We start from the raw sequence: 138,899 nt of genomic DNA, 5'->3' as shown, positions 1-138,899 counted from the left end.
TACGACCTCACGCTCGTGCAGTTTACGACCTCACTCCTCGTGCGGTGTTGCACTTGGCAGTGTTGATACCTTTTTCGTGCAGTGCAGACCTTCACTTTTCGTGGAGTGTATAGTGCGTTGGATACCACCGCCAAAGCATGGAAAATATTCGTAAAGCGGCCACCTAGGGCGAAAACAGAGATCCATCAAACCCCACCGTTCCTTCTGTCGTGTCTACTGCAGTCGTTAGGTTGGAAGCAACACTGGCTCTGCCCACACGGCCAATACACAACCGGTTTCTGGCCGGTGACAGAAGACATCCACGAGACTTCCGTACAAACACACAAAACAGCATCAGATGGAGGACCATATTATGGCTCTCGCAGATGCGTATGTCACAACACAGAGGCTTCAAGCTTTGATAGCACAGTAAAAAGTGCAGAATACTGGAGAATGCATATTTCATAATGCTAGCAGAACATCATACCTATATATAATACGTCCCTTAAAAAAGTGCATCGTCACGCATAAAGTCTGGACTAATATACAAGTACTGCCAAGAAAAGCCACGCTTGCTATCTAGACTTCCATCTCCCATGGCTCTAAAAAGACCTCACGTGCCACTCCACCAGCCCACCCACTGGCCACGCCCCCCAGATTACTGATGGTCGAAACCACGCCCCCAGGTTTACTGATAGATGCTGGTCGGGAAGTAAAAGTACTGGAGCGGTGCAAGGGGAGGCCCTGGATGGACGGAGAAGGTTCGGTGGAGACCGGTGGGGTCCAAGATGGGAAGAGACATGATGAAAGTTGACGACCTGAGGCGCTACTGAGGATAGGAGATTATGTAACTGTATAGGAAAAGGTCTGCTTATTATGACCGCCTTGTGGAGTTCGGAAAAGGTTTTACGATTGGAAAAGGTTCTACGAAAGAGGACACTCAAAACGTGCACCCACTTATGACCAAAAAAGGTTCTTACACTACCAAAAAAGTCGAATAGCTCTTCTAGAAGTTTCGCTGGCGTCTGTAACTGCCACAAAAGGTTAACTGTAGGACCGGTTGACGTCTGATCTCATCCCAGATCCCAGCCAGATGTAGGACCATGTCATAGCAAGCTCTCTATTGCGACCAAATCCGCAAGTCATCATCAGCAGGACACCGTGCTACTAATTTGAACTATGAGCACGCCTCACGGGCTAACAGAAGCACATCGGTCCCAATATCGGATATTTCGGGCCACTTCACTACGCGAACAGCGCGAACAGAGGATAAGATAGGAGGGCAGATAGTACCCGCCGGGCGTTCCGAGCGTTGCCTATGCTTTATCACGTGCCAAACCGCTCTCACTAAGTCCCGCCGGCCATCTGTGTTAGTGGTAAATTCTGGTCGAGCTCAAAGATGGGCGGGATTAGAATTAACCGGGATCGAAGATCCGTAGAATGAGAATTAACCGGTATCGATGGTAGGTGGGTCGTCTGAGCAGGAGTTTGATTATTCGAGGAAGGAGTGGCTTTTTTTACTATTGATTTGGTGCGGGATCTAACTTGGTGCAGCCAGCGCATGGGCGAAGATTAAAAAGCTGTCAGGAAAATGACGATTATAAAATATCTTTAGGGTTCGCTAGTTACTACCCATCCAAACTCGCAAAAATTTTGATTTAAAATACATAATTTGAAGCGCGCGATGGCTTCATTGGAGCATTCAACACAGCAAAGCATTCCATTCATTTATGATAGCAGACGACACGAGCCAGATAGATCATCCCCAAACCTTTTACAATCACTACCGGAAGTCCTATATCAGCTCACACCCACCACACTAAAGCAACAACCCAGTCCTCACACACCACTACCTCCCACTATCCATCCCCCATTTCGCTACCGTGCGACATCAGCCCATTCCATCCCCCATTCCGGGTCCACGGGGCCACATACAGCACCCCGAGCCAGACGGCGCGGGCAGCCAACTCCTGTCACGACCTCAGCGACCTCGTATTGCCTCGGGCGGTTCGGGTCGCGCAGCCAACGAATGCGGACCAAGACGGGGTTAACTGCTGATTAAGCCATGCGTCTTCATTCGCTGGTTACTGTGGGGATTGGGGACCGGTTCCGTGTTTGGTGGAGGGACCGAAATGTCTGGGTTCGCGACTTGGTTTGCGAAACGTGAAGTGGCGCAGTTGCTGAGGAAGTGCAAAACGGAGGCCACTCTCGAGCACATTGCTAAAAAACGATGCCTTCATAATACAAAAATATCAGTAATTTACCCAATTTATCTCTTTGTTATAACCTCCCAGACACCAGAATCTAAAACCGACCATTGTTGATTCAGTATCATTAGAACAAGCTACGGACATAATTTTGTTTGTGACCTCATTATATAAAAGATAGCTTCCCATATAGAGCTTCACTGTTACTGTAACAGTGTTAGCACTGTTACTGTAACAGTATTAGCTCTTGGTTACACGAACAGCAGATGTCGAATCAGACCAGCTTATTTATCAACCGCAAGAGCCTGTGAACTTGCTTCACTTGCTACAATCAATTTACCATAACAAAAGAAAATATACTTCCATTCATATATCCTGTTACCAAAGTGTCGTGCGCAGACAGACCGACAAATCAGCCTCAACTACAGCGGCGACGCAGCAGCGACACTGGCAGCAGTCCGCAGCCACATTGGCCCGCCTGTTTGCCCAGGTTGCCGGGTTCACTCATGCTGCTATCGACTTGTCGTGGACGGCTCCGGGGGCGCTCCGAAAGTTCGCCATGGTTATGGAAGGGGCCCGCAGGGGTGTGTTCTGGGGCCTGTGTGAAAGTTACGCCAGGAAGGGGTGAAGGAAAGGGCTAAGGCGAAGAGAATGAAGAACAAATTCATGTAAATGTAGCGATAAAGTTTGGCGATCATCTATCTGAATAGGTGCGGTTAATAGTGATCTAGCAAAGCGTCGTTCAGTTGTCACGAGTTAGTAAAACGTATCCACGCCTATGCCATCAAAAGTAGCCTCAATCTTTCTTTTAAGTTCGCTTGATGCTAAATATTCGTTATTAGCAACCCAAGCCAGGCCTACGAAACGCGCGGTCAATACGAGGGTCTAGTTCTCCAGGGCAAAAAGAAAGAAAGAAAGAAGTACTATGATAGGTACTGCAAAAATATGAAGTATTCCAGCAAATAACCATATAAAAAAAAACTCCAAACACCTCATTCAATAGCAAAATATAGTGATTGTTTCCTTCAATGACTGTGCAGAATCACGACTCCGCAGCGTGACCCAGATCAGCATTTGTCACACGCCGACTCCAGTGACCGGTACGACCCCGTGCTGTCGCGAACGACCAGCCGGCACGCCCCGGGGCCGTACAGGTCAAAGGTCAGAGCACCGCGGTCTCAGCCCAGTCACACCGGAGTGTAGTGCGAATAGAGACAAGGTAGTGACTTTGGCTGGGTCGTAGGAACGAACGCACACGAGCTTTGGGGGTAGACTCCACGAAAAAAAAAATAGCTTTTGTTTTTTGTTATTGAGCCTGACAAAGAGCCCTGATGAAATTAATGCCTCTGAGTAAAACATACCTATAAACTTTTCGATGTCACTCTCACTTTGAAATACAACACAAAAAAATGAAGATCCCTAAACGTCAGCGTCCATCAATTTCCCGCCAGAGCTACTTTTCCCACATTCTAACACATCATAGAAATCCTGAAACACTTGAGGCTGTTTACAATTAGCTGTTCGCAGGCGACACATTGCATCTGGCAGTTATGTTCGTTCTCGCGGATAGTTTATAGGTGTTTGTCTTGTGTTGCGTGAGCGAAAACAAGCACATCAAGTTCTTCAAACCACCGTGACCTTCACCCTCAACAAATGCTCAGACGTTTCTTGAAAATGGCCGAGACCAACGCGTTCAGGTCCATGTAACACACAGGCATAATATGAGGATGGAGGGAGGGAAGGATTCATGGAAGGATGGAGAGGAAGAAAGTTAGAAAGCATGAAAACTGAGTAAGAGATGAAGTAAATGAAGTGACATGGGAAATGGAAAAGAAAATAATTAAACAAAAAGTCAGAAAGACAGAAGATAGGAAAAAGCGATCAAAGAAAAATGGAAAGAAAAAGGGCAATGAAATTGAAAGAAAATATTAACAAGAAAGGTATTTGGAGAGAGAGAGAGAGAGAGAGAGAGAGAGAGAGAGAGAGAGAGAGAGAGAGAGGGAGAGGGAGAGGGAGAGGGAGAGGGAGAGGGAGAGGAGAGGGAGAGGGAGAGGGAGGGAGGGAGGGAGAGAGAGAGAGAGAGAGAGAGAGAGAGAGAGAGAGAGAGAGAGAGAGAGAGAGAGAGAGAGAGAGAGAGAGAGAGAGAGAGAGAGAGAGAGAGAGAGAAGACAGAGTCGAGGAGACCGTGCGATTTGGTTCGCTGCGATTCGTGTTCTGCAATTCGTTCCGGCACCGCCCGTCGTAATGCAGCAGAACTAACGTGGCACCCAGGCGGCAACCCTGCGGCACCCCGCCCAATTCGCGGCGGCGCTCAGGCGGCAACCCTGGGGTACGCCGCACAATTCGCGTCGCTCCACCGTTACGGTTAAGTCGGTGGGATGCTGTTGTGGAGCAGAAGATGGAACAGACCGTGAAGGGGACGATGGGAGTCCCAACACGACAGCCGGCTAAAGCACGACCGTCGAGAGATGTGGGATATGTAAGAAATTGACAAACCTATGAGGATCGATGGAATGACAGAGTCGAATCGGACGGCACCAAACAGAGACGAGTCACCTCATTCGCCAAATTATGGAAAATATTCGTAAAGCGACCACCTAAGACGAAAACAGAGATCCATCATACACCATATCTGATGTGGCAAGAACGTCCGACTAATGGAATGCAGAAGAAACCCACACATCTTCCAAATAATCGCTGATGAGATACGACATCCATCACAGCATAATCGCCCATCCAATGTGTTGGGTGATCGCTCTTAGGGTGGCATCTCGAGGAAACGCATGACGGGCCGTAACTGAGAAGGCTCAGCTACTTCGCTTGCGAAGAGCGGCAATTTATTCACTCCAACAGATTCTCTGTTGGAGCTTTAGGAGATGAATGCCAGATATTTGGGAGAGGAACACACAGAGGGGGAGATGGGAGTACAGGGGGATCGTCACCCCCGTGACCAGATAACACCACTCCAGCGCGCGCGCAGCGCAATCTAGCCCATCGTAAACGGCCTGTTTGCCAACGCATTGCCCGTCGATGACACCGACGATCGTCGCACTTTGTCGACAACGACGAACGCATCGTCATCTGCGTCGCGGAGGAGCCCCGATCATCAACGAGCGAGATGAGAGTGCAAATATTTTTCGAGCGTTGGAAACCGGCGCGACGATGGGAGGCACTTGACGTATGCTATTCGTTGAGACTGGAAGTACCCAGACGATGATTGCCAACGAATAACACAACTTCGTCGGACAAAAGAAACGAGGGAATTCGCAGGCTCGGCGAACAAGAAACGCAGCTACAATCTCCTACTCAATCGCCGTGGTGGCAAGGCCCGCAGAATTCTAATATATCTGAGCAGCGAGAACAAGAAATTCTTCGTGGCAAGGCTCCAGAAGAGAAATCCAACACTGAAATCCCAGCCATTCTCGCGCAGGGAGAAGCGGCTGACTGCTAAAAGCCTTAAAAAGGGGCACTAACACGGGTATCATCTTTCTCAAAAGGGGGGCTTTAGTTCCTCTGTCCACAAACGAGAGGCACACGGACTATCCTGATGCTCAAAATATGTGGCATCATCGATTTCCAAGGATGAAAGGCGAGGGGACGAATGGCGATAGTAAGTGGAGAGGGGCAGAGCGATCCTTAGCGAGAGCAGGGGGCGGGGTGGACATCCGCGGGCCTCTTCCCTCGCCCGTGGGCCAGCTTAGAGTAACGGCTACGCCCAGGAGGGAGAGATCCACCCGTCGGGAGGGCGGGCTCTTTGCGAGCGACACGGTTTAGTGCGCTCGGCGTGTGAGCGTAGATTAACTGGAAAATGTAGTAAAAAGTAGACAACAAATGTCCTCAATTGGACAGCGAGTACGAATGGACGAAGTCGTGAACGAGGCTGTGCACGAGATCACACACGATTCATGCACAAATGCACAGCATCGGCAAATGGTTTTTCATCGGAAATTCAATGCCCTCATGCCATGCGGCGCTTTCGCTTCACATTTTTCTTTCTTTTCAGCCAAATGAGCTCTGCGTATTGAGCGCATTGGGCATGTGTTTGTAAAGGAAAGACGATTTTGTCACCCCACCAATATTTCATTCTTAAGCACGCCAGAGAGCATCTCATGAAAAGCGAACAGTTTTATGGCTGACGGCCATCGTGCGTGAATAGCATTGACATTTGGTCCGTATGAAGCACCTCATCGTCAAAACGGCGGATGCCACCCACGTCCCACACTAGCCAGCCCTCAGGCCGTCCGCCCACGCTGGGCATTTCGATAAAGGTCACTGGCAGGTCACGTGAAGGTCAAATGAAGATCGCGATAAGACTGAGAGTGACACTAGGGTCGGCAGCTTCAGAAGAAAAAGGGCGGCCGTCAGCGACGCTGAAGAAAAGCAGCCATGGCTGAGCTGAGCTTTTCGAATTACCATGACTCAGCAGAAAACACGTTTGCTGTCAATTGCAATCGAATGCATTACGTCGCAACTTAGGTAGCCAGAACATGCGAAATTTCATAGGATTGTTACTTGTTAGAGTAAAAGAAACACAAAAGGCATCACTCAAAGGTTATTTCACAAAAAGGTTATCTAGCGAATTTCTCAACCGCGTACGATTCATGTTACTCATATAATAAAAGAAAAATCATACCAGGCGACGTAACCTTTCATGTTGCCTCGCAGCAGAATCGATAAATTTATTATCGCAAAAAAGTACTGATACGCTTCAGCGAACCTATCCCATCACACACCACCGTCTCCATTCCCCGTGCCCTATTCAAATCGTCCCAATACCACCTGCCTCTCCACCACAGCTGTGTCAACATCTGAGAAAACACCACACCACCTGAGCCGAATCCTCGGCCACCGCGCCCGCGCCCCCAGGCGCCCCCGTATGATTGATGGGGGACAGTATTGCTAACCGTACAGTCAGGTGTGCCCGATAGGAACACGGCACCTGGCAGCGGTAGGGTGCGGAAGAACATGCTACTGACAGCAAGAGTGAGGAGTAGACTGAGCGGGCAGAGTGACAAAGAACGAGCAGAGAACGAGCTTTGCGACGGAGAGTGAGAATTGGTGCAAAAGAGAGGAGATATGTAGCCCGGGGAGGCCGGTGGAATATTGAACGATGGGACAAGGAAAGGAAGAGAAGGAATTCTGAGGAACTGCAGAGAGCAGAATAATTTGTGGGACAACGAGCAGGGGAAGGCAGTTAGTGGGTCAAGGACAACACAGGAGAGAGAGAGATAGAAAAGCTGTACTAGGAGTGAGGGCTTAAATACAAGAACTTCTTTGCTGTTTATTTGTTGTAGTTTTCCGGGGCATGAACAGCGGGGCCACTTATGCAGAATGCGTAATAGCTTCGAAGGTAGGAAAGGATTGGCTAGATGAGCCTACGAGCGAGGAGGGACAGAGCAAGCAGAGCTTTCTGTACAAGTCGAGCAGAATTTCATGCTTAGCGCGAGGCGAGCATTCAATACAGGGCGACCCTCGAGACAGTTGAGCAGGTCGAAGTTGGGAGGGGACGGGGGGGCTACAGAGCAGGCCGGGGGCGGGGGAGGGGGTTGGCAGCGGTCCACAAGACTCTCGCGGCAGACGGGTCTGCCAGGTGGTCGACTCAACGCCAATCCGACAACAATACTAGGCACCGTTCCAGCGACCGCATACCACCACCGCCGCCACCGCCGCCGCCACCACCGCAGCGGACAAGCGCAGCCAATAGCCATAGCCAGTCTGGTGATTCCTGAACCCACCTGACCGCCCCGACCAGCTGATATAAACTGCACGGAGCTTATTTGACGCTCAACGCTTCCCGAAGATGTTCTTACAGGTGTTTAAAGAAATAGGACATGTGCAATTACCGGATATAAAACCGAGGCGAGTGTATATAGAACATGACCACCTGTTCGCGAGGACAAGCTGTGAGACCGCAGGCTTACGTCACGGTGGCACAGCTGTGTGAAACGATCGCTCCCGCGTCACAGAACGAAGTGTTGTCTTTCGAAGGTGTGTGGCATATTTTTATCAGCAATTCTGGTAGAAAATCCACTAGACGCACCCAAAATGGTGTGAGAATAGGGTGTCAAATAATAAATGAATAAATGGAGTTTACAGATGTCAGGTTGGACGGGGTCATAAAAATATATTGTAATTTGTAACACTATCTAAATAAAAATAGTGCGATGTCTATTCTAAGCGTTCCAAACATGTTGACATTCAGCCTTCAACATTCATTAATCGCACGATTACTACAAAAGTAAATATAATTAAATCACCCCAACTACCCAGCTTGTAGTGAGTGCTCAAGCATCGTTCGTTGCTACTGACGAAGACGTTTGCACCTGCGTTAATATATGTCAATTGTCAACAGCCTGGAGAGAACAGCACGGAGGCTCATTACGGAGTCAAATGATCCCAAAGGTCACCGGGATCACCAGGCAGTGGCACCCGAGGACGGGCAAGCGGAAAGTTTTTATATGAATTATGTAAGCTTCCAGGAGTCTCAGTGGAAGGAATGTGGGGAAGAACTTTGTTCCCGTGTAGCTGCCAACATTGGTTAATATTCAAACAGATCGTCGAAAAGTTAATCATTCTGTGACGAAAGCAAAATAAAAATAAGTTGTCTTCACATCCAAACTTTATCTCATCCAAACCACAAAAACATCCTAAATACCGAGACAAGGGAAACACCAACAGTGGGGCAGGCCAGGTGTGGCGGGGGGGGGGGGGGGGTGGAAAGGTCAGAGGTCATCAGAGGTCACAGCACAGAGCCCACCTTGCTGACCTACGGCGCAGTACCTGGGGTCTGCTGGCAGTACCGGGGCGGCGGCGTGCCTCTCGAGAGGTCAGCCCGGCCCGTCAGGAAGGCAGTGCGCGGTTGGTCAGAAACGGGACAGAAATAGCTGGCCGCCTCGTAAATGCGATGAATGAGAGCCAGGCTGGCGGGTGCGCTGAGCCATGGGACGACAGGACAGGTGTGGAAAAACGAACCGACGGTGACCTGTGGAAAAAGGAGAGAGGGAGAGAGGAGGGGAGAGGAGGAGGGTAAGAGCTGGAATGTTGTGGTGAGGGAGAAGAGGGAAGAGAAGAGGAGAAGAGATTATATAGGAGGTGGGAGAAGCGGGAGGAAGAGAGTCATGGGAAATAGAGTGACAGGAAAGAGGGTAAAAAGATGGAGGGAAAAGAAAGATAGAAAGAGAGGGGCCAGAGAATAGATGAAAACATGGAAAAGGGGAGAATGGAGATTAATATGGAGAATGGAGAATGAAGGGAGAACAGAGATGAGCACAAGAAAGAAGCAGAAAGAAAAAGAAATGAGGGTAGATAAGGGGAGGAAAGATAGAATAGGTGTGTGGCAGAAGGAACACCATCGAAATGTTTGAAAATTATTCATATGAAGGTAATGATATTTTACCTATCAATAAAAGCATCTTTTTCATTATTTTTACTTCATCATTTCTATCAGAAACACAAGTAGGGTAAAACCAGTAAATTTCTACCCTACTGACATGACCTTCATGAGATGACCTTCACACTTTAAAGCTGCAAATGAGCCTAATAAGGAGCCTGATGGGCTGAAAAGTATGACTTTACATAAATGTTGACAGAAGTCACAGTACTGTGTTTTGTGAGTGGAAATGAACTGAAGCAGGCTATGCAGAATGATTGATTACAGGTTGTGCATGATCAACACCGGCTTACAAGTTACAACCACACAATCAAAATGGCAAGCATAACAATGGTTTCAATTAAACTAGAACATGATGTCCATCGATGTAAGATGTTGCCTAGTGGCTAATCATTTAGACAACCTGTTTTGCTTCTAAAACAAAAGCATGCTTTGTCAGGCTCTCTCATTGAAGTATGGGCAGTTTTGAGATGCAAGAAATTGATAAAAACTACTTCCAATCAGCATCTAGGATTCCTAGATGCTGGTTGGAAGTAGTTGTCAATTTCTTGCATAGGAAAGTAAGTAACTACTTTCAATTCACTACGCATAAGGTAGATAAGCGATATGAACTCACGGAAACTCATACCGTTCTTGCTAAGATTGCATGATAGGTAGATAGGTATCTTACGGCAACTTTCAGCAGTATCAGATCATAAAAATGCTGAAACCACCTCATGAATATATCTATCTCTCTGAGGCACCAAATTGAAATACTGTTTGCCATTCAAATATATTCTTTAGGGATTATCACTGATCAGGGCTTCCCTGTGCAGACCAGGCCAGTTGGAGGCCTCACAAATCCAACTAAAAATCCATCCCAGATTCATAAAATATAGGACTCATGCTCTCAAAGCAGATGTTTCAGGAATACAAATAGTGGCATCACTGCTCTCAGGAAAAACAAAAATTAATGAGCAACTCCCAAAGTTGTGAAACTATGGATCAAAAAGTGTAGCATAGAAGCGTAGGTGTATCACATCAATGTCCAGCAATATCAATAAACCAGCCTCTGAAGGCCTTTGTTTACCCCCGCCCCTCCCCTAGTCCGTGAACCGCCCCACGGCCCATTGAGAACGCCCATGAGCACTGCCCAAAAATGGACTTACTTTTGACGATCCGCTCGGCAGTCGGCAATCTCTGACTATTGGACGTCATATCCACACTTGATCCACACACTCACGAACTCCCTGGGACCACCATTAATTCGCAATGTATTCTGGCACACAGTCACTCCGTATCAAAAGAATATCCCTCGCGAAGATGGCGTACACAGGTGAATAACGATCGACTCGGCACTTTGCAACTTTTGCGCAGGGTTTGACGCAGCTAGGTGGCGCCAGCGCAGCCTTTTCCCCAAACAGCTGGCGCCGGCTATGACTTTGGTCCTAGTGATGGGAAATGCGCCCAGTACTTATTCAATGAGTATCTACTGGGTGTCAGTGGCGCAGCCAGGGGGTCGGCACAGGGGGTGCAGAACCGAATGGCCAGTTTTAGGTCCTAGGCCCAGTCGGGGTTCTGTTCTTAGAGTTGAGTTGGCTTCTAAAAGACCACACAGCCCACAAGGACAAGGCTGTTCAAGGCCGCACGTATTGACTGGAGAGGGTTTCCGCGACGACTTTTGCGGCCAAAAATGAAAAAGCCGGTCTTTGTAGGCACTCAACGACGCCTGATGGCCCACCAGAATCAAGTCTTCCCCAGCTTTTTGCAGCTCTCTGGGCCCTGGGGCCACTTCGTAGGCCTCTGAGGGCCCACGCAACCAGCTCAAGGGGCCCCACGTCTAAGGGCTATAATGGACCCACACCGTTCTGAGGGTCACAAAAGCCGGCCACTAATCGGCCACGCGAGATTTTGAAGGTCCTGTACGTTGGCTTCGGTCCTTCTGAAACTTCACATTCATTTCTGACTTCTGAGGGTATCACACCATTGCTGGAGGCTGGAGCCTGGAGGCTGCTTGCTTGACCTTGACCTACTATGAAAATTGCCATCCTCCAATTGCCCCTTCGTAACCGGCGTAAGCGCACTGGTTTTTATATCGCCAAGTGCATCGGGTAAACGGTCACCACTAGCTGACCGCGCTGAAAACTACGTGCAAATATTTTATCCCGAAAAATATTAAACATATCGTATCTTACCAACTGCTATAGCCATGAAATTCATGCATCACGTCAGGCATCAGTTCGGACTTCGGTCAAGCTATTTTATCAATGCCTTACGAGCTTCTACCCATTGCATAAACCTGACATAAACTTCCCACTCTTCTAGCAGCGGTATTTGCTGATGTTGAGCCACCACTATTGCTAATGTCCAAAGCCACAGCCGGCAGTGGAAAGCTCAGAAGCAGAACCCTTCGCAACGTATCTCAACTGTTGAAAAGATTGCAGTTTGCATATTTGCACATAAGTATGTACTTAATATCCAAAATATTTCCTAAGAACTCATCCATAAGGAAAAATGATCAAAGGGAGTGTTTAATTTTGCACAAGCATGCCACCGTCCTCGGCCGAAATAAGTTCCGAATCAGCCCAGCAGCCTCGTACTAGGTGGCAGCACCAACACAGCCACAGATGGCAGCACATACCGGTGAAGTAACCCAGATGGCCGGTTACGTACTAACTACTGATGGGCTAACTGGGCAGTGTTGCCCCCCGGGACCTACCCCTTTCCATTCTTCATCACAGCTGAATGTTATCGTTCGACCTCACGCCACTCAGCTCATCATTCTGTGCAGTTCAAGACTTCAATTCAGGCGACGACGGACGGTACCTTTTGCCGAATGCACGACTATCATTCAGACTTTTCACTGGTGATTACGCTATTGGCCGATGATCTTCCGAAGGAAACAAACCAAAACTTATCATTATCTGAGGCCGGATTTCGTCTATTGCAAACACAATTCACGGGACTTTTGACGGGAATGGTTCAGTTTTGTAAATAATCGGCAGTAATTTAAGGAGCATAAAATATTATTGGTTATTTCAAGATACCTAGTGCGATATACATGATCCAGTAGATAAGCAAAAAAAAAATCAAATACTTCTCTGAACTGTTCCAATCATTCAACTTCACTCCCACCAAACGATGTCATCAGAGAGCGCACGAAACGAAAACGAACGAAGACATGAACGAACAAATTATATCCGTATTCCGCTTCACGGAAATTGTATTGCTAGATCGCCTCACAGCAAGTCAATTGAGAATATCCATTGAAAAAAAGGTTTGATCGGTAATGTATACAAGGCACCGTCATTGTATATATCACGTATATAACGCACCACCACCGTCGCAATAATTCCATGATATTCACAGCATAACTTCCTGTGTTCTGATGGAAATGTACCATTGTCATGGTAGGAAAATAGCAACAATTTAAAATCAACACAAATATAATTCATGGGATTAAAGCTTCTAGCTACCTTAACTTGGCAAGATTGGTACCTTAACCTGGCCCGTAATGCAAGGCATACATGGAATATTTCCTGCCTATCAACCTGCTGTTTATTCTATTATGGGCTGCATCATGGACAGTTTAGTCCCAATGCATCAGTGGTACGCATTCCCCAACTGCACCCCAAGAACAGCGCCCTTTTCCCTACTCCACCTCGGGGAAGGTTTCCGCAACTCCGTCGGCCGTCAGAATCTCAATCCAATAACCATCCGGGTCCTTGATAAACGCTATCCCCTTCACCAGACCCAAACTCCACTCCCAGTCGCTCGAACCGCTCGCAGGCGGCTTTCAGATCAGTCACGTGCAGTGCAATGTGGCCGTACCCGTTAGAAGCAGGATCGTTACCGCTGCAATAGCCGGTAAACTTCGGATCGTTTTCCGTTCCCCATTTGTGAGCGAGCTCGACCACCGCGCGGCGCCCGAAACACCAGCGCGTGCGCTCCTTGGGGTCGGAGGGAATGTCGGCGGCGTCCTCGAATCCGAGAAGATAGAGCGAGACCTTGGCCTCCTGAAGGTGAAGTCGCTTCAGCAGCCGCATGCCCAGGACTCGCGTGTAAAAGTCCAGAGACACCTGCAGGGAGAGTGCCCACCGGTGATTTGGTAATGGTGGTGTGTAAATTAAACGAAAACCAAATTCTCTGCTAACGTTAGCGTTGACGACTAATGTTAATAATGGTCCAGCAAAAACACCATTAATATCATAACACAACATTGGTAAGAAAGAAATAAACCTATCACAGCATGATATTCCAAGATAGTGTTTGCAGTGACACATTCGTTTAGATCAAGTCGTATACTCAATACTCATATAGTTATAGTTACTCAAGTCGTATCATCGGTGCATGACTTCTCATAGCACAGCTAATCGAGGCACTAACCTCCTGGCTCTAGCCATTTTTTTATACATTATGCTAACCTCCCGGCAGTCAAGCCTTCCTCGTCACCATCAGTATCATCTGACAATGTGACCAAGAGAGCCAAACCGTCCGACATCGCACCAGCCTCCATGTCACTTCCACCTCTCGGGAGACATCTCATCTCACTTCCACATCTTGCCTGTCTCACAGTCATGCTCAACACTAACTGGGAATAACATAATCAGGACACTGAGCATCAACGTTTACCAAAAACAAGGAGACAAGTGCCAGATAGATAGCATTTAATGAGGCATGAAAGGCTGCCAGATGACAAGTTTCAGCCTAAGGATGTGGAAACTCACTTGATAAGGAAGCCTCTCCCTTACTTGGTACTTAGCTACCACCCTGTTGGCTGTTTCAAATGAAATCACTGCACCGGCCTGTCCCGTTCTTTCACAAACATAACCTACCTACTAAGATTACATGGGCCTCACAGGCCAGAACAGCAGCAGCCTGTACCAAGCAAACCACTGCACTGTTCTGAATAGGCTGGTCCTGACCTTTGCGTCCTTCACTCGGTACATGGTGTGCTGGAGGTGGGTACCAGCAGTGGCAGGATCAGGCTCCGAGCACACTGCAGCTATCTCCTCATCAGTCAGAGACATGGCCAACTCCCAGGCAATTGTAGTTTGATGCACCTGTGAAAAGTAAATGACAGAATTGAGTCATACAACATCAGAATAATTATGCACAAACTGTAAAGCTGATTGGTTGGTTACCTACCTAGTTTAAGTTATGGGTAAAACTTGAGCTTCACATCCTGAATGTAGTCAGGATGTGAATTGTGAAGCTTAAGTTTTAGTGAGTATCTCCCCTAACCGAGACTGCTCTGGTGTGCTGCCTGTTGCAGAGTATTTCGTGTACCGTCTGCTGCCATCTTTTTCACAATATCTATCAAATATCTCAAACATTCAATTGGCATTTACCAATGCATTTACCAAGGACTTACCCAGACTTACCAAAGGGATTTTGATTTACCCGATTTACCACAACACTCGTTGTTGTTGTTGTTCTGGGTTAGGGCGCGTAGCAGCTTGGCTCTACCACAACACTCCTCGCCCCCGGAAAACTTTTGTTGACTTTGCAAATGTCTTTTACATGCCACGTCTGTAGAGGTCCGATGACACCATATTCAGTGGTGAAGTGAATTTGCTTCCATATGAAGTTTTGGAAAGGTTTCTTGCATTGTGATTGAATACCTTGGATCCCCAGCTTTTCCACCATTTCAGGCTTCAGCTATCAGTTTTCTGTACCTGTACATATACATACTGTGCTTTTTCACGAGTCGGAACATCTTTTTGAAAACAGCAGCCTTTAGTGCCAACTGCCACTAGTCCTCTCCGTGGCCGAGTGGATAAAAGCGCCGGAATTCGACGCTTAGCCGGAAGTGAGAGCCCGTTTCAAGCCCCGGTGCGGGCGGCCACATTTAGCTCCTACGTGTAATGGCGTGCGTGTCTGTGGCGGGGGCCGCACAGAAGCCAGGTAACGTGAGTGAGCGGAGGGGACCGTGTCCAGTCGTGAGGGCACGTTAAACGTTCGGACAAAATTATGCCATACAACTGAAATTGCGCGATCGGGTGGTGGGGTCAGGGTCAGCACAACAAGCTATGCTTAGTGCGGGCTCTGATTCCTCAAATCCGCCCATTCAGCCATTCAGACTAAATTTATAAAAAAAAAAACTGCCACTGGTGGATCCAGGGGGGCCTTTGGGGATGAATAGGTACCCCTCCCCCGGCCCCCACTCACCCGATATCGGCAAAAATTTGCGGTTTTTCGACAACAAACGAAAACTTAACAACTTTAAATGGAAAAATTCCTTTTAAAATGCAGTGCGTAAGAAATCGAAATCTGACGAGTTTTTGAAATTTGGAAATTTTGGGGGTTAAGTATACCCCCCCCCCCCGTGGCCCCTCAACATCCAAGACCGCTTTTCTGGATTCGCCAGTGTCTAGTGCTATCTATTTGGGGTATCTATCTTATAAAACATTTTTCCCGCAAACGTATTGGAAATTTCTGACCCAGGTCACTCAAGGCCAGATCACGTCATAACATGCACCAGTCAAGAGTCAAACCATGGTACAAATACCTACCCAATTTAGGCTCTTAGCCGGTAGCCCTCGCCGGCACAGAGGGGGGTTGATGCAACCCCCCCCCTATTCCTAAGGTTTTTTCGCGAATAACTCGCGTAAAAAGCGGCCGATCGCGATGAAACTTTCAGCACCCTCGCATTGATCAATTTTTCACCTAATCTGAAAATTTCATGACCCTGACCCAAATGACCTTTGACCTGTGATCTATTTTCCGAGACCATGATTGGCCGGAATCAAGATTCGGCGTATGTCGGCTCGCATTAGCCGCGCAAGCCGTTTGCAAGCTTTTCGTGGTTTCAAACGCTCAAACATGTGATTTGATGTTGCTCCCATGCATAGGGTGGATGTCAAGGTCACCTGAAGGTCAAGTCAGGTCATTGACCTTTTTTATAAACTTAGTTCGAACCTTTTGATAGGAAGGATTCACAAGGACAGAGCCACCTCTAAGCGAAGCTTTTTGTGGTGACCCTGCCCTCTGCCCTCCGATCACGCAATTCCGGTTCTATGGCAGAATTTAGATAAAATATACACAAAGTGCGCACAAAGCCGCGCACGGCCGGTCCCCTCGCTGACTTCGCCTGGCTACGGCCTGCCACCAACCGCAACCATACCAGTGTCAGGAGGTCCGTAAATGTCGAGCGCACGTCGCGCTTCGAACCCGGACTGTCATTACCGGGAACGCGTGCTCTCACCACGCCGAGTCCAACGCTCTGCCAACTGAGCTACGGGACCGGCAAACCGGGACTTTAGTGACCTCGGTTCACTTTTTCAAGTTTTACATGTTTCTAGGCTAGTTTTTGGAGCTGATTTCGAATTTAGCAACCATTTGAACATTTACGAAGTAGTTTTGGTGCCTTCGTAACATGTTACGAAGCTGTCAGAAGCGGTTGACACGTATTACGAATACCCGTCACGACCCCTACCGGTTGACCTGACCTGACCTGACCCGACCTGGTCTAAATGCTTAAAGGCATCATCTCTGATAAAAAAATAACACGATATTCTTGATCAGCACCCCGGAAAACGGTAAAACCCCATAGCAGCCACACTTTACGACTTTCTAACAGCCAGGTCCCGATTTTCCCGATTTTCGGGTCATTGACCTGACCTGGAAGGTCACCCGATGACCTAGGACCTTAAAATTGGATATCATCGGCTTCCTCTCGTGGGGGGCAACATGCTCGTTTTTTTCCGCGAAGCTCTAGCTCGATCAGGGGCCAAACGCGAGGGAGGGTCGTACCAACCCCCCCCCCCCCCCTTGTGCCGTCGAAGGACGCAAAATGGCTTGTGCCGGCGAGGGTTAAAGAAGGTACTTAAGTTATCACCCTATGTAGCAAAACAGAGTAGGTAAACGATCCTCTACCTACCTGCTTCGAAAATTCCGGACTTAAGTGATCTTTAAGGCGACTTTGAGGATAAAAGCCGGCAGGACCTATACAACTTCAGGATATCTCGTGTTAATTTGCTGATCATCTTCATCATTTTCCATGGATGGCATACGACTTTAGCCATTAGGTAGGTACTTATTTGCGCGAACACGTAGTCAACGCTTCCGTAAAACTCAATCAACTAACCAACCGTAACTTAACTTTACAAACTGAATAACTATATAACTGATGGCCGATGGGCACATAACTATGTAGGTATGTAGGTACCACTACCTACCAACGGCTGACTGCTTGCTGACAAAAGTTATCAGCGATGGGAGGCAAGCAAATTTTGTGAACGGTCTAATTTAAGCCGGCATTTGAAGTTCACCTAATTCATTCAGCTTTCAGTTGAGGGATGGGATTGCAAGAAATGAAAACATAAAGCGGTATTTAACTCTTCGCCTTGTAGCCTATAAATCCAAGCTATAAAACCAATGAAATAAAATGTTGCACACTGCTAAGTGTTGGTTGGAATTTAAAACCATCACTCAAACAGGAAAGTGTAATGAAATGAAGCTGAATTTCATTTCATATATAAATAGATAAACATTTGAAATGGGTCGAGAAGGTTGCCTGATATGTGGAGAAGTGCATCAGCTGATAAAAGTTGCATGGTTATTGGCGTCATACCTACTCAGCACAAGAACGTTTATGACCTGCAGCATGTCTCCCCTCCTGTGACCTGTATAGCTCATATGATTATGACAGCGGCAACATCATGAGCTGCCAAGGCGGAGTCCGCGGTTTCAAGAGGCGCCCTTTCACAACGGCTTAGGCATCGCGGCACCCGGTATTTTTCGCGACATTTTTTTTAGACAGGCAACCGCTCCATCGCGATGCAATTATCACCTTCCCTCGATCAGCAAATACTACTGACTGGCATTTGACCCTTTTGATTGGCATTGGCATTTTGATTGGCATTTGGCCCTTATCCGATTCTTACATGCTTCTAGGGTAGCTTTTGGAGCTTATTTCGAATTTAGCATCCATATGAACGTTTACGAAGTATAGTTTTAGTGCCTCCGTAACATGCTACGACGCCGTTAGTAGTGTTTGACACCTTCTATGAATATCCGACTAAACCGCTACTGGTTGACCTGATCTGACCTGACCTGACCTAGCCTAAATGCATGAAGGCATCATCTGTGATCAAAACTTATGAAACTCATGACCTGAGACCAGTTTTACCAACAGAAAAATAGCCGCCTATCGGAATTGTTTGCCTAAAGACCGCTTCACATACGAAGCATAAACGTGATGGAGACGTAAGCGGATAGGGCTGTTGTGATTGGATTCCAAACGTTTATAAATCGAAGTCTTGTTCTAATCTATCGTCCATAGTGTCTAACGTCTAACATCCATTATCAGAATCAATTCATAAATTTAATCTAATCTAATCGTGATAAAACACTTGAGTTCTGGGGTCCAACTGTCCTGTATTTCGACATTCCGGTTAACCATCAAAACATCGGTATTGGTCGCGTGAGGATGATGCGAGGGAGCTCCGCATTTCACAACATCCTCCCCCCGCGAAAGTGCGCCAGCACGCGCTTCTGTTGTTCCGGTCTCTGTGACACTGGAAGTCAGGTTGCTTCCAGGGGGTACAGTCTCTGGACTGGCCGCGCGAGCTCACCACCAGCTGTTCGCACTGTCGCAGACCGGGTCAAACCGTCCCGTCCCTGGTGCAGCTGGGTGATTTTGCCCATCTGCCAGAGTGCTGGTGATGTCTTCGTGTTATCGCCGATCAAGACCATGTCCCCCACCTTGGGCTGATCATTTGGCTCACGGCGCGGTACTCTCAGCTCCCTCACGTACTCTCGTGCCCACCTTTGCCATAGGTGCTGAAGGACCTGCCGTCGGTACCTCCATCTTGCTCCCAGAGAGCGCCCAGGTTCGCCATCCGTCTCCGGGTGGTCCGTAGCGGCACGCTCCGCAGACTCATGTGACGTATCTCGCAGGAAGTCATCAGGCGAAAGAGTCCGTACGTCGTTGATGTCCTCAGTGAGCGGTGAAAGTGGTCTCGCATTTATGACACTCTCAATGCGACATAACACTGTTTGCAGCTCGGAGAACGTCATCAGGCTCTTGTACAATGTCTTCCTCAGAGCGTCTTTTGTTGTCCGCACCATTCGTTCAAAAAATCCTCCCCACCAGGGGGCTCTTGGCACGTTAAACTTCCAGGTCACGCCTAGATGGGTCAAGCGGGATGCGGCTCCTTGAAAGTTTGTGGCGTTGTCGCTGAAAACTACTGTGGGTTTTCCACGACGAGCCACGAACCGCTCGAAGGCCGCCAGGAAGTCTTCTGTCGAAAGTGTTTCCACAAGCTCCAGGTGGACGGCGCGGACGGCAGTGCAGGTGAAGAGGACGAAGTAGGCCTTCACCGGTTCAGATTTCTCGCCATCTTTGAAGTACAGGGGTCCACCCAGGTCGACACCGTTGCGCGAGAAGGGTGCGCCACCGCATACCCTCTCCTTGGGAAGCGTCGCCCTCTCCTGTGACAGTGGCTTCAGGCGAAACACCCGACATCTTGCACAGCCATGTATGGTCTGGCGCACTGTCTGGCGACTCCGGGGTACCCAGAACCGGGATCGGAGAGCGAACATTGTCTGCTGTATCCCTGCATGACAGAGATTCTCATGCAGGTCTAGAATGACCAGCTTGGTGTAGCGGTGTTTGCTGGGCAGTATCAGCGGGTACTTTTCTTGTGCTGTCAGTTCTGATTCTTGGAGACGGCCGGTCACTCTCAGGAACCCGTTGTTTAGATGCGGATTCAGATGGAAGACATCTGAAGTCCCGGGAACATCTTGTCCGCTCTGAAGCCTTGCTTTCTCATCTCAGATGAGAGATGAGAGAGAGAGAGCTTTCTCATCTCAGATGAGAAAGCAAGGCTTCAGAGCGGACAAGATGTTCCCGGGACTTCAGATGTCTTCCATCTGAATCCGCATCTAAACAACGGGTTCCTGAGAGTGACCGGCCGTCTCCAAGAATCAGAACTGACAGCACAAGAAATTGGGAATCATCGGCTTCCTCTCGTCACGGGCAGCACGCTTTTTCCGCAAAGCTCTAGCTCGATCAGGGGCCGAACGGCAGGGGGGCCAGCCCCCTTCCCTTTCCCCTACACATCAGACGCTGGAAAACGTTGTACACAGGCGAGGGTTAAAGGGACATGTTCGTGTCCAACAAGGGGAATGGAGTTGAGATAGCAGTTTTGCTCGTTATATGCTAAAACCACATAATCCGGAGCCATTCGACTCAAAAATATAAATTGACAGCGCTAGAGAGTAATTTCGATGGTCTTTACCAGATCGCCAAGGTCTTTACCAGATATGAACAGAGGTGTAGGTATGACGTCAGCAAGGAAAAGCCTAGATTTCAAGCTAACGGGAACAGATTCGCCTAATGGATTGGCGTTTTTTTAAATTGCGTTCAAGATTGTCCGCAAGCAGCATGTTGAGACAACACGGGCAGATGTAGCGCGAATCGTCGTAAAGCTTTTCAGAATGCTTGCTTCTGATTGGGCAATCTTCTTTGACATTTCAAGCTGGAGAGCTCAACAACGCTTTCCTCATACATTTTGCGCGTTTTTTGTTTGCTGGTTGTCAAGGCAAACAAACAAAAAAAAAACAACAAGATACCAATATGAAACCGAAAAATATTTTGCGTGTTTGTTTTTATTTTTCCAGTAGCTTTGCTGTCAAGCAAAGCCGTTCAATTGAAGCCGTTGATCAAGCAAAGCTGTTTTCAAGTGAAATCATAAATTACCAGTGAGTATTCGCAATTCTGTGAATGGTTTTTGAAGTTAATTTGACTGAAATTGATAACTATTTCTAAAATAATTAGCACCAAATCAGGTCTAGGTCGTTTTGTATGATATTCAGCAAAACCGGTGCGGTGCTGTGCGGTGCGGGTGGGGGCCTATCACCTCTGTGTGAACAATGTGATAATAGACATGGTGTGAATTAAACATGCGTTATGTGCAGTATTTTTATATATCACTGCATGTGAAATGGAAATTCTCATTGCACAGTCTTTTATATGCATCTCTGTTGGATTTTTCACAGGTGATTCTCACGTCCGGACCCGCGATTACTTCGAACGTCTGATCGTCCAACTCCAGATAGGCCGTCGCGCGTCCGTCTTGCGGTGGTCGCCGCGCGCCCATGTCTGCCGGGGGTCACTGCGCGTCTGTCTGGCGCGATTCCGGCTGGCTGTAGGTCTACACTCGGTGGAGAGTAGTTAATTTTAGGAAATTGTAGTAAATCCTAGTAAATTGGAAGAAACTGAATAGTTGTAGGCTTACCGAATATATCTATGGTTCTGCCAATTATGTGCCTTTAAATATCAAGTTGAAAAGTTAGCTTTGTTTACCATAAGTTCGTGATATCGTTTATTTCATTCATTATATAAGAAAGGCGCATCAAGTGGCGCCGATCCTCCTAAGCCGTTGAAAATGCTTTATAATGCATAGGTATAGAATAACGGTGATGACCTACAATACTATAAACCTGGGTCTAAGGCCGCCTTTTTGCTATTGGCGTCAAACACCTTAGAAAAAGGCGACCACGTCACAAAACTAGCACTTCTACTAAATAACCTACCTGAATTTCTATATCATATCGCATCGCTCACGAGTGCATCGAAATAATACGACCACATCAGTTCAGCTGTGAGCGACAGATCAGCTCATCGCCTCAGATTAGTTCATCAACGAACGTCAGTTCAGCAGCAACGCTTGTGGTCACGAGACATCATTGAGCCTTCAAGCACCAGTTCATCGACGAACATCAGGTTATCTACACGTCAGCTCATCGGCGAACATCAGTTCAGTGACTCACACCAGTATAACAATGCATAGTAATGCAGCTTCAGCGACGCGTAACAGTTCATCGCGGCACATCAGTTCATCTGGGCACATCAGTTCAGTTCGACGCATTTCAGCCCATCACAAGACATCAATTCATCATTTTGACTGCGTTGCTCAGTTCGGCAACATCTGACAAACAACCACAGTATTCCTGAGAGTAAAACCTTCCGCCTCACCCTCGATACACTTCTGAGTATGCGTCAGATAAGCGTAGACATCCCCCGCTCCCGTGCTCCAAAACGAATCATCAGATCTTTCGCTCATGGCGAACGACCCATCATCTTCAACCATGCTCAACCAGATCCCCGCTATATTTGTAGCTGCTGACAGAAAGTCAAACTCTTCCTGATTGGCGAATGTTGCGAGAGTCGCTCCCAGGTTTTGACAATACGCGTCGTCTGCTGCCCACTCGTGTTGACCCTGCGAGCGCGACTGCACGAGAAAGCAGACGCTTCCGCTTGCCTGCCAGCCTGTCTGACACTGCCCTCCAGCCGCCGATAAGGTCGTCGTCTCCGTCGCCGTCACCGTCGAAGTGACCGTCGCCGTCGTCGTTGTAGGTTGTGTAGTAGCTGTGACATCCGGTAGCCTTAAATACACATCAGTCCCAGTTTCCGGAGTCAGATCCCCATCCTCAGGTGTCTCTCCTATGAGGAGACAAGACGTCTCGCTGCGCTGAACGGAGACACAATCGGCGCGGCGGAGACATCTCAGGGCGCAGAGAAAGGCCGTATCGCCCGCAGCACTGGCTAGGGGACTTCCCGTATATCTTTGCGCATGCGCAGTGACCCGGAAGGTGACCCCGGCAGAGGTCACGTGGAGCAGCGCACCCAAGATGATCGCCAAGGTGCGAGGCAGCATCCCTGTCGGAGAAAATTGGATTATTTCAGCTTTGTGATATGATAGAAGCATACAAGCATCACAACGAGATCCTTTGTGCCAATGACCACCACCGCTCATCCTGAGTCTTAAAATACCTACCTATCCGTTTAAAACTGATGTCCTTTTATTAACTAGAAGCGTTACACGAAATTTTTAGACTCAAACCGAAATTGGATACTACGATTTGCTTTTTCAACACTTCCAGAGGCGTTATATTTTAACTGCAGGCTAATCAAATCAATTTGCTATGAACAGATCCATAGTTGATTGCTCCTAAAGATACTTATTAAAGGCATTTAATACTATCTGCATAGAAAGCATTAACGCATAGTAGTTCATGTTATCTATGCTATCTGTAATTTTAATTCAGCACAAATGCTGCAGCTAAGACATTTGTCTAAAACTGTCTCGTCCCACCAAGCGTATGGATTATCGTTCACGTTTAATTAATCAGAGTTTTTCTGAACAGCCAACAAACAGAAGACGTTGTGCAGTGCAATGCAAAAGAAGATCAATAAGCGGAAAGCCATCGACCTGTTAATTGGAAAAAACCGCTGACATGCAGTTCGTCCGTTGTTCCCTTATAACCTTTGACCCGTGGGCTTTACCATTTCGTACCGGTCGGACAAGAAAGCCATAATTCGTGTAAGCAGTCCCATTGTAGGTACCTTGTTTGATTCGTGCCTAATAAGTCAGAAACATTGATCTACGATGTAACTATAAATAGACATTCAATAGTTAGGTGCCGTAAAAAAAGCAGAAGTTCACAAATCGCTTTAGATCATGTTACATGACGTGAAATAAATTTCGCTTCTTTTTCCTTTATTTTGAAACAAAAACAGACATATTTGTTAACCCGCGCGGGGCTGGGGTCTCCAGCCGAACGCGCGGGGCTGGGGGGGGGGGGGTAAATTTTACCCCCCCCTGTTATCTCCCGAACTAATGGTCCGATTTGGAAAATTCAAACGCCAATCGAAAGCTCTCATCACGAACTACTACAAACATGTACTTAATTTAAAGTTTGAGGTCAAGGTCAAGGTCAGGTTAAGGGTACAAATTGCAAGTTTCTACAGTATCGGCCTTGCACCGTAGTTACCGAAGAATGGAGTCATGGACTGAGACTGATCGCCCAAAACGTGTTCTTAGGCTACCAAGACAATATTCGTTGCATACAATATCATTCAGAGGTCAAGGTCAAGGTCAGGTCAGGTCAGGTCAGGTCACCAAAAAACAAAATATAGAAAAGGGCATGTGCGACACATGTTTTATGGGTCATTTTACTCATAGAATTCAATAGGCACACTCAATAAGTGATATGGACCACCTCTGGATGAATTTCAGGTCGAGGTCAGGTCAAGGTCAGGTCAAGTGAGGTCAAATTTTGAAGTTGATTGTTAAGGCCTAAAAAGGTGTCTATCTGATGCAGTTTTTCACGGCGAATCGAATGGTGCTATTTTTGTTTCCGTACGAGGTCTAGAACTTCCAAAAAAGTCATTTTTCAAAAATGTTGTGAGTCGTGACGTCATAAAATTTTGAATAACTCCCACATTTTTGAACCGATTCTTCTAAAATTTGGTATGTAGGTGCACATAGACCACTTCTATAACATATATTCCGTTTTTTTCGATAGACTCAAAATTTTGGATTTTATAATGATTTTCCCAAAAAAGTTAGTTTTTTGAAAAGTTTAGGCCAAAATCCAAAATTTTCAAAAAACCGAGATAGCCATTCGATAGACAAAGTAAAATTACGTATAACCTTTTTGTTACGTCTTGATTCCTTTAAAAATGAAGATGTTAGCGGCGTTTGAACTTTTGCCGTTTTTGAGGCGAAAATGGCGAACATGACGTCACTAAAACGTCAATTTCTCAAAAAATTTCCGACAGATTTCGTTCAAATTTTCAGGGAACATGTCAAATTGATGTAAGAAAAGGTACTGAAAGTTTGGCGGCGCTGCGCGCCGCCGTTTTTGTGATATCGCAAAAATTCGTGAGGGGGGGTAAAATTTACCCCCCCAGCCCCGCGCGGGTTAAGGCACATGCTGGCGAATCCAGAACGGTTGGAACGGGAGGGTTGAGGGGGCTCGTTGAACTCCCTCCTTCCGCAACGTCCGAAATTGAGAAGAAAATTATCTTTTTACTCCCGCATAAAGAAAATCAGCCTTATTTAAAATTGAGAAATAACCATATGCTCACTATCTTTAAAAGTCTAACCTTGGCCTAAAAATGAATGAATATAGTTCGGAAACGTTCCTTTTTCAGTTCAAAAATTAGCAATACCAAATAATAATGGTATAGTTAAGTTAAGAACTGAAGAAGGAACATTTTCAAAATATATTCATTCATTTTAGGCCAAGTTTAGAATTTTAAAGATAGTGAGCATACGGTTATTTCTCATACTATTCAATCATGCTGCTCATTTTAGTACTTTGCCACCTTATCTCAGCCTTAATTATTTCAAAATACCTTGAATCTTCTTTGAATTGTACAGAAAGTCATAATGAAGCGAAATTCGGATAATAATTACGAGATAATTGAGTGTTTTTAGGATTGGGTATGCCATTTGTAAAGTCTAATTAATGTCAATGTCCTATTAAACCAGTAAAACGCCTTTTGGGCGAAGAACGAGCGAGCGAGACAGTGAGCCCTGCACGTGCGCAAGGGCGAAAGGGTACTAAATTTACTAAAAGGGTACGGTGTGCTAAATTTGAACGCAATCGGCCCAGCCGTTCCTGAGATCTGGAAGCGGCATTCTGCACGTGCGCACGTGCAAACGGGGTCCAAAATGACTTTTGCACGGCACCCTACTAACCGGTCCCCAACCGTGTACCAAATTTGAGCGCAATCGGCCCAGCCGTTCTCGAGATCTGGGAGCGCCCCCTGCACGTGCGCACGTGCAGTATCACCCTAACACATGCAGATGAATTATTACGGAGCGAGCGAAGCGAGCGGAGTCTCATACTGAATTAACACGCGCAGTGGAAGGGGGGGGGGGGCGGATTTCGCCCACCCCTCCTGTTTTTCGCCAATAACTCGCGCCACAAGCATAACATGAATGTGAAATTTCGGCTACCTGTCCAGAATTGAATTGCGGATCTTCTCGTGCAAGAAGCAAGAAAATCGGTTCACAACTTTTCTAGTAATAGCGGTGTAAAGTCAAATATCCTGCCGCCGCGGCGGCGCGGCGGCCGGCGCTAGCCGTTACGCGCCGCCTGAATTGTAGACTGTGCCGGGGCGGGACGGTTCCGTCTTTACATCGCGCTCCTTACCGCTGATTATATTAGATTCGCGTCAAATTCGGTGAGAAGACTGAGAAATGTACAGGCTGAGAAATCATATGGTCAAAGAATTTTGAAAATCGGCCGGTAACAACTTGAGTTATGAGTGTGTAAACACAAAATTGTGATTGCCGCGTTTCCCGCGTCGGCCGATGCCGCTTCAGCCGGCGACATCTTACCCTTAGCAGGCTTCTAACTGCCATATTTATTGTTGGATTATCTAGAAATTCACCATACATACTCAAAAATGTTTGTTCTTTCGTATAGTGAAAGATTTTAAAAAATCGGCCGGTACTTTTTGAGTTATCGGAGTGTAAACGCAAAAAAGTCGCTAATATGGCAGATTTGACCTTATTTGACCTCATTTGACCTTGAAGATATTGACCTAGGGTCATGAAAATCACACACAACAGAGTTCCCCATGGCCCCCACCTACCCTCCAAATTTCGTCTTTCTAGCTCCAGTGGGAGCTGAGATCTTAGGGGGGGCGACATCCGCCCCCCCCCTTCCACTGGGCGTAGTACTCGCAACCCTTCCAGCTTCGATATATCTCGAGAACCGCTGCGCCGATCGTCACCAAACTTTCAGTACCCTCCCGGGAGCAGCTAGCGCACATGGTGACAAAATTTTTCCAAAGGCTATGATAGGTTGGCCGCTAATGACGTCAGAGTGACGTCATTTTTGCCATTTTCGACCCAAAAAAAGGTTTCGCGGGAAGAGCTGTCAGGCCTACAGCTTTAGAGATACATAAAAATGTTTCAAACATAAAAGGTGTGGAATTAAAAGGGCTACAAAACTGCTATTTCGGTTTTTCGAATTTTTTGGATTTTGACCCCCAAAAATCAAAAAATAGATTTTTTTGAATATAATAGCCAAAAAATCCAAAAAGTTTTTTGAATTTCGAAAAAACGGAATATATGTGATAGCCCCTATCGCCTTCTATCTACATACCAAATTTGAGATCGATACCTCTTTTTTTGGCCAAGTTATAGCGAAAAAACTGTTTAAAATTGATGACGTCAAATTTTCAAACTCAATTTTTAGCAATTCTAGACCTCGTAGCGCAAAACAAAGACCACCATTAGACTCCTCGTGACGAGCTGCATCGAATCGATACCCATTTTATGCAAAAATATCAACTTTGAAATTTGAACTTTTTTGACCTGACCTTGACCTGACCTCCACCAGAAAGTGACCTAAACCGTACCTGATGGTCTTAGAACCAACACCATTGAGTTGTAAATGAAAAACTGGCCATAAAACATGCATCGCATAACCTTAGTAAAGTTGGGCTCATGTGGTGACCCTTGGTGACCTTTGGTGACCTGACCTGTGACCTGACCTGGTATGACCAGTGACCTCTAATAGCAACATATGTACTAGACAACTGACGCTTTATCGCTGATTTTCGACAAAATGCGTTTTACTCGGTGTTATAGCGCTTTCCCTAGAAGCCCCGTGAACGGTGAAACATTTTATCTTTGACCTGACCTGTGACGTCATCGGTGACCCCGAGGTCAATGAAATTTGGTTTCCCTCAACAAATTTTACAGGGCTATCGAACGCCGTTTGAATTTTCCGGATCCGTCCAGTAGTTTCGGAGATACGGGGGGGGGGCAAAAAAGTGCCCCCCCCCCACCGCGCTGGTGGCTGGTAGGCCCACCGCCTGCCGGGTTAAGAACCCCCAAAATTGCAACCTCAATAACGGCACAACGGTTGGGCCGATTGAATTGAAACTCGGTACACAGTTAGGTCTCCATCAGATAATTCATCTGCATGTGTTAAGGTTGGGGTGCTACAGCACGTGCGCACGTGCAGGGGGCGCTACCAGATCTCGAGAACGGCTGGGCCGATTGCGCTCAAATTTGGTACACGGTTGGGGACCAGTTAGTAGGGTGCCGTGCAAAAGTCAGTTTGGACCCCGCTTGCACGTGCGCACGTGCAGTGTGCCGCTTCCAGATCTCGAGAACGGCTAGGCCGATTGCGCTGAAATTTGGCACATCGCTAAAGACCGATTAGTAGGGTGCAGTGCACAAGTTAGTTGGAGGTACCCCCTCGCAATTTCGCACGTGCAAGGCCCATCCTCTCGCTCGCTCCGTTGGTCGCCCAAAAGGCGTTTTACTGGTCTGATGGAGACCTAACTGTGTACCGAGTTTCAATTCAATCGGCCCAACCGTTGTGCCGTTATTGAGGTTGCAATTTTGGGGTTCTTAAAAAATGTCCAACTTTACCACGCGCCACGTGCGGTGGTTGGCAAGAACGCATGGTGGCCATCACACCACAGAACTTTTACGTCCAAGTGACATTCAGTAAAGAAGACCGCTTGTCAATCGGATGTCCCGTTCCTAAGATATTAGCTTTTGAAGAGCGTCCCCACGGCCGGCCGCTCATACCTACTCAGGATTTTCCCTTAATTCAGTATGAACTCGCTCGCTCGCTGCGCTCGCTCGCTCGTAACCAATATGAATACATGAACGTTGGGAAGCGAAGAAAACAAGTATACGGAAAAAAATCCGGTTACAAAACGATTTTTTCAAGGAACCGTAAACGCTAATCGTACATGTGTAAAAAAGAGGATCAAAAGTCATTAAACTACCTTCTCAAACACTGCATGCACAAAGAATGTCATAGGATGGAGTGCCCAAACCTGAAATCCTTTTTTATAATGTCGGAGGACAAGCGACCTACCTGTCTTCCTGGACGGGCCGACAGCGACGCTCTGACACCGAAGAAGGTCGTGACGCGCGACCGGCTGCAGGGCGTTACCATGACAACGTCGAAACACCGCAAGGGGTTGAGAAGGGTCATGCTCAGGGGGTAAAGTCGGCTTAAAGTCCAAGTACATAGGTCTCAAGTTAAGGAAGGGCAGGGGATAGGATATTTTTTCTTGCCGAATGGTGCGAATCCGTAGCCTCGGGTCCTCGCCAAGGCTTGACGGTTGAGAACTGAATTAAAATGTTAATGCAGACCTCTACAGGTCTATGGTTAATGAAAATGGTTCTAAGCTAAAAACTATCGAGATTAATCTCATGACTTCGTCTTTGCTTAGAAATTAACAGATAATGAGTTTTTCACTTCTCTTTTCCTGGCTATACGATCGCACTTCATCCAATTAAGTTATTAATCGATATCACCAAATAGCGAATAGCGCCAATATGTCATTGCCTAATGGTCCTGGCCCAAGGTTGTCAACTTGACAGACAACTTAAGCTTGCGATCGCCTCACGATTTTTGATTAATGAGTTTGGCTACCGCATACCAACGAAGCAGTGGAGTGCATTGCAGGAATGCCACTTATGCATGATTCATATCGTCACCATTCATGCGCTGCCTTTCCTACTGGTGAATAAGTGCCATTCGTTTGGTACATGAAGTGAAGTCGTCTTTCCAAGCTCGCGTATACTATAAGTCGCCTTTTTGTGTTTTAACCCTCAGGGGGGGCCATTTTGGCCCCCCCCTGTGGTTTTTCTTAAATAGCGAGAAAACGGCTGCGCGCAGCGCCGCCAAATTTTGGGTACCTTACCGGGCATCAATTTGACACCTTCACACAAAATTTCAAGTCACAGGTCACCTCAGGTCAGGAGTTATTGAGGTCAAACTGAGGTCATGTTCGAGTAAAAATGAGCAAAAAACATGACATCTTGAAACGCTCACCAATTCTACAGTTAACAAGCAATTTTAAAGTTCTTTATGTGGTTGTGTAGAGAAAAGACGGCGCTACAAAACTGCTATCTCGGATTTTCGAAATTTTGGGATTTTGACCCCCAAAAATCAAAAAAATTGATTTTTTTAGAAAAACTCAAAAAATTTCCAAAAATTTTTCGAATTTCGAAAAAACCGGAATATATATGATAGTCCCTGCGCTCTTCGATATACATACCAAATTTTAGATCGATACCTCTTTTTTTGGCCAAGTTATAGCGAAAAAAACTGTTAAAAATTGATGACGTCAAATTTTTGAACTCAATTTTTAGCAATTCTAGAGCTCTTAGCGCAAAACGGAGACCACCATTGAACTCCCCGTGACGAGCTGCATCGAATCGATACCCATTTTATGCAAAAATATCAACTTTGAAATTTGACCTAATTTGACCTGACCTTGACCTGACCTTGACCTGACCTTGACCAAAACGTGACCTAAGCTGGCCCTAAAGTCTGTCTGACCCACATAATCGCATTTGCCATGTAAAATGGACCATAAAACATGTATCACACGACACTTTCATATTGTGACCCCCCAGTGACCTGACCTCTGTGACCTGACCTGGTATCAGTGACCTCAAATAGCAAAATATGTGTTTGAAGAACATTTCCCCATCGATGATTTTCAATGAAATGCATTTTACACGATTTTACAACGCATTTCTTGAAATGCCTGTAAACGGTGAAAATTCGACATTTGACCTGACCTGTGACGTCATCGGTTTGACCGAGGTCAATGAAATTGGGTCACAAGGTAGTTCCCCGTTGGGGCTATCCAACACCGTTTACCGCTTGTCGCTATGTTGCGTGGTTCTCGAGATCTGAGGGGGGGCCAAAATGGCCCCCCCCATCAGACCACGTTGCTCGGCAGACCCCATCTGGGCGCGGGTTAATAAGTTTCTTTGATTCGGGATAGTTGCTAAGATGTTTTTAGTTAAAGGGATATGTTCACCTTGAAAAGTGGAGTGGATAGTTCCAAAGCACTTGAAAATAGTCGATAATACCTAAATGGGTGGACACACGCCATTAATTGGCCGAATTTTGTTGAAAATGATGAAAAACTAAATTTAAAGTAATGACGTAATGTATGGATATGACGTCATATACGACACAAAGCCACCTTGTGGAAATATAGCGAACTACAAATCGCTTCAAGTTATGGTGAATCGATGTGCTACAGACATTGTGCGCAAGTTTTGATAATTACGCAAACGTTTATGGCTATTTGTGTGCATTCTTTTTCGATGCAACATATTTAAAGCAATTTTATTTTCGTTTTATTTTTTAGACGAACCAAAGTTCGTCCTACTTGTGGCTCAAAAAGGCTTTGGTAATAAAATTTCAAAGTGATACAGCCATGAAGAATATTGAGCCGGGTTCACACCGGTTTTCCGGTCCGGAAAAATTCCATCTGTCGGGCCGGCACCAAAATGTTGAAATTGTCGCTAGATGTCAAAAAAGTCGCTAGGTATTATCGACTATGTTCAGGTGCTTTGGAACCATCCACTCCATTTTCTCAAGGTGAACATATCCCTTTAAATAAAAACATCTTAGCAACTATCCGGAAGCAAAGAAACTTATTAAAACACAAAAAAGGCGACTTATAGTATACGCGAGCTTGGAAAGACGACTTCACTTCATGTACCAAACGAATGGCACTTATTCACCAGTAGGAAAGGCAGCGCATGAATGGTGACGATATGAATCATGCATAAGTGGCATTCCTGCAATGCACTCCACTGCTTCGTTGGTATGCGGTAGCCAAACTCATTAATCAAAAATCGTGAGGCGATCGCAAGCTTAAGTCGTCTGTCAAGTTGACAACCTTGGGTCAGGACCATTAGGCAATGACATATTGGCGCCATTCGCTATTTGGTGATATCGATTAATAACTTAATTGGATGAAGTACGATCGTATAGCCAGGAAAAAAGAAGTGAAAAACTCATTATCTGTTAATTTCTTCTAAGCAAAGACGAAGTCATGAGATTAAGCTCGATAGTTTTTAGCTTAAAACCATTTTCATTTACATTTTAATACAGTTCCCAACCGTCAAGCCTTGGCGAGGGCCCGAGGCTACGGATTCGCACCATTCGGCAAAAAAAAATCCTTATCCCTTGCCCTTCCTTAACTCGAGACCTACTTGGACTTTAAGCCGACGTTGCCCCTGAGCATGATCCCTCTCAACCCCCTGTGGTGTTTCGACGTTGCCATGGTAACGCCCAGCAGCCAGTCGCACGTCACGACCTTCCTCGGTGTCAGAGCGACGCTGTCGGCCCGTCCAGGAAGACAGGTAGGTCGCTTGTCCTCCGACATTATAAAAAAGGATTTCAGGTTCAGGCACTCCATCCTATGACATTCCTTGTACAGGAAGTGGCTGAAAAGGTAGTTTAAAGACTTTTGATCCTCCTTTTTACACATGTACGATTAGCGTTTACGGTTCCTTGAAAAAGTCGTTTTATAACCGGATTTTCTCCGTATACTTGTTTTCTTCGCTTCCCAACGTTCATGTAGGTAATCATATGGGTTTAATAGGACATTGACATTAATTAGGCTTTACAAATGGCATACCCAATCCTAAAAACACTCAATTTTCTCGTAATTATCCTAATTGCGCTTCATTATGACTTTCTGTACGATTCAAAGAAGATTTAAGGTATTTTGAAATAATTAAGGCTGACATAAGGTTGCGAAGTACTAAAATGAGCAGCATGATTGAACAGTATTGAAAAATAACCGCATGTATATTGTATATTGTATATTGTATTAGCGAAGCATTCCAATGATGGATTAGTGTCAGCTTCTAGTCAATGACAATAGTAAAAACATATAAAACACAAGCACACACACGCATACACATTGTACTAAAATACCAAAACGCTAGTCACATGTCGAGTTTAAAAGTCGTAAAAACTCTGCACTAGTTCGAGAGCCGGTGGTGGCAGGCGGCAGGCGATTCCAGGACGAGGCCGCTCGGTACGACAAGGCCCGGCGCGACATAGACAGCCGGTAAGCCGGCAGCTCCAGCACACCGGCACACGTTGCCCGCGTTGAGCGCTGCGATACAGCGGCTCGCCGAGTGAATAGGGAGCGGATCGCCTCCGGAGCGCAAGGGTCACTCAGCGCCCTGAACACAGTGGAGCAGTCACGGTGGACGACAAGATCAGCAATGTCATGCCAGCCGAGGGCTCTCAACACCGGTGAAATATGTTCAGAAACCCGCGCTCCGGAGACGACCCTAGCACCAAAATTCAGGACCTTCTGCACCTTATGTAAATGACAGCGAGCGGCCCCGCCCCAGACGGAGAGGCAGTAAAGGATGTGGGGGAAAACATGGCACTGGATAAGGAGCTTACGGGTCTCGGGGGTAAGATGATGACGAATTTTATACAAACATAGAAGGATGGAATTGCACTTTTTGACAACATTTGAAATGTGCTTTTCCCAGGATAGGGTTGAGTCGACCGTCACTCCCAGCATCTTCACAAAAGGGGATGGTTGTAGTGTGTGACCGGATATGGTAAGGGAAAAGGATGAGGTTTTCTTGAGGTTCTGGTCAGTACCCACAAGAAGCAGGGTGGTCTTACTAGGATTCATTTTCAAGGAATTGGATGTGTAATAGGACTGGACAGCGAGCAAGGTGTCTTCCTGTTGTTTTTTAAGGACAGGTAAGTCAGTGGGAAGAGCGGAATCGAGGAGTTGGGTGTCATCCGCATAGGAAATGAGCCGTCCATGAGGAAGGTAGGAAGGTAGGTCATTTGTGAAGATGCTGAAGAGGATTGGGCCGACCAGGGAGCCCTGCGGAACGCCATGGGACATAGGAAGGGATAGGGAGCCGCCTCTCACCACCTGCCGCCGGCCACCGAGGTAACTCGCGAACCACCCGGGGTCAACACCGTACCAGCTCAACTTGGACAATAAAATACCATGGTCAACACTATCAAAGGCGCGACTGAGGTCCACCGACGTGATGGCAACAATGTGACCCTTGTCGACGCGGCGCGTCACCCACTCGACAGCGTCGGTGAGAGCATCCTCCGTTGAGTGATATCGGCGGTACGCATACTGAGATGGTGATAAAATAGAGGACGTATCAAGATAAGAAGCGAGCTGATTGCAAACCACCTTTTCACATACTTTCGATAACACTGGTAAAATTGATATAGGTCTAAAATTAACAGCGCTGTCACGGGAACCAGACTTATGAAGCGGCACGACAGAAGCAAGCTTCCAAGATGAGGGAAACGTACGTAAAGAAAATGAGGCATTGACTAGATGGAGAATGTGGGGTCCAATCACAGGAAAACACTGGCGAATAGCAAACAGTGGTACACCGTCATGTCCCACCGCACGGGAGGACGACAACTGCCGCAGGGCCACAGACAACTCCGGGAGTGTCGCCGGCCGCAGACACATGCTGGCCGTGGTGACACAGGGCGGCCTCGGCGGGAGTGGCGGGGGGTTGCCGGCTGCCAGTTCAGCGGCAATACGCGGACCGACTGTCGCGAAGTGTCGGTTGAACTCATCCGCCCGGGCCTGCGATAGGCCCTCGCGGGAGTTACCACCCCCGCCCCTCCCCGGACGCAAGGCGAACTCGCGCATGCTCGTGAGATGATGTTTTTCGTACTCCAGCGTAGATGGGTAGCCGCAGCGTAGATGGGAATGAACCGCATGCTCACTATCTTTAAAATCCTAGACGTGGCCTAAAAATGAATGAATATATTTTGGAAATGTTCCCTCTTCAGTTCGTTAATTAACAATACCATTATTATTTGGTATTATTAGTTTTAGAACTGAAAAAGAAACGTTTCCGATTTCCGAAATATATGCATTTATTTTTAAGCCAAGGTTAGACTTTTAAAGATAGTGAGCATACGTTATTTCTCAATTCTAAATAAGGCTGATTTTCTTTTTGCGGGAGTAAAAAGATAAGTTTCTTCTCAATTTCGGACGTTGCGGGGGGAGCGAGTTCAACGAGCCCCCTCAACCCTCCCGTCCCACCCGTTCTGGATTCGCCAGCATGTACCTTAACAAATATGTCTGTTTTTGTTTCAAGATAAAGGAAAAAGAAGCGAAATTAATTTCACGTCATGTAACATGATCTAAAGCGATTTGTGAACTTTTACTTTTTACGGCACCTGACTATTAAATGTCTATTTATAGTTACATCGTACATCAATGTTTCTGATTATGTGGGCACGAATTAAACAAGGTACAATGGGACTGCTTACACGAATTATGGCTGTCTTGTCCGACCGGTACGAAATGGTAAAGCCCACGGGTCAAAGGTTATAAGGGAACAACGGACGAACTGCATGTCAGCGTTTTTTTTTCTTCAATTAACAGGTCGATGGCTTTCCGCTTATTGATCTTCTTTTGCATTGCGCCACACAACGTCTTCTGTTTGTTGGCTGTTCAGAAAAAAAAAACTCTGATTAAACGTGAACGATAATCCATACGCTTGGTGGGACGAGACAGTTTTAGACAAATGTCTTAGCTGCAGCATTTGTGCTGAATTAAAATTACAGATAGCATAGACAACATGAACTACTATGCAGTTCATGCTTTCTATGCAGATAGTTAGTATTAAATGCCTTTAATAATTATTCTTAGGAGCAATCAACTATGGATCTGTTCATAGCAAATTGATTTGATTAGCCTGCAGTTAAAATATAACGCCTCTGGAAGTGTTGAAAAAGCAAATCGTAGTATCCGATTTCGGTTTGAGTCTAAAAATTTCGTGTAACGCTTCTAGTTAATAAAAGGACATCAGTTTAAAACGGATAGGTAGGTATTTTAAGACTCAGGATGAGCGGTGGTGGTCATTGGCACAAAGGATCTCGTTGTGATGTTTGTATGCTTCTATCATATCACAAAGCTGAAATAATCCAATTTTCTCCGACAGGGATGCTGCCTCGCACCTTGGCGATCATCTTGGGTGCGTTGATCCACGTGACCTCTGCCGGGGTCACCTTCCGGGTCACTGCGCATGCGCAAAGATATACGGGAAGTCCCCTAAGCAGTGCCGCGGGCGATACGGCCTTTCTCTGCGCCCTGAGATGTCTCCGCCGCGCCGATTGTGTCTCCGTTCAGCGCAGCGAGACGTCTTGTCTCCTCATAGGAGAGACACCTGAGGATGGGGATTTGACCCCGGAAACCGGGACTGATGTGTATTTAAGGCTACCGGATGTCACAGCTACCACACAACCTACAACGACGACGGCGACGGTCACTTCGACGGTGATGGCAACGGAAACGACGACCTTATCGGCGGCTGGAGGGCAGTGTGAGACAGGCTGGCAGGCAAGCGGAAGCGTCTGCTTTCTCGTGGTGTCGCGCTCGCAGGGTCAACACGAGTGGGCAGCAGACGACGCGTATTGTCAAAACCTGGGAGCGACTCTCGCGACATTCGCCAATCAGGAAGAGTTTGATTTTCTGTCAACAACTACAACTATAAAGGGGATCTGGTTGAACATGGTGGAAGATGATGGGTCGTTCGTCATGAGTGGAAGATCCGATGATTCGTTTTGGAGCACCAAGTGGTGTTCGGGTGAGCCAAGTGCAGGGGATACCTTCGCTTATCTGACGCATGCTCAGAAGTGTATCGAGGGTGAGGCGGAAGGTTTTACTCTCAGGAATACTGTGGTTGTTTGTCAAATGTTGCCGAACTGAGCAACGCAGTCGAAATGATGAATTGATGTCTTGTGATGGGCTGAAATGCGTCGATGAACTGAGTAGTGTTCATGAATGTGTTCATGAGTGAAGTATGGTCATCGATGGATTGGTATCCCGATTCTCGTGATGAACTGATCAGTGCTGCTGAACTGATGTGCCCAGATGAACTGATGTGCCGCGATGAACTGTTATGCGTCGCTGAAGCTGCATTACTATGCATTGTTATACTGGTGTGAGTCACTGAACTGATGTTCGCCGATGAGCTGACGTGTAGATAACCCGATGTTCGTCGATGAACTGGTGCTTGAAGGCTCAATGATGTCTCGTGACCACAAGCGTTGCTGCTGAACTGACGTTCGTTGATGAACTGATCTGAGGCGATGAGCTGATATGTCGCTCACAGCTGAACTGATGTGGTCGTATTATTTCGATGCACTCGTGAGCGATGCGATGTGATATAGAAATTCAGGTAGGTTATTTAGTAGAAGCGCTAGTTTTGTGACGTGGTCGCCTTTTTCTAAGGTGTTTGACGCCAATAGCAAAAAGGCGGCCTTAGACCCAGGTTTATAGTATTGTAGGTCATCACCGTTATTCTATACCTATGCATTATAAAGCATTTTCAACGGCTTAGGAGGATCGGCGCCACTTGATGCGCCTTTCTTATATAATGAAATAAACGATATCACGAACTTATGGTAAACAAAGCTAGCTTTTCAACTTGATGTTTAAAGGCACATCTCATTTGAATTAAAACCGACTTGCTTCCCTTTTTGCGCTTCCTTTGCGCTTTGCGCTTCCGCTTCCCTTTGAAAACCCTTTTTGCGGACCCAGTGTGACTCACAATGGACCCACAATCAGTTTCATAGCTTTGTTTTTCATTCTGCGAAGAACACTGCAAATCATGATGCGTTTTCATGCCTGGGATATAACCCTTTTGCGTGCCCACTCTTGCTCTATTTTGCTGCGCTATTGTTTTACAGTGTTTTAGTCACAAATTATGCACAGAAAAAAAAATAGTCAACGCACGAACGAAATAGTTACGCCGTATTCCCCATTCGCCGTTTGCGGATAGTTTGCTGTCGCATGTCGCATGCGACAATCGTATTTCCTGAATCTTGATTTCAAGTTTCGACAAGGAAATGCGACAGCCTATGCTTATCCTTTATGCAAATTTCGTTTGCAAAATTCACGTTCTTATGGTTTACACGAACTGTCTACTTCAGTTCTTGTTTGTTTGTTTGTTTGTTTGTTTGTTTGTTTGTTTGTTTGTTTTAATGTGACAGCTTTGCCTTTGGAACATTTCGTTGGCGACAGCTTGAACACTTCTTTCACCTCTGATGATAGCTCCCATATACTGCAAAAGTGCACAATGTGCATACCTGCGATACTATCATTTCCAGGGACGGTAGACAGGAAAACGAAGTGAACTTATGGTAAAATGATGACAACGGTAAATGATAGATGAAAAGAAACGAGCACAGTGAAAATGTGTCAACATATAAATCAATACGATGAAGGGAAAAAGTGATCACAACAAAACCAATAAGTATGAAAATGGGATTCCTATTGTACGCGCTAAGAAAATGTAAAACGTAGGCATATTCTGGCAAAAGGTGTGCTCTCGTAAATCCATGATTTTCGCTTATATCTGGTGGGATTTCCCGTTGTTATCGCTTAGTTCTTACCCACGGTGTGGAGCGACAGTTGGATTTACTGCGATTTGGAACATCTACTAATCAACGAAAACCCGAGCGTGATACTTTGCCAAGATGCATTGCAAATGCATAACAGCAGTAACCACGTTCTCAAGCACACGTTGTTCGCCTCAAAGCCTCAAAACGTCAGCAATATGCAATGCATAACCATGGGCAGCAGCGGTGTCATTTTCTTTTCTCACGGATTCTATGAATCTGTTATGGCACGTGACACGTGAATGTCACGGGTGCATTTGCTGGATTACTTTCAGGACGACCAGATAGCAAGAGGCCATGTTCTACACTCCAGACACCTGCATATTAAACTGGGAACGGTGGCAGCCTGATTTCATATCGCTAAAATCTGACTAGTGTCCTGCAACTGCGTGGAATACCCCTTCCGGAAGCGAACGCGGATTGCTTGTGTAAAGACCGGAGCCTATTTTGAATAATTCATTCCAGTGTTGATAGTAGTAGTTAAATATGATTCTTCTTTAGTTGAGGTTAAAACCCGCGCCCCACTGGGGGGAGGGCTATTCATAGCCCCCCTCCTGTTTTTCTGCAATAACTTCCAAACCACTTAACGTATCGACGCCAAACTTACAGTACCTTCGGCTGCATCAATTTGACACCTTGTGTTAAAATTTGAACTTCGTAGCTACCATAGGTCGGCCGAAAATGACATCAGAGTGACGTCATGTTCGGCCGATTTCGACGCAAAACCTTGAACCACGGCAATCGCTCCCAAGAGCTCAATTTTTAAGCTAGATCCAACTTCTTTGCATGAAAGGACTCAGAATTGATTGCGCTATCCAACTGCTATATCGGATTTAAATTTTGAATATTTCGAAAATCTATATAATAATATTCAAAATATATATTTTTATATTTTTTTCAAAACGTTTTTGCCTTTTCAAAAAAATCGGAATATATGTGACAGAACACATGCTTATGACTAACTCTAGCAAGTTTTAGCTAAATATCTTCAAAAATGGCCAAGTTATACGCATTATTGCAAACAATTCACAATTATTAATTTTTAAATCAAATTTTCAGTACGTATTTGACATCGTACACCAATATAAATAGCACCATCGTGTTCCTGAGCTCAAACTGCATCCAATAGACACCTTTTTTGTTGAAAAATTTTAACTTCAAAATTTGACCTTTTTTGACCTGAAAGTGACCTGACCTCAGCTAAATTCGACTCAAAATGACCTCGAATGACACAGACGACATCACATTCGAAATATATGGCCTAAATGAACCATAAAACATGTGTCACGTGACCGACGCATGATATAATATTTCCGTGACCTGTGATGACCTGACCCTGACCTAAAAATCAAAGTACAAGTTTGGAACCCTCAAGGTATCTAGAGCATCTATTCACGAGTGTGTAAACCAAAAATGAGCTTGATCTGACTTGTAAGACGGCGGCCAGAGCCCAAAAGGTGAACAAGCCGAAATGCTAATAGTTTTTACTTTGACCTGACCTGTGACGTCATCGGTGACCTCGAGGTCAATGAAATTAGGTTTCGCTCGACAGTTTTTCCGGGGCTATCAGACGCCGTTTGAATCTTGACGATCAGCCCGGTAGTTTCGGAGTTAGGAGGGGGGCTATGGAGAGCCCCCCCCCCCCCCCAGAAGGGCGTGTTATACGCAGACCCCAGTGGGGCACGGGTTAAAGGTAGACTGCCACCTTTTTTCCACAAAACGGTTTTCACTAGAGCTGAGCCACCTATGTCCCAGACTGAAGTCGGTTTTCCGAAATTCGAACCCGTTTGCGAGAAATCGGAGACCAAAGTTCAGTTTGATGCCATTTTTTTAGTCCAAGAAAACCGACATCTCTACTGTTTATCGATAACTTTGAAACACGAATTTTCTTATCTTTTGGTAAATATATGTCAAAACTTTGATTGTTTCGAGATCAGAGAAGAATTTTGGAGTGTCAAAATAAAAGTTAAACTTATATATTCAGTAGTTCATTTTTTCCAAAAAAGTGTGGGAAATGGGGTTTAACATGGGCCAGACCCATTCCAAATGAGCCATGATTTTTAAAAATGTTTTACGAACTTAAATGCAAAATAAATTAAACATGGCCAATTTCTTATGAAATCATATATTAGTAAATCATAAATTACCTTACTTTTTCAAATAAAATGTAATAATCTTATGACCTTGAAGTCTAGTGATGTGTAAACATTGTCGCTAGACATTAACCGATTGATAATTGTATGATAATCGACATTTTTTTCGCGATTCACGTGATGATACTTTGTCAGGTGAATTCTAAAATTTTGTTTTGTCCAGGGAATAAATCATAGGCCGATCTGAGAAAACTTTTTGAAGGTGGCAGTCTTCCTTTAAGTGCAGGTGTAGGACGCAGGCTTTACCGGGTTGATTGTTTTATAGTACCTAATGCATTGATGCATCGGGGGTTATTTTGGTGAACAAGACACACTAAATATTATGTTTTCAAAAATAGGTAGCTGTAGACCAGTAGCGGCGGAACACCTTCAATTAAGGGGGGGGAGGGCACTGCCGACCTTTGGTCCCCTTCTTTCCATGCAACACCCGTCGCCCATAGGGCTGTCAGTTAAAATGCCAAAATCAAAGGGGGGCAGCCTATGCTGTAGAACCTTCAATATAGTATTAGGTATCAGACTGTAACATGATGACATCGTGTTGATAGTAAGTACTATCTTGACCGGGATGAGGCTCGATCACGGCCTCGATGTTGCCATGGCGACACCTTTTTCTGAATAATAATAGGCAGGTATAGGGACAGATACATCTATCTATAGCCAGAATTGGCACGACAAGTAGGGGCAGCTGGCGCACCAGGGGATGAAGGGCATCATAAATGAGTTCAACTTCGGTGTATGCACTGAGAAAACAGTGTCCCGATTTTCGGGCTCAGAGACCAGTTTTCGGGCTAATGTACCATATTCAAAACAGACAGCACATTTCGAGAATACTTTCTGAGCTAGCGCCACATGGGCTCATACGATCCCTTAAATCGGTATCATTGATCGCAGAAACAGAGCTCAGTCAGTACCCATTATCGGTGTCAAGCTCTAAAACTAGTCTCACTATGATACCAGTTTTCAGCCTGATCCCCATTTTCGAGCTCACCTGATTCCAGTTTGAGGGCTCAAATTGTGTGGTGAAGCCAATATTAGGGCTCACGTCATCGCTTTTCGGGGCTTTGGTAAAAGCTGGATTGCGTCAGCTGGCTGGCCAGCTGGCGACGCACGAAAGGTATTTAATTTTAGATATACCTAAGCGCGGTAGTAGGATGGACATAAATATTTCAAATGGCTTTAAATGAAAAATTGATTGGTAAATATTTATTCTTTTATATCTAGCATTGATATGTAAGAAGCTCTGCTAGCGCCACCATACGGCGCCAGCTGGCAAAAAATCCAGTTAATACCAGAGCCCGCTTTTCGTCCGATGCAGCCCCTCCTCCCCCCTCCCCCGTGTCCAGCAGCTGCGAATAAGACGAAGCCGCGGACAAACTTTCTTTTTTTGCTCGGCCAGCCTAGCGCCAGTCTCGAGCGGTGGGACAGTTAACCGGCAATTTTGGCCGGGATGCAAAAGTTACGTTAAACCGGTTTATGTTAACCCGGGAGCAAATAACAACGTGGGAGCCTATCTTAGGTGTGGCAAAGCTAACGGATTACTTACTTGTTGCCGAGGTGCCCAAAGAAGGTACTGGAACCGAAAACACAACATTGGTTCATGTATTTATTAACATTCATACACACAGTCATACTTGTGCAAGGTGTCAGTGTTCGGTTGTGGGGTGTAATAGCCAGGGAAAAAGTTCTATGAACTGAAAAACCCGGCGCCTATTACTTCGCAACATGGTTGTGTATTCAACATGAACTGCAAGGAGTGCAGACGACATTGCCTGTGCTAACTTAACGTCTCACGGGCAGCGCCGCGCTCTGACACCTTGGTCCCAGAAGCGGCGGCGTTTCTGACCGCAAATCGCCGGAGAGCCGGTCGACGCCGTTGAGGGGACTGAGCAGGCCGCTGCCAGCTCCACCTTCACGTCCGCGCGGCGCAGCTCGGTGTGCGGCGGCGGCTCATCGCGCGGGCCGCACCCGTCCGTCCGCTGCACGAGCCGCTTTTCGATCCGACAGCGCAACACCGGCACGCCATTGTGCTGGCTGAGCGGCGGCAGCGGCACGTAGGCAACAAAACAGTAGAAATCGATGGGCCTGGATCGGCGTTGCCAGCAACGCCGGCAGCGGCGCGGCGGGAGGCGCCAGTGCCGCCGTCGGGGACGTGTGCCCTTCGCTGCGCTCATTCGAGTTGGCCGGCCGGCCGCGCGGCGTAGTCCTTTTGACACGGTGCGAGAAGAGCCGGATGAAGGTGGACTTTTTATTGGCGTTGCTGGTGCTCACGCCGCCGGCGTCCAGTTTGGGCGGCAAGTCCGAGTACCAGGAGTCGGACAAGTCCCGCGCGAACGCCGCCAGCCGGTCGTCGTCACTGCTGGCGGCGGCCCGCCGACGGCGCTGCCTCAGAATCGGACGAGTCGGTGGTACTGAGCACCTCGCGGGACGGGTAGCTGGGAGTGGGCCGGCCGCGGCCCCTGCCAGGCCGCGCCACCTTCACCGGCGCAGCCGCCTTCAAACTGCCCTTGCTGGGCGGCGGGTTGGTCGGCGGAGGCGGCAGCGGTGCCTCGACGTCAGTCCGAGTCGCTGTCACTGGGCGGCCGCCGCGGAGACGGCTTCTGTTTGACCCGCAGCCGGCCTGGGCCGGCTCGGCGCCCTCGGCCGGCGGCGCGCGCCGTTTCGAGCGTTTCACCTTTTCACTGTTACTCTCGCCTGGTCCTCAGCGTCGAGCGGCTCGGCGCTGTTCGGTTTCATGTGGCCCATGCTGCTGGGAAACTCGGGTGGGGACAGCTTTCTGACTGGAGTGCCGTCGAAGATGGAGGAGACGGGGGTGCTCGCAGAGTCCTTGCCCAATGCCCATGATAGAGCCGAGGCTCCACTGGACGCCCAGCTTAATCGGGCTATCGCCGCCCTCCTTCTATGGTGGATTCTTCGGCCCCCTACAGCCACTAGGGCCATCATATACTCCCAGATGGCGGCACCTAGGGGATGAGGGGGGGGGGGGTGTCTGGGCCACTTGTCCACCTCGTGGCGTCGCCAGCGACGCCTGCGAGTCGGAGCAAATGATTATGGGGTCTTCCTCGAAGGACGGGTGCTTCAGGAGATGTTGCTTTGCCGTTTTGGGCGCCACCATCTCAGATCGGTAAATGGAGCAAATCCTCCCCGCCGCCTCCCGCAGTACCAATGTTGTACTGTCTGGGTGCTCGGTGAGGACCCCAGCGCCGCCTTCCTATTACTCCCCCGGTCGCAGACCCGTCGACCCAGGCCCACGTCGCACGCTGGGGGAGCGCTCCCAGTCACGCCTCCGCAGCACTCCTCCTCGCTGTCGCGGACGCCCCGATCGGCAGCAGGTCCAGGTGGACCGTGACGCCGTCTGTTGGCGTCTACGGGGGCAGTCTCGTGGATAAGCGCGCCTCGGCGGGCAGCGCCACTCCAGTGGTCCCACACCGCTCCCCCGCGCTCTCTCCAGCCGGTCACTGACTTCAGTCACGGTTGGGGGGGGGGCTTCCGCCACGACGCGGCGGGTCCTCCGACGGGAGGGAGAGCGCCTTCGCCAGTAGGCGCGATGCCAGCGCATCCCTCCTCATCTCTCCATCGGCACGACGCCCACCTCGGCCCTCACGGCGAGTCTTGGAGCATGGAAATCGGGCAGCCAGTGATGACTCATGCCACCATCAGCATCTCCGCCTCCAGGACGCCAAGATGTGTGGCCGCAGCCGCAGGCAGCCACGCCGACCCCGCTGCCCGCATGCCCAAGTAGTCTCGAATCGCTGACACCTCTCCTGAAACAAGAGTGGTGTCGTAAACTTAAACCCCTTGCTGGAGCCCGCCAGCCGCGACAACACCGCCACACCAATTTTTGTGACCCCGGAACTTCCGTCCCGAGCCTTATTTCACGGCACGATGCTACAGTGCGCTACACGTATTGTGGTATTCAGCTTCCATGGAAACATCAACTAATTTGGACGCTCAAACATGGGAGTCAGGAGTGGTTAAGGCCCAGAGCGTTCTGTCTGGTTTATAAAACCTTGGCCAGCAGATGTAAACGTGCTTTTTGTATAAGTGGCTTAATTTTGACGCAAAAGGGCACTAACCTTCGGCGCAAATAATGCAGAAATTTCAGCGCAAATTGCAAAATAGCTTGCGCCGAACTTCGGCGCATGACGGCTTCACGGGCGTCCGGCGTACCATATGGATGTTTTCCAGTTTGGGCTGCAGGTTTTAGCTCTAGGTTTTAGACTGTAGGTTTTGGGTTGGGTTGGGCTGGGCTGGGCTGGGCTGGGCTGGGCTGGGCTGGGCTGGGCTGGGCTGGGTTGGGCTGGGCTGGGCTGGTTGGGGTGGTTGGGTTGGGTTGGATTAGGTTAGGTAAGTTTAGGTTAGTTTAGTTTAGGATAGATATGAATACCTATTTTTTGTAAGTTGAATTATTTTTTTCATTTTGTAGCATCATATGCCTTCCATCTTTGAACTGCCATATTCAAGCACCAGAATAAGTATGGACTTGAACCTTTTCCAGTCTGGATGCCTGTATGGAAGTTGTGCAAAATCATGCAGTTGAAGGTATTGTAACCACAAATAAGAGCTCATGACTCAAGTCTCAACTTGTCCATAATTGGTTATCTTGATGTATACTTGTAGACCCTTCCTCTTACTTGGCGCACAGGCATGGTGTCACAGTGTTCTAAAATTGGATTTCAATTGGGTGTCCCAATAAAAAAAATCTGAAGACAAAATGAGATAGATTTAGTCTTTCCGCAAAACTGCATAATGCCATTTTTACCTCAGATTTTGTCAGAACCTTCACAGGATCTGAAATGAAATGATGTAGAGTAGATGCATCAACTGTCAAGTCATGCGTAACCTGGCAGCTGGTTGTTGAATCAAACTTTTGACATATTTTTTTAGCAAAGATGAAATAAAGCCACTTGTCATATTTTTAGGATGAAAACATTTTCCCCATCATGTGTGGTTATTCACCTAAAATTCTGAAACATGGAACACTGTCATACCAGCATTCCATCATGTCAACCAGCATTCCGCAGCATGTTAGCAGAAGCAGCAGCATGTTATAAGTATATGAAAGATCCAAATAGGTTGTAGGTTGGTAGGTATTGGTACTAAGTTTAACTTAATAGGTTAGTAGGCAAGGTTAGGATTAATTTTAGTTGAGAATCAAGATAACCATTACGAACAAGTAACAAAATCCTTACCTACCCTTGAAAGCATTGCTTCAATCACATCATCACGAAGAACCAGACAAAATTTTTGCACATTCTTACACTATGTGACATCCTGAATCCAGATATGATGCTTTCATGTGGCGCAAATACAAGAAAAACGAATAATCAAACCCGTGCGTATTCGTATCAACGGCGCCACAATTGTAGATCAGACCTTTTCTGAACAAATGCCACCACAATTTTAATTGATAAGGGATTAAAATGGCATGAGCATCAACATCTTGATTTTTTCTAAAAGATAGCGATAACTGATAACTAATAACTTACCATTCATTTTGAAATCACGGCGGTAGGTACACCAACACATGGCACTGAAAACAGCAAAGGACGGAATGGCGGAATGTCGTATGGAGCCCTAAAACGCAGCTCGAATTTATAGCGTTTCCTCTCGCTTCAGCCGGACCGCCAGGTCCCACACGCCGCGCCACCTCTCGTCACTAAACTGTATTCTCGCTCAGCATTGCCAGTATGGCGGCCAATAGAGGAGCACGTAATAGAGAAACAAGTACCCACTGGCGATAGTACTCGGTACAAACGAAACGCTTAATTCTAATCGGGAAACACTACATCCCCCCGCACTTAAACTTAAACTCCACGAGTTCAGCTGTCACTCCACGAGTTCAGCTGGATAACAATCACACACGAGTTCAGCTGGAGAACAATCACACACGAGTTCAGCTGGAGAACACAATCACAGGTCCAAGCGAGTCGGCTTAAACCTACGACGGCCTCGCGACGACGCGGTAAGTTCGCGGTCACTGCGGTTAGAGGCAGGTAGTCCACGATCACTGACCCGAGGGTCCACTCGGTTAACCGGGTCGATCGGTGGCGCTAGTACAGGTGGCGCCGGCGGACACGGGGACGCCACGATCTCGGTCGCGCTCGGTAGCTCGCTCGGTAGCGGGCCCGGGGCCGCACCGACCGGCGGCGCCGGCGCGCAGGCGGTCGCGGTCGGTACGCCGGCCAGCGGATCGCGAGGTGCGGCCGCACCGGCCGGCGGTGAAGACACAGGAGCCGCTGGAGACGACACGGACGAGGCCGGGGCCGCCGCGACCACAGGCAGCGGAGACGGCGGCGGCGGCGGCGCAGGAACAGCTTCAGTGCTGACCGGCAGAGTCGGCGTCGACGGGGCGGCGCCGATCTCCCTCCTGGCCAGGTGAGCCACGTTCCAACGCGAACCGTCGGAGAGACCGAACGTAGCGGGTCCGTGACGGCTGACGACGCGGAGCGGCTTGCTGAACTTGGCGCCCTTCTTCTGGACGTGACCGGGCTGGCGGACGCAGACCGTGTCGCCCACAGCGATCTCGGTCGGCCGCGCCCGGTGCCGGCTGTCGTAGTGGCGACGGTTGCGGCGCTGCTGCTTGACGACCCGTCGTGCCACATCAGAGGTGACGCAGTAGTCGTCGAACACCGGCAGGTCCAGCCTCATCTTCCTGCCGTGTAGCAGCTCAGACGGCGATACACCGGTGGTGCAGTGCGGCGTGGCTCGGTAACGCGCCAGTCGGCCCTGCAGGTAGGCCTGGAACGGAACTTGGCTCTGCTGCGCGGCCGCCTGGACCCAGGACTTGAACGATCGGTTGAATCGTTCCACGGCGGCGTTGCCCCTCGGCCAGTACACAGACGACTTCAGATGCTTGATCTTCCTCTGCTGTAGATAAGTCTCGAAGTCGCGGCTGATGAACTGGGGCCCGTTGTCCGTTGCGATCTCCTCAGGATATCCTTCGCGGGCCCAGATCACAGACAGAATCCTGATGATGTCGCTTGTCTCGACTTTCGCACAGAGTCCCACCTCCACCCACTTGCTGTAGTAGTCCGTGAGGGTGACTGCATAGCGTGCAGACTGGGGAACTCCGGCGATAGGTCCCACGATATCTACACCCAGCTTCGACCACGGCCTTGTGGGAAGCGGGACTGGCTGCAGCGGCGCAGGTCGAACCTTCTGTGACAGCACTTTGTCGCTCTGCTGGCACAGGTCGCACGCCTTGACGACCTCTGTCACGGCACGGTCGACTCCAGGCCACCAGCACAGACTTCGGAGAAGCTGTTTCATCCTGACGATGCCGTCGTGAGCGCGGTGAGCCAGCTGCAGGTACCGGTCGGTCAGTGCGGCCGGCACGACCACTCTGTCCGCTCCACGGATGACCACGGCGTCACGGCGCACGTGCAGTTCGTGTCGGACGTGGAAGAACGGCCGCAGGTCGGGCGGGCAGTTCCGTGCCGAGTCCGGCCAGCCGGCAGCGATGACGGACCGCAGCCGCTCCAGCGTGTCGTCCAACAGGGACGCTTCTCTGACGTCATCTTCGGAGATCACGTCGGCTGCATCGTCGGTCACCAGGGCGATGACTTCATCATCCTCCTCTGCTGGTCCGGTGTCCGGCAGGGGAAGCCGGGACAGCGCGTCGGCCGCTGGGATGCGGTGTCCCGGGACGTACACCACGTCGTAGGCGTACGGGAGGAGCCGCGCCTGCCAGCGCGCGACGCGCGCTCCCGCTCTACCCGAGAACTTGGGAGAGAGCAGCGTGGTGAGAGCGGAGTGGTCGGTGCGGAGAGTGAAGTTCCTCCCCCACAGGTACACCTTCCACCTCTCCACGGCCTGGACGGCGCTGAGCGCCTCGCGCTCGGAGACCGAGTAGCGGCGCTCCGTGTCGGTGAAGCTGCGGGACCAGAAGGCGACAGGATGCTCGAAGCCGTCTTCCTGTATCTGGGAGAGGACGGCGCCCGCGCCACGGTCCGAGGCGTCTGACGTCACGATGGTCGGCAGCTCGGGCTGGAACGGCTTCAGCACCGGCTGGCCGGCCACCAGCTGCTTGATGCGCTGAAAACTCCGTTCGACGGATGGAGTCCACTCGAAGGGTGTGTCCTTCTTCAGCAGGCTAGCCATGGGTCGAACCACCTCGGCATAGCCGCTGATGAAGCGACTGAACCAGCCGGTGAGTCCCCCTTGAAGAGATCTCGGGCGTACTGAAGAGACAAAAGTGAACAGGTAGCTCCAGTGTCGACCTGGATGTCGACCGAGTGCTGAATGTCACCCACAGAGAGCGTGACAGGACAGAGCACCTTCTGAGGGGAGTCACTGACCTTCAGCACGGTAGCCTCCTTAACTGTGTCCTTCAGGCGTCGTGGGGCGGCAGCTGCGGTTGAAGCAGAGGCGCTTGACCTGCAGACTGCGGCGAAGTGCCCCCGCAGGCCGCACGAGCTGCAGCTGCGACCTCGAGCTGGACAGTCCTTGGAGCCGGTTCGATGTGACGATCTACCACAGTTGGTACACGGGGCCTGACGTTCAGGCAGTCCGCTGTGTGCCTTGACTTTCTTCGGTTGACGAGGGTGGGACACCTTGGCGACGACTGGAGCAGAAGATTGCTGGCCCGCCATTACTGCCGATTCACGGAGGGCCCTCTCATATGCGTCGGCTGTAGCGAGCGTCCTGTCCAACGTGAGCTCCGCATCTTGGAGCAACTTCTCTCGCAGGCGTGGGTGGATCGTCTTTTCCACCACCATGTCGCGGATCATATCATCAGTCATACTGCCAAACTTACAGTTTACTGCCAGACCTCGCAACACTGATACATACTCTGCGGTAGACTCCTGCGGCAGCTGCGCTCGTTGTCGAAATGAAAAGCGTTCGACAATGGCATTCACTCGTGGGATAAAAAATGTGTCCAGCTGGCGTAGGGTTAACGTGAAGGCATCGTCTCCTTCCATCTTCACGGCTGGAGGAAGCGTCTCCTGGATGCGCTGGCCCTCCTCGCCTAAACAATGTAAAAGAATAGCTCGCTTCCGCTCTGCGGCGAATGCGTCACCGCCCGTCGCCAGCAGGTAAGTATTAAAACGTAGCTTCCATGTCTCCCACGGTACAACTGGTTTACCCGGAGTGGGTAAAAAGGCTGAAGGCGGCCTAAGCCCGTCGAGGTTCATATCTCGTCGCCAGAAATATAGCGTTTCCTCTCGCTTCAGCCGGACCGCCAGGTCCCACACGCCGCGCCACCTCTCGTCACTAAACTGTATTCTCGCTCAGCATTGCCAGTATGGCGGCCAATAGAGGAGCACGTAATAGAGAAACAAGTACCCACTGGCGATAGTACTCGGTACAAACGAAACGCTTAATTCTAATCGGGAAACACTACAGAATTGAGCCCGAAAAGGAAGACGAACTGATGCCGCTTTCGGGGCTAATGTACTTTGAGCCCGAAAAGGGCGCCTAACTGATCCCGATTTTAAAATCATACAGATTTGAGCCCTGTTTTGGCACTCATATGAGCCCTTATTCAAAAATGTTCTCAAAGTGTTTTCTGAGTGTGCCCAATAATAAATCATATGAATATAGGTAGGGTAAGGTGCCTAATTAGCGACCCTTTCCTATGTATTTGCGACCTACCTCTCTACAGAAAAGCCGGCAAGAGAAATCGGGATAAAAACAACGTCAAAAGGTCTGCCATACTCCGGTTTTCAAAGTTCAAACCAAACTCTTTTACATATAATCAAGTAAAGTAACCGTACTCTCATAGTTAATATCCAAAATCGTAAGAAAAAGGCCTGATAATTCCGAGGAGCTTTCGGCTTACGCCTTCTTCAACTCGCTGAGAGCGAGTTGAAGAAGGCGTAAGCCGAAAGCTCCTCGGAATTATCAGGCCTTTTTCTTACGATTTTGGATATTAACTATGAGAGTACGGTTACTTTACTTGATTATATGTTTAAGCATGTCTCTCAAAACAGTGCTAACAGCAATTCAGACAAACTCTTTTACGGTTGTCAGTGCTTCTGTTGGGACGTTTTAGGGGAGTTTAAATAAAAATGGCCAGTTTCTTGTCCAAAACGCGTGCATTTGGTCCCTATCTGATGAAAAGCGATGCACATTAAGATGATGCTCCTTTTTTATTCTGAATCGACAATCCTTTTTCAATTGATTACCGTTTTCCCTTAGTGAACCGCTTAGCTGTGCACTGCATGGTGGTTAAAAATGTGTCGCAACCCATAATCCCTATTTGCGCCCAACATGGTCGCAAAAAGCTCAAGAAGGGAAAGGAAGGGGAAAATAGATAAATGAAAATAAGGCGTTTCTGAAGCTTGCGATGTGTGGCGGGTGATGTCCACTGTCGTCATGGACTGCAGAGGTGCCGAATCCAGGGAGGGCCTCGAGTATCATACGACATAGCCTGCAAAACTGGGGTTTTTGCTTTCTTTTCGCCTTCGGTGCATCACGTGATCAGTTGTCACCTTCATAAAGGTGCTGGATAAACACAGTGATTGAGTGCTTTGCGTATAGGTTAACAGCACTTACCGTCAAGGGTTCCACCACTTCCTGAGAAGCCACCCGTCCACTTAAATAATTCTTCTTCACTTGCCCGGTGATGTTTTAACCCTCGCCGGACCTATTGGTTTTCTACATACGCGCCGGCCGAGGGGGGGGGGGGGGTGGGTGGGTACGACCCCCCCTCGCCGTTTCGCCCCTGGTGGAGCTAGCGCGTCGCGGAAAAAACGAGCGTGTGCGCCGTTACGAGACGCAGAGATTGGTACCCGATTTTAAGGTCCTAGGTCATCCGGTGACCTCTGAGGTCAGGTCAAGTGCCTCAGGGTACGGTTCAGTTTTTGGTGAATAACTTCGCAAAAAACGGCCGCAGAGCGCCGATTTTGGCAGCATCGTGTTCGCCTCGCTCAGGCGCGTCGAATGATATACTTTTTGTCCGGGTCAGGTCAACTTGGGGTGTTGACCTCAGGTCAAGGTCAGGTCAGCACCCCCAGGTCACGAAGTTGGTCGAAAGAGGTCATGTCGCATATCATTCGATTCGGCAGGCCTTCCTGAGTCCATTGGTGGCTTTCCCGACTCGCTAGCTCAATTTGATCAAGAGTTATTGACGAAAAACTAATATGACCTTGATGACGTCATAAATGACGTCACGCAAGGTCAACATTGCAAAAGTGACGCATCTAACCTTGCAAGGAGTGCATCAAATCACGATTCTGTGTGCTTGAGATAGTTGGAGATCGTTCCCGGCGCCAGAATAGCAGTTTTCATTTTTCCCCATTGACTTATAATGGTGATTGGTGAGGTCACGAAAATGACCTGACCTCATATGACCTTTAGGAAAAATCCGAGATATACAAGTTGTGGGACTCATAATGGATACTAGATCCTGCAAGTTTCATTTCCCTGTGACATCTCCTCTGGCAGTGAGGGTGTTGCGAAGTTGCGACATCTGAAGACCGTGCAGAGGTTCACTTATGACGTCATAGGTCAGTGACCTGACCTGACCCAAAAATGCGGTTGGTGTCAAAAGATGCGGCTTGGATCAAAGGTCAGGTATGCCAAGTTTCAGCTCTCTATCGCCAGCGTGTTCGGAGCTATCGCGAAAAAACCCTATGGGGGGGGGGCGGCACCCGCCCCCCCCCCCTCGGCCGGCGAGGGTTAACTGAACCTGCACTTTACGAGCTTTCATTGCGACTGCGCTATAGCACGCGATCCTAGCCCCCGACAGGCGGGGAGGGATGGGGGAGGGGAGGGAGCGCACCCGAGAGCGCCTAGCAACTACTGGCGACCTGACCTTACCCAAGGTCACCAGTTGGCGAGTAACAACCGAGTGCGTAAAACGCTCTCAACCCTGAAGTGAGGTTGCATGTGTGTCTGCAAGCAGTGAATAACAACTTGACCCGTGCCCCATTGACAATTATTTCGCGCAGAGAATGTTTTTTTTTCATATCGCTCCACCAGATCAAGATCTTTAAAAAGTCCCACTTCCTCTGCCCCCTTTCTCTCCCTTTCCTCGAATCCTGAGTTAAAAACTTTTATATTTGCAGTGCATGCACGCAATGCAAATGTAGCCTAACGGTTCAGTCTGAGGACATTGCAGACCAATTAAAAACCCCATGAACTAAGATAAAATACACATCTTTTTTCTGGCTTGATCTAACCAATTTTTGGCTGCACCAATCGCACCGATTAGCTTCATTGAAATAACATAACGTCTTGCGGGATGCACTTTCTACGAATCGTCACGAGCTTTATCATTTGAGCATTTACCGATTTTTCAGAAACTTTTGTTTATAATTTGGCACACTTGGGAAGATATGTAAATTCGGAGTGAAATAATCCCGGCGATATCGAAAATCAAAGAGTTGTCCACAGGAAAATTTGGTGATAAATTCAACATTCACAATTTATAGATTCTTGGCCACCCAATATCTTGCAAGATGGCATGTTGGTGTTTTGACTATTGGCCCAAGTGCGTGCTGGAGACTTGGCAAAAACACCCTCAAACTCTTAACCTGGGGCTACTGGTTGTGTTCCCGGTCATCGTCTTTCTTGACAACTGGTCCAAGTCATGTGCCCCGCGCTGTGGAAGAAGCAAGGGCTCAGCATGTTGCCCTTCAACTCCCAGATGCCGAAGATAATGGACCAGCTGGAAATGACTTTGTCGTCGTCGAATACCGCGAATGATATTGACTGCTGATTATATCAAGTGAAAATTATCACAACGTCGGTGATCAATGTATTATGTCACTATGACTACCAAATCCAGGAACGTGAGCTATAGCTACTTTTAGCTGAAAATATCAAGTTTGAAGAGCCTCCACAGCTATTCATTCGTCGAAAAATAATTAGTCTTCTGAGATGAAATTCAAGCTCCAGACGATTTTTGAAGACAGCATGAATTCTAGGACATCTCAAGACGGCCGAAAACCAACAATAACCGGATCATCTGATTTACTTGCTATTTTTGGTATTACTATTTAAAATTTGTACCTTGCCCTCCCATCCTCTTTTCTTTTCACTGTATCAGCACTCCTGTTCTGAACCTTTTCGCATCTCGAAATAAATCTCCCGTTGGCATTTTCATAAGCTCTTTTACCTTACCACCACTTCCCAGGAACCAGTTACGAGAAAACAACTAAATCATTTTATGTTTTATTCTGAACTACAAATCTAGTCTATGAACGCACGCAGTATAAATGATTCCTAGCACAGCTGTCATGAGAAACGCCGGTTACAACCACTTCAGATCGGTAATTGGCTTTGGTAAGGCCGGCTAGGTGACTGGCGGGTCCCACGCCGGCGACAACTGCGCCATCTATATACAAAAATACAAACTCGATACAGCCGGACGCCCGAGCGGAGATCAAGATGGCGGCGCCCAAGATGGCGACCCGGCGAGCACTCGCGGCATTCGCCTTATAATGACACACTAAATGCATAGAGATCAAACACACTCGATGAGATGCGACCGCTTTTGTACTCGCTCTCAAGGCTATTTTGGCTGGGTGGCTTCGGAAGGGACGGTAGACATTTCGAAACACTCGCCAATGATTTGACAAATGACGTCATTGGATTCATATTGGAATAATGAATGACGTCACGAGCTCTCATCTAAGGCTTTCCTGATGAGATATCAATTGGTACACGCATTTAATGACACCCATGAGCGAGCGGATTCCATGACACAAGTTGCCAATGACACGACCAACTTAGCACAACCCAAACGAGTATCTACGGCCTACTGAAAAACGCCGGGACAGAGGCGACGGTAGCATGCGTTACGATATTTCATGGATCTGAGAGTGCGACAGAATAGAAATATTGTGCGTTGTAGGAACAGCATTTAAAGGTAGAACAATGTAACAAACAACGATCACACGGTAAAACAAAACACTTAAGAATGCAGTTAGCCCATTATTCAGATTCAGGAAATATCGCAACAAAATGTTCCATAGCTATCGCCTCTGTCATTCGTGATATGCGACCAAGTCACCAAACGTAATCCATTTGGTAACAAGGTCGCCGTCTCTTGGTAACACACGACCGAGTTCGGGGACTCGTTACAAAACACAAACTGGCGTAGATCCTGCCGGTTTGCCGGCTATATACAACAGGGCGTACAAAAATACCGTACAAAACTATGATACAGGGTCGCGGATCAAAACCCAGCGCACACGCACGCACGCACGCATGTACGCAATTAAATAATATCGGCACTGGCTGCCGCGTTTACACGGGAAGGAGATCCAGCGGTGGTCCCACATGACAAAGTGCGACGATTTAACATCACGATTCGTACAAAATAACCCTATAAGTGCTGCACACGTGAAACACAGGCCCACAGCCGGCGCACGGAATAATTTTACGGTGTAAAATGCCAACGTGATTAGTCAGATAACAAAAAGGCATTTCACGTTGAAAAAGAATGGGCCCCAGGCGACAACCTATAGCTACACTTTGATCAATGACTTTGTGCTAGGTTGAAACACCACGGACCGCCCAGGAATGCTAAGAGATTGAATGGAAATTAAACAAACGAGTTAGTAGAGGAGGAACGGCAATCTATGACGTATTGCAAATGGGATACGGAGCGAACTATTTACGACCAATAAAAACAGTGCCGAAATTATATAAGTTGATGCACGGCATTTTACGCTGGCTATTAAACCGAGCCAAGAACTAATTGATAGAATTTCACGGAACAATTTCAAAGCATAGAAGCGCTCGGGGTAGCCAATCAGGGGAAAGGACGCTTGCAGTCTCAAGACGTATGCAAATGCACAAAGACATTACCGGGAACATGGGGGTAATCAATCCTTCGCCGCGCGCGCTCGCTTGCAATGAAGTTGAAGGATGGCTTACATACTTCCCTGTACGTACTGGCTCGCGCACTCCCGCCCAACCTCACCCCGAATCCGAAAACTATTGCCACTTTCATGATTAAATGCAGTGAAAAACAAAAGGCGACATACCTTGCCCTAATTTCGAACACGATCCGTTTTCGCTCAATTGGTCCCGCCGCCGCCGCCGCCCGCGCACAGCGCAGCCTGACTAGACGGGCCGCAGGCTCCCCTACGGTCTCCCTGAGGTGCAGTGAAAGGTGGCGTGCATCTGCTGAGGTGGCGCTCCCCGACCGTAGCCCGAGGGCACCGCGGTCACCGGCAGAGGCGGCTCCAGCGGCGGCGGCAGGGGAGGCGGCAGCGGCGGCGGGGCGCGTGGCGGAGCCAGCCTCCAGCCATTCACCGGGGGTCCTGAGCTCATCGCAAACACACTCCCTGGATCAAACTCCGGCCCTGGACCCCCTGCACGACCGTCTGGCGGCGGAGCAAACAGTTCCTCCCTCACTCCGCCTTCACTGCGAGTTCCCTTCCCACCATACAGCACAGATTGCTTGCTGATGAATGGACCACCCATCATCGGCTTCTCCACTGCATACCCCGCGCTAGTTCCACCGAGCAGCATCCTCTTCGATATGTTCGCCTCCAGCGTCACACCCACCATGAAGATTTCCGTCACCACCTTCCGCATGGTGAGGGATAGCATGATCGGCCAAGTTTGACTCCTCCAAGAAATATCAGACATCTTGCCGAAATTATCGCGCGCAAAACCAGCCAGCTTCGCAGCGACGGGCACGTGATTTTGCAGCGAGTTGGACTCCGTCCGAGAGCTGCCTCGGTCGAGGCGGTCGAGGGCGGGGGCAAGGTCCCCACACCACTGGTAGAAGTCTGAAGGGTGGTCCACCAGATAGTTGAACTCGGCCATTCCCAGAAAACCGCCGTACGGCTGCACCTACGGAAAGAGAAGAGAAAAAGTAGTTAGAGAAATGAATGCAGTAAGGTATCGAACGTAAAACGAATATTCAACTGTCGTCGTCGTTGTTGTTGTTGTTGTTAAGGCCTGGCTAACCGTGGATAAAGTATTTTTTATTTAGAGACCGTTAACCAATAATAAAAAAATCAGGTGCCGTCGAGCACATAATTTCGGCTTTCATCCGACAGTCAGGTGGTACTTACCGGCACTAAGTTAGCGACTTCCCCTTGAAGGCGAAGCTCTTCTGTCTCCAAATGCCGGGCAGTCTCTGTGAAAGGGACAACAGAAACGTCAGATACAATGTCAGGGCTGCAAAATAACTGATTTAGCAATCTTAATCAGGTACCAGCGAACCTCATACAAATAAGAGCCATACGCCATGTACCCGTATCTATTTATCGAGTCACGTCTTTCACTTCCACACTATTTATAGTGTTCCACACTGTGTCACGCGATGTAAATGAAACGTGAATACCAAACTATCGGTTATCAACTCAGTCTCCCACATTTGGCCCCCTTGGCACTATGCCAAATCCACAGCTCGGCCCACCCAGCTTCTCTCAGTTTTAGCTCGCAGCTGTGGCTCAAACGGTACTATTTTACTGCCGCCCCACACGCCACCCAGTAACAGTCCAATGACGTAATCACTCAGCCAAGGTCACATTTACGCTACCTACTACGCCGCACCGCCCGGCACATGAGCTAATAACGTAACGGTTCGGTGCGTGGGATCGGAGGGCTCGCGTGGCTGAGCTTCCTCTTGGGTGGTTACAGTTCGAGGTAAAATGGTGGAGATAGTTGACTTGGTGGAGATCACAGTTGTAGGTAAGTTGAAGGAATCTCCATTCTGCAAGGATGAATATAAAATGGATATCAAATGCAAAAGGACAAATGCTTTGTTAGTACTGGTTGAACTTACCATTTAGCAGCGTTGTTTTCCACAGGTGGAGTCGCTGTCGCACCAGGTCCCTGCGACGACGAGCCTCTTGGTAAAGGAAGCTCGACGGCCCAAACGGTAAAGACTCCCAAAGTGGGTTTTCAGATCCTCCGTAAGACGAAGGAGGCTCGGCGAAGAAAGAGGATGCTGCAAGATGAGAAGGGCTGAGCGACTCGTGGCTTTTTCTCGGCGAGTTGGTGGCGGATGGAAACACTGCGTGGTAGAAGCTCATGTAATGATCCGCCTCGCCTGTGCTATCGCCTTCCATCGCAGCTCTTGGAGCATCGGTGTTTTCTTCTTCTTTAGGGGAGCCTGTCGAGACTGGCTTCGCTGGCGGGTTGACTTCTGCGTCGGAGGCCGGTCGAGCTGGATGTGGCAGAGGATCCTCAGAAGCTGGTGGGGCTTCATCCGGTATAGGTGACGACGGTTCAGACTCCACCTGATTCAGATGATCTTGATCACATTCAGTTGGCATTTCTTCAGATGTCTGATCGGATTTTGACGGCAAAACTTCAGGAAAATCGCCTGATTTTTCAGCTTCTGGAGCAGAGGACAGCGGCTTTTCTTTTGTCTCGGTTCCCTCGCCAAAAGGAGTACGACTGACTTCTGCGTCACTTTCATCAGAAGACACAACCCCAGCAGCTCCCTCCAGTGGTTCAACCGCTTCAGTCGCTTCCCCGGGCAGGGCAGCTCCGGAATCACGTTCAGCATCTTCACAGACAACTTTGGGTTCCTCAAGCTTTTCTGTGCACCTTTGAGCGAACCTGACTTCAGAGGCTGCCATGTTTGTCGTCTCCGTCTGTGCAACAGAGTCCTTGTCGGCAGGCGAAGCTTCAGTATCAGCCACGGATATTTCACGATCATCAGAAGCCGTTCCAGTTCGCAGAGATCGACGACCGCCTTCTTCTTTCAGTTTCCCTTCCTCCACATTGTAAACACCTGGCTCTGCGACCTTTTCGCTCGACGGCAGTTCACTGGCGGAATTTGAAGCTGATTCAGCAGACTTGTCATTCGTCTCCTCAAACTGCCGACTGCCTTCGCTGACTTCAAAGACTTCCTCTGGCTGACGCTCTTGATTGACTTCAGCTTCAGCCATTTCGCCTTTCTTTCCCTCGCCGATCGCTTCATCCTTCTGCTGCTCATCGGTCTCCTCTTCCGACGAGCTCTTCGTGGGAGATGGTGGTGCTTCCAGGACTGCAGAGCCCCCACTCGGGCGTCCCCGCCCGGCCGCTGCAGTCCTACGGGCTAAAAAAGGCTGCTCAGAGTCGTCATGAGACAGCAGAGACTCCCCCAGCTGATCAGAGGGCTCCAGACGCTGACCGGAGCTGCTTACGCGATCGCTGCAGAGGCTGGAGCCTACGCCCGGCTCACCGAAAGATAGACCCGTCTGGAAGATGTTGCCAGTGATCTGGTACGAGCCTGGCTCGGGGCCTAAACTCGGGAACGGTTCGAACCCATCCGGCGGCTTGTTTTCCATCTGAGCTGAGATGTTGTGGTAGGACATTGGTGAGCCCTGCTGCTGATGTTGCTGCTGCATGGGGGATTGCGGCATGTGGCCGAAACTGTGGGGACTCTGTGGCATCCCGTGAGGTGAGTGAACCATCTGAAAAGGAACAGAAGGGCGATGTAAGAGGAAGATACAACAGCGCACAGAGACGTTTGGCGATCAATTCAAGAACTAGAGACTCGTCTTGAGTTGGCTGAGCGATGGCTTACCAATGCTTCGGTGTACGAAAATAGTAACGCTAGGCTAGAGCAATGGTACAAAGTTGTTAGGTGGTGATGCCTCGAAATGTTTAAATATCTAGAGACAGCTAAAACCCCAAATATCTCACCTGTTGTATGGGCGACTGGGGCAGATGATGGGGCGACTGAGAAGTCTGCCGCGAACCCTGCGCCACCTGCCGCACCGGCTGAGACGAGTGCGGCGAATGCGCCACCTGGTGCGGCGAGTGTGGCACTTGATGAGGGGAATGCGGCACTTGGTGCGGCGAGTGCGGTACCTGATGCGGCGAGTGCGCTACTTGATGCGGCGAGTGCGCTACCTGATGCGGCGAATGCGGCACAGGCGAATGCGACACCGGTTTCACAGCCGGCGACTTCTGCTGTCTCTCGAAGATCTTCAACTTGAGCTTGTCGTGCACGCTGAGTGGCGGCGGCGGATCCATGGGGTACATCTCTCCGCCCATGCCGCCGCCGCCGCCGCCGCCCAGGGCGGGGGCGGGGGCGGGGGCGGAGGTCCCGCTGGTCTCGCCTGGACACCGGTCGACCGAGCTAGAGCTGAGTGAGCTGCTCGGGCGGCGGGAGGATGCTTGGTGGCCAGGCTGAAAGAAAAACAGAGACAAAATGTATCAGATTGGGGAAATGATTCATGGTTAGGGTGAGAGAAAACGGAGACAAATTACCGTCAGATTGTTCACCAGATAACAAAAAAGACTGAGACCAAACATCGCTACAATGCTATCTTACGGCGGTTTCAAGGAGCCCTTTTTTCGAGCGAGGGCAAAAAACCGACGACCACAAAAGTTAACATATTAATCATGCAATGGCATGAGGCATCATTGAGTTATTCCCATACTAACGTAACGAACGCATAAGTATTTACACCAAATTGCTTTTGGTTCAGCCACGAACTCTCAGCTGATCAAAATCCTCATTCAAAGCACACACACGAAACTCACATTGCTCTCTCACCGATGTGAACTCACCTGGAAGTTTAAAGACGTGGACAGCTGCGGCGCGTGGCTGAGCGGTGTGATGGTGGTCGACACCATCAATCCGGGACGTCCCAGCGGGTGGGGCGTCAGCGGGGACGGCTTCGGGAGCACCCCACTGTTCGTCACGGGGATGAGTAAGTGGGATCCCTTCTCGGCTCCTGTACTCACTAGGTAGCTAGGACCCGGGCTGAACCCGTTCCCCGATCCATTCGAACGCACTGACGGAGGGTCTGGTAGACCAGGGTAGCCTCCAGAGGTCACCCCGCCAACTCCTCCGTTGCTTCCCGTTCCAAACGGATCACCAAAATGATCATCTGGCTGGTAGAACGGCGCTCCACCCGGCTGGGGGTATTGGTACTGCACGCGCGAGTCGTAAAAGTGCGCCGCGGGCGCCGGAGGAGCTGGAGCAACAGAGATCTGCGGGTACTGCTGGCCAGTCCACTGAGCGGCGCCGTTCTGGCCGGGAGCTGCTGAAGACCAAGGAGGTTGACCGGCTTCAAACGAAGGCGGATGAGGCTGGTGTGGTGGAAGAGTTGGTGGGTGAGGTGGCTGGCTAGACGGCATCGTCATAGAGCTGCCGAACACTGAGCCACCAGCAGACTGTGGAGGAGGAGGGCACAGGTCAGCGGGGTCACCAGGGGTCAGGTCATCAATGACGAGGTGAGGTGATGCAAAATTTAACCCTCGCCCATGTAGGGGGGGGGGTTGGTGCAACCCCCCCCTGAGGTTTTTCGGGAATAGTGCAAAAACGGCGGCGCGCAGCGCCGCCAAATTTTGGGTACCTTATGGGGCAAACCTTGCGCATCTTTTGATAAAAAAAATTTGACCGGGTCATGTCAGGTCACGGAGTTATGACGTCACAAAGGGAACAGCCTCCGGCCGGATTTTCACAAACTGAGTGCCAACGCCCGAGGTTTCCTGCCGGTGGTACGGACATCGGTTGATGGATTGTGATGAAACTTCCCATGCATGTTGGGGCAAGTATTGGCTATCATATGATATAAAAAACTTGACCGGGTCAGGTCAGGTCACGGAGCTATGACGTCACAAGAGGAACAGCGTCCGGTACTATTTTTGAAAAGCGCCCGAACCACTATTTTGCTAATTCTTGTCACCTCAATGGGAATATGCAGCAATATTAGCTTCTATAGGGAGCAAATGGACCTCCCAAATCCAAAAATACAATCAGATTTCAAAAATTTAAATTTTGATTTTTCGAATTTCTGCCGCCGACTGTGACCTTGCCGACTTCCGGCGCTCCCAACGCGCCATTTTTAGAGCTAGGGAAACGAAATACATACCAAACGATAGGGAATTGATCAAGGAACACGATAGTGAAGGTTTCAAGTCGATATCTCCCACCGTTTTGCCGCAATCGCCGCGGAAAGTTGAAAAAAGTATATTTTTCCGAAAATTTGACCTTTGACCGGTCAAAAGTAGGTCAAATATTGACCTAGGACCAAAAAATATACCACCAATCGCGAGATCTCGGCGAGAGCAATCCGTTGGTCTTTTCCGCTAAGCTCTACGACGCTCCGTTTTCAAACGCCAAGGGGGGGGGTCGCACCAACCCCCCCCCCCTGCATGGGCGAAGGTGGCAGATCGCCGTTTACGGGCGAGGGTTAAGGGCCCGCTGAAGTATATGGACAATATGACACTTCAATGTTATCGTGAAACATATACAGTTAACATCACAACCAACGCAGAACAATCTAACGTCGAAGGTAGGAGCAGTCTAACGTTAAAGCCATGTTAAAGCTATGTGCCAGGATCATGACCAGTGTCTCTTACTCGGAAAACAGCAACGAGTAATCTAACAGTTCAATGACACAGCTCATACCGGTACTGTATGACGTTACTCTTACGACATAACACTCACCGGTCGACTGAGACTGCCGTGAACGCTGGCACTTCTGCTGCGTTCGCCTCGCGGGGGCTGAAACGAAGAAGAAAACTTGTAAGACGAGAGTTGGCAAGAAACCAGACGTTTGAGCGTTGGTGACAAATACACAGTTCGATGTTTGTCAAACACAAACACAAAGACATGAGACGATAGATGGTAGACAATGGACGAACAAACAACAAACCGGAGACAAGTAGGTAGGCTCATATAATGATATCAATGATGCCTCTGTAGTAATTCAGGTGGAAAGGAAGAAAAGAGACTCGTAAATGACCAGGGCGTGTTTCCTACAAGGGTTGAAGCGTCTCACGATTCGGTCGAATAAAAGTCTCGCCCCTCCCGGGATTCGATCGCCCCCACCCCGGCATAGTTGCCAATACGCTCAATAGATGTCACCACGGTCTCCACGGCGCCCGCCGCCAGCTGTCTGGCCGCACGCCAGACGGCATATTTACGTCTGGACAACGAGTTGCGGGGAAAAGTGATGATTTTGTTGCAGTTTTAGGAGCCGGTGATTAGGCTGGATTTTTGGGTTACTTTTTCTTTCCGATTCATGTATTTCATAGTGTTTAGCTTTTGAATATTTTAGTTCTTTCAGATAAATATTACTTGCCTTACAACTTTTGTAAAAACGTTTCATTTTTTATAAGCTGACGTTCAGAGTCCTAAAAATGCATCAGCACTACAATCATTGTAAACAAACAAATGGAGAGCAGTGGGAGAGCACCACGCTCTGTTCCAAGGCCATTTTTAAGTTTATCTGGTGGTTTTCTTACTCTTGTACGTCGTTTCGTTGGATGTTTTGGATCAGGTATCAGGTATCAGGTATCAGGTTTTGAATCCCTTAAGATTGACTTATATCATATTTAAGAAGCATGTTGACTGAAAACAATCCGAAGTATCCAGGAGCCTGACAGAGGTCCTGACTCCTGAGCAATATCAATATCAAGTTGAACAAGCTATGAAATTTTGGTTGATAACCGCAAGTTGATCGGGCTCATTTATAAGCAAGAAAAAGTAAAATTAAAAGAGCTTATTGGCCAAAAAAGCTATAATATCAATATTGCAGACCTTGGAGCAATACTGAAGAGCACGCTGAGCAGGATCATGCCAGAAAATGTTGACTGATGAGTGCATATTGATGTATTGGTATGAATATTGAATGATAACTTACAACAGCAAGATAAATTAGTGCTAACTATCAAGTTAAAAATCTAGAATGAATGGACTTGGGCAGTTTTACCATGCTTAGATGCTATGCAGATTGTAATGTGCATCAGGTACTCAGTGTCTGGCAAATGAAAGTTGAAACGTGCGATCATTCCATTGCTACTGGAGGAGAAAGCTTGGATCTTTAAATCCACTTTATGTTGATTTTGATGTTAATCATCACTGTATTTCTTGAAAAAAGGATTGTAGTAGAATTGTCAATGTGACAATCCATGCAACGATGTGATCATATAATGTGTTCATAGTCATTCGTGATAGTGATTATTGGTCCAATATACAATGGCAAAGCTCTCAGTCTCAGCGTTTCTTCCTGTGGATGGCCAGCAGTGACTCAGAGCTTAGAAGTATTAGTTTTCTTCACAGGGCTGGGATAAAAAGTACTGAGGGTAATCTTCCACCAAGGAACTCTACTTTGACATGGTATGAGCTGTAGGCACAAGTAGGTAGGTGCTTAGTTCCTATAGTCAGTAGTTGTGTATGTTAAGTCAGGTTAGCTTAGATTAGAAGATTGTTAGTTTTTTAATTTGCCAAGTGTCCATAAAAATGTGACCTGACCTGAGCAATGAGTATACCTGACAACTTGACAGCTGACCTAACCTCAATCATCACACATATTTGCAGCCTACCCAAGACCTGCATAGCAGTAGCACCCAGTTATAGGTAGGTACTCACCCTAACTCAATCTTACCTGCTAACCTTCAACTTGCCAAAAGTTAGCTCACATATTGCCAAGCATCCAGGGAAACAGTCATCTGAGGAACTGGCTCATTGGGTGGCTGGTGTGAGTCTGTGCATTTAAAGTGTTTCTTCTCTGAAGCTGCTCTGCACTGCTGTATGTCATGTTAGATGCTCAGAAAATGTGGGAAATGATTACTAAGCTACTTTAGTGCTTTGTTAATGCTCTAGACATGAACAAGTACAGCTACTCGCCTGGTACAAACTGTCCGACACCTGTCGTATCCAGAGAGGTTGCGCGCGCTGAAGCTCCCTTCGCTATACTACAGACGTCAACGGGGTGATATGATAGCCGTCTATCAGATTCTGCATGGTGGCATGGCGGTCCCCACCGAGAAGCTGCTCACCAGATCAACTTCAGGAAGAACAAGAGGCCATGAGTGGAAACTAGCGAAACCGCGGGCCACGACGTTCATCCGGAGACACTCTTTTAGCACACGTGTTATTAACCCATGGAATGCTCTCCCGCAAGCGGTCGTATCAGCTACATCAGTCAACCAATTCAAGACCAGGCTGGATGCCCACTGGGCTGACATCATGCAAAGCCTTCCCACCTGAACCCGATCTTACCCAACCTGAGGCTGACTGTCGATAAGCACTGGGAGCTCGCTGAGACCGGGCCCCACAGGCCAAATTGGCCTCCCACAACCCGTATACCGTAAGGTAAGGTAAGGTAAGTACAGATTACAGCTTATGAGTTAGGTGCTAGGTGAGTATGTTATGTGAATGTGCTGTTCCCTGTTTGAAGTAAGTATACAAACAAGCACAGGGTCACAGTTATATTCAATCTCCACATAAACATACAACAAAAACTGCCATATAGCCTAACTCCGAACACACCACAGATAACTTAAGCCTTTGCAGGCACAAAAATGTTTTGATCAACAGAACAGGTATACAATATATCCTCTGTCCTTGCCGGATCTTGCTGCCAAGTTGAATGACTGAACTTCAGGATTGATCAACCTTTTCTCAGCCACTGCTTATATACGAGAAAGACCAAATGCTTGTTTGTTTTGGTTTACAGGACATGTAGGTATACAATATATCCTCTGTCCTTGGGGGATCTTGCTACCAAGTTGAGGTACGATGACTGAACTTCAGGATTGATCAACCTTTTCTTAGCCACTGCTTATATACGAGAAAGACCAAATGCTTGTTTGTAAACTGCGTTGAAAATTTAATGATCCACCTTCAATTCTGACATGAAGGCACAAATGAAATAGTTCCCTCTCCTTTTGGAATGCACAAAGCAAAATATTTAATAAATTTTAGTGGATGGACAAGAGCAATTAGCCCTCAAGTTAACTTCTGGCACACTGACGCTTATTCCACTTATTCCACTTAAGGCTACTTATTCGCTTCATATTTTGTAACAAACGCGCTAAAACTGCAATATAACAGCACTATATGCTTCTTGACAAAATGCAATAGTAGTAAAAATTTAGCCCTGATGGCATTCATTCTTGGTGGAAACGTAATTAAAAAATATTTTGTAGTAACTATAAAATTCAGGCCGAAAACAGTGCACGGTTTAAAAAAGAATCATTCCAATGACGGTCCATTCTTGCGGTCCTGAAATCGCCACTATTTCCGGCCTCTCCAACGCAACTCGTTGTCCAGACGTAAATATGCCGCCAGACGCCGGCGCCCGCAGCGTCGTAGTAAGAGTGACGTCATAGTTTGTAAACAACGCCCCGCGGGCGCCCGGCGCGTGCGTGGGTCCGGAGGTGACAGCGGCGGCGGCGGTGGCATGCGACGCATTTTATGAGTTTAAAAAGCGTCCCAGACCACCCAAGCGCGTGCCTTGAAAGCTAACTGAGGTGGGGACTGGGGAGGGTGTTGGGAGGGACACGGAAGACGGGAAGGGACAGGATAGAAGGAAGAGTGGGCGGGACAGGCTAAATGACACAGAATGAGAGCGGTAAGGACTAAGACAGACAGTAGGTGATAACTGTGAGTTTGGGACATTGGTGTCCCGTAACAATACAAAGAATACAAAACCGGGTGTGCTGGGATGTAAAGCATAACGGGCGTCTACTGGCAAAAACAAAAGCTCTTTCGGACTAGCTTTGGCGACATGTCTTGCCAAGCTGATAGGGCATCCCGTATCACAGCTATGAGCTAACGCATAGCAAACTTTCGCTCGGAAAGCGCGAAGTCCCAGAGAACAAAGACCAAAGCTGGCAGCAAATCGACTCATTTTGCCAAGCGGAGCGGAGAAAATAAGCAGGAAGTGTGGAAAACGAGTGGTATAAGAGGATAAGTGCTGGGCTCGGGGCACGCTGGCCACCTGACGCTTCAGCGATACAGCGGAAATCATCGCTATTTTCGAAGGAGACACCCAAAAAATTGATAGTTCATGGAAGAAGTTTCCGACTTTTTCGTAATAGCATTCGAATTACGCTATAAATGCCAGGCTAGAAAAATATCTGCTGATATTGCCTAAAACATTCTCAAAAAATATCCGTAAACCTGAGCTGAGGCACGACTTTCATGCGCTCGTGACATTGTTACTTTGCTTCGTTACTTTCTACAGTTTTTAGGCCTTGTCACGGTAAACAGCGTTACACAGCAGGGTGTTGTCCCTTCCGCAGATAAATCGTCCCCATCAACCCCTTTCTGTGTTGGCCGCTATGGCCAGTTTCAGCTCGTAACGCCGCTTCCTCCCACGGCCAGCCGCTGAGCCCTATTGAGCTACCCGGCCCGGCTCCACCAGACGCTCTCTAACGTCATTCACGGCCCGCTTTGGCCACATATCGCGCCGCTGACAGGTCCAGCTGCGGCTCGAGCGCCGCACGCGCGCGCACCTGGCCGCAGAAGTCACGTGACCCGACTGTGCGCCGGTAGGCAGACACTGGGATATATCACGTGACCGGTGGCGTCGCCTGAGGCTAACAGCAGCAGCTGTTGGGTGTTGAGTCATATTGGAGTCAGCTGACTAACGGCTGCAGTGAGTCACGTGACTGTCCATGAGACCAATCGGAGGTTAGTGTGTGTTAGTCATGTGTCACAGTCAGTGACCGTAGCTATGGATGGGAGTTTAGTCATGTGACATATCCTCCATAGCACGTGTGCCATGTCAAACGTTTGCGGAAGTACGCAGGAGCCATTGGATCATCGGCTGAGTCACTGGCCCCTGACCTCAGTCCAGTGGCCTAACCAGACACCACTTCATAGTTCAAACTGTGTCAAAGTGACACCGCGTTTAAGTGACGCGGTGATTAATACACATGACAGCTGCCGCGCAAAACCAGGCCAGTGCGTAGCTCAGTCGCGAATTCGCAGAGCGACGTCACGCTTAGCGCGAACCGAATTCTCATTGGCATTCAACTGAGTCTTACATCGTATCCATAGATCAACACGCGAGCAATTTTGAATGCATTGGAAATTTAAATGCATAAATGCACTCTGCATTGGATGAACTTTCGGGGAACTACGCAAGAACATGCCACATTTGGTAGCCGTCGATCGAAAAATAACGACGAAACAAAACACCTGACGCAAATTTCACCTTTCACTGCATGAAATCAGAAATCATCTCCTGTTCATTTCTTATGTAAAAACCGTTGCCGCATGTAAAACCACCACTGCTGCGGCGGCAGCTGTTCGTACGCAGCTGTCCACATCTGCAACAGAACACTGCACAAACTGACAACAGCTGCGAACCGGGTGGTGTTACATCTGCAGAGCGAGCTACTATCACATCAGCATGGGCTAATCACCGCGATAAGAGGCGATTACCGTGGTAAGATGGGATAACCGTGGTAAGATGGGATAAGCAAGGTAAGTCGGTAGGAGCGTTCTACGAGGTTTATAGGTAACCGTTGCTCTTGGCACTTTGAAACATGTTGACACAGTAAGACCCGTGAGGGATGATCTTCGACTCCGAGTTCCATTGGCATTTCGCATTTACTGTTATCAGTCTAAAAAAAAATCGGAAAGCACCGTACACGATGCATCCTGTCTAGCTCACATAACAAACTTACGTTTTTGTTATCATTTGCCTTCGCCCTGATGTGTTCCCACTGCCCGTATTATAATAAGCTCGCCGTAGTCGCCTCCAATCATCCTATAATTTGTTCATCATGTTCCCCGTCTCATGTCTCCTCCTTTTACGTGAGAAACTATCAGATTTCGGCTCATAATCTCCAGTTTCTCATGGACAAGCGACACACCTTTTTTGTCGGCCCAAGTTTTTATGTGTTATAGGCCACCCAGTCTTTTATGAATACTCCCTCACCTTTGCTTCTGTCCTGCGGACTTCCTCATTGACCAGGTCCTCCCTCCATCCCTCCCTCTCTCTCTCTCCCTCTCTCTCTCTCTCCATCTCTTTCCCTCTCTCTCTCTCTCTCTCTCTCTCTCTCTCTCTCTCTCTCTCTCTCTATCTCTCTCTCTCCGAGTGAGAACCACCTCGGCAGTGCCATACTCGTAACTCCATCACTGGGCGTCCCTGCCCGGCCGCAAACGACCGATTGTTCAGAACGGAACACTGCTGGAGACTAAAGTTGGGTCTCCACCGTAACTAACTGGTCCTCCGTGGTCGGAAGGTCTGTGCGAGGGCGGACAGTGGTCTAAAGTCAGTCAGGAAAGCACTGCTAAGGAGCACAACTACCATGTGAGTAGGTAAACTTATAGAAGCGTGGGCATGAAAAACAACAGCAAATATGCGCATATCAATTTGCCGGATAGAAATTAGGATAAGCACATCAACTCAACCGTACTTCCCTTTCTCTTGGTAACTATTTTCACCACAAAAACATCACATCCCTGATGATTAGGACCCCCATTTTCACCGGGCAGCCATCTCATCCTCACCGGAAGTTCGAACTTCCGGCCGGCCGCCCAGTGCCGTCCGCAGCGTCTCACGTTACACGTCGCGGCCTAAAACCAGCCGCGGTGGGCCCGTACTCATCATCCACTCATTTCTGGGCGCAGTTTGGATCATTCTTGGACGCACTTCGCGGAGAAACGTGAACTAGGGAATCACTACCGCTAAAGACATGTGAGTCCCACCCAGATAGAAATTACCCGAGCGGGGAGAGGTTCCCACGCGGTCACTTCCGATGCCAGGCTGTCCAGTTGGCTGTTCTCCGTGTGTCAAAATCTGACGCGCTGAGAGCGGATGTTCGGTTGACCACAGGACAGCCCCAATTCGCACCCGTTTCACTATTGCCAAACAGGAGTTGCGTCAGCGCAGGGCAGAGTTTCACGAGTTTTGCATGCGTCAGCGGTGCGAGTGACCCTAAAACTCACGCACTTTGTGTCATCCTTTACGCGTTCTGCTTTCACAAGGGTGTTCACTCACGCACACTATTAAATTTACGCCTGCGTTGGGTCATTACACGATGATTTATAGAAATGGCAACAGCTCTGGAATTAATAGTGCGGCATCTTTGATAATTCCTGTAATTTCAAAACATGAATTAGCAAAATGTCATCGAGATAAATACAAAAAGCATGCAATTAGATCCAATACCAATAAAGTTTTTTAAATTAAAAAGACGAATAAGGGAATCGGTCATCCTTACACCTATCCTTTAGAAAAGACACAAATAAGCACGCAAGTAAAGCTTTCACACCTCCCACTTCCACTTTGGGACCGCACGTCTCAACCCTCTGCTACCCAATCCATCCAAATCGGCGTCACGTCACCGCTCCTGACAGCCTCGTTTCCATGGAAACCGACAGGCGTCTATTAGGCGACCATAATTTGAGGACCGCGCCCGCAGACGAATAGGCGAGCGCGCCGCGGCGGTCACGGCGAACAAAGGGAACATGTGGTCACCAAGAAAAACTGGGGGTTGTTCCACTCTCTGGCCACGGAAGCCTACGCCAATAAGGGGTTAATGGGCGGCCAGGTGATAGCGCGGAAGTGAGGTGAAGCGACGCCTCACCACGGTGCGTGTGCGAGACGAAGTAGGCTTTCCTCTTCCCCGTTTACAGCAGTGAAACACATGAGAAAGTCCGGCCGTCATGGGAAGGTCTTCGGACATGGACAAAAGTGGGAACTGCCGACCTCCTCCAAAAAAGAGAGCCTCAAACCGCAAACGGTTTGGTGGTTTGGCCCAAATGACGTCACAGAGTATCGAAATGGAACGATTTCCGGCGCAGCAGCTCGCATGCGAGGTTCTTATTAGAGGCACCGGGCCAGGAAATGAGACGGTAGTATCGGTCATATACGGTTCTTGGCTGATAGCCTATCCGGAGGAACAAGCTCTGCTGTGAGGTGACCGAGTGGGACGCTGTTCGTTCATCGTTGATCTGGGTCGACAGTGGTTTTCATAATCATCGATTGCATTTTGCGAAAAGGTGCATGCTTCTGGAAAAATGATATGAAAATTGACAAAACGATGATTTTCCTTGAGAAACCATCACTTCCCATTAGCTGTCATCGGAACATTAACCTTACATTTAATAAAACATAATGCAGCATTTATTCCTCATAAACTATCATCCAAGCACCATCTTTTCCATTGACAAGTAGCGTGACAAGTACCAAAACATAAGTGAGCGTCCCATGACTTTACACTGCATCCTCGAGAAGAACAGTCACGTACTCCCAAGAAGCCAGCTAATGACATGGAGTAATTGCAGCCCAGGCATCGTGTTTGTAATTTAAACGGCATCATTGTGTTTACTCACGGCAAATGGCAGTTAAGCTGACGTCATCATTCGATAAACGATGCTTCGACGTTACTTTGAGATAGGTAACTAACATTCTGTCTTGGCGGGTCGAAAAGGCGCATCACAAAAGCATCGCCCTTTGCCTATCAAAACATCAACAAGCAATTTAAAATTTCACTACGCGTAGTATTACCGTGCTTCGTACAGCAATGCTTCGTTCCCCAAAATAAAACCCTGGTGAAACATCTCAAATTATCGAACGAACCATTTCGATTCATCCTCTGCAAGAAGACGGAACCGCCTGGGCCCCTTACTACACCCCGGGGTACGCCAAAGTTTCGCGCTTACAATCTTCTACGCACACCTTCTACGACCAAGTTCGTCTGCTGCAAATAGCATAGTCGGTAGTAAAACCTTCCCAAACTTGCCAATTACTTCTATTGAATTACGCAATGCCCCCGGCGCGGAGGCACTAAAACCTGGCGAGGTGCGGATCCATTCGCGCCTGCAGGCTTCAACCAGTTACGGGCTGGAGGGGAAGGGAGGGGGAAAGGGGGTGCTGGGGGAGTGTGTGTGTGGGGGGGGGGTGATGGAGGGGGTATTGTATCCGAGCATTGCACCCGAGGTAACTGCCGCAGGCGAGAGAATACCAGGGGTTCTCAAACCACATCGAGAGGAAATCGCTCAGCTGGCGTGCCGAGAGCAATTTGACGCAGTCAAAATCAAACACTAAATTTATTTGTTGCATATCATATGGTCTTGACGTTGAATTGAGGTCTGGGAATGAAAAAAGTTGGCCCATAGGTCCTCAAAGCCGAGGCCATTCTATGTGCGACGGTCGGGGATTCAGAGCCCGCAACCCTAGGGGGGACCAATGACGTAGCCTCGGGCTTCCCACCAAACGAGTTTGAGAGCCACCGTAGAACGTGACTCAGTTCGGATCGATACCGGCGTCTGGCGTCGTCTGGACCCAGCCACCACGTGATTGTGACGTCACACAGGCCAGCAGCGTGAGTGAAGTCACGTGATTGAGCCTCTACGATTCATGTTATGGAGTAGGGCTTGATTCTGACCCGGTGCTGGCTAAAATGGATGCTTCCGTTCCAAGAAGGAAGTGCTATGAAACTCAACTCGTTACGAGCTGACAGCGGTTCCGGTTAAAGTGGTTATTGTTGCTGAGTTATGAGACCATTCCAGGACTAGAAGTCAAGCAGCTTCGGGTTGATGCGTCAATTCCATGCATGAGTAAGTACTAAGTAACGGGAAATTAATGCAAAACCATGTGCCATACTCACAACATTCTAACGGCCGTCAATTGTGGAAACTCCTCTGAAGTATTACACACGATTAATTCCATGAAAATCAGCATTGAAATCCACATCCAATCAGCCCTCGCAATAATAGTCCACTGTTACGTTCCTTCTCAGAACAATTACCCATCCACACCTACAATGGGTCTGAGATCGTGCGTAATTTGGCGACGCCACCGTCACTATGGAGACTGCAGTGCGCTGCTTCGCGGCAGGAAGCTAACACCAGCCGGGCGGAGACTTCTGTGGAGCCGCCTCGGGGGCACTAGCACGGGTAAGGAAGGGACGACAGTATGACAAGGCGATATTTGAGCAAGGAAAGGAAGGCTTTTTCTGGTGGTTTATTTGTTGGGTGTTTTGGTAAATGTGAATGTTTTTGAGACGGGTGCAAAAAGGATGACGTTATTTGTTTGTTCTAATCACGAAGCTTGTTGAATCAATAATTGTTTGCCAATGGGGCAAATGTGGCCGCCATCCTTTAGGAAACATGTTCATTGTTCAAGCTTCCAAAGATTTTCTAAGACACGTTTGTCATTTGTGTCACAAAGCACAAAGACATTCATCGAAAGCGAGTTCCATTGTGATCACTGATTTACTAGGGAGCATACACTCACAAAGTTCAGCGATTTCTTGGTGTCGTTTTTCCCGTCCAATCACTACAACTCACGTAACCGTCGGCTTTGTCATCATTCCCCATATCGATTCCCCGTCACCAAACGTTCCCAGAACATCAAATCCGAGTCGTGTGCGCTCTCTAGGTCGATGCGTAACTGCCCCCGGCCATAGCCCGCGCGGGGAGGCTCTTTGTCCAGACCAGGACATCAAACTGGCTTTCTTTGTGTCAGGATACAATTTATGCCCGCATAATTAGCACCCGCGTACCTAGGTCGTTATGCGTGTGCGCGTGCAGAGGGCCTCCCAGGGTTGTTACACATCGGTTCACCTGTGTTAGGGTCAACGACAACAACAACACTGCGACCAGATTCAGCCTGATCCGTGTTAGACCAGAATTCCCGACTTCTGACGGATTACGCACTGAGAAAAATCGCCATCCAGGACCATAAATCTCCAGACTTCCGCCATTTGTAGCGGTTCGTAGTGCCGGGCCGCAGCTACGACTCTTATTAGGGCCCGAGTAACTGGCCAATAAAAGTCGCCGCCGAGCTGCGCTGTCGTAATGTCGTAATTAACAGTGTCGTGTCGGACAGGCCGTCGTTACGGTCGTTACGGCACCGGGTCACGAACTTTGTGACAAAGCGTCACGTGAGTCTGTGGACGGGCTTGCGCCGGTGCGCATATCACACCGCACGGGGAGGGGGCGGAATTTTGGGGTCGCATTTCCGAAATTGGGGTGAGATTTTCAGAAAATCGTTAAACTCAGGCAAGCCAGATCTATGGAAAATATATGGGGCCTCAAGGAACGCCGCTTCTTTAAATGTCACGAGCAGTGGTTACACGATTATTTCGGGAGTCGTCGCTTGTCAACAAACGCCTACCTACATGCTGCAATAATCTAGAGACAGGTTTGCTTGAAATATGTCACACCTCTTTCTTTCCGGCGAAATTCGTTTTTGTTTTGCTCTCCCCTCTGCTCTCTTTCCACTTCCTTCCTCCGCGAATCGGAAGTTCCGGCTTGAACCCCGATCCCATGGGAACCCTCCCCACTAGCGGTTACCATCAAACCGCGCTGCCCAGCCGGCGTCTGTGGGACGCTGTGCAGAGGCTAGCGCTGTCTGGCACCCCCAGTAGAGGCTCCGGTCCACGGGCAGCTGGCGCCGCAAGCCGACAACAATGTGTTGCCATGGAAACGCGCACGCGTAATTTAATCGGCGTCTGCCGCGGCGGCCGGGTGTGTGTACCCCGGGAGGGGGATGGGTGGGGAGGGGTCGGGAGGGGGCGTCTGGTGGTCCCTGCGAGCTATTTTGGCGGCGAGACGACCCTGTGTGTGTTTGAGAGAGGAGACGGTGGCAGCGGTGACGTAGACACGAGCCAGACGCGAGCAGAATGGTGCGAACAAACAGGAAGGGGTGGAGCGTAATCCAAAAAATAAACAGAAGATGACAGCCAGGTGATTTAGGTGACGTTCGTTTAGCTCGACTGTGGGAAGGATAAACAGGCACAGAAAGTTCCAAAGACAGGCCAAATGGTTTCAAGATGTATAAACGAGTATGGCATGTGGTCAACAGAAATGAAGAAACCGAAAACATATTAAATGCATGAACAAACACATCACGAACTACTTGCATCAAAGGCCCGATGCTTTTGGTAAGTCTAAAACGCCATTGCAGTGGGTGCAGAAAGTGATCCATGCAGCGCCCGTGTGTCTCGCCATGACACAGTACGAACTACGCCATAAATGGGATCCATACCAACCAGACCCTGGCATTTTATCAGCAGAAATCGACAAGACCCAAACACGCCTGGTACAAGTACGCCGGCCAAACCGTTGCGAAAGAAATGCAAATGAGGAGCGCCCTGACAGAGCCAACCACGACCGAAAACGACCCACTGGCCGCGCGGCAAAAAGTGGTGATCATTTCACCCAGGGAAGCGGTGCGGTGGTAGACCCGACACTCGGAGGACCAATATTCCACTAAACTTGCTCGAGCTCGACGCCTGGATCCGCCCCCGGCAACCGAAACTGGACACAGGGCACCGCTCTCATCCAGGGGCATAAATTCCCCGCCCTCCTTTGTTAGATCCAAAATCAAATTAAATACAATGAAATATATCCCTTCCCTGTGCTTAATACTATTCAGAGCATGCAATTTACGGCGGTGACGGTTTTTTTGCGCCATCTCGGCCGCACAAAAACTGGAAGAATACGCAATAAAGACTATTCAGTTCCGCGCGCATGCGCGAGCAAATGGAGCGATGCTGGCTGGGATCGTGTCGCCATCACTGGCGCCTTTTGACCAATCAGAGGACAGTTCACTGCACACAGAGTCCGGACAACACGTAGCGCAGACGAGGAGTGGCGCAGAAGTGGCGCGACGCGGCGTTGAACGGCGCACTCGCGCAGCGCGATGCCTCTGAAAAGACCGAGCAAGCGGCGAACGCTGCGCGCGCTGGTGTCACCGATCGGGCGACATGCCTGAAATGGGGCAGGGAGGACAATGGACCCGCACTTTACGCTTTCTGAACAGGCCGAGCGGGCTTTCAGGGGCGTTGGACGCGGCCGGTCGGATTTCGGCAGAAAGCTGCGGGCGATGGCATCTACGGGTGAACGACACAGATGGGCGCTGAGATGAGTGTTTCTTGTGAATGTTTCCTTATGACAGAACGAGTGTGTGGGTAAGTGGGCGGATAAATAAAGTGGGTAGGGGACAGAAAAGCATTGAGGCGGCACGCAATGAGTGTCCTGCTTAGCTTCCTAGGTATGACGGTACCTATTGTTAAATGTTGGGTGGGAGGCTGGTAGGTGCTAATAGGTAGGTGGGCGTTGGGTAATATATAACTGGGCAGGTGGTAAAGATGTGGTGAGCCAAAACAAAGCCCAGGCTCAAACATAGAAACAAAGAGAGCAGAGATGACGGTTTAAACCAGTTGTGGTCTGCAGCGCGTTCTGAGCCATCAAACAAATAGCGCTAGTGAAAATAACCACATCCGCAGCAGTTAGTAGTTAACCGAGAGCCAAACTCGCTTTTAAAAACAAACTTTAAACAATGCGCTTATGAAACAAACTCAATTATTTCGCACAACGAGAGAATCCAAACAAACCAACAACGTGAATTTCCAAAGACATTGATTCACAAGATAAACTTCGAAGGGCTCCAATGCCCGAGGGAGGTATCCTTAGCTACAAAATAGTATTGTTCCGACCATAATCTCTCCCTCATTTGTCTGTGGCACCCCTCAGCTATCTCCCCGCACCCCTCCGGCAAGCACCAAACCCACACCTGGGCAAAGAAAAACCGCCCGCACCCTCCCAGTAGCCACCGAGGAGGGATCTTTGATCAAATTACCTCCGGGACACCGCCGCCCACCCTCTCTGATCTGCTCTCCCGGGCCGCAAGGTCACGAGGGGTCGCCGGGCACGCGTCAGTGCCTTCCGATGACGACACTCCCTTCCAGTGACGTCATTCTGAGGTAAAACGGGGTCCCGACAGACTAGAGGGGCGATCCGCAAGGCCGGGGGAGCGCCCCATGTAGGGAGGGAGGGAGGGAGCGCGCGTGGGGAGCGGGAGGGTGAACAGGTAGGAAGCACGAGTCGTCTGCCCCGAAAGACTGGGGGAGCGACGAGGGGAGCCGCATTTAAAAAGGGTCACTGTGTCAGTCTGTTTGAATGGGGAGCGGACCGCAGAGGGTGCGCCCCTGTCCCCACCCTACGCAGGAATCTCCCTGGGGTCGCACGCGCAACGGTAGTGGTTGACAAGGCCAAGGGTGGTGGGGAGCCAGCGAGGGTGGAAGCAGGGTCACAGGAGGGTCGTACAGCGAGGGTGACTGTCATTGATGATGTCAGTGATCGGGGAGGGGACATGGAGAGAGGGGAGGGGAGGGGAGAGGGACGGGGATTCCAGGTGTGACGATAGCCGCCACGCGACTGCTGTCCGTCCCTTCAACATCCTCCAACCGGGGGGAGTCGCCAGGGGACGGGACGGGTACTTTGTAAGGTATACAATTGTAATTGAGTTGTTTAGCAACGGGGGAGGGAGGCGGAAGGGGAGCCCGGTTAGCGGTTATTAATATCACGTCTTTTTAGCCTCAGCGGGAATAATTAACCCTCCTGCTGGAAAAACGATATTAAATAGTTAGGCCTTTCGGGAACATAAATCATGAATGACGCATTAAATAAGCAGGACATCCAGGGAAATAAATCAAGAGCCAAAGGTGGACATCACTTTCAACTGGTTACCGGTGGAAGCGTCCTGATTCAAAGGGCAGGAACCATGCCGGGCAGGTGGAAACTTTCGCGGCAGGAAGCGGGTCCGGCGGCGTTAGTGGTCAGCGGTGGTGGTGGCTGGCGTCGAGCCATTGCCTGCGGCATCCTTCCGAGAACGGTGACTCACCGCGCTGAGGCGACGATGTGAGTGGCACAGAGCTGCTGCCACGGCCAAAGTCAAAGTCGCTGAACGGCGCTGCGGCCGTCGCAGCCGCGGTCAAAGACCGAGGTCACGGTGGAAGGGTTTGGTTTCATGACCCCATGAGTCAAAGTCAATAAGATAGTTTGATTGAGCCTCTGAAGACAGTCAGCAGCTTCCCGTTCGTAATTTAAACCCACCTCTCCTTTTTCAGAGGAAGCCCATTTGCACATTGAAACCATATCACCGATGCATAACGCAACCCAAGCTCGAAGGACAAAGACTCATCGAGATCATGTCCAACAACCAGAGATGACCTCGACGTTCTCTCACTCCCCGGGGCCTGGACATCCCAGTCTGGACTTCGGAGTTGCTGGGACAGCCCATGGACGGGGCCTTCCAGGTAGGCACACACAAAGGACCGCTTCGCGAAGCTCGTTATGCCGTACGTTGAGCATATAAACTCATTACTGGATGACGTTGCTGTTTGGATGACGCCAAGGCTGGATTAGGTGCGCAGATGTGACGGCCGAACGATGACTATGCGTGTTTCTTCCGGCGTCCAGCGGGATCAAATTGATGTCTGAACGCAATTACCTGCTTTGAGGGAGGGTATTAATCTAATTGATGAGGACATGGTTCTTCATGGTAGACTCTTCCGTGCAAGTAAGGGAAGCACAGTTTATAGCACAGCATCGCTTACCTCAGAGCATATGAATACATTCAGACGTTCTCGGTAATCGACATCAGCCTGGCTAATCTCAGATTCACCCAGTGCAGAGAAGTGCTCTTCTCGGAACTTCACATGGTCGAGGTGACCGCACTTGACCTCTGTGACCTCGGCTGACCGCTCCTGACCCGTGTAGTCTTACAGACTACCACTGGCACTTCCGGAGTTCAAGATAACTCGCTTCGTACAACAGAATACGAAGTAGCAATAAAAAATTAGTATTTGATTGATTACTACCAGTAACAGGAATAAGTGAATGACGCCCATTTAGCTAGAGTTACCAAACATCTACCTAGCCTAAGCCACCTACACAGATAAAAAATAAGTTCCAACTCCCAACTTTGTCACTTTTGCTCTATGATCAACCACTGCACTCTAGTATAATCAACCAAACCCTTCTTTCGCAGCGAACCTCAAAGTCGCACACCTTGCCATAGCTTTCCGCACCGGGCTCATATCCCTCCGCCAAAGGCCCAGGTATCATCCAGTGTCCCGACGGACGACCCGCCGGCGGTGGCGGCAGGTGCGGGGCGGCGGCGGTGGCGGCGGGACGCTGATGACGCTTACCGGATGTGGAGGAACACGACCTCCGCCCCCCCCCCGCCCATCCCCCGACCCCTCCCCAGCCTGGCCACACGCCGAGTGACCACCGCGCCGGCTGGAACCGAAACGCCGGCAGTCACGTAGGCTCACCAACTGAGGGAGCGTGCTTGCAGAACTTTAGGATACTTATAAGGACCTCAGCTAGGTAGAGTGATGGTAATATACCATATTAGTAGAAAGGAAGCTCGATAAGAAAATGGGTTCAAAGGCGGCTGTGATTAAGAAACGTGGAGGACTAATGGAAAACGTAAAATCAGAACAGGTATCAACATAAATCAAACAAACAAATGTTGATCGTTGAGTCCTCAAAAAAGGAAAACAAAATGTAGGTCGCAGGAGGGGAGAATGAAAAATGTCCACTTGAAATCCCCATCAAAATTGTTTTATCTATAAAACAATTGCCGACCACCCGCGGCTCATTTCTTGCAGCCCAATGCAATCTACAGCGCGCCATCATTCACGACACATTCACGGTATTCTACTGCCTGTGGGCTGCTGCCTTCGGGGAACCAGTAGCGTTCTAGTCGCGGCGCCGCGCCGGCGCGTGGCGAACAAAGAGAGCCCAGCCGCGCCGCCAACGCCGCCGCCGCGCCGCATCTGGCGCTGCCACTGGACCGTTCAGTGCTGCCATATGGGACGAATTCAAACGCAGAAACGAACACCTGCGGGTAAAGCTGGTGGCTACAATGAGCCTAGTGTCGTCTAGCGTCGTCTGAGAAGTAAGGAAGCACGGCAGAATTCCTGCGATCATGGAAAATGTAGAATTTCGGGGCGAAACACAGGGCGAGAGCCGTGAACTGAAAGCGGGTCGCTGTTCGACGATAACGACGCCCAACGGTCGTCGATTTCGACGAGCCAGGCATGCCGTCTTTCCGACAGCGAGACGTCGCATGGCGTCTCAAAATGAGCACAAAAAACGAACAGCTGGAGACACAGAGCCAAAACGAATCGGGCGACGAAAAGGCCCAGGCCTGGGCTCAGAGACCGGATGGACCGAGTGAAAGGGTTAGAGCCAAAGGGGCCGGGTAGAGCGCTGGAGGAGAGGTAGAGTGGTGGAGGACTGACCACCGGATGCCGAAGCCACGTTCGCCATTAGTTAAAGCATGGCGGGTCGGCTATGTCCGGTCCGCATTCCAGGTTTGCGAAAACAATTTGCGGATCCGCTGTACTGTCCCGCCTATCATGACGCATGGCAGCGATATCTGATCGGTCGGATAGCTTTGATACGTAATCGACCGAGTGTTCAATAATACATAACGAGCTTGTTTAATATTCTACCTAAACGTTCACTCTCCTTCAGTACCCCATAACCTTTCTAGTTGGGTAGCCGAAGAAACCTCATCTTTAAGCTCATTTGCATCATCAGCTGCTACTTTCATCTGCATTTCCGTTTTATTTGTTCCACCCTTGGCCCTTACGGAGTTCCCTGTGTCACTATAGCCTTGTGCACTATCTCACTTCCCGATTCACCTTCGTGCACCCCGCCCCACCAAAAACTCCACCGCTCACACCGGTACAAAAGCGGCGCACAAACAGCGCCGCGGTGGGCGTCCAGTGCGCGCCATATTCGCCGCGCCACCGGTTAGCGCGCGCCATTCGCTCCCACGCCGTCTTGGCGCCGACCCTGACCCAGAAAGTCCCGCGCCAAACATCCTGGAGCGCCGCGCCGGCGGCACAACCCGCGGCCGATCTTGTTGTTGGTTTGGACGGTCCGGTTCGGTTCGGTTCGGTTCAATTCGCCGGTCGGCCGACCCGCGAGTTACTCGGTGTAAAGAGGCGAGATGCGGTGTGGAGTGGCGAAATAAGGCGCAGAACGGAGACATGGCTCTAGGGTAGGATTGGGATGACAATGGAAAGATGGATCAGAGGAAAGGACAGTCCCCCTACGTGCCGGAAGAGAGCTAGAAACGGTGAGATTATGGAAAAGAAAGGATGCTTTCGCGAAGGGAAATATAGCTTGGCGATTGGCGAAGTGACCTGGCTAAGCATCGAAACGTGTCAGATGGCACGTCGCCAGTCTTTCCGGGTAAAAAGGAGGGGGTCGTTCCCGGTTCAAGATATAAATATGTATTCAATCCCTGCCTCAGGCGTTTTTCATCATCTTACCATGAACGGCATCTCTTGGATCAAATGCGCAAACAAAAATAGCAATGTCACCATCCTGCATTCGTCAATAAACATTAATTCCTTACACAAATTATTTTATTAAGTCCGCCTCCTCCCGATCCCATGGTGACACTTTATAGACTACCGACACCAAACCATCCGGCACCCCTCGTGAGTTCTCCGCTCATCCACCTCCCCACGCCTTCATTAGCGCACACACGCTGACGAACGCTCTAAGACCTGGCTCATCCTTTACACCGGCGTCGTCAGCGGTGTCGCCGGCGGTTAGCCTCTGTAATGGGCTTAATGTGCGGCGGACGTCGGGCCGGCAGGCTCCCATTATCACAACAGGAGGTTGTTTGATCGGGTCAAACGCCGCTCGGCGGGTCGGGAAGCTCTGACAGATCGCGGCGACCGGATGGGTCAGAGGACGAGCGAGACCGCCGCCGAGCGCCGGAAGTGGCGGAGAGTGAAGGGGCTAGACTTGGGAGGATTTATGGGAGAGGAGGCGGTAGAACACAGAAAAGGTTGTGTGGGAGATGAAAAGCTGAGATGAAGAATAAACGTCGTGGGATGGTGATATGCTATGATATATTATGAAAACGATATAAAATCCTAATGAATAAATGAGAACAAAAAGTTCAGTGAAAAGTGAACTTGTGGCAGCTAGAACATAACTCATGGTAGAGGAGAAGAACGCTGGAGAAGATGCAAGTCCCTTGGGAACGTTTTCTTCTTGACCACGCTGGCAAATGTCCGTTGCGTTCAGGACGGACCAGTACCCTCATTTATTTACATCCAGCTTTCATTTCCGCTGCAGCGCCGTCCAAATCACATGACACACGCGAACACTTGCCGGCGGTGGTGGCTCTGCGGCAAACGCGACGCGCGTCGCCAGCTGCTAGCCAGCTGACCGCCGCCGTCAGCTGGCGTCGCTGGCAAACAGGAAACGCCCGTTTGACCGACGCGGCGAGTGAGGAAGTCGGTATTTTTTCCACCGGCCGCGTAATGAGCCACGCTTAATTCGGCGCGTCGTGACGCCCCCACGCGGCACCTGCCATCCTGCGCTCATAGTGACGTCATTTGTGAGTTACGGTCGCACGGAGTAAGACCGCATATTTACGTCTGGACAACGAGTTGCGGGGAAAAGTGCTGATTGTGTTGCAGTTTTAGGAGCCGGTAATTAGGCTGGATTTTTGGGTTACTTTTTCGTACCGATTCATGTATTTCATAGTGTTTGGCTTTTGAATATTTTAGTTCTTTCAGATAAATATTACTTGCCTTACAACTTTTGTAAAAACGTTTCATTTTTTTATAAGCCGACGTTCAGAGTCCTAAAAATACATCAGCACTACAATCATTGTAAACAAACAAATGGAGCACCACTTGGCTCTGTTCCAAGGCCATTTTTTAGTTTATCTGGTGGTTTTCTTGCTCTTGTACGTCGTTTTGTTGGATGTTTTGAATCCCTTAAGATTGACTTATATCATATTTAAGAAGCATGTTGACTGAAAACAATCTGAAGTATCCAGGAGGCTGACAGAGAGAGGTCCTGACTACTGAGCAATATAAATATCAAGTTGAACAAGTTATGAAATTTTGGTTGATAAACGCAAGTTGATCGGGCTCATATATCACTCAGCAAGAAAAGGTAAAATTAAAAGAGCTTATTGTCCAAAAACAAGCTATAATATTGCAGACCTTGGAGCAATACTGAAGAGCACGCTGAGCAGGATCATGCCAGAAATGTTGACTGATGAGCGCATATTGATGTATTGGTATGAATATTGAATAATAACTTACAACAGCAAGATAAATTAGTGCTAACTATCAAGTTAAAATCTAGAATGAATGGACTTGGGCAGTTTTACTATGCTTAGATGCTATGCAGATTGTAATGTGCATCAGGTACTCAGTGTCTGGCAAATGAAACATGTGATCATTCCATTGCTACTGGAGGAGAAAGCTTGGATCACTAAATCCACTTTATGTTGATTTTGATGTTAATCATCATCACTGTATTTCTTGAAAAAGGATTGTCGTAAAATTGTCAATGTGACAATCCATGCAGCGATGTGATCATATTATGTGTTCATAGTCATTCGTGATAGTCATTATTGGTCCAATATACAATGGCAAAGCTCTCAGTTTCAGCATTTCTTCCTGTGGATGGCCAGCAGTGACTCCGAGCTTAGAAGCATTAGTTTTCTTCACAGGGCTGGGATAAAAAGTACTGAGGGTAATCTTCCACCAAGGAACTCTACTTTGACATGGTATGAGATGTAGGCACAATTAGGTAGGTGCTCAGTTCCTATAGTCAGTAGTTGTGTATGTTTAGTCGGGTTAGCTTAGATCAGATTGTTAGTTTTTTAATTTGCCAAATGTCCATAAAAATGTGACCTGAGCAATGAGCATACCTGAACCTGACTAACCTGACAGCTGACCTAACCTCAATCATCACACATATTTGCAGCCTACCCAAGACCTGCATGGCAGTAGCACCCAGTTATAGGTAGGTACTCACCCTAACTCAATCTTACCTGCTAACCTTCACCTTGCCAAAAGTTAGCTCAAATTGCCAAGCTGTGTCCAGGGAAACAGTCAACTGAGGAACTGGCTCATTGGGTGGCTGGTGTGAGTCTGTGCATTTTAAGTGTTTCTTCTCTGAAGCTGCTCTGCACTGCTGTATGTCATGTTAGATGCTCAGAAAATGTGGGAAATGATTACTAAGCTACTTTAGTGCTTTATTAATGCTCGAGACATGAACAAGTACAGATCCTGCAGGGTACAGCTATGAGTTAGGTGCTAGGTGAGTATGTTATGTGAATGTGCTGTTCCCTGTTTGACCGTAAGTATACAAACAAGCACAGGGTCACAGTTATATTCAATCTCCACATAAACATACAACAAAAACGGCCATATAGCCTAACTCCGATCACACCACAGATAACTTAAGCCTTTGAAGGCACAAAATGTTTTGATTGACAGGACAGGTTTACAATATATCCTCTGTCCTTGGGGGATCTTGCTGCCAAGTTGAGGTATGATGACTGAACTTCAGGATTGATCAACCTTTTCTTAGCCACTGCTTATACATATACGAGAAAGACCAAATGCTTGTTTGTTTTGATTTACAGGACATGTATACAATATATCCTCTGTCCTTGGGGGATCTTGCTGCCAAGTTGAGGTACGATGACTGAACTTCAGGATTGATCAACCTTTTCTTAGCCACTGCTTATAAACGAGAAAGACCAAATGCTTGTTTGTAAACTGCGTTGAAAATTTAATGATCCACCTTCAATTCTGACATGAAGGCACAAATGAAATAGTTCCCTCTCCTTTTGGAATACACAAAGCAAAATATTTAATAAATTTTAGTGGATGGACAAGAGCAATTAGCACAGCTTTCCCTCAAGTTAACTTCTGGCACTGTTGTACATACACTGACGCTTATTCGCTTCATATTTTGTAACAAACGCGCTAAAACTGCAATATAACAGCACTATATGCTTCTTGACAAAATGCAAAAGTATTAAAGATTTAGCCCTGATGGCATTCATTCTTGGTGGAAACGTAATTAAAAAATATTTTGTAGTAACTATTAAATTCCGGCCGAAAACAGTGCACGGTTTAAAAAAGAATCATTCCAATGACGGTCCATTCTTGCGGTCCTGAAATCGCCACTATTTCCGGCCTCTCCAACGCAACTCGTTGTCCAGACGTAAATATGCAGTAAGACCGTAGAGCGATCAGATGCATACTTTGCCATCGCAATCCTCTGAGAGAGGTCAGCTGTGCATTCCTGCCATTACTGGACACTGGGTAGCCAACGCTACCCTGACTTTCTTTGTTCTCCCATAGAGAAACGAAATTCTATGTTCTCGGCCAATACCAGCGGGCTCAGCTGTAGGGAAGAGCAAAACAATTATTTTCAGAAGATTTTGCTCAACACATCTTAACGGTATCATTTCGAAGGAAAAATGGAATACCATGCAGGGGATCTCGAAGGATACGACGTTGGTGATCGATGGTCGCCAGAGGTCAGTGTCAGTGACAGAGAGGTCGTCAGGACTTTCTCACATAACCTTAGCCATTCCAAGAGTTCAATAAATCGCCGGACGTGTGAACACATGTGACACAGCCCTGAAGTACCCCTCCTAATCACCATCGTCTATGAGCAGACTCCCAGGGCCCAGTGGATCCATCCAAGCGACTCGGAAGGGCAAAGACTGTCCAGCAGAACCGTAAAATCCAAGGTTTATGACATCTCATCAGTCATCACCGTCCTTCGAGTAATAGCCGCTAGTGACTAACGATCCAACGACGTGTCAAGCGGCGCCGAAACGAAATCGTATGAAAACTCGATGACCTCCGCCCAGCCAATAAGTTTGGTGGCGCTATTTTATAAATACACGGCCAGGATGAGGCGGTCATTCCGCGTAGACGCCCAGAGAAAATATACTGCCGGACTAGGGGCCGGTGGGCCCTCTTTTTCATGACCCCCAAACATGACCAGCAAAAGCGTGCCGTATTTCAACGCCGATGAAAAATGATCTAATTTTAGCGGTCAGTTTTTGCCGGCTACACCCTGCGCGTTTGGCGCGCAATAAAAACGCGGCGCCGCAACTGAAAATCGGCGCGCCGGCAATCGGCACGAGGCTATGCCGCGGCACGTACTTCTGGCTGGAAAACCGCCCGATTCTGTCGCGCGGCGAGCGTTGCCGTGAGAACGCGGCGTTCGGCGCACCGCGCGCTGTCGGGGCGCCAGCTGCCGGCCCGGCGCATTACCGCCGGCGCCAGCTGTGCCCTTATTGTGCCCTTTAGGCGCCGCGCTCAAAGTTGGCGGGGTTTTATGTTAGCTGACGCGCGGGACCGGTGCAATTTACGCGCCCATTCGTACGGCTTCACGGGGCTTCGTCTGGCAGATGCGGCGTGGCGTAAAGTTTCGATCCGGTGCACAAAAAGCGGCCAAGCTAGCTAATTAGTTCGGTGCGAAAGTTAGTTCCCCTGTGGAAAGTATCGGTAAGGGTCATTATTGAATGCAGCCTGTGTGACATATGAGCCTTACGGTCGATATTTCAGGAGCCAGGACATGGAACAGAGGGGAGGACCAGAGAGAGGAAATGGAGAAAGAGGCCACTGGCTTCCATAGACTAGTGAGAAATGACAGACGGGCAGGCGGACCACAAATAAGAACCAGCTCAGTCCACGTTTGTGCAAAATTCACCCATTCTATAACCAGTATAACCCCCATACTTCAGTGTCGAAAGGCGTGTTTGTCGGAAGAGCCTGAAACGATGTAGGATTCCCAAGGACCAGGAGGTTCTACATTTAAAGGGACTATCCCACCTTTAACATGGGGTTTGAGTTGAGATAGCCAAGTTTGCGGCGAGGTTCAGAAACCACTATCTATCTAGGTTGCAACCCCCGCGGCCTCTTGGTGTTGAAGAAATTCGTTCCCTTCATTTGAAAATGGGCCTTGTACAAGGCCCTATCTTCAACATGGAGCGACCGTTAGTGTGACGTCACCTCGTTTAGTCATTCTGATTTAAATGGGTTTGTTCGTTGAAAAATCGCTTAAAACTTGGTCTGAACTTTGTTGTGGTGCCTACAGAATAAAAAGAATCAGCTTTATGGCAGTAATGTGGCCTGGGGAAGGAGGTAATTTTGGGCTGTGACGTCACATATTTGAAAGTTTGTGTTTGGAATATGGGAAGCCTAAGATGTTTAATGAAAAATAAATGCCAGAACCGTGTTCCTGGTCATCCAATCTATAAAGTCGGGCACAATTTAACTGGTTTTAACAACATTTTAGAAGGTGGGATAGTCCCTTTAACAATTCAACATTTCTAACCACGAAATAGGACTTTCGCGAAAGCGTGGGTACCCACAACGGCTTCGAACACGGATAGCTGCCGATAAAATTGTGTTCACTTCGCCGAAACATCGAATGTAAAATCTCCCAGGACCGAAACAGGATCAACAGACCTGAATGAAAAAATATAAAAAATATGATTTAAAAAAAATAGTGATGTCCATCCTTTCAGAGCGAATTTCATCGAATCCCCCCCCCCTAAAAACAGGAGCGAGTAGCCGAATCATCTTCGCTGCTAGCATATAAAATCAAGAGATCCTTTCTCATTACTTTCTTTTGTTTGTTCAAAGCATTTCCTTAACATATAAGTTCCCGTTCAAACGCATCTCTTCAACCAACGCATCGTTAGCCTCCACCTAGGCGGTCCTCCCGCCCGCGCCCATAGCCATCGAGAGTCATCGAGAGCGACGCCCGACGCCGCGGCGGGGCGGGGGCGGGGGCGACGGGTCCCCACCCCGCGGGCCAGAATCGATTCTGGGCTCCAGACGCCAACGATGGGGAGGGGTAGCGGGGGGAACGGAGGGGAGCGACGGCGCCTCGGACGCTACAGTCGCACCCCCTGTCGACCACTACCACCACCGCCGCCGCCACCGCCGTTGCCGTCGCGGTCGACGAAAGCAAGAGCGACGACGGCGACGGTTTCTGTGGAGCGTTGGACGTTTGGAGAAGCGGTGGATGTGCCGGGTTATGTGGGAGTGAAATTTACAGGCGTCTGGGTTGCGGGAGAGGCCGGAACAAGGTAATACGATACTCAACTTAGCCCAGGTGGTCCAGGGGTCAACGCCATGTGACAGGAAAAAAATATCAGGAGTGTCAAGTGTGAGCGCCCTGGAATTTGGAAAAGTAACATGGGGCGAGCGGCAGCATTTGCACTGCTGTACTGTGGAAATGCTCAATGTTCAATCTTCTTTCGATTCCTCAACTGATGAGGGTCTACCTTTCGACATTTGATTTTAAAGCGACAGCTGCTAGATCAGCTGTCAGTCACATGTTAACGTCAGGAAATCGTCTGACCCTTGTCAAACTATGCGTTACAGGCTAAATTCGAAAGTGTAGCATGACAACCACTCTTATCGTGCACCTACGTGGGCCAAGTTCAGATGTGGTAAAGAACATTAGCTCCTTAGATTATTGAACTTGAACAATCACATGACCTAGTGAACACCAAATACCACATGAATTTCCACCCTCGCACCCTCCCCAGAGGACCCACGCGTCGCAGCTTCCTCCTTCCCGCTCCCCTAGGCGCCTCCTCAAACAATGCCTACCTCCCCACCTTGACCGAGTGCCGTACAGGTGGGGGAGCCTCCAAACCCTCCTTCCGGGGCTACCACAGGGGTCTGTACTATCCCCTCCACTATTCACACACCGGGTCCCCTCTGGATTAAAAAGTCAGCAGGGGAGGCGGCTATGATAGGTTGGGGAAGGTGTCGGCCATCCACTTGTTCCCCACCGTTGGCACGCGTCCCGGGTAAGAGGGTCGAGGGGAACGGAGGGAAGGCAGGGGAGGGAGGGAGGGAGCGGACCAGTGTCACCTCTCCCCTCTTGCGCCAGGTTGGTTTTGATAATTTGTCCGAGGGTGACGGGAACCAGTTATTAAAGTCGATCCTTATCAACGGGAAACAAGTGCGAGGAGTGGGGTGAGGGAAAAGGGAGAAGTGCGAGAAAGCAAAATATTACAACTGAGCGGAACCAAGCAATGACTTGTAAGCGAAGCCATTATTGATTGGGCATTTTGGTATGGTAAAAACATTAACGTTGTCACAAATTTTCCGTTTTTTGTTGTTGTTGTTAAAACACTCCTGAACATCAACTCCTTTCGTTTTTCTTATATTTTTGAACTCATCTAACAAGCCCCAAACTTGCTTTAAACACATGCCGTTTTCCACATAACCTAGTTAGCTTTCATCGGCGCAGACTCATGGCAAGGATCGCAAACTTCCCCCCGTCAGTTCCCTGCCCACCACCGTGGCCAAAACCGCCACCACCACCACCACCACCACCCGCCCGACCTGCCCTGCCTCTACCACCACCGCCACCGCCACCGCGGGCGCGAGCACCGCCGCGGACGCCACCCCTGCCCCTGCGGTCTTCGTCGGTGGCGTCGACGCCGACGGCGCCTTCGTCGGCGTCGACTGTAGCCGTGTCGGGCAATTGAAGGTTACGGCGCGGGGAAAAAATAAATTGTGTCTGGCGGTCGGCGCACGGACGCGCATGCGCAGTAGATCGTCGAAAGCGACGAGAGTGAGTAAATAGGGGGAGCGGGGAAGGTCAGGACTGGGGTGAGCGCGGCGGGGCTGTGGTGGTGAGGCGAGAAAAACGAGAAGAGAGAGAGGAATGGGAGGGAGAGAGAGCGAAGCAGTGGCTGGTTTTAACCTACAGATGGATTTAAAACTGTGTTACGAGGTGAACATTGGCAAGGAAGATGGAGAATGTTAGATCTTCTATGTGCCAGAAAATATACAAAGTTACACGCCGAATGAGTAGTTAGTCCTATGCAATCTATGAGCAATTGCATCTTACATATAAGCCGAGCAAATTAATTCAAACGCACTAATACCTAAGCCCCAAAAAGCTGAACATATCTCAGCAGCGTCAAACAGTAATCGAGTCCAGTTTCGTCCAGTCTCTTGGTCCCTCAGACTGTTCTGAATATTTCCCTCTCGAGAGGCCAGTGTGCGTGGGATGTAAATGTGGCATAAGGGGTGAGGGAGAGGAAACGGTGGCTATTTCGTCCAAAAAACATCGCGCAGGAGCCGACCGCCTGATGGCCGATGCTCGAAGAGGGAATGCCAAGTAAGGGGCGGGATGGACATGGTGATAGGGCTGTGTCGGCGCCCGTTCGCCGCAAGATGAAGCCGTCTGCTGGGAAAGAAATGTTCTGAACTGAGTGTTCTCTTTGCAGACACAAATAACGACCTCTGCAACGTAACTTGTCTCACCATTTCATGTATAGGCATTAAAAAATAATGATATTACAAAAATTGACAAGCTTATGTACCTATACATCTTAGATTATGTTCGCATAGGTATATCAATCATCATTAGCAAATGTTGCGCAATTGAAATTAAAAGGAAACGATCACTTAGCGGATATCTATAGCCCAAAGATCATTGTTGCAAAAAAGCACAGCCTTCTGCTTCCAACCATCCGCTTCCTGCACACCTCAGCAGCGTGCGTCCACCCCTCTCCGCCCCTCTGATCGGCGCACGTGGCACGCGCCCCCGCCCACCACCTGGGTACGGACCGGTGCAACGGTCGCACGCCGTCCTCTGCAGGGCCAGGTGTCTCACAGGGTAGCCCCACTGGCCCACTTTTCTCCGCCAGAACGGAGCCTGGCCGGTGCTAAAAGCGGGCCGCGCGCGCGCTGTGCCACTTCGCAATTTGCCGCAAGGTTAATGAAAACACGTGCATCAAGTGCTATGATATTCAGATTCACTTTCAAATGCACATTAAAAAAAACTCACCAAACGCAAAGTTTTGGCTACCATCGTGTAGCCAGGAAAGCCCTGATTCTGAAAATATGTATCCCAATACATGACACTCAATAGTTAACGAGATATACCTGTTTTCCTTTTGAAGGTCATTCAAGGTCATATAGTAGCAGGTCATCAAAAAAAAAACTCACCAATATACACCAAAATTACAGGATATATAGTCCAAAGTGACCTCCATCGAATGGTGGCAGTCGCTATTCATGACACTTCTGCGTTTTTGGTACAGCGGCCACATTGATATTCAAATGCCTATCTCGCTTATGTTAACGGTGACTGACTTGGATGGGTATAACTCCAAAAGTGCATCACCGATCTTGTTTAACTTTTAGTGGCACGTTTGCAATGCCCTGTGGCAGTTTTTGGTCAAGTGCCTACTCATGACGCCTTCTCAAAACTTTTGTACGCGGGTTTGAAAATGTAATATTTTTGGTCATACGGCCAAAGTCAACAAAAAAGAACTCACCAAAATGCACAAAAATTACAGCATATATAGTCCAAAATGGTCTCCATCGAATGGTGGTAGTCTCGATTCATGACATTTCTGCGTTTTTGGTACAGCGGCCACATTGATATTCAAATGCCCATCTCGCTAATGTTAACACTGCCTGACTTAAAGGCCGATAACTCCAAAAGTACATCACCGTTCTCTTTCATCTTTTGGTGACACGTTTGCAAGGCCCTGGGGCAGTTTTTGGTAAACTGCCTACCCATGACGCCTTCTCAAAACTTGTGTAGGCGGCTTTAAAAATATGACATTTTTGGTGATGCGGTCAAAGTCATAAAAAAGAACTCACCAATATGCACAAAAATTACAGGATATATAGTCCAAAGTGACATCCATCGAATAGTAGTAGTCTCTATTCATGACACTTCTGCGTTTTTGGTACAGCGGCCACATTGATATTCAAATGCCTATCTCGCTAATGTTAACACTGCCTGATTTAAAGGCCAATAACTCCCAAAGTACATCAGCGTTCTCTTTCATCTTTTAATGACACGTTTGCAAGGCCCTAAGGCAGTTTTTGATTAAGTGCCTACCCATGACGCTTTCCTCAAATCGTTTGTACGCGGGTTTGAAAATTTGATATTTTTGGTCATACGGCCAAAGTCAACAAAAAAAAACTCACCAATATGCACAAAAATTACGGCATATATAGTCCAAAGTGACCTCCATCGAATGGTGGCAGTCGCTATTCGAGACACTTCTGCGTTTTTGGTACAGCGGCCACATTGATATTCAAATGCCTATCTCGTTAATGTTAACGGTGACTGACTTGGATGGGTATAACTCCAAAAGTACATCACCGATCTTGTTTAACTTTTAGAGGCACGTTTGCAATGCCCTGTGGCAGTTTTTGGTTAAGTGCCTACCCATGACGCCTTCTCAAAACTTTTGTACGCGGGTTTCAAAATTTGATATTTTTGGTCATACGGCCAAAGTCAACAAAAAAGAACTCACCAAAATGCACAAAAATTACAGCATATATAGTCCAAAATGGTCTCCATCGAATGGTGGTAGTCTAGATTCATGACACTTCTGCGTTTTTGGTACAGCGGCCACATTGATATTCAAATGCCTATCTCGCTAATGTTAACACTGCCTGACTTAAAGGCCTATAACTCCCAAAGTACATCACCGTTCTCTTTCATCTTTTAATGACACGTTTGCAAGGCCCTAAGGCAGTTTTTGGTGAAGTGCCTACCCATGACGCCTTCTCAAATCGTTTGTACGCGGGTTTCAAAATTTGATATTTTTGGTCATACGGCCAAAGTCAACAAAAAAGAACTCACCAATATGCACAAAAATTACGGCATATATAGTCCAAAGTGACCTCCATCGAATGGTGGCAGTCGCTATTCATGACACTTCTGCGTTTTTGGTACAGCGGCCACATTGATATTCGAATGCCTATCTCGCTAATGTTAACGGTGACTGACTTGGATGGGTTTAACTCCAAAAGTACATCACCGATCTTGATTAACTTTTAGTGGCACGTTTGGAGTTATACCCATCTAAGTCAGTCAGTGTTAACATAGGCAAGATATGCATTTGAATATCAATGTGGCCGCTGTACCAAAAACGCAGAAGTGTCATGAATAAGGACTACCACCATTCGATGGAGGTCACTTTAGACTATATGTCCTGTAATTTTTGTGCATATTGGTGAGTTCTTTTTTAATGACTTTGGCCGTATCACCAAAAATGTCAAATTTTCAAACCTGCGTACAAAAGTTTTGAGAAGGCGTCATGGGTAGGCACTTGACCAAAAACTGCCACAGGGCATTGCAAACGTGCCACGAAAAGTTAAATAAGATCAGTGATGTACTTTTGGAGTTATACCCATCCAAGTCAGTCACCGTTAACATAAGCGAGATAGGCACTTGAATATCAATGTGGCCGCTGTACCAAAAACGCAGAAGTGTGATGAATCGAGAGTACCACCATTCGATGAAGACCACTTTGGACTATATATCCTGTAATTTTTGTGCATTTTGGTGAGTTCTTTTTTGTTGACTTTGGCCGTATGACCAAAAATATCACATTTTCAAACCCGCGTACAAAAGTTTTGAGAAGGCGTCATGGGTAGGCACTTGACCAAAAACTGCCTTTGGGCCTTGCAAACGTGTCATTAAAAGATGAAAGAGAACGGTGATGTACTTTGGGAGTTATAGGCCTTTAAGTCAGGCAGTGTTAACATTAGCGAGATAGGCATTTGAATATCAATGTGGCCGCTGTACCAAAAACGCAGAAGTGTCATGAATCGAGAGTACCACCATTCGATGGAGACCACTTTGGACTATATATCCTGTAATTTTTGTGCATTTTAGTGAGTTCTTTTTTGTTGACTTTGGCCGTATGACAAAAAATATCAAATTTTGAAAGCCGCGTACAAACGTTTTGAGGCGTCATGGGTAGGCACTTAACCAAAAACTGCCTTAGGGCCTTGCAAACGTGTCATTAAAGGAATGAAAGAGAACGGTGATGTACTTTGGGAGTTATTGGCTTTAAGTCAGACAGTGTTAACATTAGCGAGATAGGCATTTGAATATCAATGTGGCCGCTGTACCAAAAACGCAGAAGTGTCATGAATCGAGAGTACCACCATTCGATGGAGACCACTTTGGACTATATATCCTGTAATTTTTGTGCATTTTGGTGAGTTCTTTTTTGTTGACTTTGGCCGTGTGACCAAAAATATCACCTTTTCAAACCCGCGTACAAAAGTTTTGAGAAGGCGTCATGGGTAGGCACTTGACTAAAAACTGCCACAAGGCATTGCAAACGTGCCACTAAACGTTAAACAAGATCGGTGATGTACTTTTGGAGTTATACCCATCCAAGTCAGTCACCGTTAACATTAGCGAGATAGGCATTTGAATATCAATGTGGCCGCTGTACCAAAAACGCAGAAGTGTCATGAATCGGGAGTACCACCATTTGATGGAGACCACTTAGGACTATATACCAGTATAGCGCCTTTTGGGGCGACTAACGGAGCGAGCGAGAGGGTGAGCCTTGCACGTGCGAAATTTCGAGGGGGTACCTCCAACTGACTTGTGCACGGCACCCTACTAACCGGTCTCTAGCGATGTGCCAAATTTGAGCACAATCGGCCCAGCCGTTCTCGAGATCTGGAAGCGGCACCCTGCACGTGCGCACGTGCAAAATGGGTCCCAACTGACTTTTGTACGGCACCCTACTAACCGGTCCCTAACCATGTACCAAATTTGAGCGCCATCGGTCGAGCCGTTCTCGAGATCTGGAAACGACCCCTGCACGTGCGCACGTGCAGCAGCACGCCAACTCTGGCACATGGATATGCAGTGCCTAGTGGGTGCCTACCTACATGCCAACTTTCAGCGCAATCGGCCAAGTAGTTACCGAGATATTGCAACAATTACAAAAGTGACACCTCTTCGTTTTGCACGTGGCACGTGCATAAGGGGTCACCCACATGCATCGGGAATAGTCCAATACTTCGTAGAAGGAATGAAGCTACCCCACAAAAATTACCGCATGTAAATCGGTCAAGTGGTTGCTGAGATATAAGCCTCGTAAAAGTGTGACCACGGCCGGCCGGCCGCTCATACTCAGAAATTTCCGTTATTCTACGTAAGACTCCGCTCGCTTCGCTCGCTCCGTAATCATGTAATTTTTGTGCATATTGGTGAGTTCTTTTTTGTTGACTTTGGCCGTATGACCAAAAATATCAAATTTTGAAACCCGCGTACAAAGGTTTTGAGAAGGCGTCATTGGTAGGCACTTGACCAAAAACTGCCACAGGGCATTTCAAACGTGCCACTCAAAGTTAAACAAGATCGGTGATGTACTTTTGGAGTTATACCCATCCAAGTCAGTCACCGTTAACATTAGCGAGATAGGCATTTGAATATCAATGTGGCCGCTGTACCAAAAACGCAGAAGTGTCATGAATCGAGAGTACCACCATTCGATGGAGATTACTTTGGACTATATATCCTGTAATTTTTGTGCATTTTGGTGAGTTCTTTTTTGTTGACTTTGGCCGTATGACCAAAAATATCAAATTTTGAAACCCGCGTACAAACGTTTTGAGAAGGCGTCATGGGTAGGCACTTAACCAAAAACTGCCTTAGGGCCTTGCAAACGTGTCATTAAAAGATGAAAGAGAACGGTGATGTACTTTGGGAGTTATTGGCTTTAAGTCAGACAGTGTTAACATTAGCGAGATAGGCATTTGAATATCAATGTGGCCGCTGTACCAAAAACGCAGAAGTGTCATGAGTCGAGAGTACCTCCATTCGATGGAGACCACTTTGGACTATATATCCTGTAATTTTTGTGCATTTTGGTGAGTTCTTTTTTGTTGACTTTGGCCGTGTGACCAAAAATATCACCTTTTCAAACCCGCGTACAAAAGTTTTGAGAAGGCGTCATGGGTAGGCACTTGACTAAAAACTGCCACAAGGCATTGCAAACGTGCCACTAAACGTTAAACAAGATCGGTGATGTACTTTTGGAGTTATACCCATCCAAGTCAGTCACCGTTAACATTAGCGAGATAGGCATTTGAATATCAATGTGGCCGCTGTACCAAAAACGCAGAAGTGTCATGAATCGGGAGTACCACCATTTGATGGAGACCACTTAGGACTATATACCAGTATAGCGCCTTTTGGGGCGACTAACGGAGCGAGCGAGAGGGTGAGCCTTGCACGTGCGAAATTTCGAGGGGGTACCTCCAACTGACTTGTGCACGGCACCCTACTAACCGGTCTCTAGCGATGTGCCAAATTTGAGCACAATCGGCCCAGCCGTTCTCGAGATCTGGAAGCGGCACCCTGCACGTGCGCACGTGCAAAATGGGTCCCAACTGACTTTTGCACGGCACCCTACTAACCGGTCCCTAACCATGTACCAAATTTGAGCGCCATCGGTCGAGCCGTTCTCGAGATCTGGAAACGACCCCTGCACGTGCGCACGTGCAGCAGCACGCCAACTCTGGCACATGGATATGCAGTGCCTAGTGGGTGCCTACCTACATGCCAACTTTCAGCGCAATCGGCCAAGTAGCTACCGAGATATTGCAACAATTACAAAAGTGACACCTCTTCGTTTTGCACGTGGCACGTGCATAAGGGGTCACCCACATGCATCGGGAATAGTCCAATACTTCGTAGAAGGAATGAAGCTACCCCACAAAAATTACCGCATGTAAATCGGTCAAGTGGTTGCTGAGATATAAGCCTCGTAAAAGTGTGACCACGGCCGGCCGGCCGCTCATACTCAGAAATTTCCGTTATTCTACGTAAGACTCCGCTCGCTTCGCTCGCTCCGTAATCATGTAATTTTTGTGCATATTGGTAAGTTCTTTTTTGTTGACTTTGGCCGTATGACCAAAAATATCAAATTTTGAAACCCGCGTACAAAGGTTTTGAGAAGGCGTCATTGGTAGGCACTTGACCAAAAACTGCCACAGGGCATTTCAAACGTGCCACTAAAAGTTAAACAAGATCGGTGATGTACTTTTGGAGTTATACCCATCCAAGTCAGTTACCGTTAACATTAGCGAGATAGGCATTTGAATATCAATGTGGCCGCTGTACCAAAAACGCAGAAGTGTCTCGAATAGCGACTGCCACCATTCGATGGAGGTCACTTTGGACTATATATGCCGTAATTTTTGTGCATATTGGTGAGTTTTTTTTTGTTGACTTTGGCCGTATGACCAAAAATATCAAATTTTCAAACCCGCGTACAAACGATTTGAGAAAGCGTCATGGGTAGGCACTTAATCAAAAACTGCCTTAGGGCCTTGCAAACGTGTCATTAAAAGATTAAAGAGAACGCTGATGTACTTTGGGAGTTATTGGCCTTTAAATCAGGCAGTGTTAACATTAGCGAGATAGGCATTTGAATATCAATGTGGCCGCTGTACCAAAAACGCAGAAGTGTCATGAATAGAGACTACTACTATTCGATGGATGTCACTTTGGACTATATATCCTGTAATTTTTGTGCATATTGGTGAGTTCTTTTTTATGACTTTGACCGCATCACCAAAAATGTCATATTTTCAAAGCCGCCTACACAAGTTTTGAGAAGGCGTCATGGGTAGGCAGTTGACCAAAAACTGCCCCAGGGCCTTGCAAACGTGTCACCAAAAGATGAAAGAGAACGGTGATGTACTTTGGGAGTTATTGGCCTTTAAGTCAGGCAGTGTTAACATTAGCGAGATAGGCACTTGAAAATAAAATGGCCCCTGTACTAAAAACGCAGAAGTGTCATGAATAGCGACTACCACCATTCGATGGAGGTTGTTTTGGACTATATATCCTGTAATTTTGGTGTATATTGGTGAGTTTTTTTATGACCTGCTACTATATGACCTTGAATGACCTTCAAAAGGAAAACAGGTATATCTCGTAAACTATTGAGTGTCATGTATTGGGATACATATTTTCAGAATCAGGGCTTTCCTGGCTACACGATGGTAGCCAAAACATTGCATTTGGTGAGTTTTTTTTTGAATGTGCATTTGAAAGTGAATCTGAATATCATAGCACTTGATGCACGTAATGAAAACAGTGTTGCGCAACACCGGGCTGCGACACGGCCACCGAACTGCACAGTAATCGCCGTGGTTGCGCCATGCGGAACCAGTGACGTCATAGTTTTATGTGACGTCACTGGGAGGTTGATGAAATTCAGAGGCGTAGTACAGCGTACTGATGAGTCAGGAAGATGTTTGGAATGTCACAGGCGAGGCTCGAGCGGTGGTCGCGGCGAGCAGTGGGTGTTTGTTGATGTTGCAGAAAGTGATTGATAGGTGTACCCAACAGCTTGTGACTTCTGGGAGTGGTTTCCTTCGTAAGTTTGCATCACAAACTGATAGTTGAAACTCGCTAGTTATCGTCAAATTACCACAGAGAAAAGGCGCATCGTCGCATAGTAGTAGAACAAGAAGCTCATTTTCCTCAGTAGATGAAATGTCTGTTCTACCGAGCGTTCAATTAAACAAGTTCTTTGGCGCCTCGAAATGGCCCCCTATTATGGGCTACGTAGCACAAACTCACTGGCACTGCACAAACGTTTGTCAAGGATGAAGTACTTAATGTTATGCACTTTCTAAACGCTTGGTAGCGCATGACATGAATCCACGTGTCGTCCCGCAGCATCTCATGTCAGGAGCAAACCCTCACCATTCGTCACAAAATTCACAGAAAAATGGCCATTTGGTGAAAGCGGTAACCATTCCTCGGGCTTTTCCAGAATATTCAAGGCGGTGCGACTCGTCAAGTTCCGCGCTGCTGCCCCCATGAAATCTATATGGTTGAGTATTGCAAAAGCAATGCTCTACCTACTTTTTTCATGGCTTGGGGCAAAACATAAATAAACATGCAAAGCGCCCCAAAATGCGCACTTTTTCATTTCATCATAACTCAGTAAATCACCAAACCAATAAAATCGAAAAATGGTTGTGAGAAAGGAAAGGCCAGCTTCGATAAATGACGTCCTGAAATTGGGATAAACAAGATGGCGGATGATACGCGGCCGCCGGCCGGCCGCGGCAGAAGCGGCGCGGTGACTCATGGCTACTAAATCGATATATCGGCGGGGGATGAGGCACTGACCGGGGCATTGGCCGCGGGAGAGACGGGAAAATGGGGGGCTGACTCTGGCAGCGCAGCCACCCGGGCTCCAGAGGGCTCCAGATCGAGGCTGACCGGTCCCTCGGGAACGATTGGCCGGGATGGACAAAATTAAAAACAAATTTTGATATATGTTTCTGCAAAAAAATATTTGATCAATGTGGAGATTAGGAATGTGGCAGAGTAAAAAATTACCCATACGTGCCATTTGCGAAAGGAGTTAAATATACGAGTCTGTGATTCGCAAACACAGGAAACTGCTGAATCCCCCATTTATGTATATCGCTCTTGGAGCCCAAAATGGGACCAGCGCCGCCATTTTGAAGCACGACCTGTCACAACGCCACCGCTCTCGTCTGTTCTGTCCGTCTGTCCTGCGACAGCTGTTGCGAGTTGTCCGTCGGCAGCTGTCCATCGCGTCCGTCGACTGCCGGACACCCTGACCAGGTGTCCGCGTCGCGAGCGACGAAAAAACGCCCCATGGTGTCGACGTGTCGACGGCGACGTCGGCTACTGGCGGTGCGCCACGGAAGGGTAGAAGGGGAGGGGGTGAGGATAGTGGGACGTGTTGGCACCGTGATGATGACAGGGACAGTGGGGAGACGGACAGCCTGGACCTGGGAGAGAGCGTCGGACCTCGGCAGTTTGGGAAAGTTATTTTGTTGCTGGATAGTGACCAGCATAAACTTTGTGTAACATTGAACTATTTTAAAGAATTAAAATACTTTAAAAATATCGTATCAATTTTCAAATATTGTCTTTCCTAACACTTCCCATGCTTTTACTATACCACATATTCCCCTAAAAAAAATCCCAAAACGAAAAATAATACCCAAAAGGAGTCACCGCAGCCCAACCACAATCATTTGCCCTTCAATAACATCGAACCAGGGGCATCATATCAACCAGCACCAGCTCCAGACACTGCCGGCAAGCGGACCACTGCCCGCACGCCGCTCGACGCGCGGCACCCGGCGCTCGGCGCTCGGCGCGCGTCCCAATCCCGGCGGATGTCGTTTAGCCCGGACAAAGAGCGCACGCGCACCACCGCCACCGTCGACCAGAGGGCTCGTTATGGCGACTTTTTCGGCGCACCGCGCTCGTCGCGATCCCACAGGCCGAGTGCGCCGCAATGGTCTCCCCGGAACTGGGAGGGAAGGTGAAGGAAACAGCGATCGGGACGGACCCTTAGTGAGATGGGATAGGTCGTGGGAGGAAATGAGGGATCGATGGCGAGAGGAAACGAAACAGAGGACACAAGGATGAGACTGCAAGGCAACGGATCTTGGGGTACCATTCGACCCGTGTGCGGTCCAGTAATAGTAATCTGAGTAAAAAAGGTGCTACTAAAAATAAATGTAAAGGAAAAGAAAACAGCAACCAAATCGGATGGGCAAAAAGAGAAAAAAAAACAAAAAATACTAGGGTGTTCTTTTGTTCTTTCTAAATAAATTGTGCACTTATGTGTTCCAAAGGACGCACGAGAAAGCACTACACCACGTGGGAACACGTCTCGCCACGTGGCCTCTTCCAGGCGTCTTGGTCAGCAGTGGAATATGGCAGTTCCGTCTGACAGCTAGTCAAAATACAGGGCAAAAAACTGGCACAGCTCCTCGAGAACTGGCGTCGGTGGGGTAAGGAAGGGGTGGGGTGGGGAGAGGGAGGAGGGGAGAGAGAGAGAGAGAGAGAGAGAGAGAGAGAGAGAGAGAGAGAGAGGGAGAGAGAGAGAGAGAGAGAGAGAGAGCGAGAGAGAGGGAGAGAGAGAGAGAGAGAGAGAGAGAGAGAGAGAGAGAGAGAGAGAGAGAGAGAGAGAGAGAGAGAGAGAGAGAGAGAGAGAGAGAGAGAGAGAGCTGGGGAATGGGGAGAGGGGCAATAGATGGAGCATTTCATCTATTCTTGACACTTGTCAAGAATAAGAATTTATAGGTAAGAGACACAATTGCATGAATGAGTAACAAAGAAAGACTCAGCGATCTTTTTTCGCAGAGCAGACTCGTGTAAATAAATCATTACACGTTTCCCAAATTCAGTCAAGTTGTGATCACAAATCATCCACCTAGCCGTAAAACCAGACAATCGCGCAGATTTTTGACGGAAAGATCGGCTGGGCAGAAAGATCGGCGGCGTTAGAGATCTGTTAGCGGCATTCCTCGCGGGCTTCTGTTCACATGACCGTTGCAATGACGTCAATTGTGACGTAATGCATGAATGCCGATCAGAGGAATGCTGCAATGAGCACCATTGAAGAGAAAGGTTGAATAAAGAGGAGAATGTGGCGGATGTATGTTGACAAGCAGCCATACATTGCATGGTGCCTGGTGGGCTAGGAAGAATGAATGTCCTTTGATGATTTATACCTCTTCTAATCACGTAGGTATGCATTGTTTGAAAACGCACCATACAGCCCTTCATTATCACCCCTCCCCAAAATTAAGTGCTGTCGAGATGCACGACATCTCCGGTCAAATTCTCACCGTCACAAAATGACACGTCATCCCCAACGTGTCACATCCACTCGCAACATCACGACGAGTCTAAACGTGACGGAACGCGCCACCGCCAAACCTGGACCCATGTCTATTCACTAACTGCACACTCTCACATCAGTAGCTGGACATAACTCTGACAGCCCCTTTGTGCCATTTCACCAGGGGCCAGCGCTGGAGAGCGGTGTTCCCTGAACAGCCAATTCGCGCTAACCAATCCCGCGGCGTACCTTGGCGCAGCAACTCGCCATAAATGTCACCGGTGCGCCACGATCATGGCCGCCGGCGAGTGGTGTTCGGCGAACGGGAATTGGCGACGGCGCCACAAGGTGACCCAGTGGGATGACCTGATGGATTTCTGGTGACCTCCACGGTCAGGCGTCACCTTGGGAAGGGATTGGTGAAACGTACAGGGATGAGACAGAGGTCTGATTATATTTGTGGGACTTACTTTGAATGTGCGATTAATTATGTTCAATGTATCTTTATCTTGTAATGGATGCAATTAATTATGTTTAATGTATCTTGTAAATAAGATGTTCGGAAACCTTTACTTCTATGAGTCCGCAAAAATAGAGTCGATGACGATTATATCAAGCGTCGAACTAGACGAGACGAGACGAAAGGAGAAGGATACGAAAGACGAGGAGACAGGCATGGAGGGAGGAAAGGAAAGACTGAGCGACGGGAGAGCAACAGCATTTGGAAAAAAAGAAGTTTCCAAGACGTTGGTTTTCTTTCCGCTTCGTTCCTTGTAGCGTGAACGGGGACTCAATGCGTGAGACCCAGTGAATAAAAAGCAGCACACTTTGAATTCGCATACTATATCCTAAATGAATGGTCGAAGACACGAACAAAGAGGGTTATTGTATGAGCTGGTGATGTCTGGTGCAGCGGGCTGCAATAATCAATTGTTGTGCAAGACAATAAGGGGATAGTGAAATGTAGTCAATAATAGAGTGACTGGTTGAATGTCAGTGATTAATGATGTTACGCAATAAATCGGAAACGCTAGCGATAAACCACGCATGGGAATACTTTATTGAGGTATTATTAGTTAATTCATGCTGGGATATAATCTAATTAATCCAAAAGAAAGATTTATGTAGCAAGTAGCAAGAAAATGTCAATTGAATTTTTGTAAGTAATTTGTTCAATATTTATCAATGAATCTCATCCAAGCACCTTTATGTCACCAGAGACCAGGATAAGAGCCACCACCGCCATTCGCTCTCCCATCCGGCACATTGATCTTTATGCACCCCGCCAGTGCAGGCCGCACGTGCTGCGCAGTGCGCACTGCGCACCACGCGCCCCGTGCAGACTGGCGCGGTAACGACGCGCGCCAGACGCCGCGCCATAACTGCCGCGGCGCGCCATAAACGGCGCCGGTGCGGAACGGAAATGCCGCACTGTGTAGTACGGAGAACAGAACAGGTCAAAGTGGTGGTGGAGGTGGAGAGAGACGACCGGCAGGCGAAGAGAAGGGAGGAGACGTTTAGAAAGGAGATCGGATACGGGTGATGAATATAGGAATGAAGAGAGAGAGAGAGAGAGAGAGAGAGAGAGAGAGAGAGAGAGAGAGAGAGAGAGAGAGAGAGAGAGAGAGAGAGAGAGAGAGAGAGAGAGAGAGAGAGAGAGAGAGAGAGAGAGAGAGAGAGAGAGAGAGGGAGGATGGGGGAAAGGGAAGATAGAAAAAGAGAAAAAGGCAGAAAGAACAAAAAGCGCAGAGGTAAAGTAGAAGCTAGGGATGGAACAAAGTGATCAGAGGATGATATTATGACATCATAATCCTGGAAGAGGGCCGGATAGAGAGGCTGTGCCAATTGATCTATAAAATGATATGGGCGTTGTAAAATAGGCAAATAACGCAGTGAACCGAAGCATACGAATACCTTTTAAAGAGCGAGATGGTCTCAATTTATAACCCCGATCCTGCAGAGAGCGATAACAAGCAAGAGAAGAACATCTCCGTTGGTATATGATGATGAACCAAATTAACCTCACCGCAGACATATGAGCAACAGTATGCCCTCAGGGCACAAGAGTGAGGCAACATCGTAGTGATGGCTAAGACGATGGGAACCGCGATAGAATAATTGGGAGTCTGCGTGAACAGAGTAGCTTAATAAGCGGCAGAGAAGCGTCGGCAGTAACGCATAGCCGGACATTTATGGCTGGTGGTTCACACTGGATAGCAACATCAAATCAATATGGAGGGAGGCTGCTGCCTGCAGAGTCAGAATGGAATGCAAGAGAGAGAGGAGAGAGAAGGGAAATGAGGCTGCAAAGCTCTGAGAGCACTTGGTGAAAGGAAAGAGGCAGAGAGGAAGCGGTGACCTGCAGTGGGGGTAAAAGGAAATTTTATGAAAACGACAGCTGTTGGGGACAAACTCTCTCAAGCAGAAAACTAAATTTGAGAATAAGAGCAAGAAGTGCTGTTAAAAGCACACGGAGGTTGAGACAGGACCAAGAATCGCCGCATATCTAAACCCTGAGCGCGGCCATGCAGAGAAAGCCTACGACATGTCACGCTCAGGAGGTCACGCTCCATCAGACAGCAGTGAAGTCGCCGTGTCGGCACAAATTACGTCACTGGCCTACTCTGCTCAGAGTGACAATCAGAACAAAACCGGACACGCGTCCGCGCCGCGCCAGTGAGGTCCGATCCGCTCCACTGAAGGCCCTGGACAGCGCGCGCTCAGAGCACGTGCTGAGACTGGCTCGCGTCAGCTTTTCACACGCGCTAACGACATATTGACTGAGTGATGCAACCCAAACGCACGCGGACGTCATTGGTGCGTGACGTCACTATGATATGACGTCATCACTGGTTGTTCGCCGCGATAGCAGAAGACAGGCCAAGAGCATGACCCAGTTTAATCTAAGGGGACTGATGACAGCCAGAATGGCGTTTCCAAAGGGAGAATGATGGTGACGACGCATGACCCGAACCTGCCTAAGCGCTCCACGTCGGTATAAGAAGCCTTTGACCCCATTTCTTCGCCTGGGTGGCCAAGAAAAGTGAGACATTCCCACAGGGGAACATCCGCTCACAGTTATCAGCGAGGCGCCGGAAGGGTTCCGGTAAAAACTACTACGATAACAGTTAGATAAACGACGGTAAACACTGGGCAAGATCAACACGGGACTGGTAATCGGTTATCTCTTCCAACCAGCTGTGCAGGTTAGTCGGAGTGTAGTTAACTACCTGAGTAGGTAAAAGGAGAGTTATTTAAACTTTCATTGGGACAGAAAGGCATCCCGACCACACCCTCGGTTTACCACGCCCTTCCTATCAAAGTTCCACGAATTTTCACCATCCCCTCTGCAACCATCACCACACCAATGTCACACATGGGGCCCCGACATCGCCCCCTTGGCCACCCCGCCCTCTAACAACGACAGTGGCGTCCAAACGGCGGCGAAGCGAGGGGAACATCGTCCATCGCTGACGACTAGACGGTTATCTGGTCACGACCTGGGTGATACGGCATCGGCTCGTCACGACATGGAACATGGCTGTCCCAACGGTTAAACGTCCGACCACTAGATGCCCTCTGCACCGACGCCCCTCCCTTTGTGAATGTTGACAGCCCTCTGTGCGGTTCACCCTTCCCTTTGCATGTGGTGCGCCAGCGTTGTGTAACACTGCTGTCGCAGCATGTCAACTGCGCCATCCGCATTGATTTGAATGTGAAGAAGGGTTGAAATTTGCCGTTCAAGTTGTTCAAGATACAAAAAGAGCCCCTTGAACAAAAGCATCACCTGATGAGAGATAACACTAAGATCTAGCTCAAGTTTCGGAGTAAAGCATCTATGACCAAATATTTTCCGAGGGCGAGACTTTGATGGCAAAAACAGTATCCATGTAATCAGAAGTTTGAAGGTTTCCTTTGCGTCAGAAAAGGACGGCCAAAACCGCGAGGAGCTTCGGCGAAGCTCCTGGCGGTTCCAGGAGCTCCAGTTCCAGGAGTTCCTGGCTCCAGGGGCTCCGCCACGGTTTCAGGATTGGGGGGTTTGACCAAAAATGCACATTCTTTTACATTAGGCTGCGTTACGGAAGTGAAATTATTGAGAGGGGGTCCGGACCCATTGATCCTCGGAGGCAAACCCCCTGAAAACGGTATCATCATGCAACTCATAATTCCCCTTCGATACGCGCACATTTACTGCACAGTCATTGCACACTGCACAAAGTGCACATACCACATCCCCTGAGGCGAAACGAGCGCCCTGACGTCATGTCCCGTCCCCTGTCGTCGAGATCGTATCTGTGGCCATTGTCCGTGGACATACTGCCGCATCCCATAGTGATGGTTCCGCTGGTTGACCCACCGCTGTGTCCTTGACTTTGGTCCCGTCCAACACCTGGGTGTAGTCCGGCTGTGATTGTGCCCCGGGGCGTGGAGGGGAGGTTAGGGAGGAAGGGGAGGGAGGGAGGGTCGCACACCGACAGGGGAGATCCCACACCGGGTGGGGATAACGGAACGAAGGGCAGACGGAGCGCGCACGACGCGTGGCTACCGGGGGAGGGTGGAAGAATTAAACCGCGAGAGGGGAAGGAAAGGAGGGTCGTCCCAGTGACAGAATGTGTAGTGAAACGATCGCTATCTCATAGACGACCTTGTCCACACAAAACTACGCTAAACAAAGGTAATTCAGCGCAAAATAAAACGGAAAATATTCGCGTTCCGGTTGCGATCCGGCCGTTGCAAACAAAGGACCATGCCAACGAACTACAGTCGCGGTCGTCGGAGGCTCAAGGCTAGTATAGTGGTCATTGCAGCTCATCCTACCGGGCCCTGATCAGAGCTACCTAGCAGGTGAGAATTGAGCGCTTTATGCTAGTGAGAACTTAACTGAAGGGACTTGCTGAGGAGATGCTGCTAATACGTTGGGGGTTGATGTTGATGGATATCATGATCCGCTGGGCCGAGGCGTAGAGGGTCAGGAAATCTTGAGAAGATGGTGTCAGGGTGCGTTCCTTGTGGGATTGTCGAAGGTGTTTGCTCTGCACGGGTCGGGGGTGTCTAAGTAAAGCGTGCAGAGCGTTGCTGAGTGCTCGTGCCGGGCCGGGGTGAGGCGCGGCCAACCTACCTCGCTGTCCCGTCCGCTAGACGACTGCGGCTCCTGAGATTCGGCGCGGCGCGCGCGGCTAGGCGTTCGCTGGGGACAGAAAGCCGGCAGGTCAGCCGACCTCTGTCGTCCCGGCTCGTGCCCACACCGCCTAACCTCCACCGATCATTGGGGCGCTTCGCAACGGTGCTTGCGCCCCCAGTATCGGCGTCGGTTGGGTGGTTTTCGGCTGGTGCGAAGGGTGAGATACGATACATGCGGTGCAATAAAAAGCGGTGCACAGCAACAAAATGGTGAAACGGATAACTGAAACATAAAATGCATGCAAAGCACAACAAATAAAAGCCTGGGAATTGGGCATCCCATAAAGAAAACGTTGGAACCGAAAGCTACCAAAACTCAGCAGCATCGCGAAAGCCTTACCTTACAATCCTATTCCGTTTATTAAAGGCTGTCTAATCGCTTTTCTTCTTAAAATCCAATTCATCTGGGCACAACAAACGATGCTTGTCGCTACTCAGTGTATAATGTTGCAGCCCGTTGGCCGATCATCCGACCTCCCTTACTAATCCAGCTTCGTGAGGTTGATATATCTCGGCATCCGCAAAACAACGAGACAAAGACCGAAACACTTACTGGGTGTCGGATAGTCTAGGACGGATCATCCATTGCGAGGGCAGAGACCCGGTGAGACTCGAACTCGATATAGGTCTAAACGGCAAGTACTTTAGCCAGAGCGTACGAAAAAGGAAGCTTTGACATCTATCTGCCAGTGATGTACTTTGGAAAGCTTTGACCGATATGACAAAGCGTAGCAAATCAAAACGACCCCTCCTTGCCGAAGGCCATATTACTTTGTTCTTGTATGTCCCTCAGGATAATTAGAATGATAACAATTCCCCCTGGCACTGACAACGAGACATCACAGACACGAACAACATAATAACGGACGGAAAGGCTGTGACACCACCGACCTTTCCACCCACCCATTCCCCAGCGCACCATCTCACGGCAGCGCTCCTTACCTTCTTCTCCACGAGGGTCTCGCAGCGGCGGCTCTTGCAGATCTGGTGGCTCCTCTCGTTCTTGCAGGGCGCACACGACCCACAGTTCTCCTTCGTGTGGCAGCCAACGCAGTCGCCGCAACGTTTCCGCTTCTTCTTCGGCGGCTTCTCCGATATGTTGACCGACGGCGTCGGTTCTGTTTGAGGTTGAGACATGGGCGAAGCGTAAGCTGGCTTGGCGTCCAGCAGATCGCTGGAAGTGACGGAGCTTACTTGCGCCGAAGGCTCGAGTCGAGGAGATGAGTCGTCGTCGCGTCGATTCGTGTCGACAGACGCGGGAAGCGACGGAACCGTCGGCTCGAACGGGCGCTTCTGGGCGCGTTTTGGCTCGAGCTGAGTTAGAATGGGAGTTGTTGCGTCCTGACCGTGTTGTCGAAAGTGTCGTGGCGACGTCGCCATGCGCGCTGGGCTGAACACGGCCCCGACGTGGGACGGCGCGCTAGCCGTCGCTGCCGTTGACGCCATCGAAGACATCGACATCGACGAAGGGACGGGCGTTGATGTCGAAGACGCTACGGATGCCGCAGAAAACGCCGCCACGCGCTCATCGAACCCATCCATCTCTCTTGGAGCCGTCTGTAGCGGTGGGTATGCTCCAGACTGCTGCAACGTGTTGAAGCCAGGGAGCGGGCTTCCTCCTCCGGTTGGTGGTGTGGCAAACCCGGACACCGGTCCTGGCCCAGACATCGGCGGAGGCGGCGGAGACGAGAACCCCTGGTAGGCACCGAAACTCAGCTGGTGACCCGGCTCCGGTCTTTCGGCCGACTCCCACGGCCGGTACGCACCCCCAGACGAGTCGCTTCCCTCTAGGGGTCGGTCCATGAGACGCGACCCAAGACCCTCCAGGAGGCCGTCGTCGCTAGTTCCGTAGGTAGTGTCGAAGGCCTGGAAGGCCATGTCTGCGTCGGAGGATGAGTGGCTGGGCGGCAGCTCGCCGCTGCTCATCGCCTGATGGCGCACCTCTGCGGACAGAAATAGGTGAACGTTAGAGGAAGAAGAACAATGATGATGATGATGTGGTTGTTAGGTGTTCAGGCCGCGGAGCTCAACGTCTCCCAGGGCACAGGCAAAATTCAATGGTGGCGAGGTCACTGGGGCGGGGAGGAGGTTTGTTTGTTAACTGGGGCTTTAGGGCGCACCGACTACATAGGTCATTTTGCGCCCAGCGCGCTGGGCGCTGCATGCCGCTGCATGCAGCGGGGAGGAGGTAAAGAATGAAGATCGGCGGGATGGGAGAGAGGCAAGGCGAGGGGTGGTATTTGACGTTCACTTCGGATCGACAGATGTACATCTTTTATTAGCATACGGCTGCAGAAGTGCAACTCGACTTTCACTTTTCTTTCACGCTCCACTTGCCAAGCAATACTCTCACATCTTACTCTATCCCTATTGCCCATACGCCCGGCACTGACCGTCGCATTACATCGACGGCATCGTCGCCATCGTCGTCGTTCGGAAAAGTCGGGAAAATGCAGATGCGTCACTGGCGGGGAAGTGATCCATTCGCCAATCAGAACCAACGAGCCCCTGACGGGCGTTAATCAACGTCGTAACGCAATGACGTCGAGTGAGCGTTAATCAATGTCGGAACAGAAAGAGACGGGCAGATCAGACGAGGCATAGATGGCGAAATGAGGGCTGCAGGTTCTGCGTGAGAGCTATAGCGGAAATAGGCGCAACCATTGCCGGAAGATGGTCGTTACGATGCATCGATAAAAAAGCGGTATTCCATATTTAGGAGAGACGGCAGCGTCATGACTTATAGATGCAATCGGCGAGTCGAATACATGGATGGAGTACTCATTTGTAAAACTTTCGATATGTCAGCGGAGTTGTCATGACGAAATTTCAGCCGCATGAGCAGATGTCTCCAGACATATCCACAAAAAAGTATTTAAGAAAAAAATAAGAATGCAAAAAAAGACGGCCTCATGAAGAAATACGGAATAAAGCCCTTCGAATGATCCATCGCATTAGCCAATGCTGATCGCAGACTCACCCTAATGCCTCATCCCAGCGCCTATCACCACACCGTGATGCCTCGGGGCAATCTCGGGGCTTTCTCGACCATTCCGGATCACTCTCCTGGCTAGCGTTCAGTGCGTCTCGGCTAATCGATTTCACGCTTCCACGCGCTCCAGTGCACAGTGCGCCTCTACGTCAGCGGATAGAGTGATGACGCCATCAGAGCCTCGTCAGCACCGCGTCATCAGCGGCGCGTCATCAGGCACAGTAGCGACGCTGCCGGCGAATGGGCGGCGGTCGAGCGCCACGCGCGCCAATGGGAACACGGCAAATGTTGACGATCGGAGATGAAAGCATGAAAGTTGCTTTGGTAAAAGGAATGAGACAAACGTTGAACGATTTTTGTTGGCATTAGCCTGACCCGTACCTATGAAGCTTACTCTATATAATAAAACTAGGGGGAGAAATGGAACATCCAAGGTATGTTACTAAAGGTGTCAAATTCACTATACCTACACTATACCATTGTACTAGCGCGACAATGGAAACATTGAGTTTCGAGGCCTGTCAGGACCAAACACTCAAACAATACCCTAATGAATAAACACATCCTAAACCATACAGCCCTGCCCTATCGTAGCCTCGACCACGCCCAATCAGGTCACCCGATGACCTGTGCATCGCCTGGGGCGGTCTACCAGCCACCCCTCCCCCTCTCCCCCCACTGCATCCCTGCACCGGAGACCGCGAGCACTTCTTGTCTCGCCGTGTTGTGGCCGGAACAAGCGGCAAAAACGACCCGTGTGCGCCCCATTTGGCACCTCGCCCAGCGGTGCGGCGTCATTGGGACTGGTGACGTCACTCACACTGGCACGATTTATGACGTCACCGGTCCGGTGCAGGAGAGTTCAGCACGGCCGGCGATAAGATGGATGTTTGGTTGAGGGCTGAGGCAATAGCTTCGGCTGCAGCTCTGGCATTCCTGACGTGCTTTGCAGGTCGCAATGCAGAAGATAGTCATAAACCACCGTGTACTTTTACCACACAAATTACCATACAAGTACAATTCCTAATGGTATAAAAGAATGGATGGGAGCCATTAGAAAGAGCCAATCTCTAAAAAAGAGAACTAGTCACCTAATCCGTTTCAAACCGTCTTATATCGGCACATCTGTCATGGCTCAATATTCAATATTCATTTATTCCCTTCCGCCCTCTTCTTTCTTTCATCTAGGTCCTTCCTCGCCCCTCCTTCACCTGTCCCGCTCTTCCCTTTCCTCTCCCTTCCCCTCGCCCTCGCCCTCGCCGGAACGAGGTCAGACCGTTGCACGAGGGTGACTGGCACCTCTACCGGCCGCTCCACACTGTTCTTTGTCGTGTCTGAGACTCCACAGTACGGTGCGAGTCTGGACTCCAGTGGATCTTCACAGAACTCAGGATGGATTGGGTCTCCAGTGCAGTGATTGATGAATTATAGCAATAGAATGCCGAACATTCATGAAAAACACTTGCAGGAGGTGGATCAAGTCAGTCTTCAGCTATCAAGTGGTGAACAATGTGCAATGGGAAGACGCGCAATGACTGGAAATTGTCTGTCAATGTCTGCGCCAGAACGCATTTCAGTCCTGTCTTCAATACACCTGCAGGCTGAGAGAAATCCCTATAAATCGCTACAATAGAAATCCCTAAAATACGGTGACTCCGGACGAGCGAAATCAACATTCGCTGGCAAGCGTGCTTCATAATGAAACATGTCACATCCTGTCCTATTACGAAACTCAAGTGACCATTGCTCGAAGAAGCACTGCAAGCGCAAAGTCCAACTCCCAGTGCGTCAGCAAACAAGATAAAGTTATCACCTCCAGCCAGCCGCATAATTATTAACTAAGAACACCCATCGTGGTTCAGAAGGTTCTCCAGGACCTACAGAAGCGAGCGAGCCGATGACGCAGGACGCAAAGATAACGACCCAAGGCCAGAAAGAGATAAATGACCATCAGTAGCCCAGATAAAACTCAGCTCAGCCATCCTGACTTCAGTGATAGTACAGCACCGTTGCACAACCAGCAGCTGGACGCCTAATCAGACCAATACCGCGCTCTTATCTATGTATGTATACTTCTGTGCCGGAATCTCCGAGACAAATGTTGCGACATCGTCGCGGGCGGCAGGAGCATCAGCGGTGGCAGACGCGTACATATCCTGACAACCTCGGCGGCAGGACAGATTCCAGACTCGGCTGTCCTGGTCAGTCGGGAGACGCCGCCGCTTGGCTGATGGTGTAATGAAGGAGTAAGTGACACGGGGGTACGGTGCTGAGAGAAGCAGCGAGGGACAGGGATAGCATCCGCTAGTAGAGTATGAATAAGGTACTACGGTTTAACGCTTTGTCTAAACTTAACGTCTACATTCAACCGAATGAATAGGTTCCTTGTGCAATATAAACTCTTCCTTGTGCAATATAACCATGCGGGCAGATTAAAAGGTGGTCACGATTTTAAAATAACCAAAACCTAAAAAACAAAAACACCACCACGAAGGAAAAGTTCAAGCCTTCCTCCAACCAAGGCAGTATCGGTCGATTAGGCGAGGTTTGCCTCCTATATAACCTCTTCGCGTCTCCACCTATGGGAGATCCCACGCCTAGTGGAGTTCTTCTGAGGGAGGCCTCTCGTCTGCTGATTCTTCATCTTGAAGAGGTCTGCCGCCTCCGAGAGTCCTCCATCCGGTCCGCTAATGCGGACAGAGCCGGCGCAAAAAGGACATTTCCGGCGCAGCAGACGCCATGTCATCTGCACATCTGGCGCGCAACATTAGCCGCTTCTTTCTCCCCGCACGACATCGGACACCGCATAGTCGAGGTCGACAAGGGTACAGCATAGTCGAGCTCGACGTTAGACACTGCATAATCGAGGTTGACAAAAGCTGTCCGACGTCCGTCGCAACCCGCAATAGACGAAGGGAAAGGCTCGAGATAGGGCCAACGACGATGGAGAATAGATGTGATCACGAGCGGAGGTTGGCAAATTGTGCACGGCGAAGAGAGTTTGAATGCTGAGTTTGAGATCGTGAGTCTCCCGCAAGTCGTGAGTCGTGAGAGAGCGGTGACTCTCACGAGTCGAGGTTTGGGATTGGAGAGAACTATTGATGAGGGTAGATTTGATGCAAGTCAGTGTTGCACGAAAAGAAACGGACGGAAGCAAGGCTCGGTTACTCTAATCGAAAAAGTTTCGGGAAACAATTACAACCCGAATGAAGACACTGTGCAGTTAATCTACCGATTGCATCAACAGAAAAATAAACAAATGTTTCAAAAGCTTCTCCAAAAGACTGCATGCAATAAAATGTGTGAGCTCACGTTTGAGGATCAAAGCCAAATTAGCACCAGTAGAAAAACAGTACGATGAAAATATCAGCGAACCAGCCGCTCGAGCTATTATCCATAAGCAAACGATTCCCTCGAGCTTGCATTCACGCACAAACAATTTCTTCCGGCGAGGTTTCTCGCGGAACCTAATCTTGCATGCGGGTTTCCACGCACAAACCATTCTCGAGAGCGGGTATCCACGCACAAACCATTCTTGAGAGCGGGTATCCACGTACCGATGAAACTCACCTTCAGGTTTATTCGATCGGCGCTCTCAGCTGAGATCAACCAAGTTCACCATCCTCGAGTCTCTTCAACCACCAAGTCCAGAAATCCAACTTCCAACTCCACAAATTCACTCCGAGAGTTCACAACTCCAAACTCCGCCCACTCGATCACCAGTCCACGATCACCTCTCTCTCTCTCTCGCACCGTCCCTCTCCACGCTCCCTCCCTCTGTCCACATGGGGCTCGCCGACCCAGCGGACTGGCGACGCTCCGCGCTAGACCTCAGCGGGCCCGCTGTCCGTCGTGACGTCATAGTGACGTCACGCCAGAGGGGCGGCAGGTGGCGTTCGGGCTCCGTTCGGGGTTCGCTGGGGGCGGAGCTAAGGGGCCAGGTGGCAGCCAGCCGGCGTCCCTGTGGATCATGTGAGCCGACCCGGCTGGCGGTGCCCGACCCGGCGTGACAAACGCGATCGACGCTGGCGAAACGGAGCGAGAGAGACATGGGAGAGACTGAGAGATGAGGAGACACGGCGAGACATAGTTAGAGACTGATGGAAGACACGGCGAGATATGGTGAGACACCATGAGACACGGCGAGACGATACTGCACTGGGCAGACTGAGCAAAAGGCATGAGGAGACAATGCAAACGCGGCGAGACACTGGGAGACAAAGCGAGTCACAGAGAGACGATACCGCACTAGGGAGCCGGAGCAGAGACGAGGAGACATAGCAGGACATAGCGAGACACGGAGTCGGAGAGACAATACTGCACCAGCAAAACGGAGCAGAAACGCGGACACAGAAGACCCGAGGATAGCTAAGCCAGACCCGAAACACCGAGCGCTCAGGAGACAAGTCCCAACACACGACAAACCAAGGTGGCAGTAGACATTGAGAACGAGCGAGAGGAGACTTCAACAAAGCATGGAGCCGCAACCGATGAGCGAAATGCCAACGAAACACCATACAAAGTTGATGGAAAATGGGCGGCATAAAACAGTCATCCACTTCCATGCTTCAATAGGAGCGAAGATATTTTTACTATTTAAGTCCTGTAGACGTGATATACGTTTAGGAATTCCTGTAGGGTTCAGGGTACCCGAACGTCAGGCAATGAAGATTTGAGGGGCGTTTGAGGTGTTATTCATTCATACAATAGAGGTCTCAGAGAACTAACCATGGAAAGTAGCTCAACCAAACTGATAAAGCTCAACTTAGAACAGCTAGCAATAACCTACAAAGCTGAGGACCGCACGATCCGTTAACTTCTCTCCTCTCCGTACCAAACTCCCTCCATCACTGACCTACCACTGGCTGGCACGGTGCCAGACCACGGTACCGAATAAAAAGACCCGGGCGTGACGCAGCTGCATCTGATGCCGCCATCACGAGCTCCATGCAGGTGGTGGCTGCCGTGCCGAGATGCCGTTACAGCCTCCGAGATGGCTCCCAGATCAGCGACTAGTTGGTCAAGGTGCTGGATAACTGTCACTCTTTTCGTGAGACAATGTTGCGTCATGTTGGGGTTTGTTATGTGGGCCACCCGAGGGCAACTTCTCCAAAAGAATTTGACAGCTCAGTCACGCAAGGAAATGCCACCTGGCACGTGCCAAGAAATAAAGTACCGGCTTCAAGTGGCACGAAACACGAACCGTCACGATTGCTAGCACACTGATGCCGCGCTGAAATCGGTCGTAAACTACGCGATGCTCTCTCTTGCAAGACATCCAGTATGATCACACACCAATGGTAAATGAACGCATGCCAATGCATCCCTTCAGCGGTCATCCAATTTCCACAATCGGTGTGGTTGGGTCGCGACATCCATTCTTTTCCCCTGAGGTCGCCACGTCGTCAGCAGAAGATTCTTGTATATGTACAGCCCTCTGCAAACTGCGTGGTAGGTATTCTTTTTTCGACAAAACCGAGAATATCGCGGATACTATGTTATCATTCACTCGGAAATCGTAACAGCAAAACGCGCGAGACTCCGCACCCTAGATTGGCACTATCATCGTATTCATATTCCATCCAGTTTGGTAACAAAACCCAAAAGTTTATATTTGCCCCCAAAACAAACTGTTGCATTTTGTTGCCACACAAAGCATATACTTTGTTTAGTGATAGACCCAATCGAAGGAGTGGAGCATGGTGCCTCTATTTGCAATGAATTCCGACCGACAGATCACATAGTCTTTGAGTTATTACCGGTTTTGTCGAAAAAAGAATACCTACCACGCAGTCTGCTGAGGGCTGTATACTATCGCGAATGGTGTCTGCAGCCAGACCTCGTCTTTGTCCTTGTATGGTAGTGTCAGCAATTCTGAACGGAAGGAGAGGAGAGGAGAGGAGAGAAGAGGAGAGAAGAGGAGAGGAGAGGAGAGGAGAGGAGAGGAGAGGAGAGAAGAGGAGAGGAGAGGAGAGGAGAGGAGAGGAGAGGAGAGGAGAGGAGAGGAGAGGGGTGGAGTGGGAAGGCGAGCAGCGGGGAGGGGAGCAGTGAAAATCGAGGCAAAGATGCAAGAGAAATGAGGTGAGAGAATGGAGATGAAAAAACGTAACACATGACGAATAAAATGACGGGAAAAATAAAAAGTATCTACCACTAAATATCAAAATTCGAACAACAATCACAGTCAGACCCATAATGCATGCAAGTGTACGAATCGAATGTGCTTCATTTTACGGACAACGTGAGAAGTTCACCCAAAGCGAGTCCATATTCCACCGCGACGACCCACTTGCCCACCTCATGTCCTGCGACACTTTCCGGTGGCCACTAATGACCCCAATGACACCCTGCATCCGCTACGCATCCAAAAACAAAGGGAAATCGATAAAGAAGTGAAAGTGCTGCGATCACCGCCGAGTGATGCTGCAGTTTGCGAGCAGGTCGACCGCTCGACTGGACTGGACCTCAGGTCACGGGCCGGTGCGCTAATGAACTTTTTTATGTCCACCAGCTGGATAGCGAGAGGCCGTGTGTGGTGCCAGAGTGGTCAGTGCAAGAGGTGGAGCGCAAGAGGTGCAGCAAAGGATAGGATGGGAGGTGTGGAAAACAGAAGAGGTTTGGAACAAAGTGCAAGACTTGAGGATGAGCTATAAGATAACCGAGCTGCTGTAGATCAGAGGAGGAACAAGACCAAGACAGGCGAGAAATTTTGAACGGAAACGGACAGCAACATCGAACGGCCAGAAAAATATCAATTTCAAAAAGTCTTCTAGGGCTGCGAGTGTTACATATCTAAATAAACAATAACAATAAACAAAAGCAAAACGTTTCCCAGTGACCGTGCTTTCCGCCTGAGTGAGCAAACGATTTCTGGGCCGTTCCATGCAACATGCAACATCGACCGATGGTCGTGCCCAGCATTACATCTCAGTGCAGCATGCAGAAGCCCGCCAGTGAGTGTTACTTTCTCTTGTATCGGTCCGGCCGGCCGCGTCATACACGGAGTGACCTCAAACACTGACCTGGTTGAGCCGCTGCCAAATTCCTGCCGTGGCACAACAACACTCGAAAGTGTTTCATATAGCAGTATGGATTGTCTATTGGGGCTTTAAGGAATGTTGACTGATATGTATGACTTGTATGTCTTCATAGAGGACAATTATCAATGACATGGGTGAATGTCTTCAATATTGCGGGAAAATATCAGCCAAAGCACAACTGCAGGTCACGGCAGCATTGCGATCACTTAGCAGGCAGTATAGCCAGCCCCACACACCGATTGTCTCAATGCATCTACATGCAGTATAAGCTGCAGCTACAGGCATTGTTTTCCACCACACATTCATCTTCTTACAACGACGCGGAAGCACACACCTCACTCCTGAATTCCGCTCACATTTACCCCCGGAATACCTGAAGACCCGGACATCAGATGTACACCAACTTCTGGCCCCGTTTCGACGTCAGACAGTCGCGGACCCCGTACAGGATGCAGCATCAAATGCGTCACAGAGAGCGCCGCTCACTGCGGCATGGCTCGCCCGTGACCCACATCCGAGGAATCCGGCACACTGCCGGCGAAAGCGCAATTGAAATACAGATGCCGGCACGATGATGCAACGATTGCAATTGGCGCCCAGCCAAGCGACAGTTGGGCACCGTTGAGCGGGATAGGGAAGGTGGGAGATGGGAGAGATGATGAAGAAGAAGGAAGAGAAGACGAAGAGAGGATGAGATGAAGAAGAAGTAGACGAAGAAGAAGACGAAGAGAGAATGACATAAAGTCGAAGAAGATGTCACCGGTGCTAGACTTGCGAGTGAAGGGGCGAAGGAGATGACGTCGATGTCCCAGATGCGATTGAAGGGAACTATATCGCCTTGGTGTCTGTCACACAGGTAGCTTACCTCAGCGTGCAATAGAGCATTAGCTGAAAGGGATGGCGAAACTGGACATGAAGAACATGACATCGGCGAAACATGATAATGAATCATAGGCGGTGGAACGGCGAGGGCACCGGGGCACCGTGCCCCCCTTTGATTTTGGCATTTTAACATTAGCCCTATGGGCGTTGCATGGAAAGAATGGAACAAAAAGTCGGCAGTGCCCCCCCCCCCCCCCGTAATTGAAGGTGTTCCGCCGCTACTGATGATGATTACTGATCATTGACACGCGTGACGCTTGGAAATATCTGACAGCTGAAAAACCTGTTGGGTTCGGTAATCTTATTTCATTAGAGTAACTCGTCGCATCGCATTCTCCAAAACTTCACCTGGCGCCACCGGTGGAACCTTGGACACAAAGCAACTGTCATTCATTATCATCACGGCTTTGATGGGACACGTCTTCATTTCCCATCTCTTTATATCAAACCAAGGTAGAGTTCAAACATGTGTGGGAGCCGCTACCATATTTAGATCCAATTCAATTGCAGCAATTAGCTAGGGTTATAGCCTCTATCAACGACAGAACAAGGGAAGGTGCACCCATCTGCACTAAAATGTGGCACAATGTTATGGGCGCCGTCTCGCTTTCACTGTAAGTGTCCGTGCTTCTTCAGAACACCCTCCTGACAGTATGGATTTCATTGCTGGTGGCTCTACCTGCTAGGATGAACTATGGACGGGTTCCTACCATCATCACCAAGGTCGGATTCGGCGTACATGACCTTTCTGTTCTCGGCAACCAATCAACGGGCCAGTTCATTGCTCACAAGCGAGCGCTAGCAGGAAGGTGAACAGGCCGTAACCGTCACGTGGACACGATGTGACACGCCCAAATTATTTATCGTATGCCTCCCAGAAGCCTTACTGAAGACAGATTGTGACAGAAATCGGGGCCAATTCGCGGCGGTGGCGAAGAAATGGCGTCTTTCCGCGAAATTCTATCGCGCAGTTGGCCAGCGGTCAAAGCCGATTCGATCATGCACTTGGTGGTTATTACATTACAACAGCGAAAACTAGAAGGCGTGCATACGAGCGCTTCGTCGAACTGTTTCCATGTTACGCTGTAAACATGTCATAGCAGCGCATTGTTTGTCCATGGGCGAGAGCAATTATCCACAGCACAAGGAGGGAAAATTACAGATGTAGGAAATAACTGTCAGACTTGGCGTACTAAAACGGCCCACGTACGACCGGCTTCCCGCACATGCCAAGCACGAGTTATGTAATATGTTCCAATGATGAGATTAGCGAAGGTGCTATGGGTTAGCAGAAACGGCTGGAGGTAGTCCCTACACCTCCGTCCTCCCCCGTCCCCACAACAGCATAGCCAATACAACGACAGGCGCTCCGCTATGCAGTCTTGTATCATGCTGATATTGTATCGTGAATGAACAGAATCGAAAAAGAGTACAAAAATGTTGAGCTATTATTGCTGGCGCCGTCATGCTGAAAACGCGAAATCAGGAATAGATTCTGGCACAAAAATACAAAATAATGTGATGCGAATGTGAGTTACGCGTCTAATTTTAGTCAGTATCGTGCTCATTAAGCGCTTTTGTTCTGCATAATAAGCCTTCACTATTGTTTTGGCAGTCATCATTTATTTGATAGCAGAATTGTCACCAAACATGATAAAACACCACCTTCCGGGCTTATAGCAAACGCTAATGACCACCTCCCACGAAGTCTTCTACGCGTAAACCTGTTTGGACGCTTTTCACCCATCTCACCACCAGCCCTCAAATCACCATCGCTCAAACCGGGCTCCCAATGTCAACCCCTTCGTCAGGCGCGTCTGGCGAAGCGGCAGACGCAGCGGGACGCCAGAGCGAGGCTTCGGTAATCCTTTGATTACAGTACCACCTGGGTCACACCCGGGGTCGACTCGAGTCACCCGGGGTTGACTCGAGTCGGCCAACACCGGACAGGGGATTAGCGAGGCCGCGCGAAGGCGCCGGGGTCTCAGGGCGGCGCCGTTTTAGAAGGGTAATCAATCATGAGGAGGCGGACCCGGGATGGAGGGGTTGATGGCTCCGTGTCCCTCGTACGCGTCTGGTAGTCGGCAAAATGTGATATAAACGGCAAAGCGAGTGATGTCGGGACTTTGGTGTTGCCGACAGGAAAAGAGCGAAAATGAGGAACGGTCGTTGTCATGATGAATTAGAGATTAGGAAGGCCACACGAGTTGCGGACATTCAGGGTAATTAATGATCGTTAAGTTCATATCCAGCAGGTATGTCGTTGTCTCGAGTGATACGACCTGCTTAATTAATTCAATGAACGGACCTTCAGCAATGTTGGCTGATAACTAAAAGTCACATCACCTATCCACTAGCTCAAATGCTTTCAAAATAATGAAATCACTCATTCTATTATTCTTGTATTTCTACTTGATTGAACTTCACCAATGTTAGCGCCCAGACCATGCGTCCTGCGACCAGCAAGTTTCCGAGATACTGGCAGCAGCCTCCGCAGCCCACAACATTGAATTTCCGTTTCACAGTCTCCGCCTCACTCCGAAAGTCCTGAATCCTCATTGACAGTGTCCAGGAGTCCGGCAGACCGACAGGGCAGGGGAAGGACCACCCTGATCGCATTCGCCGCGCATCAGATTACCGCGACAAGATAGGGGAAGTGGCGACAGGCGACAGGCGACGGCGGGCGGCGGGCGGCGGTGGCAGTCAGAGCAAAGCGGCGGTGGCAGTGAGGGCAAAGCGGTGTGGCGGGCGGCGGGGCAAGGCGGGGAGGGGCTGTGGAAAGGCGGGCGGGGGGGGGGAAGGTGGCGGCAGGCGTCAGCAGTGATGGCAATGGGATGATGGGGGCGGCGGGGGCGGGGAGCTAGCTACCCTGGCGGCGGCGGTCGCGGGCGGCAGTCGGGCGACTGGGCGGCAGGCGGGGGCGGTTGAAGAGACAGGTATGCAAAAGTAGGGGGCGGGAATAGCAAGGGCGTTCATGGTAGTGCCAGGCGGCGGGTGGCAGCATATCGTTGCAGGAATGAGGAAGCCGCTTAGAGTGGTAAGGGCTGGATAAGCAGTGTCCGGATGAAATAGTTGGAATAGTTTGTGGTAGTGGAAGCTGGAAGAGACGGTGGCGGAATGCGGGGGCTGAGGGCGGTGAAGGTCACAGTAGTGAGCATTATGAAGATGAAGATAGCACAGAGGAGGGACCCGCGCTGTGGCGCTGACGAAGGCGACATTTGAGTTGTAACTCTGAGAAATTCTGAGATGTCAATAATTCATACCAAGCCGACTCAGAGCAGCAATAGCGGAGAGCAGTTAAGGTGACTTTTCAAGACAACAGAATCCAGAGCGCACTGTCATTGAAGAATACATCACCAGCAACATTCTCAATGAACTCTAATCCAACAAACAAGACGGCAAAGAATGGACGACATAGTTAGCTGACAGAACACGAACACGAAACGACACACAGACAGACAAGACTGGCTCACGCCGACTGACGGCAGGTCACGGTACCTTTCGGCACTCACGAACACCTCAGAGAGTGACAGCAATCGCCGCGTCGTGACCCGGCCTGGCGACACCGCTTGTGTCGTGTCGTGAGAGACACGACAGGTCAAGGTGGGTCACGAGAGGTCAAAGAAGGTCACGACCGTGCAATGTACCGCCACACCCAGCTGGTGAGCGATATTCGTCTGATTCTCAACTCAGTCTTTACAAGACAGATATGATAAGTGAACTTTGTCATCACTGTTACAAATAACAATTTCTTCGGGGTAAAAAGGAGGCCTGATAATTCAATACACAAAATACGTCGTTTTATGAAACAAAATAAACACTCTTTGCCCACCATACATCCCCAAGTCAACAGGTGTGATTCATCCTACATCATCGGCGCAGCTCCTGTCTCTGTTTTCCTCGCTTCTCGCCACACCCGTCTCAAGCAAACACCAGCCGTCCTGCCTCAACTCGCACCATACGGCGCCGAGTTCTCATGGCCAAGGCCAAAAGGGGTGCGTCACTCGCAGCCGGGAGCTACCCCTGCGCTGAATCCGCGCACGCACATGCGCCTGGCCGCCACCGGCGTATCCATGGCAACGGTGCCATCGAGGGCATTCACAAACAGCTGCCAGCTTCAAGTTCGCGGCCGAAAATAGCCCGTCAGACGTCAGTGTCGACCACAGGCGCCGGTAAGGGGTTGTCGTACAGACCAAAATGGCCGGCGTTGCGCCGACGCTTCTGCGAACGCCGAGTGCGGTCGGTGCGCAGCGTAGGCGGCCAAGAGGGTCAAGAGCGGTCAAGAGCCAAGAGGGTGCCAAGCTGGAGTCGGATTTATGTGTGTGAAGTTTTTCTTGGACACATTACTGTTTTTAAGCTGTTTCCAGAGGTAGTGTGGTGGTTGCGTATTCAGACGACGTAATATAAAACTCAAAATCCAGCATAACCTTTTTGAGAGTAACTAGCCAGAATTAAAAGCATTTGATATACTGACTCAAAAACCACTAACTAAAACAATCCAACAGCATTCTAGCCACGACTCCGTCTGAATTCAGGAACTCTCGACGTTGCTCCAGAACCACGTCCATTCAGCAAAACGCCCCTCGCGCATGCTACACAAGCTGACGCTGCAGCGGTGTCTTATTTCAGCCGTCGGCTCGCGGCGGCAGACGGGTGATTTAGATGTGAGGCTGCCGCCAAACGGCTGAATAACGTGGTGTGACGGTCCCAGATCAGGCTCAGCACCACTGGCGGTCGCAGCCGCTAGCAAAAGGGGGGGCCAAAGTCACACTCGCGGGACATAACATTTATCAGTCACCGGAGGGGGGGGGGGTGATCGGCTAATTTTTTACGTCCACGAGGCGCCGCGCAGTTGGCATTACTTATGCTTCATCCACCTCATTCTTGCGTGAAATCTTTAAGCTCAATTTAGGGCAAAAGCACCAGTTCCATTTCCCATCCCACGGTGTTTCCACCGGTCGGGCCACTGCACCATGGCGACGGATCGGTGTAGCATATACTGGAAGGTCGGGCACGCGGATTCATGACCTTACCACAATAAAACAATTCGGAAAAGTACGGATACCTCTTGCTTTGAACAAGCACGTGAAACCCAGAGAGCATTTTCAGACTATGACATTCACCCATATAGTTGTTTGGCGGCGGGAGAGAATAGGTACACCGACCTCTGGAGACCCCCGGCCCCACTGCAGGTTCCTGGCTTTCAAAATTGGCATCTGAGGGCCGCGCACGACTCGCGCGGGGCCTCGCAACGGCTCTATTGGGGCTCACTCAACCTGCCTTATAGTCCTACTGCTAAAAAGACTGGCCCTGAGCCCAAAGGACTTCATCAGTCTCTGCCAGCCCCAGGACTCACACCGGCTCATGGGGTCCCGACGTCGAAATATGAAGGAATCTGCGCGGGACCTTCAGGACGTAAAGTAATCTCGATCAGGACCAACGTACGTCTGTGCAGGAGTCTGCGTGAGCCCTGTGATCTTCAGAAGCCAACCCATGTATGTTTTCACTTAGAGGCCAGTTTAGGGCCCTCAGAGACCAGTACAGGGCCTGCAAACTGCAAAGGCCAGTAGTTTGAGACCATCAGAGACCGAGTTGGGCTATCAGAGGCTTATGTGGGTCCTACTCATTACAGGCCAACATGGGGCCCTCAGAGGTCAGCGTGGGGCCCTAAAAGACCGGAATGAGCCGTCGTTGGAACCCAGAGGCCAGCAGAGGGCCCTCAAAGGCCAAGATGAGCCCTCCTCAGAGGCCAATGCAGGCCCTTAGAGGCCAGCATCGGGTCTTCAGCAGCCAATGCGGGGAGGGCAAATGATATGATGGCCCCCTTTATGTGCCTTGGGGGCATGGCCCTGATGCCCCCCGCGATGCAGGCCCCGGAGACTCCACGCTAATCCTTAAGAAACCAAGCCGGCATACGGCGTCACCACCGGGCTTCTGAGGTGCACAGCACCAACCCATGATGTCTTACTTTAGTGTCGTAGAGCCACGCTCATTTGGCAGGGCCCACCCGCCACTGGGAAGAGGGTCTCATGCCAGCCATTGCTGGGCCTACGAGAGTCCCAAGTAAACCCACGCTGATATTCCATATAAGATCCGGCCATACTCGTGAGCCGGTGCCAGCGACGCTGACCGCCAAATTGACAGAATACGAAACTGAGCCCACTCATGAGTGAAATTTACGTCCTTTGATGGTGCAAGAAAGAAAATGAAACATACAAAAAGCTTTTCTAGGACTACTGTTCGATCTGAAAGGTGGGGCCAAAAGATAGTATGGCCCCACCTTTCAGCACCAAAGGGGGGGCCATGGCCCCCGTGGCCCCCCCCCCCCCTGGGACCGCCTATGCTCAGCACCTGGCATTAACCCTAGAACGCCTAGGGGGGGGTTGTATCAACCCCCCCCCCCTGAGGTTTTTCGGAAATAGTGCAAAAACGGCGGCGCGCAGCGCCGCCAAATTTTGGGTACCTTATGGGGCAACCTTTGCGCATCTTTTGCCGAAAAAAAAATTGATCGGGTCATGTCAGGTCACGGAGTTATGACGTCATAAGAGGTACAGCCTCCGGCCGGATTTTCACAAACTGAGTGCCAACGCCCGAGGTTTCCTGCCGGTGGTACGGACATCGGTTGATGGATCGTGATGAAACTTCCCATGCATGTTGGGGCAAGTATTGGCTATCATATGGTATAAGAAATTTGACCGGGTCAGGTCAGGTCACGGAGCTATGACGTCACAAGAGGAACAGCGTCCGGTACTATTTTTGAAAAGCGCCCGAACCACTATTTTGCTAATTCTTGTCACCTCAATGGGAATATGCAGCAATATTAGCTTCTACAGGGAGCAAATGGACCTCCCAAATCCAAAAATACAATCAGATTTCAAAAATTTAAATTTTGATTTTTCGAATTTCTGCCGCCGACTGTGACCTTGCCGACTTCCGGCGCTCCCAACGCGCCATTTTTAGAGCTAGGGAAACGAAATACATACCAAACGATAGAGAATTGATCAAGGAACACGATAGTGAAGGTTTCAAGTCGATATCTCCCACCGTTTTGCCGCAATCGCCGCCGAAAGTTGAAAAAAGTCTATTTTTCCGAAAATTTGACCTTTGACCGGTCAAAAGTAGGTCAAATGTTGACCTAGGACCAAAAAATATACCACCAATCGCGAGATCTCGGCGAGAGCAATCCGTTGGTCTTTTCCGCTAAGCTCTACGACCTTCCGTTTCGAAACGCCAGGGGGGGTCGTAACAACCCCCCCCCCCCCTGGTCGTTCGTGTTATGAGAAATGGCCTGGTCGTGCGAGGGTTAAACGGGGTCAGTTCGGGGGCCGAAAAGAAATTAAGGTTAGCTGGGGCGGGAAGACAAAATGAGGTGGAGACTTTCAGGAACCTTTGGGGATTAATTTGGACGAATATGGAGCATTGGTATAGGCGATAAATATTCAAAAGGTCCCCGGTTTAGTAAAAGAAGACTCGGGAAGTAACACCAGCGCGAGATGAAGCATGACAACATGGGTTAAGTCAAGAGAACAGCTTTGCAAAGCTGGAAGCAATGTTCGTCAAATATGGGTTCAATTTGTAGTTTCATACTACGTACCAGCTCCCTTATTTGGTTTTCGTTGGCTTTCCCCAGGAGAGACCAACAATTACGAACAATACACATGGCTTCAAATCATGAATCGGCAAGTCTGCTTCTATCTTTACCCCGTTTCTGTGACCCAAACAGCAGCACACGATTTCGCTCGTGTGGGTAGCGTCACGGCTGCATGTTTACAATTCCAGACGGGCACCGCCGGTTCTGCAGAGCGACTTCTGAACGAGACACGCCGCTACCGCGCCTGGAATTACCGAGCAGAGGTCGGGCTTCTGAAAACTGCCAGCTGTTTGTCACCACAGACCGCCGTGGCGGAGATGTGGAACCGAGGAGGGCACGTGACTTTGAGGAGTGTTGGTGGGTCAGGAATGCTGGATGCGCTGGCAGCCTTGAAGTGTGGCAATGTGGCTTGGAAGTGGGAAGTGCCTCTTGGAAGAGTATGATGTTGAGTAAAAGTATTGACCGTAAGTGACAGATGTCGATTGTCAGTTCGAACTTCGAGTGAATAGTTTTGTTTCATCTCCTGTTCTGGGATACCTGCGTGACGCATAGAACACGCAATTACTATCGACTTTCCAAAGATATGACGAGAAGGGTCATGGAAATACAGAAGCACATTAGACGGTGTCAAATCAGTCATTTTCCAGAAAATGCAGAGGTTGTCTCTTCTGTGTCTCCTCTGTCCTCTGTGCCTAACTTTGTTCCAAAGTTGGGACACGCGGCACGCCACAACTGCTTCCCCATTCACCAACTACTCCTACGATAGTCTCTAGCTCCCGAGGAATCACATCACACACCACACCACTTCACGTCAAATCCCCTGCCGCAGACACGCCTGGGGGCCAGTCTGACCGCAGTCGGGTATCACGGCGTCTTCCTTCAGGGGTAGCCACCGGGGCAGCGTCTGCACCAGTCTGCACCTTCGTCCGCCTCTCTGCGCCGCATGATACTCGTAAACCGCTCGGAAATCGGCGAGAGACGGCCGCAGAACGGCGCAAAGTGGGCTCCGGGAAACTCGTGGCTGCGTGCATGGCCATGTACTGTGCACTAGCAACAGCGCTGTGTTGCACTGCAATGTACTGCACTGGTATGTAGTAGGCAGTGCCGCCCGGCAGACGCCAACGAATGAAGAAGAATTGTCAGCCCGCGCGACGATGGTTGCGTTCTCAAACGATATCAATGCTGGGAGTGGGAAGGAGAGAAGCCGGAATGGCTTCTCCCTCCAGCAAGGCTTAGCCGTCAGACCTTGGCACAAAAAAAAAACGTCTCTATACTATTTTTGTTTTGTAGCAGCCACATTTAACGTAAATAGCGTTTGTAGATATAGCTGCATACGAAAAGGCAGCGACACAAGCGCAGCACTTTATTTCGTAGCATCATCCCGAAGTCAGTTCTGCGAGACCATATTTCAAAGCACATCGTTTTATTTAGCATGTAGCCCAATGTATCGTGATATTTTCATATCACAATGCCTAGCAGCCCTCTTTTTTGCACCAACCCTTTCTCTAGCACTAGTTTACCACAAGCAGCATTTAGGACCGGCAGAAGAGCGCACCTTTCCGCTCGACAGAAGCCCCGCGCGGCGACCCACCTACCGGATCTTGATCCCTTCCTGCGGAAGTCCCACATCCGGTGCATCGCTACAGTTCCGCGGCGAATCGTGACCCAGGCGGGACGCGTCCCCGTGGAGTGAAAGGGGACGGGGCAGCTAAATTAGTAATCGGTTGGATTTAGATAAAATGGGGTTAATCAAGTCGCGATATAGTAGAAAACGGTTATAATTTTTAGGTAAACACACACTGATCAGCTCATTGCGCTTTTAAATTCATTACTGGAGAAAAAAACATCGAACAATAACTACCTTTCACTGTGGCAATGGGAGTCCCCTGCATAACAAAGTAATGACGTCACTCAAAAGCGTCAAATCTGCCGCATTCCGCGCAGCATAACATGGGATGGCGCTGGCTGCTGTGGGTTTTTACGCTGTGTGATAAACGACAAACGCTCGACAGTCTTGTACCGTGCGAATGTATATAGATTACAATATACATGCCCCGCAGCATCGGCACCTACATATGCATGCTGGCATTGACGGCAATGGTGGTTAAACCTGCTGAGGGTATTTACCTCGCGAGAAGGGTTTTCCAAGGGTAAGCTGGCAACTATTCGACACATGCCACAAAGGCTATCTCGAACATGATAGGGATTTCGTGATATTTTACATTGAATATCATCAAAAATGCGCCCTTTCAGAGCGGTTCGTTGAAAGGTGGTTAGCTGTGAAATTTCTTAACGGATCCGTTACATAAAAAAACGGAAATCTTATGAAATTTCCCACATCACGCACGAAGCTCAATAAAACGCAGAGAAAGGAACCGTAACATTTCATGATCGACCTCACCTGTCATGAAATCAGATGAAACGCCAGCCACTGGCCACTGAAGAAGCCAATCCAGCATGTTCAGTTCTGATAAAGGATATCAGATACAGGAACAAATTTGTTCCTGTATCTGATGAGTTCACAAGACGAGAATTATGAAGCACGACTTCATCCGGGTGCTCAAATTTAGTCAAAACTAGTGTGAATCTGTCCACTGAGTGTGACACTTTGCGACTTCTTTAGCACGGACGCCGTCTTTCTGAGTGATTTGCCATCTTCAAACCGCCAGCGAGAAACCATCTCTACTACATCAGTCCATACCTCGGGACAGCCACGTAATCTCACACACACTCCTAGTTTTGATCTTTACACCTGTGTCCAAAACCACGTGATCTCTCACGCACTGCAAGTCCTCAATATCACCACCAAGTTTGGCACCACTCTATCTCAAACCAAAAACCACGTGACTTTTCCGCAGACCGCGAGCCAGCGTAACCTCTCTCGCCGACCCCTTCCTCCCGACAAACCTCCTCCGTCGGAGTCGCTGCAACATCCCACCCCCTGCAGCCGATAGTGCGTCGCCGCCGACTCTGGTGACGTCAGCACAACGTCGGCGTCGACGCACCGTCACCGGACTGCCCACCTGAATCACGTGACCTACCCGGGCTGCCCCAGGGTGGTGAGTCAGATACCTACAGGCTGACCGGAGCGGCGCGGCAGAGCGTGGGTTGATGGAGGAGGATTTACGGGATATATGATGGTGTGTAAGCGTGTGCGTAGGAGAGAAGATAACGGGGATTCCACGTTACGGTTTGCAAGAATAATGGTAGGTATGTTGAGGATTGTGGGTTTTATCACATTATACCGCTTTCATGTTACCGAAGGTGCATGGAGCGCGCCGACAAAAAAAAGTAAGGCCGAATGCTCCACAATTTCATATCTAATTCCTCACTTAGAGCAGTTCACCGAGCTTCAGTCCAGCTCTAGCACCTTGAAAACGTCACACTCCAATCAAATTACGCACCGACCATCAAATTCCTCAGCCATCCTAATCACTAGCTATCAGACTAACCAACTGCCAGATTTGCCACCTACAAGATTCGTCGGCAGTTTTGCCAGCTACCAGATTTGCAAGCAGAGAACCATCAGCTGAAAGATTCGTAAGCTACCAGACCAAGTTGCCTCTCCAGATTCGCCCAGTTATCATATTGACTAGCTATCGTCGGATGGGTAGCCACGTTTGGTAGCGCGTGCCTGCCGCTGCCGCTGATACCAGCCCTGTTGCAGCACAGGCATCCTGCAACCGATGGTGTTGTCCTGCACAGGGGCGGTTCCAGGAGAGGAGAGAGGAGAGGAGGGAAGAGGAGAGGAGTGAAGAGAAGAGAGAGGAGGGATGAAGCTCGGAGTAGTGCGCGGTGGTCGAAGGTTTGACATGGAAGAATGGGATTAAAACACCCAAATGAGTCATCTAAGGAACCATTATGGAGGGTTTATTTTGCTGTAGGTTGTGACCAGGCGGTGTGTTCCACCGACATATGAAAGGGAAGGAAATGGCTAAGCGAAACGGGAGAGACGTGGATGATAACTAACTATACGAGCTGACACCCAATTATGAAAATAATCACGGTGAGTAAAACATGCACCCTGCGCAAATCAAAGCCTGGATGCACCATGGAACTTGAAAATCGGGGTGGAGCCAAGCAATATCCATGCAACTTTACCCCGAACAACATCGTAAAGCATGTATGCCTAATCGTAACAAAGCGACAAGGCAAACATCAACCCTTCCATGAGCAGATCGACCTGAAAATCGGGCTGGGTGCACCACTCAACCCTTCAATATTTCGTACAGTACCTTGTCCACTTGTCCAGTATCCTTGTTTCTTGACAAGTTCCGTGTCCTGGCACGCAGTCATGACCATTGACCACCCTTCTTCATTCCCTCGCACCGCCTCTGCGCAGCCTCTGCACGGCCCATCAACAAACATCTACGGCGGTTCCAGGTAGGCCCTGCTCTGTCCAACGGCTTCACTGAATCGACACCCACCGGCTGGTCGGCTGGCCCCAAGGAAGCCCGGTTGGGTTGGGCTGGTGGGGCGGGCGGCCCCGCCCCCAGGGTAGGCGTCAGTGGGGCGGGGAGGGGGGGATGACACTGCGTGGATGACAGGACCAGCGTGGCCCGAATTTTGGTGGGAAAAAGAGGGATAAATAAAGAGGACGGCAGATGTGAAGGAAGTGTCAGGCGGAAGAGGTAAATCGCAAGTTATATAGTATCAATTTGTCAAAGTGGCTAGTATGTACCCTGCAAAATTTGAACGACTAAGAAATTCTCAAATCGATAATTAGCATCGACAAACATTGCGATGTCCCAACTCGGTAAGTGAATGGTGAAGCACAAAATCAAATCGAAGCTAACACCAGAAAATTCCCAAAAGATAAAACACTTGCAATTCTATTGCACGTCATAGGTAGGCTGTCATCACGAAAACGATTGTTCAGCCATTCGACGATCATTAATAACCATTAGTCATCCACGTTGATGAATATAACTGATCATATTCGCATGAAAACGATCCACGAATGGCGCCACCCACCCGTGAAAAATCCCAAACGTAACACCGTCAGATCATGAGTTCGTGGTGATGACTCAACACAAGCGTCATGTTGCACGCTTCAACTCACATTCGCGCGCGACATCAACCGGGGTAACACAACCACAATCGTGACGCACGGCGCCGAAATTGCCGCTTTCGGCGCATCGTTTCGCGCCATTTACGCCGCGACAGGTGAGTGCGCCGAGTTAGCCGCCACTGCGTCGCGTCGCGTCGAACGTCGCTGGAGCGTCAGTAGTCGGAATCGTGTCTGGATGAGTCACGCGCTGGTCCGACGGGTCGTGTAGCGTGCTACTGACACCGAGGTGCCTCACGGGGGAGGGGCACAGTGGACGCTGTACGTACCGTGCAGGGAATACTTCGTGACAGCGCAGGCGGATTACTGTTCAAAATAACAGTTGATAAGGGTATTACAGGTAGAAGCTAGGAAAAGAACTTATGTCGTTGTAAGTACCGTTTTCCGGAGAAAAGCGTTTCAAATTCGGAGAGTTTGTAAACACTAAGTATCCTGGCGAAGTGAGTCAAACTGCAAAAGCATCCTAACGAAAACAGGTTCAAGAATCCAAGCAGCTTGAAAAAAGACCAAAATAAGATCTACCTTCAATCAGACCTTCTAGGCGTAACAACAGAGATATGAATTTAATATGCATCAAATCGCTTTCACGGTGCCACAGGGCTTTCCAATGTCTAATTATCATTTCATCATCACGAACCGGAGCAATAGAGCTGCATAAGTGCCACCCGAGACCTTATAACGCCCGCTGCAGAGCCCACATCCACGCCGCATGTTGCCATTACGCAAGTCCAATTCACCCCATCAAGATGCACGCTCATGGCCAGTGATAAATTTCTCCACTGGCTCGTGAACTTTCATGCTTTCTTTTCTCGGAAAGCTCTTGCAGACGTCCGGCGTGTGCTTTCAGGCGCTATTTATACCACGCTTGCAGCGAATGGGTCCAGGAACTCCATACTTTGCGAGTTATGCATAGCGCAACCGACTGCAAAAGCGGTCTGGCAGCACTGCAGACAAATATGGCAGCACAGAGGCGAGATGAAACGATGAAGCGTTTCGGGCGGTGTGCGCTTTCGTAGCAGCGGGGCCATTTCGTGTTGCATAGGTAATAAACTGGGCGAAATGGTTTACGAGCTGCTCAGTAAAATCGCGGCGAGATTCTGCGTTAACATGAACCGAAATCACCATCGGTTGGTGGTAATATGCGCATGAGCTATATTTAGCGTCCGGAAACGAAAGGACACGTGATAGCTCGTAGAAGCATTAGGTGAGCAAATGCTGTTTCAATCGAGGTATTGAATCTAGCGATTTGATGGTGAATTTCTATGAGCTGCGTCAAAATGTTACGCGAAAGGTGGCCAACTCCTAACATGCAAGACTAAGTGCACGTGAATATATGATTGTCGAGACGAATCTTTCCACTCCAAACAGCCTTGACTATCATTTTTTGGCATAAATTGCTATTCAAAACCAGACATAGTAAATAAAAAACGCCACGTGGCCACCTCTTCATTGTTTATTGTCATTTATCAATTTAAAAATTCTTTCCTGTCAACACTCCAGAAAAGCAGAGGGGTCATCTCTCCCCTTCTCAAGCTCGACTCACTGTCACATCTTTACCCACTTGCCCCTGCTCAGCACCCCACCCGGTCACTGGTCCTGCATCCGCCGCTGCCCACTCTGGTCATATTGTGTGAGTCAGAGCAATCAGCGGCGCCTCGCCGACACAGTGGTGGCGGCTGAGTCACCGGCGCGACGTCACTTCAGCACAGCGTGTGACGTCATTGGTGGCCACTTCAACACAGCATGTGACGTCATCGGTGACCAGAATGAACAGAGCTGCATTAACGGTATCCACTGTGGAACGTTACTGATGTTTATTTTGAAAATGATCGGTTTTATGTGTGATGGAAGTGATGTCCGGTAAGATGAGACTGACGTCCAGATCACTCGTGTGATGTCACTGATGTAATGTGTGATGTGATTCGTGTCCACAAATGACATCGTTGATGCCTTTATACACGTATACGGCATTGGTGCTCAAAGACTGACATCGTTGCTACAGTTAACGCCATTGCAGAGCCTGATGGATTGCGGAATGATTACTGCCCGCCATGAAGACGATCTGGAATTGCTTCTAAATTCGTATAGTTTATCTCAAGGGAACAGTGGTTGTTTATAATGACGCGTGTTTCTTGCCGTAGAGGCAAGGGGTACTTCAGGTTTAATCCAAACCAACCAAAGGGCTGTGCTTCATTTGAGAAGGTCTGAAAGTGGACCAAAAATGTTGTGAAATTTCACTCTGCCTTTTATGGCTAATTACCTCTCCAGCCCAGCTATCATTTATTATTCATATCCAGCTGCAGAAAGTTTTATTATTCCGCTTCATCGTAATACAGTTGCAGCGGCCGACGCTTCATGCAGTGTGTTAGTTGCAACTTGCAACAGCGGTGCAACGGCGCACGAGCACGGGCTCGGTGAGGAATGGGTTCACGGTTTGACGCGACCCGACACCAGGGGCGGATCCAGAAAATCTCCAAGGGAGGGGCCATTAGAAACCAGGAGGCCCCCCCCCATAATCCCACCTGTTGGAGGCCCCATCTTCCCACTTGTTGCCCCCCCCCCAAAAAAAAAAACTGCGTCTATTGAGCTTATCTAGCTGTTCAGGCAACATCTCAACATCTGTGCAGGCTTGGAGGCCCTCTGTGCAGGTTAGGAGGCCCTGTAAAAGTGGTCATCTCTGTGAGTATAAGAGACCTCCAAGTTATGAAAAGCTTTACCAATCTTCTAACAAAGAAGTCTTCTCAGCTAGTCTTCTAAGAAATAACTAAGTGGGTAGGTAAAAAAAAACTCATCGGATTTCGGCCACTTTATTTTCAGGAGGCCCCCTTTTCAGCTTTTTAACTTTTTAACTTTTTATTTTTTTTTTTTTTGAAAAAAATCGGCCAAGGGGGGGGGGCCATGGCCCCCATGCCCCCCCCCCTTGTATCCGCGCCTGCCCGACACAAACGATTTCCTGCGCCGATAGAACACCGTGATGTGTGACACGGGCAGTGGGCTGACACCTTCATGCGATGAGAGCTGGAGCTAAAATGAAATATCGGCTCCGATCTTGTAGCTTACTGTTAATAAAGACCAGCTGGTAAGAAAAGTAAGCAAACTGGCAAGAAAGTAACATGATTCGACTTAACCAAGAGTGGCTCCCTGTCCCAATAAAAGTGAGTTAAGCACAGTATGGATAGACTAAAATAGTTTGGATTTCCATTAGATCAATTAAAATAGTTTGGACGTCATTAATCACTCTAGACGGAAATAAGAAACTACCAGTCATGTCAAATGCAGAGCCTCAAGATCTAACGAACTACACCAAACCGAACGAAAGTCATCTAACTCCACGGAGAGGGCCTGTGACTTTAAATATACTCCCCTTTGGGGCACGCGGTCACTATAATACAATAATAAGCACGTACGCAGCGCAAGATCTACGCCAGACAGAACTGCAATGGTTCGGCGAAGCTGTCTGACGCCTCAGGATATCTTTAGTCTGCAGGATGAGTGCTAATGTGAACAGAGCATGACCGACCATAGCCAAAACACCACTGGCGCAGCGGCGGATCCAGAGGGCGGATCCAAGAGGGCGCAGGGGCGGATTCAAGAGGGCGCAGGGGCGGATACAGGGCGGGAGGGGGGTGCACGCAGTGGAGGTCTACAAATACCATCGTAATGAGTCGTTTATATTTTATCGATAGAGTAAATACCTATAAAAAGACTTCAAAACAGGATTTCGTGACGTCCTTTTCCATTAGCTTCATGTACCGTCATTTTCAGTAACATTGATCGTAACTTAGCCCTGGCTGTCTTGGCCAGCTTAGATTCGTTACATGCCATTCGAAATATCCTCTCGTGATCATTTACTTCAACCGCTACTCTCGTCTCTTCCACGCTTAGCAAGAAGTAGCTGATAACCAGTGACCACTTCCGACCAACTCTCGCAACCGCACCGTTTCTCGCCGCAGGCGCGTCACCATTCGCCACCACCGCGCCACAGCTCGCCATCACCGCGCCACCACTCGTCGCTCGCGCCGCCATTCGCGTCGCAATTGCCGCGGCGCGCGTCCAACGTGGCGCATTTCCATACAAATGACGGACCCGTCTGAATCATGCTCCGGGCCTATCAAAGGGAACTTCGACGCGCCGAATCGGTAGCCATGGTGATAGCGCGCGCGTGAATCATTCCAATCGGCGCGGGGGTAGGGCGAGGGGGAGGGGAGGGGGCTGTAGTAGGACTGTCTGGGGCGGTAGTATGGAAAGGGTGGGAGTTGGTGGTGGGGGGGGGGGGGTGGAGGGGGAGGCGAGGTGTCTGGTTTGGTTTACAAGTGGGTGGTTGGGGAATGGGGAGGGATGTAAAAGGGAAAGAGGTAGGCTCATATAAAATACAACAAAAGTCTATTGGAATTGCAATAACACCTAAGCAAATTGCACAAAAAAAACGTGCAATGTCATTGATCCCAAACAGTTGAAAATGACTGATGAATTCCATGAAAGATTATCGGAAATAAAACCAAAGAAATACATGCATCAAAATTCGCAAAAAGCACCCAACGTCTCTGCAGTCGACAATTGTCTTCGGAATACCTCTGAGATGATACTTGGATGATACTCATCTAGGCAATCATCAATCATTTCAGCACTTGCACGCAATGTTGCATGCTAAACTCGGCCGTTAAGTGGTTTCAAGCGCGGGACGACTTTGCTGGGCTCCTCTGAAACCATGAAACCACGAGTTACCCTCCGTCCACGGGGCATACATGTCTAGACAGAAAACCGGTTTGGAAAGCCAGAGTCGAGACTTTCTGCGCTCATGTACCCGCTATCCGTGCCTCTTGCGGGATGGATGATGTATATGCCTGGATAAAGGCGTTATTTATATTAATTTTTGCCGAACAATTTGCGAGCTCACATATTACATACATTACATAGCTTACATATTTGAGAGCTCATGTCTTTTTGTTTTCAATTCTTTTCGCGTGCTCGATTTAACCCGGCAGTTGCTGGGGTATTTCGCCACCCACCGTTTGCTGGGGGGGGGGGGGGGCGTTAAACGCCCCCAGCCGATAACTCGAGAACCAATAGGCGCAGCGAAACGCACGAGGCGGCAAACGAAAGAACGCGACGAGACGCTTCAGATGAGTACTTTAAAGTTGAATTTGGAGGTCACAGGTCGGGTCAAGGTCAGGTCAAACACCTGAAATCGGGCTTTCAGTAGCATGGATTTCAGGACTTCGCAATGGGCGCCTCTCGTCATAAACTCTGTCAAAACGGTGCGCAATCCATCATATAAGGCCTACAAGAGTGCCAGCTCCATGTAGGGGTCAGTCAAGCATAGGTCAGGGTCAAGGTCAGGTCAAACGGGTAGACAAATATCCCCGAAAATCAAAACTGATATTCGCAGCCTGTGACACATGTTTTAAGTGTAATTTGGGGCGTAGAACACGATGGTGACATTCATTTTATCATATGTGTACGTGTTTGGCTCAAAAAGTTCAATTTAACAAATGCATGTATCATGGTCGTGAAGTAGTCACGAGAAATTGCCAAGATTCAGTTCAAAAATTTTTAAAATGCTGAACAATAATCAATAATCGAAGATAGCCATTCCATTGCTCAAGGTATTGGCAGTCTAATGGCGTTTACGGCATGTCTGTATGTCTATTCTGTGATTTTATATGATTTTTTGAACATATGCCGTTTTTGGTCGAAATCTCAGAAATCATGACGTCACCAAAACCTCGATAACTCAAAAATTTTCCGACCAATTTTTTTGAAACTTTAACACAATAAACTTCAATCAATTCCCTACAGGTACCCTAAATTTGGATGCTATGGCCCGGCGAAAAAAGTGGGGGCGTTTAACGCCCCCCCCCCCCCCAGCAACTCGCGGGTTAACGGTCTGACAATGCATTATGAAAGTAAAAGTTTCACTTTGGACATGCCTAGCTAAAACACCTAATAAAACATCATTGATTTTGTCGCCCAGCCTCTACATGTATAGCTTTCGACCAGCTAGAAGACAGGTCTCAGTGCTTTTTTCTTCAAGCTTAGACTCAGCAATGCATGGTGAGGTAAGACATTATATACTGGGGATTATCATTCAGGACTCTCTTACGTGGACACAGTGAGAAGCTGTGCTGCAAATAATTAAAAGTCGCGATTCGACGGTCCAAGAGCTTGTTGCTCAATCATTGCGGAATTGAATTAAGTTGACACTCACTTTAAAAAGGAATAATTTTAGCAGGACATTCTGAAAACGCACACCATGGGGCGAATAATTGGCAGCAATTAATGCCTGTCAACGTAAAAACTGAGTATATAGCACCATACCAATCTGACGGAAATAACGATGCCCGTACTTATATAACCAAATGAGTAAGATCACGTCTGATTCAGTTGATCACATATTCTGCCCATTCAGGGCGATCAGAAACAATCGCGTTACCAGATGGATGGATAGCTCATAAGTTAACGGTACAAGCTGCGCAGCTGCACACAGTGCTAGTGTTGCTGTTGTCCGGTGAGCAATATGCTGATAGTTCTGTTCATTTTTCAGCCGACGAGCAGAGTGCATTTAAATGAGAAACACTTAAAACCCGCAAACCGATCTGCGCTTCTCATCTCTGACCAGTATGAGTTACGGCCTCATGCTTCATGTTCGAACTATTTGTTAGTTGTGGCCTTTGGCCTCTTGTTCCAACTGTGGGCTAATAATCTGTCGTCCCAATGTCACTTTCTTCTCACACGGCTCCATTTGTCTCCAATTTGCGTGCTTTTCTCTGCTCAGCCGAGAAATACGCTCCTTGAAATATATATGTAGGTAAGAAGTTTCTGGCCACTTCGACGCCCGTCCAGTCAGATAGTGAGCCGCCACAACGGGTGGGTGTACCACAGGGCAGCGTTGCAGGACCGCTGCTTTGTTGCTCACAGGATGGGCGGCGGCAGACGCCGATGTGCTGGGGGGGGGGAGGGAGGAGAGAGAGGGAGTGAGGGGAGAGGGGGAGGAGCAGACGGTGACCAGTGCATGTGAAGGCGAGCGGACCCGGCAGCTCCAACAGTAGAAGCGCGGCATTGTTTGGCTTCCGGTGGACGCGGCAGCGCGGTCGAATTCGTGCACCTAGCGCGAAATATGGCGACTAGGATTCACCGGTGAGGCTTGCAGGCTGCTTAGTGGTTAGTCTCGTGAATCGCTTCATTCACTTCTTGTAACATTCGAAGGTAAATGAAGCAAAGACCTTTCGTAAGTCAATACTCCAAGTCGTTATAAAATCGCTAATCGTAAATCCGTAGTTAAGTCGGTAAATCGTTAGTAAAGTTAAAATTGGATACATGCTAGAATGGACATCTGGAGAGTAGCCTCTGTGTGATGTCTTAACTTTGTTAGGTCATTAAGCTCATTAAGTATCTACGCGTTCAAATCAAGCCTATTCTCCATATCAACCTCCCACGAGAGAAGGCCGCCGCCGCAGCCGCCCAGGGCACGTGTAGCTCAACACACGTGCGCAAAGCAAATAAACTATACGCACGCTCTGCAGCGACAGAGCGCGATTGACCTCGCGCTCTCACTCCGGGAGTTGACCCCTCCCCCTCCTCTCTCTCTCTCTCTCTCTCTCTCTCTCTCTCTCTCTCTCTCTCTCTCTCTCTCTCTCTCTCTCTCTCTCTCTCTCTCTCTCTCTCTCTCTCTCTCCCTCTCTCTCTCTGTCTATCTCTCTCCCTCTCTCTCTCTCTCTCTCTCTCTCTCTCTCTCTCTCTCTCTCTCCCTTGCCCTCTCTCGGTCTGTTTTTATCGGAGCAATCGGGGTTGAAACCAGGTCATTCGAGGTGATGCATTCTTTCAACATTCTCACAGTTTTCTTTTGTTGTGCTGAATCCAGCCTTGAAGATGTAGTAATTATAGGTACTTAAGTTACGCAGGTTTTCAAGGACAAAATCAGTCAGTTATTGTCGTGACGCCTTTTTAATATCACCTAAAATGTCTTTATATGCTGCCTCTTGAGTTGCAGAGTCGAAAGATTTCGGTGACTCCGACTCCGGTCTCCAAAATCGCTCCAAATCCGACTCCTGTCAGGACTGTCTACTCCGACCGACTCCGACCTACTCTGACTTCGACTCCTACTCCGACTCCGCAGCTCTATAGTTGCCCCAATAAACCCCACACCCAATCCAGGAGTGGGTGTTTGGAGTGGGTGTTTCTCACCTCTAAAATAACGACTCTCCTCTTCAGGTCTCGTGCGCCCCTTGGTCTCCCAGTACAACTCCGGGCATGAAAACTGGGTGGGGAAGGGAGAGACGCCGGGACACCTTTTTACTCGAGTTTACAAATGAGTAGCCAATCCAACGATAATCTACAAACCGTGCTAACAATCCACCAATCTCACTGATCGATCAATAAAGCAAGTAGCAACTCAAAAACATCGCGACCTCAGTGCCTACGGAGACTGATCGGCGAGCTTTCCCAAGATTTCACCGAATCGAAGCTCAATCGATCGAGTATTTGCAATATGCAACTCATGCAGAATCGTGCAATCGTTCGACGGAGTGAGAGGAATTCCCCTGTAGCCACCAGCATCGGAAAACCCAACGGAAAGTACGCGTTTGGAAACGCGCTTCTTGATGCACGCTGCAGCGCGATTCGATTACGACGGTTCGTGAATTGCAAGATCCAACGCCAATCTGAATCTCTACTTTCCTGGCATTGATGCCACAAGTGAGTCAACCAACTGCACAAAATTTAACGGTATAAGATGCCAGATGCCAATCATGCTTACAAAATAAAATGACAAAACAAACGCCCCTTACGTGACCACATAGAAACGCACCCGACCAACCACAAGCAAAGCTCACTCAACAACGCCCTCCCTAGGCTACTCACCATCAGTCGTGACCTCCTGTGACCTCGCTGTGGCCTCCGGTCCTTCGGTGATCTATCCTGGTCCTTGTTGCTCGCGCGGCGACCCCGCGAACCCCAACACACTCCGCGCGCGCCTCTTGAATGAGCGCGCGCTGTGCGGCGCAGCGGCGCGCCGGCCGGCGTCTGGCTAGTTGACTGACTGCCCGCTAGGTGGCAGGGCAAGTCGGGTGGCCGGAAAGGCCGATGCTTTCGACGGAGCGGACCGGGGACGGGTCGAATTGTAGGGGCGGGCACGCGGGATGGGAGCTTTCTGGGGGTGGGAGGCGTACTGCCGTGGCCAAAACGCATGTGCCAATAGACTTAACGACAGCATTGGATTCAGGGACCGTCACCTCACAGGCCCATGGACCCTGAGTCCCAGGGGACTCGGTAAGGCCCTGCACACTGCACACTGCACAGGCTAAAAAGGACAATAGAATCCTTCGAGGTCTTGAGGGCGCTGTCAGCCTCTGAAGGCCCCAGCAGCATTTGAGAGTCTTACATACACCAGCGCTTCTGAATGCACCAGTACCTATACCGCTCTCCCCGGCTTCCAAGGGTCCCCTGGTAGACATCTCACGGCTCACGCCGAGCTCAAAGAGCCTCGCACTGTCGTACTTAGTATGCTGGTCAATATAGGTATCTGAGCTCATTATAAGGTCAAAGGCGGTCTGAGTGATCGCGTCTGACATGCTATGGGTCTTACACTGGCCATTCGATCGAAAGTGGATCGAATACCTATTCAAAAAGAAAAATGATACCTACCTACAATCCGAGATAAAGATTCGATCCACAGTCTCTGGATAATAGTTTAACCATTGAGAAGAGGAAGCGGAAAGACGGACCTCACCTGTCTC

At 49.0% G+C, this 138,899-nt stretch overlaps 1 protein-coding gene and 1 pseudogene across 3 annotated transcripts; both read right to left on the bottom strand.

The window, feature by feature from the left end:
* Nucleotides 1-12,752: 12,752 nt before the first annotated feature.
* On the bottom strand, nucleotides 12,753-41,760 carry LOC122369219 (annotated as a pseudogene).
* A 12,085-nt stretch (nucleotides 41,761-53,845) lies between these two features.
* LOC122369218 (nascent polypeptide-associated complex subunit alpha, muscle-specific form-like) lies at nucleotides 53,846-138,147 on the bottom strand. 3 transcript variants are annotated; one of them, XM_043343782.1, is made up of 9 exons: nucleotides 138,025-138,147; nucleotides 106,535-107,535; nucleotides 105,531-105,599; nucleotides 62,050-62,106; nucleotides 60,162-60,770; nucleotides 59,289-59,777; nucleotides 57,436-59,056; nucleotides 56,720-56,784; nucleotides 53,846-56,495 (listed from the first exon to the last, which is right to left on the bottom strand). In XM_043343782.1, the coding sequence occupies exons 2-9, from the start codon at nucleotides 107,516-107,518 to the stop codon at nucleotides 55,779-55,781; spliced, it is 4,611 nt and encodes a 1,536-aa protein (XP_043199717.1). In that variant the 5' UTR covers nucleotides 107,519-107,535; nucleotides 138,025-138,147; the 3' UTR covers nucleotides 53,846-55,778. The 3 variants fall into 3 exon arrangements, with proteins under 3 accessions (XP_043199717.1, XP_043199716.1, XP_043199718.1); XM_043343781.1 differs by lacking the exon at nucleotides 138,025-138,147 and adding an exon at nucleotides 112,155-112,350; XM_043343783.1 differs by lacking the exon at nucleotides 105,531-105,599 and having other exon boundaries at nucleotides 138,025-138,146.
* Between the last annotated feature and the right edge of the window lie 752 nt (nucleotides 138,148-138,899).

The sequence above is a fragment of the Amphibalanus amphitrite genome, unplaced genomic scaffold, assembly GCF_019059575.1.
Source record: "Amphibalanus amphitrite isolate SeventyFive unplaced genomic scaffold, NRLGWU_Aamphi_draft 001016F_arrow, whole genome shotgun sequence".
NCBI classification, from domain to species: domain Eukaryota; kingdom Metazoa; phylum Arthropoda; class Thecostraca; order Balanomorpha; family Balanidae; genus Amphibalanus; species Amphibalanus amphitrite.
Note: the sequence above shows the minus strand (reverse complement) of the source record. Positions and strands in the feature narration are given on the sequence as shown.

What these genes read in the sequence shown, in the direction of transcription:
- LOC122369218 (XM_043343782.1), bottom strand. Translation starts at nt 107,518, where the DNA reads ATGAGCAGCGGCGAGCTGCCGCCCAGCCACTCATCCTCCGACGCAGAC. An exon ending in ACGGCAGTCTCAGTCGACCG is followed by an intron (nt 60,771 to 62,049) that starts GTGAGTGTTATG and finishes CCTCCTCCACAG; the next exon opens with TCTGCTGGTGGCTCAGTGTT. An exon ending in GAAAACAACGCTGCTAAATG is followed by an intron (nt 56,785 to 57,435) that starts GTAAGTTCAACC and finishes TCCCTTTCACAG; the next exon opens with AGACTGCCCGGCATTTGGAG.